Here is a 144,179-nt window from a genome sequence, read left to right as displayed (position 1 = left end):
CAGAGAAGAATGCCAGAATAAAACCCATCCTGAAAAGTAAATATTTTTTGTATTTAAATGAAATTTCCTTTCAAGAATTATCTAGCAATACTGATGTCAGTTCAGATGCTCTGACTACAAGACAGGATTGCAGTATAATAAAGACTTAGAACATGATGAAGAAAAGTCAGACTCTTGAACACTTGATGTTTACTAAGCAGAATGAAAGTAAAAAGAGCAGAATAAAAGTCTTAGGTTGAGCTGAGGCCCTCGAGTCTAAAAATACAATTAAACAACCTGTTTCAGAATTTTTTTTCAGTCTCACTGTGCGTTCAGGCTCTCAGGAAACAGGGTTTGTCTGATGAGTACAGCCACAAATTCCAGGACTGGACAACAATTTTTGTGATTTTTGACCAATTCAGAATCCAGGAAGTAGGCATTTTTCATGTAAATCTTTAGAGAATCTTGATCTAGCAGAAAAGCATAAGGCTTAAGAAACCTACTCTGGCAGTCAGTTGCAGATTTTTCTTTTTAAAACAAAAATAAATGAGGAGTTAATATGGGTACCAGTCCTTCTTTTGTTACTGTTATCACTATTATTATTTTGATCTCTTGTGATTAGTTTAGTAATTGAGAAAGCAAATCTTAGATTTGTTTTTGCCTGGAAAAAAACGCCACTTTTTGTTTTGAGTGGATGTTAAACACTGGGATACGGGATGCTAGGTACACATAGCTCCTTATGCATACATTAATTCATTCTTTCCCTCTCTTCCTCTTGCTCAACGAGATATGTTTCATTCTATATTACTTTATAAACAAAGATGGAAAGTGATTTCATTTTGGACAAGCTAAATTACCTACTAAAGAAGACAATTTTGGGGAATGGAGTTTGAATTGCTTCATTTTAACAGAGAAATTAGGAGTTGTCTGCTTGAAGATCCTAATGCAGCACAGAAATTCTAAGCACAGAAATATCAGCTGCTTCTTACCACAATTGTGTTTTTCTAGAAAACAGCCTTCTGCAGTTCTTTGAAAAAGATGTTACGAGGGAGGCTTCCAAATCCTTGATAGAGTTGCTTAAGCCTCAGTGAAAATCTCCATCACACAAACTGATACAGCTTTATGCTTACAGTTTTCCTTTTACCTCCTCCAAGAGGTTTGCTGTTAAACCTAAGGATTTCTAGAACTGCCATCTTAAATTCTCTCCAGAGACTGCGCAGAACTTATGGAAATTTACTCATGAGAGACTTTATGATATTAAGTAAAACAGAGTAGCTCATAAACCTTTTTTGTGTCTGCACATACTAAGAATGTTAGATTTACACATACAGGGAAACTGGTTAACTTAATAGGATTTACAATAGAAAATGTCTGTCTTTCACTCCATGACTCTCTTATTTATAGGTGCACTTGATATTGCTTCTATTGTGACTTTTTAATTATTGCAGTCAGCTGCAATGCAGAACTAGTTCCAGCTGAGGTAGGTGTAGGAACTGACAACTGTTGGTTGAGCAGTAGCTCATGGCCTCGTTTCTTGGTTCAAGATAGTTACTATTCCGATAGAATATTTTTTCTTATCATTAGATAAAGACAATGTGTTGCTACCTGATTTTTCTTTTAATTTAAGTTTATTACAGCAGTGATAAACCATTTGATTGACTGTTGTTTACTACTGAGACAAAGAAAGAATATATGATTTCCTGTATACTTTCTTGCTTTATAAAAAAGTAATGATTCTTTCTTTTTCTTTTTCTTTTTTTTGTGTGTGTGTGTGTCCCACACATGTCAGTGTTTGGTGTATCAAGGGATTAAAATCAGAGTACCAACATGGATTTGTGGCTTACTTCTCTTACCATGGAAGTCAACAGAAAAATTTCCTGTGGGAAATTCCTTCAAAGACAAAAGAAATCAGTTAACTTAAGGAAAAAAAAAAAAAAGGACCGTTGTATCTGTTTCCATCATTTTTGTAATCTAAATGATTACTTAATAAAAATGTAAGGGAGTATTAATAAATCCTAGTCTATGTTGTTCCCTTTGGGCCATACTCCAGATATTAGGTAATAAACAACAGAGGGAAAACAGGTAAGCAAGCTCCTCTGTCACAATCCATAAAAGATTGATTCTTACCTACTTGCCTGGTTTTTTTCCTAATTTTTCTAAGAACCTAGTTTTGCTGAAATGCTCCACTGAAGCTTTTTTTTTTATTACTGTGAAAAGATATGTCTAACAGCTGAAAAAAGGAGGGCAGTTAAGATGTAATTTCCTTTTTCCTCCTTCTCCCATTCCTTCTCATTCTGGTGCTTCACGGATCTGGGTTCTCCTCACTAAATCTGTTCTATTGAACTATTTTTCTGTAAGTTTTATATATTTGTGTATGTGTGTGTAGCAGTTAATAAGGCTTTCACAGATTGAGTGAGCTTGTTGCAGTAATTTCACGGGAGATTGCTGTGAGGTATAAGGCAACTAATACCTAATCTCTTACTGTAGGTTAGGTATTATTTGGTCATTCTTTTAGGGCATAATGACATAACTGTTTCAATTGTAGTGTCTACTTGTGCATCACAGCCATGTGTTCCCATGACCAGACTGGTTGTGTCAGTACAACTCTTATAAGTCCCCATGGTGAAGTGGATTAGTGACCTGATGAGAGTTCACCACGCAGATGTGGCTGCACAGAATTTGGGGTGGCACTAGGACAAAATCATCTGATGTGTAAACTGGCAAAACTAGTAAACTAGTTATTGGGGAGGGGATAAAGGGAAATCTTGTGAAAATTAAGCTGTAGTCTTGGCTAGATCTGCTAATTAGGCTCTCCCTTAGTTAGTCTGCAGTCCCTTTGTTCTGTTGTCTTTGCTTGTTGGGGCTATACAAGGACTACTAGTTGTAACTATGGCTGTAAAGATTCCCAATGGTTTAATTTTATTTTAAGTAACTTTTTAAGTAACTTTTAAAGTAACTTGGGGGAATACTTTGAGGAATTTGGAGATATGTTCACCTCTCTACTTCAAACAGAGGACACAGAAAAAACATGATGAAGTGGAGTCAGTGTCAGGTTTTAAAGTGAGAAAGAAGGTAGATATAGTGTCAAGGAAATAAAAAAACCATAGTGTGTGTTTTCTTCTTAGCTACTTTTGGGAGTTTATTTTTGTGTTGTGAATTCTGTTAGTCCTGTACTGAATAAAGGAAAATATGTGAGTGCAGCAAAATAGAAATGTTTTTAAAAAAATACAATCCAGGGATATATAACTTCAGTTTCAGCCTAGTTATAGAGGTAGTCTTATAGTGCTAAATTTCTAGTTCAGCTGCCTGTCATTTTCTACTTATACAACAAGACTGCTTCCAAAATAAAGAGGTCCCATTCACTTTCGGAAGAGCTAAGGTGGACTGGGCAGTTGCACAGGTGTAAAATAGCCTCCTACACTTTTTGAAAGAACTGAAGAATAATATACGTTTTCAAAAATTATGTCTTCTAATGTACATGAGCCGTAAGAGTATGATTTTGAGCCATTTGTTTTTTTCAATAATGCAATAACGTTGCATAATCTAAATATCAGTAATTACATCTCAATGAAGAAAAGACAAAATCCCAGGTTTTTTATGGTTTGTGTTGTTTATTTACATTGAGCTGAAGGGCTGTGTTTCATCTTCTGAAGCATCTGTCATTTTCCACTGTCAAAGGCTGAAGCTTATTATCAATAATATGCAGCTAAGTCAGTGTTCAGTTTGAAAGTAAAGGGAAAAAATCTGTTTACACTTTCTTTTAAAGTTTTAAACTGTAGTTCTAAAGAAATCTTACTTGTTGTCTCTTTCATTTGTGCAACCAATGGATTTAGCTGGCATAAAACTCAAATTGGAGTTTGGCTGGAGTACTGAAACAAGCATTCTGTAACTTCTCATAATTAGCATTTCCACCACAATCTTTTTATGTGTTTGGGTGTTCAATGTTATTTTCTTGCACATTTGATATCTTCAAGATGTTTCTCCAGGGTTTTCATCAAAGAAAACATTTTGATGATTTTTGTCTGGATGAATACACTATGTCTTTAGTGGATGCTTGCATGAGAGTTTGTGATACTTCACCCTCATAATTGATCTGGTGTTTGCAAACCATAGAAGATGCCTCAAAGGAAAATATTATAGAGAAACAATCTTGAACACTGTCTTAATTTGTCTGTTTATGAGTGAGAGTTTGAACATCTGTTTTCCTTTCAACTGGTCCTTACAAATATTTTGACGTTTCACAACAGCACATTTGATCAAAGTACGTTAGGGACCAACAAACAGGGAATGAGAAAAGAAAGAGAATGTAACCGGGAAATGCAGTTATGTGAAAGGTGATAATAATCTCTGCATAATCTCTGGGGAAGTGAGTTATTGATGAACCTAAACAATTGGTGTATAAAACGGCATGGGAAGTCTGGGAATTTCATCAATATCTGGTTTGGCCCAGATCACAGACTGCTTTTTAAATTTATAAATTTTATAGATTACCTTATAAGAAGGATTTTCTATTTCTTCCTGATTCAGGAAGAAGACAAATCAGGCAGTTTTAGCATGTCAAACATGATTTGAAATTCTTAGTAAAAAATGTGAAAATTACTTCATAAAATTGAATATACTTCATAAAATATGAAATTACATTTTTTTCCATTAACTAGGTCTGTTTTTTTAAAATGTTACCCGGACTGGGTATTATACTTGACATTCTTTTTTGCCCTGTTTTGTCATTGTGCGTGTGCAAAATCTGTTAATAGACTTCCATAACAAAAAGTCCATCAATGCATGAATTCTTGCAGATGCAAGAAGTGAAATGAATATTTTCCTGTCAAATTTGCTAGTGAACAATTTTCATGATGGTTTAGCCAGATCTAAGTCACTGTCTAATGGAAGTAGCTAGCTGTATTAATACATTTTCATTGGCATACACAACTGCTGCCTTTCCAAAATGTTTATTTATTATTAGTTATAATATTTATTCATAGAATAAAAATAGTTTTTTTTTTTTTTTTTTTTTTTTTTGCACATGGACCAAGTTGGAGAGAAAACAGTGTTTTTTCATGCAAATGTGCATTGAAAATATCTGGTTAAGCGACAATAAGTGTCCCTTTGGACAGATATTCTACTGTTTTAATTTATCTGTGAAGAAGCATTTGATAAGTAATGTTAAGTGATACCATTTCTACAGTTTGCTTTACACTCTTGGAAATGTTGTGTCATCTTCTAATATGTGAAAAGACTAACCGGGAAGAGCAAAATTAGCTACACAACAAAGCTTTGCAAGTGATTAGGCAACTGAGTTACAGAGAAGAAAAATCCAATTTGTTAATAGGCACTAGAATGGACTTTATACTAGCAAAATAACTTCTTTATTTCAGGAAAGGCATATGACATTCACATATGTAATGTTCTGAGATAGCAATAGTAGTTTCTACCTAGCTCGTAAGTGATCCTCTTTCCTGGAAGCAAACTCTGAATTCTTCCTTAAATAAGAATTGTTGAAACAAGTCAGAATACTAGACAACCATTAAAGCAAAAAAACCTTACTGTATTATCATGTTAGGTGATTTTTATCATGTTATAATATTTATACATAATCAGGTTAGGTAGTTCTATTCCCAAGAACACAGGCACTTGAAGGAAGATGCTCTGGTGCCAAACAGTGTAACATATTGATGCCCTCTTGCCAGAATAGTGGAAAGATATTTTTTAAATGTAGACTTGAGGAAAACATAGAAATGGAAAATTAAGTCTTTTTCATTGTGCAAATTATTTGTTAATTGTTATCTATTTATAAAGAATGCAGACAAATCTTTCCTCAGAAAGATGGTAGGCTTGATACAAATCAGACTGCCTCAATTTGTGTGTCAATGCTTGTATCCCCAAAGAACTCTGACTCCTCAAGAAGTCAGGACGTACCACTGCTGCTCCTACTATTCTCGCTTTCTCGTTTAAGATGCAGACAGCTTCCTAAACACTGCTTTTGAGCATTATTTTCTGCAATTATCCCTCAGAAAACCTTTCATACCATGTAGGTTGGCTATGCTCAGGCTATAGTCATGATCTAGTACCATGATATCCTGCATGGTAGAAAAGACTTCAAGGTGGAAGAGTCTTGCTGACCATGCAAGGAGTATTAATAGAAGCAAGCCAGCTGTCTCACTCTCTGCTGGCTGAATCCTATTAACAGGACAGAAGGTAAGACTATATGCAAAGAAAACACATACTCTCCATCGAATACATAAGTCTTGAATGGCAATCATTAACTTTCATAATTAATGGTGTGTTTGGACAATTAGGTAATAATGTATTTAGAAAGATAATGACACTTTAATCTCCAGCAGCTTCTGTGTATAACGTAATCTAAGACTGTATGCAGCCTCACTAGGCAAAAAAATATTTAAATTGCCCCAATACTTCCAGTAGCATGAAGTGGGCGTGTGATAGTACATTTTCCAGATGCGCAGTTCCTGTAAGTGCTCCATAATTAATTCCAGGTAAAATCAGCCGGATTGGTTTGAATGGTTTACACAGATTTTTGAGTACTCGGATGAACTGCCTTTTCATCACAATAGCAGGGATGCTAGCTTCCATGTCATGTTGGTGATGTATAGTGCAGAAAGGTATCAAAAGGAAACCAAGGTGATGTCAGCAAACTGAAGGCCTCTGCAGATGTCACTAAAGGCCTAACATACTGAACCTCTCAGTATATGAAATAAAATTTCTGCAACAATGTGGCCCATAGTTAAACCTTGTCATTTGGGAGATTATATTTAAAAAAAAAGTTAGTTTACAGGAGGAAATAAGACAAAGGTGTAAAGTGAGAAGATTTGTGGCTGATGGTAATGTATACATCAGTCCTGAAAAAATGAAATCAGAAAACTGAATTTTTATTGTTTTATTATTCATTGTACTGTTACACTTTTAATAATAAATTGTTGAATGTCTCTGCCTCCATTTCTCACCTGGAAAATTAGGATTACATCAATGTCCTTTGAACTTCTGATATATCTGTATGAAAAAGGTCCTTAAATGCAGAATTATTATGCATAGAGAAGACAAGGTATGTGTTTCCCTTAGGATCAAAGGCAAAGTAGGACTGTAAAGGTAATTTTTTTTATCTTTGTTTTGTTTCCATAATCTTTTATTGTATTTCTCCAACCGCCATGTACACACCCCGCGGGACATGTAAGGAAATCTGGAATAATTGATCATGATCTATATGTCCTTGAAAAGACTGTGGCTCCATTAAAATTCTGGTGTTTCCCTTGAAGACATTATCTGTATTGTTTCTCTTTGAAACAGAGATGGGCAGCTGCCTACATTATCTTTCTGTGAGAAACCGTATCTCTCTCCTCTGCCTTATCCCTGCTGACATTCTTATCCTTCACATTGTAAAGGATGATAGTGTGAGAACAGGATGTGGGGTGATGAAAGGTACTCAACCTCTCAAAAGGGCTTTCTGCCAGCATCTAAGTTGGTTAAGGCATGATGTGATTCATCAAGTAATAATTTGAGTGTGGATTGGATTAGAAATGATTTCTGAAGTGATAAACTGGGCTGAGTAAATGTCTGTCTCCTATAAGAGCCATTTTCATCATTCTGAATAGAGTAAAATGTTGTGAAATCCTTTGACTTAATTGAAAATGTGGTGCTTTTACTAGGTAGTAGCTTCTAGAGTCATGCGTTTTCATGGAAAGCTCAAGGTTGTTCATATCTACTGCTCTGATTAAAAGTTCGTAAGTATTACTTAGGTCACATTTATCATCTTTTTTTTTTTCTTTTTTTTCTGATGATGAAATATAATGGAAGAGACAATTGGACAAATTACTGAGATACTGAAGGAAAGAATTTGGAGACATGATAATTTGGATTTTTTTCTTTATATGTTTATTTTTCTTGTTTTCTAAGAAAACAAAATGCTACTCTCTCCTATTGCCTATGAAAGCCCCAGGAGCCCAGTACATATTTCATACAGAAACCTTGAGTTGTTGTAGGAGTCCAGTGTGTCCAAAAATGGAAAAAGCTCCAGAGGGGGTAAGCAAGATTTTGCATTTGTGATTGTCTTAATAATTTATTTTCACTAGAAGATAATAAGATCCTAGTTTCTTTTTCTTTTTTTTTTTTTTTTCCTTCTTTCTTTCTACTTTTTGGAAAGAGAAAGGGACATTTAAGTGAATATGGAAAGAAATGTAGTTTTTAAATCTGAGATTAAACTCTATATATATCTGTGGTATTATATTCCAATTTAAATGTCTTAAAGCCTATAACTGTTTTGCATTCACCAGCATGCAACACTTATGCAAACTCAGTTGCAAAATATATCTGCAGTGTGAATTGGTAATGGGGCATTCAATCAGCCTAAAACAAATTCTTTCTACACAGAATATATTATAAGGTGGGAAAGAATTCAGAAGTCTAATTTCAGCTGTAGTTTTTGCTTCAAATCTGTTTTGAACTATACTTACTGCAGTAGTTTATGTACTGGCTTACGTAGTTGGTAAAGATAGCTGGGCTTTTACCAGCACTTTTACAGAATTTATTAATACAGAAGGGAAAACCAAGTCAAATTCTGATTCTTGATTTGAGACGTCACTTGAGGATAATCATGTCAATGTTTGAGGTCTGTTTATTTAGTACTAAAGATACTCTGTAGATTTGCAATTATTATAAGACATATTTTGCAGGTTACTGAGCATGACTGGTTTTTATATTAAAGGAATAATACCTAGATGTATTATTCACTAAAGAATATCCTATAAATCTGCAATATAACTATATGCAACATAAATGCCTTTTACCTGAGGCAGGATACTATTCAATCATTCACATTCCTCTTAAACACACAGGAATACTTTACCTATACCACACATTTAGTGTAACATTTATGCATTGATATTTCAGCTGAAAAATCAGCCATATCATTCCTAGTTAAATTTTTAATCTAAAAAGATTCCTACCTGTATACAGCTTTGAAATTGTGTAGAGAAAAATGTTCATCTATTGTACTGTGAAGTTATTTTCACAGTGAGAAACCAAATAATGATGGTATGTGAACAACATAATATATATAGCGATTTTACTTTTAAAGTATGTTTATTGTGGATTTGCTGTATGTTGCGGTTTCCCTTATTCCCTCCACTTCCAAAAATTTATAAATTTAGAACAGACTAGCAGCATACTTCACACTGAAAATATACAGCAAGGCAGTGTGCTGGTTACATTTATATGAGCTGGATAAGCGGTTATTCCATTTCTCTGAATATGAAACGTCTGTTCCATCCTCTGACTGAAGGATGACTATGTCTAAACTATCCCATGACTATGTCTAAACCAAACAGACTGTAACATAACAAGTTATCACCATTCTACTACATTGCCCTTTCCAGTTATTACAAGTGGATGAAAAAGCCCCACCCCCTCCCTAGAGGGTTGTATGAGATATTTGTTGTAGCTCAGACTAAATGATTTGCTTACCCTCACAAGTATTTTTCATACTGTCTTTGAAAAAAACCTGAAAATAAAAATAAATCAATATTAATGTATGGTCATTCTTGACATTTAAAAAAAATAATAAAAAAAAAAGATTCAGTGAATTCTCAAAATGTTGATAAGTTAAAATGCTGAAAGTATAAATGTCTGCTGAGGAATTTAATGAATTTGTATTCAAATTATGTACAGTTGGAGATGTGACGCATAATGCAGGAAGCACGGGATCCTCCAAGATTATATTAATGAAAGATTAAAGCCCTTATTTACACTGGAAAATGAGCTAGGAAGAAAGAAAATGCATATAAAAAAACCCCTCAAGATCTGATTTGTGCAAATGACATGGATCTTTATTGTTTTCATTCCAGAAGAGGAAGCACTTAAATCTCCAAACTTAGTATAGTCATTTAGTACTAAGTTATAGTCTAAGTTGAAAAGCAAGCTTGAGGTTTGTACTGTTCGTATTACTCTTTTTTTTTGGTCAGCCTAGACTCCATTGCTTTAAACATATGTGTGACCTCTCTTCCCTCAGACACTATGATAGTGATTCTCATGTATGTTTCTGTGTTAGTGTGTGCTAATATCTCTCAGGCATATAAGATCTACACAGCCAGATGCTGGTGTAGTCCAAAACTAGCAATGACAAGGATTAGATTTGTGCTCCTGTTGCTGTTTCCTTCATTTATGCACCTACCCGTCTGGGGTAAGCACTTGCCATCTTCCTTTTCCTTGGCGTTAGCAGCCTGTGTGCCTCTCCTTTGTGCAATAGGGAAAGAGGTGCAAGGGGAGGAAGTGTCCAGATATGACAGAAGTTCAGAGGTGTAGCCAGTGTCTGGGAGGACTGCACTAGCCACTGCTCTGTCCTCTCAGCAGCAGCAAAGTACTGTCACTGCCAAGCTATGAGTAGGTACTAAGTAAACAGGTATTCCTCATCTCTTTCCGGGAAAAGGCAGCAGGCCAGGTGGTAGTGGGTCTCCAGGGTGTTATTTGAACTGTGCAGGACTAAACTGTGTCTTATTAAACAGTTTGATTTTTCCTTGTTATCAGAATGCATTCATCTCCTGCAGAACACTTTAACATCCAGATAGCTGGGTTTATGTATTATTTGGCATGCTAATAAAAGACACTGTTTAAGCTGCTCAGTTAGAAACTCAGAATTCAAAGCAATTCCAATTGCACCCTTAATTCAACTAAGCACAAATTCTTTTATTTCTCAAAGAAGCTGTAGGATGCAGAGGGACTAAGACAAGAAGATGACACATGAATGCTGTCTTTAAGAAATGGCTCCTTTTTTGTTTCTGCTTCAGAGGAAGTACTGCAGACACTCAGTAAAAAAAAAAAAAAATCAAATAAATAAATTAGTGTTTATAAAGGGACTGAATGACCACTGTTGAAGAAGGACATCATTCAAACAATTTATCTGTTCTGTTCAGTGTATTATCAATCCATTGAAAGAAGCAGAGATTCTGTTGAAAATTTGATCGTGTCACTTAAAAACTGTCCCATGGTTTGCCAGCATGTAAGAAGCTTAACTGAATGTAGATAGTGTTGATGTGAGTATCTCTAGCTTTTGAAAGCTTTGTTTTGCAAGCTACAAACAGATCTTTCAACTTTGAACTATTTGGGTGACTGCTTGCAGCACAGAAGGATTTTATGACGGAAAGGACCATTGTCTTGCAAACATTTTATGTGCATAGAGTATAAATGAATATTGGAGGGAATGCTGCAAAACAAGCAGGCTATATATGATGTTTATCATAATACAGAAAAAGAGGAAACCTTTTACTTTTTCCCTTATACACTGAATCTGCTGCTCTAGTAGGAAAGCTATTTTTCCAGACTGTGTTTCAATTCTATTAATTTTGATGAGTTTTCACATGAATTGGAATTAATAATGTTATAGAATTTATACAAAACAGAGCACAATACTTTTTGTAGTAAGAAATCCAAGTACATCCCAATAAGCAAATAATTCAGCATATGAATCACCTAAAATGTCTGAAAAAGCTATATTTTTTTTAGTCATTCTCAAATTACTCAGTATTTTCCTGAGAGTCATAAGACTACTTGAGAAATACTATTTTGGTAATTTACAAATGCATGGTATTCTTCATAATGATATTCATATTTCAAATTATGAATATAGATTTCTCTTCAGCCATGTATCAGACTGTCAGAAAGTGCTGTATTTTGTAAAATAATTTTTCTAGCAGATTGCCACCTGTTACAATTGCATTGTGGAAGTTATATTCAGCTATGGTCTTTGTGGATAGTTTAAAAATTATTATTTTTTGTTCTAACTTTGTAAGTATGTATTTTCTTTGTAAAATTGGTAACAAAATTTTTGAATAGTTAAGTAATACATATAATGTTTAGAAGAGCTCATCTTGTACTCTTGTATTGAAACAGTAATAGGTTTTAAATATTCTTTTTTTCCTCTAAAGTTGCTTTCCTTGTGTTATTGTTTTCAAAGTCTTCTCTAGTACAAACATTCAGAAATCTGTTCCAAAGGGAAGTTTTTCTTGCTAAGCTGGATTTCATTCTCCCCCTGGAAACTACAAAAATAATTCAATGGAAATATTTCCAAAAAAAATTTTTTTTATCATATATAATAGAGAAATACTGATAATAAGAACAAAATCAGTTCAGTGACCTAACTTATAACATGGTATTCTTTAATTCTTCTAGTCACATGCAGAACAGAATATTTATTGTGTTTTCACAGTGCCACTTGTAAGTTCCCTTTAAGTGATAAGCAGTAAATGTTGCTACCAAAGTCAGTCTTCTGGTAGATTTTTCTGATACCACAAACTCCTTAAAGCTTTTCAATCAGAACATAAACCTGCCCTGAAGAGGATTGCCTCACCTAAATTATAAAACTAATATCATTTACTTGAAATTCAGAAACCTTATTTAGAAAGAATTTTCCTCTTCTTTCTTCTCTGTTACTATTGCAAGAAATAGTAGCTGTTACACTAGCAATATTTCAGGCAATTGTAAAAATAAAGCAGAATTAAGAGGCAAAGGCTTTAGCGTTATGTTTGAGTGAGTTTTTGTACAAAATCAGAGATGAGTGCTGCAGGGATGTGGTGAATGAAGGCTGCTTGACAGTGTGGCCAAAATGAACCTTCATTGCTCCAGGGTGATAAGCCAGAGTCTTATTACCTTATACACAAGAAATCATGGGAGAAGAATGGAGAGGGATGGAAATCCTTGTTTCTGTTACTGCTGATAGGACGGATGTGGCAAGTGCTATGTTGTAAATGATCACCTCTGCTCATGAGTGGCCATCGCCAGACAGGCTTGCATTTTAATGGAGGCAAGAGTTTCAACCATTGTGAGTTTCCAGGACTCAGAATGGGCAAATCAAGCACCAGAGTAAGATTATTTTATTGTCCCAGGTGACTGGCTACATTTCTGATGTTGAGATCTGTCTCATGCCTAAACACATCCATTCTTCAAAAACACCCACATTAACTCATTAACTACATCTATGGATGTGTTTTCATGGGCCACCAGAGAATATTTTAGCAGAGAATTTGTGGATTTTCAGCTAGTACATTTAGGAAGTGCAAATGATAATGCTATAGCAATTTCTCATAGTATTTTGATCATCACAGAAAGGAAGTCATTTCATGAACTATAGTCATAACATGCTGATAAAGTGCCATCCACAGATTGCAAATATTCCCAGTTTGTGCACCTTTGCCATATATCTAGGACATATTTTGAAAAAACTACAGAAGCATATATAATAAAACAGATTACAAAAAGATTTTTTTCCTTAATGGTAATTTATAAAGTAGCTGGTTGGTTTTTCTCTTTGTTTCTTTGGTTTTTTAACTGAATTGTATTCATTATTTATTTCAGAGGAAAGGCATGATGGAAAGGGACAGAATCAGGCCTGTTACGTACATCTCAACCTAATTTCTGATCAAAATAAAGATAACAGTTGAAAAAACAAATCAAAAATTTGTTTGCTTGTATGAAATAAATTGGCTTCTCTTAGATCTCTAAATTCTAGTTTCTTATAACGTTCTGGTCTGTACATTAGGTCTGTTACAACCTGACAAGTTTAAAAAAAAAAGTTTTATTTGTGTAAAGATGAAAGGAATTTTGTGTTGGTTTTTTTGTTCATTGTTTTTTTCCAGTTTATTTTAAAATGTGGTAAATATAATTAAAAACTTTATTATAATAGTAGATGAATATGCCTATGTTGTTCAGATTCATTAGAGTTTTGAAAAATATTGTCAACAGAAGTCGCTTACATTTTAGAAACCATTACTAATTCAGAAGGTTGCTTCTATACTTTTTTGGTTAAAAATTTCATATAAACTTAATTACAGACCACTTGCTTATTTAATGTAATTGTGAACCACCTCCTCCACAGCAATTCACAGATGTTCACTCAGTACTGGTCTCCTCCTGTGTTGTGTTGTTAGTGAAAGAGCCCACTGGTTTACATTTAATGTTGCCTAAAACAGTTGTCTTTTTGCCTTTACATTCCAAAAATCAACTGAAAATTCTTTTATCCCTGGCTGGGACCTCTGAATATAAAAGGACTGAAAAATAAGTTAAACAACCTTTTTTTTTTTTTCCTTTTTTTTAATTAAATGTTGTGGCCTGTCTTAAGAAAAACATTAATGAGTATTTCAGCAAAAGTGGTGTCAAAGCATTAATATTGGCAGAGTTGCATGTGTGTTTATAGATAACTTTGGAAGAAAATATTCCAGGTGTATTCTTTGTACGTTGACTGGACACATATGAAAGATCCTGAGAGATCCTAGCCAAATTCTATTCTATGGAAGTATTAACAGTTTCAGAGATTTCATCATAAAAATGTCATTGTTTTCATTTAAACGACCTTGAGATGAAAAAAAAAAAATCTGAAATGTTTTGTATGGAAAATCGTCACTATAAAAGTAGGGAAAAAACCTGCAGTTTGAAACTGTTTTTAGTTTCAGTTCTTGAAGTCTGGGGAAAGGAGTCAGACTACTGAGAATTGAACTTCCTGGGCTGTTAAGTGGGAAACATGGCCTGAAACCAAGAGCAGCCTAATCAGATGGGACAGAAATGTGACAAGAGAGAATTGAAAGTATTTGTGAGGTGAGGAAGTTGTGGGTTTTTTTCAGAACTGTGGAAACTTAAAGGTAAGATAGAAAAAGGATACAAAAGGTGTGAGAAGATTTTTTTTCTTTCACTGGATGAGACAAGGAAGGAGTTGTGATTTAAAAGAAATGGGAAGGAAAAAGGACTAATAAGGAGGAAATCATGAGGGAAATACTGAGAGACAATGGAAGTAGCAGTATTTTGGAGGGAAAGAAACATTTAAGAAGGGGAAGAAAGTAAATTTCTTCATGCTGGCAGCTCAAACAATAAAAACATTTAATATCTTTGTGAAGGGGGTGAGGACTGATAGCACTTTGGAAGACAGAAATTAGACTTTGCAGCTCTCTATAACGGATATGTCACTAGAATACTAAATAATTATTAAAACCTGACATGCGTAAGTTTCCTCAATGTTCAGGTAATTCCCTCTTAACATTTTCAACTGGTTTGATCCTTTAACTTTTCTCCTTTAAAACTAGCATTCAGTGAGGTAGTTGTGCAACAAGATCAATATTACCAATGTCACTGTGACATTTGATTAAGTAAAGTCTTGCCTGGCTTATCATGAGAAAATTCTGGATTCTCATTGCCAGAACTTAATTAATTCCCATCCTTCTAATTTGATTACCTTTGCAAATTCAACTTGCATTTTAATTGAGAGTAGTGTTTCAGAAGCTAAATACTGCTTAGGTTTTCAGAACCATTGAGATTTATGTAGTTCAGTCTTCTTATTTTCACTATGTGTGTTTGTGGGCTGGGTCTTTTTATCTTTTTCTCTTTTCCTTTCACATGTGGAACATATTGTGTGATGTAAAATCTGATTTCTGTTAGAGCTTGAAGACTAAACAGATTAGATAGTGACATTGAGGTTTTAGTTTGTTATTTTTCTGCTATAAAACAACATTGAGAAACTTAGCTTTATTTTCAGACTTCCTTTCCATGACATAAACACAGTTGCCATGTTATTTTGTCTAGCTACCAGTTACCTTATCTAACCACTTAAAACGTCCTTTTGGGGTTTTCAATTTTGTTTTTGGTGTGGGATGATTGCAAGTCTTTTTTTTTTTTTTATTTTTAATTTATTTGCAGGATACGGTTAAAACATAAAATTATATTCTATTCTTAATTATAAAGGGTTTTCCTTTTGCTATGAACAGAGAAAGGTGTTGTATTTAGTCTCTGCATAGTTCTTCTAGAAATCAACTCAACAGCTCTTAGTTTAGAAAGAAGTGCCTAAGTGAAACATTCACATGGAAAAGTGTGTGTCAGTGGGGAGGTTACGTCTCAGACCATAGAATGAATTAACAGTCATTACCCACGACAATCAATTTTGGTCTTATTATTACCTAAAGGTTTGGATTTATGTGACCAAAATTCATGAAGCTTAATGGAACTTTGGGTACTTCAATGTTAATCTTTATACTTCACCATGGATATTACAATTCACATTGGTTCAAACTAGGAGGTGTTATTGTATACTTTGCTTGACTGATAGCAGTTTTCAGTTAACCTTTGTGCTATACAGGAGTTTAAATCTGTAATTCATCAGCGTGATTCATACCGCTATTAAAAATAGTCACTATTCATTATTGTCAAAAAAGGAACATTGTTACTTTAGAAGGCAACTTGTGGTTTAAAAACAGTGCCACTTGAAGCTGCTGTTGGAGGGAAAGTATTAAACCATTTTACCTTTTTTCAGACTGATGAAGGTTTAAGGCAGTTCAAAGGAAGTGTAGTAAATTTAGCACTAGTAACAGTGAGAGTTTCCTCCAGAACATGTTTAACCTAGACAAGGAAAGTGATAGACTCTATCTCTTCTGAAAATTCACTTAGATGCACAGCTAAAAAAGACTTCATTTTCATTTTGGTTGGACTCTTACTTTTAAGGTGTCACTGACTGACATGACCCTATACAATGATGTACCACAGAAAACTGTTCCAGAGGTGCACTTAACTGTATCTTGTAAATAGAAACATTGTTGATTAAGTTAGTAAAACTACTGGGAAAATTTAAAAGTCATGCTGAAGCAATTTGAGTCAAAAGTTCATAAGGAATCTCAAATATATCTGGAAAAGAGACAAGGAAAAAGCTAAAGCTCTCTCCTGCAGGGCTGCTAAGCTTTTGGTTTTCTTGAAATGTCACTGATCTTGAGACCAGTAATGCGTTCACTATTATTTCATTATATTCCATTTTACACTAAAATAAACTTACTGATGTAGAATCTATCATGTATATTTCCTACTGATACTTCACCATGAATTTTACATCTACAAACAAGAGAAGAATTTCGGATTCTTTAAAAACCTCAGTGGTACTTGTCGTTGTTTTCAAACCCCGAGTTTGCCAGAGGTCAGAAATGTGCTGACCATACAATGATTCATTTAGTGTAACCATTTCTAGCATTGTTAACTGCTCCAAGCAAGCATTCCAAAACTGGTCTGTATAACTTGTAAATAAATATGTTGAACCAGTGCTATCTGTGCTCACAGCAGGTCCAACTAGATCAGATGGCGCAAAGCCTCAGCTACATGGGCTTTAAGGGAAGGTGGCTTCAGAGCTGGGTTTGCTGACAAGGTGTTGGTAGCAGTGGCCTGCTGGGCCACTTTGGTTTTGGTTTACACTACTCAAATCTATTTTAATTGTCAATAATTTACATTAATTTCCTCCCTGTGATGGTAAGTGGTGTGATGTCCATGTCATTATGTCAACACAATAGTCTTTTCATCCTTTTTTCTCCCCCTGTCCTGTTGAAAAGGGGGAATGAGAGAGTGTCTATGTGGGCATCTGGCCATTAGTCAAGGTGAACTCGTCTTATCTCCCTTCAAGGTAGATGTAGATAGTAATTACATCTTCCTTACACTTCCTCTTCTTAAGGCCAAACAAGTCTTCTCACCCATGTGGCCCTGTGCAGGAATCAATCCTGTGCATTAGCTCTGTTGTACTGAGGGATCAGAAAGTGGATATGGTTTTCAGATGTGGTCTTATAAGTTCCTGTTGTTACTGAACTGGGACATCCACTTCTGTTAACATCATATCTGTACTAACTTCAAAAGCTAACATAATTTTGTTAAAAATCTTTTACATTTAAATGTTCTCTGTCACAGAAAATGGAGATGGAGAAAATTCAAAATAGCACTTATAATTGGGTAGACAGAGAAAAAAAAGACATGGAATAATAAATTAATAAATTATGAAGGTCACAAGTGACAGCTATGATCAGCCAATATAACAGCATAGGGGAACTTCATTTCTGTCTTTAGGCTTAAATAAACCTTAAACTATTAAACTACCTTTTTAAGAGACATCCAAAGTGAATACAAAAATTGAAGAGGTATCGAGATCTTACCAATGTCCTTGATAGATTTTGCATTGCCTAATTAAATTGACCACTTGAAAAAAAAAAAAAATTTAAAAAAATTCCATGCTATGCACACATCCAGCTATGTTCGAATTTTTTTAATCTCAGGGATTACTTTCACCTGTTGGTTTTTCTTTTTGGAGACAAATTAATCTTAAAGCAACACCCATAAAAGTACACTAGAAGCAAGTCTGCAGAAAATTTTTATGTAACAGTGTCAGCATAACATTTCTTTAACTTAAGGGCACTGATTGGCTGAGACAACAGTATTTGTGGTCTTTTTTTGAAAATTGCTAACTGGTGACCAGACGGAAAAAGCACCGCTATGTTTTTATTATGTTAAAATGTTTCCATTTCTTAAGAGTATTGTATCTGTTGGAGAAAAAAAAAAAAAAGAAACCAACAGCAAAGTGCAAGTGCACACCTCATAGCAATAAAATCTCAGAACAGCTGTCAGAAGAGTTTAGAGGAAATAATATACTGTTTAAAGGCAATTTTATTGTTAGCTTTTTGTAGTACTTTACATGCCTATAATGGACCAGTAGGTGTGTTTCTCTGGACCCTTTTCTTATATATGTTTTTATGTATGTATATAGAATATATATAGCCTTATATGTGTTCTTATACATAGTGGAAGTTAGAAAGTGAGTTATTAGTAGCATTACCTAGTAGTATTAGCATTTACTTCGTTATGGGAGAAGGAAGCTTCTCTCTTAAAGAGCAAAGTTTCCTGCTTCTTTAAGGAAGTAAAATATTCCTGTAGATAATTTTTCCATTTTCCAAATTCAAAATGGTTTCTGAAAGATACATTGGCAAAACCTGGAGATTTTTAATAACAATTCTAAAAATTATTACTGTTGATGTAAACTTAGAACTATTTAAACTGTTTCTCTTACGTCTCCTCTCTTTCTATCATCTCTCCTCAGATCCTCTGCTGTACATTTCTGGTTTTCAATTTACTGCATTGTAACAGTAAACAAATGTGTCATTAATGTTTTTTACTTAAATGGTTTCAGTCCAAATCTTTGTCTCAGATACTTAGGACCATCTGAAATGTTTACGTTTCTTTTCCATACTTTAGATTAGGTTTATTCAAAGCTAGAAATATTGAGCACTGTAATGCTTTTGGTTAGCTAGTAAAATATCACAGTTTGAATTAGAAACCATATCTTTAAATTACCCTTATAATATGGTTTGAGATAACTATGTTAGGTACTTAATTTTGGAGATTCAATATGCAGTTAAAAAAAACCACAGGATTTCTCCTACTTGTTAATGTTCCTTCCTTTATGTTCCAGTAATTGCTTTTCAGTTTCAGCAGTTTTTAGTTCTCCTGGGTTGTTTTTTTCCCCTTCTGCCTAGTGTTATTTAACTTGTGCGTTCCTGTGAAGGACGGCATTTGCTTGTTCAGCAGTTACAGTAGACTTGCAGCTACATTGCATTGTGCTGAAATGAGAGCTAAAGTCTCAAGGTCTGTTTACCAAACCTTTTATTTGCCTCATTCAACAGAGTTGAATCCTCTCTACTTAAACAAGTTCTGCTATTCCAAGTTATACTTCAATAAAACAGTACAAATGATTGAAAGTCCTTGTGTATCTCTGAATATTTCCATTTAAAGAAAAGATACTGGGAAGTCTGCCTCAGATCCATGTATGACATGGGTTGCCACTGAGAGTCCTTTAATCTGTGCCTGTGCATCAGTAAGATCATTGTTGTGCTGCATCAGCATTTGGGACTGTGAATTCTGAAAGAAATCTTAGTAAAACGATATCCGTCATTATAAAAATGAATGCCTGAATGAAAGGGCTTGAAAAATTGCTCAACAGAAGTGGTTAGATTATTTTCTTCCTGTCTTCATAGTATATGTGTTCCATATTTTTGCAAGTTTCGTCCAAAGGAGATTTTTCACTCTTATTTGATTAGGTTTTTTTATATTGACTTTTATATAAATAATTTTTTTAAATGGTGGAACACTTATTTGTATTTGTATTTGTTGCTTTAGATTTCTTTTCTTTCCTTTATCCTGAGATTAAAATTAACTACACTGTGTGGCCCTCTATACTTAAGTCAGAAGGAAGTTAATGGTTTTGGTTTTTTTTACAATAGCTAATACTGAAATTTATTATAATTTTTGTTAATGAAGAATTTACAAGTTTCTAGGAAGAGCTATTTCACTAAATAAGGAGAGGCTGGGAGTGTATAAGCCAAAAATATGGAGTGATAACTGAAGAGACTTCAGTGAGATAATTTTATGCCTTGTGAATGAATCCACAAAAAAAGTATAAGGTGATAAAATATGGAGGAAAGCTTGAGACCAGAAGCAGAGACCAAGAGGATGTTCAGAAGCTTAAAGAATGAAAACTGATGAGAAACTTGTGTGTCTGGAAGGAGGAAGAAGATGAAGCTGGGCAGAAAATTAGAAGCTGTCACTTCAGTTTCCTCCTGGAAAAGGTCAATTGTTCAGTCATACAAAGGAAAATAGGAGATTTGTGAAAGGAATCATAGAGACTTTAGGAGTAGCATTCATTTTAACTAGAGAAGTAGAGGTCGATCAATGGAAAAAGAAAGAGAACAACCTAAGTTATAAAAAGAATTCTTACCCTGGAATATCCATGTGTGAAGTGGCAGTGGGACTTTAGGGGTGGCAGGCAGTAGCTGACAGTGTAAGGGTACAGAGAAGGAACTCAGAGTGGAGTGAATCTTGGAGAAATTAAAGTGTTCTGGTTTATTTCCTTCCTACTTAATGCCAGCTCCAATCAGCCCCACCAGAGCATCTCTTTGGGATGGCTAGTATAATTCAGAAAATTGCTTTACCTTCTGCAGTGCAGAACAGTATGTTTTATGGTGACAAATCCCTTTTAGGAAGCTATAAAGATGTTCTGGGTTGGTAACTCTTTCTCTTTGAGTCTTCTGTTGCCAGATTGGGACAAAAATGGAGATGACATACAGCTAACTAGATATCTGACTGAGAATATTGGAAAGTTAAGTGGGCCAAGAATTAAAGCAGGACAATAAATACTTAGTTTTCCAACAGGCTTATTTACCTTCTGAAAATTATCTGGTAACATTGGGTTTGGTGGGTATAAACTTGCCATTGTGACACATTTTCCTTTTCTTCTTATTTTGAGCAAGGTACAGTAGCTCTGATGTGCCCAAATATTTATAGTTTGAAAAAAGGAGAATGAGAGAAGAGAAGGTGCCCGAAACAATGCAAATATTTTCCCTTTTGGTTACCGGATGAGAAGTTCTGCATTATTAAATAGATGAATAACTTGCTGGTATCAGTTTTACTTCAGTCTTGTAGTTTTTTCTCTAAATTCTACAACATGTGTCTCAAGGGACATTAAATACCCTACAGTGCACTGATAGTTTGAAAAAGAAGCTGAACACTGACAGTAGCCTTCCCAGGCAGTTTCAAATATAGGAAACAATGACTCGTCCAAACAGACTGTAAACAACTATGTACCATGGACACAGAAGATAACCAACGAATAAGCAACAGATAGCTGTGAGTAGTCTTATTCCATGTCAGTAGTAAATATTCTCAAAAAACAAAAATGATCAGATGGTTATTAAGATGTACAGTATTGGACTTTTGGGAAGCAGGCCTCTAAGTAACAAAAATTTGAATTAAGAGATCATACTGAAATTGCATTATCAATAGTTTAAATGGAGTAATTTTGTAACTCAGAAGCAAACAAAAACCAACCAAAAACACACAACAGAGCAGAACAAAAAAAATTCTTGCTGTCGTAGTGAAAAAGTTGCTGTTTCCACAGATAGGGATTTGGTGGCTTTTGATAAATTATGTCCCACTCAAAAAAAATTTACTTTTGATTAAATTAAACCAAGTTTTACCTGTGGGAGAGATGAAATATCTTTTTTGATATTTTTTTAATAATGTAACCAAGGTTTAAATATTATCTTTCTCTCATTGTACATGACCATTAATGCCACTTTAATATCAATACCTTGTCTACTGTGGATGGTAACCTAACACTATGTTGTACAAATCTGGGCAATAATACCTCCTGTCAATTGTGTTTTGTAGATTTTATTTTTTTTCCCCCAGACAAAAGGCTATATCTCTTTCTGGAATAAGTATTTTTTGAAATTATGAAACCAAATTGACAAACACGAACGATATAGGTGCCACCTCCTTGCTTCATCTAAGTTGCTGTAATAGCATTAAAGCTTTTTGTAACTAATGGCTCAGTCTACTAAAGTAGACTGAGATAAATATTCAAGATCTCTTGACTTGTTAATACTCCCAAATTAAAGTTGTGCATCTGCCAAGGGAGAGAATATAGTTCTTTCTTTTGGCCATTCATTCTGTTTGGAATTTAACACCAAGGATGAAAAAAATAAGACTTTCATTTATGATTAGTGGCAGAACTTGGTTTCAGAGAGTCAATAAACCGAAGACCTTCTAAATGTTACATTGACATAAACAATAGAAAGTAAGAAAATACATATACAAGGGTCAAGTAAATAAAAAAAGGCAACACCATCACACTGGGTTTTTTTATCTTTTTTTAAAGAAATAGTTCTCTGAATTGGTGGAAGACTTATGAGTTTGTAGTAGGCTAATTTCCAGTGCATTTATTTCTTCTTATAGTTGTCTTTTTAAGCTAAACTACACTAAAGATTTACTGTGCACTCAGCCTTCATTAGATACAAGAAAATGCTCATTCAGGAGCAATGATAGAAATGTCATAACACCAAGAAAGGTTTTGGTCACCATCTCTCGTGGCACAGAGGTATAAACTCCCACTGCCATTTGCTGCTAGATAGCTCACTGTCCCCTTCGTTTTTCATACATAAGCATTCTTTTTCCTGGGAAAAAAATGGTTCAGTATTAATCACCTTTTGCATAACATGGGTATCTCTAATTCCTGTAAGGTTTTATTTGTTTATTTTAACATGACATACAGCTTCCCACCCCTTCATCCCAAAATCTGCTGATTAATAGGGAAGTTTTATTATATATGTAGTAAAGTAGTAGAAATTTCTACATGAAATTTCATAGTTTGCATGTGTATGTATGTGCATGTATATAACCATCTTTATGCACATAATTTTTTTAATGGATTGTGTAACACTTGTAAGAACTTGTGCATTACTGTAATTTCTTCTATGAACTGCCAAAATGACACATAGCACAAAATGTGATGTGTATCTAAAGGACTTGAAAAGAGTAGAGAAATACCTTGAAAAATTATGGCAAAGCTCCTCTGAACAGTTTAAGATAAATTGTACATGCGGCTAGCCACGTTTTCTTTCATTTAAAAAAGTATAGCCTATTTGGAAACTTCCTTTTACCTTCCACTTTGTCGCTCACCTAAAAGTTTTACTTTAGTCAAATGTGGTTTTGATTATTGAAAACCTCTGAGTATTTTCAAGATGAGAGTGTATCTCAAGATGAACTATAGTGTGTACTTATCTTCAGTTCCTTACTGCATCCTGGTTGGGTTCAATTTTCAAACTAGAAATTAGTTACTGCTGTGTACATAATCATCCTGACGCAATATGTTTTTAATTCCCCACTCTTTCACTGGTAAGATAAGGATAAGAAAAAAGTAAGAGTTAAAAAAAAACGCAAACCGTAGTCACTCTGACATACACTTACTTTTCTTCCATCCTTGAGAGAAAAAAACCCACACTATACATCCTCTTAACCAGAAAATAAGGGATATAGTTCCTCGATTGGTTTTCTATAGAATGTACTGCTATAACAAATACTAAGCCATATTAACAGACGGTTTTCACCTTACTCTGAAATGGAAGAGGCTTTGAGGCATATATAACCTAGCCCTAACCTATTGTATATGCCTGCAGGTATCCTGTATAGCTGAGTAGTAACTTGAGGCTCTGGGAATAGTAATTAGAGAATTATTGTTACAGAAAATGTCACATCTAGAATAGTTTAACCCAAATAATTTTTTAAGTTCTTTTCCCACATGGAAGCTCTCTCGATTGTGATTCATGTGAAAAAGAATAGCAACTAAAAATAGAAACACTGTGGCATTGTCCTGAATGGTTCATTCACTCATACATGAGAAAGCCTGTGTTCCCTGGTTACTTATTGATTTGCTTATGTATTTCTGGAGAGAGATGGAATTATTTCTGCACACTTGCTTAGACTAGAAATTCTCTATTATTATTTCTCTTTTTAATTCAGTGTATGATAAAGACATTCCCTAAATTTGGTTAGCATGTCAAAGTTTTACCCCCTCCTGTTTTAAAAAATACATCTTTTTTTAATGTAGTTTTTCTCTTTATCCCACTTTGCTCTTCTTTCCACAGGTAAATATGAATCCAACAGAAGTTTTGAAGTAGAGACTGAAGGTGGTTCTTCAGAAATGAACTAAGGCATGGAACAGAGCTGGTCATACTCAAGGTAAGTAGATAACGAAATAGCCTTTTTTAAGGATTAGCTTGCAACTGGTTTTCTAGCTTGAAAATAAAGCTGAATGCAAATTTCAGAGTTTACAAATAAGGCTGAGATCAGTACATTTTGAAATTAAAATATACTACATAAATTACTGTTAAAATGAAGCACTGTTAAATTTTTCTTTCCATCACAGTATGTTCAAGTTTCCTTTTTGAAATCTTCTAAGAAAAGGAAAGGGGTTTATTTTTTTAAAATATGCAACATTAGGGGTACACAGAAAACCAAACAATGAAGCAAAGTGTATCTTGATATGACTATTCACTTATGCATATGTTCTCAGCATATCAGAAGGAAAGTCAGTAGTTACATGACCTAAATGTAATCTCTGTCATATGACAGAGATTAGCCTACAAGGCTAACTCTGTAGCAATACCTGTCATTTTTTAATAAAATACAATGTTCTTGCATCTCTCAGTTGTTATTTTCTCAGAATCTGAAGGCATATTTCTAATTTACAACTTGAAAGTAAAAAATACTGATTCTAAAAGGACAGAAACTTCGGAATATGACTGTAATCTAAGTGCTGCTTTTGATATTCTATGTATTTTAACAAGATTAATTTTTGTCTTTTGTATCCATGAAGACTTAAAGTGAAACATAGGGATTGAAATCCAAAATGCCTTTGAAATATAGCATGCTGTTATGAAATAACATAATTGTATCTTGCCTGTATGATGTGGAAGTTAGACCAACAAGGCATATTGTTTTCTCCAGAAAAGCTGACTTTCTGTTATGTTGACCCAGAAAGAATGCCATTTTGATAAAAACAGCATGTCTCTAATGAACACAACAGTTGTCATATTTTGAATTTCTTATGCCTTTCTAAATCCATAGCAGGTTTGTCTAATCCTAACATTGCAGTGACCTCAACTCTATCAGCTAGAATTTTTTTTTTTCTTTTGGGTTATATTTCCTACCTGTACATTTCTTGACGCAGTGAAAAGTTAACTGCTGCTCTCTGCAGGCACTGTTTCTGCATCTCTGTATAGGTTCTCACTGTGGAGTAAAAGTTTGTTCTGGAAACATCTGGGCTTCTAGAGAAAATCTTTTGGTATTTCAGTAGGGGTGGTGACCTTTCAAATTTGTCAAATTTACTGCAAACCTTAGAATTGTTCTTCCAGGTCCCAATAAAACAATATTCTCAAAACATTCTTATAGAAGTAGTATGTGTTTTAATACCCTTTGTAGAAAGCATATACTCATTGTAAATCATTACTGTTTATTGCTATTATTGTTAACATGTAATTTCTTTCTAATAACATCGTGCAAACATTAGTATGACATTTCTTACAGTTTGGGGGAAAACCGATGGATAAAAAATAAAGAAATAAAATTATTATTTGTAGTATTTACTGAAGTTTTGCATGTTCTTTAACAACAACTGAGGCATTATCCCCCATTATATTGCCACAATATTTTGTGGAAGATAATTAGGAACTTGAGGATATGTGTGGCTAGTAACAAAAAATTAATTGGTTAAAAGCTAGACTTACCCAATTAGGAGAAAAAACACAGGGTAATATATGCTTCCAGACAAAATTAGTCAGCATTGCATGAGTTTCAGTGGAAAAAAAATTGTCAGCTGAGAAATTGAATGATTAATTATGCAGAAGAAATGCAAGGAAACTGTGAGCTTTGCATGAGCAATTTGCAAATTGAAGGTGAAATATATTCATTCTGTAATTAATATCTCCATCGTAGTGATGAACGCAGATAAGTGATTGGCCAAAATTCATAAAAGGCGTTGATGATAGAGATGGAATAGAGGTGATTATCTCTAGAACTTACCATGTGTAGTTGTTGTTAGACTAGACAGCCTTTACAGTTTACAAGCTACGGTGTAATACTTACAGAAGGAATTTTCTGTTGTTACCAGCTTCTTCCTACTTGTATTTTTTTCCTGTAGCAAACTCATTAATAGTGAGTGATATCAAATGCATCATCTTATATCTTTCACAGTTCAATGTTAAATTTCTCATTTTTTGACTCATTTGAGTTATGCCATTTTTTGAAAATTTCAGGAGTATTCTTTTCTTCACAATTAAACCTAGGAAACTGTCACAGCAGTCTTCTTGAGTGCACTGTTTTCTACTCAACTTAACTGAGACCTACATTTGAAGAAATTGCCGCAGTATGTTAAAAATTTTATACAATGATAATCCGTTTTTCAGGGTTCTGTTCTTTTGTCTCCATCTCTTAATTACTAATTCTGCATATAGCATTTATGACAAAATGAATATTGAAAATTATTTGCTAGGTCCTAAAATAACTATGCTAATAGTCTCCCGTAGGCCTTCATTATACCTTATAACTTCATGTTATACTGCACAGAACGTAATTAAAAAATGCCAGAACTCGGACCTCTCGAATGCTTGCTTTCTTGGGGATGAAAATGTAGCACAATAAATGACCTAACAAGAGAGTGCACCCAAGCTTCTTGGCTGATGTCCAGTTTGAAGATAGGCTACAAAAGGTTCTTGGCTGTATTGGGTCTTCCTTGTTTAAATTGAGGGGAGGGGGGAGACTGGTTTTGTTTTTTGGGTTTGGTTTTTTTTTTTTTTTTTAATGCTAGTGGCTTGAGGCTAAAATTTTATGGTCTTTTAGAAAGCTGTATGCAAAATTCATTTTCTGCTATGTTGTGACATTTTTTACTGAAAAGAGAAAGCATTAAATGACTGAAGTGCGAATCATTGTTTAAAGGTTTATGCTACTCTTCTTCCCATAAAGGCCATATTGTGATAAAATGATGAAGAGTCAGAGCTTGAAGGTAAATTCTCTTCCAATAACTTCTAGGTCACTTTCTGACTCCTGCATAAAAATATCTCATTTAAGATGAATATGTTACCAGAAAGGTATATATTTCATTTATTCAACATATTTCCTTTTATGTATCAGTATATTTTTCAACGGGGAAGAAATAGTTGGAAATATCATTGTGGTAAAAAAACCCAACATGTATATATCTAGAAAAGTTTTACATCTACTTTTGGAATAATTTCAAAGTAACAATTCCTAACCTACAAGTAATAATGAAAAGAAAACAATTCATTTGTTGTTATCAAAATTTCTAACAAAACACAAAACTAACACCCATTTTTGCTTATGCCCAGTAGTGTACAATTTTATAGAAAAAAATCATGAAGCCATGCACAAAAGTAATATACAGTGATCTTAAAGCATGGGTTTAACTGTGTCTTCTTATACTTTTTGCAAGTATTTTTCCTTGTCTTATTCAGACTGAGGCATGCAACAGCAAGGCAGTAACACACTGTCTGTATTAGCTTTCATTCCATTTAGGGACAAATAAATGTAATTTATTTATTTATTTATAAATTTTAAACTCATATGATTTCATAGGCAGTTTTCTGTGCCAACGTTTGTTCATCCATTTTTATTTTGGCATCAGATGTTATACTGTCACCTAAGCAAATCTCCTTTCCTTTTCTGTTGAGTCTGCCAACAAGATTGTTACTCTAATTAGTACTGATAACGATTTTTATGTGTGCATATTTATGATGTGGGTACTTATTCATTGGGCAGTTGTCCAAGGCAATAAAGTGATTTTATGTGAACCACTAACTGGACATTAAATGATGAAGATTTCTCATATTAACCACAGACTAAATTTTAGCATAAGGTACCTGCATAGTCATGGCCTCGGTTATATATTTTCCCTATTCTGATGATGTCCATTTCAAAAATAAGACTTGCCTGTAGCTATCATGTTATTTTGAATTGCAATTTAATAACCTGTTATTTGGCTTAAAGTTGTCTTTTGACAATTAACATGTTTCTTTTTCATAAAGCTTAATCATGAATGTTCTACACACAATGTAGATGCTGATCTTATAGCTGGAAACTGTAAAGGACAGAGTGACTTCCAAATGAGACATTTTTTTTGTGACACTCTCAGTACAGAAAGAACAGATATGAGACTTGAGGAGGGGCAACTGTGTCATCCACACATGGATGGGAATATTGTAATTTGGCCCTGATGACAGAGGAGCACATACCTGCTCTCTAAAGACTATCCTGCTGGGTGAGGACAGTTGCTCTTTTGCAGCCTGGAGTTCTGTGTCTTTTTTGCCTTGCACTGAAATATTAAGACATGAACTCTAATGTGCCATTTCATACCTAAGTTCCTAAAAGTCACCTGGCTGATCTGTCTCTAGTCTTTTATTTAGAAAAGAGGAGCTGATTATTTGACTAAATTTTTCAGAAGATTTTAAAAAAAAAGTAGTTATTTAAAACAGGTGAATACAGAGGTTAGAAAACAAACAGTTCTGCTTGCAGATATTGATGATGGTTTTGCAAACTATAATGGGTGGTTTGACTTGGTCTTTTTCTCCCTTCCTCAGAGAAAGATACTGCTATTCCTGTAGCAGAGATGTTTGCTCGCCTGAGGAAGTTTAAGACATGTTACTGTAAGGCCAAAAAAAAAAATATTATTCTATGTGCAACAGCAGCTCAGCAGCTACATTGTTTTAGCACAGATGCTGAGTTTCAGTGAATTATCTGGCAAATTTTTTTTAAAGCATAATCCTTCTATTTTATGGGAGCTTGTTGGGCTTTTTCCCTTAATTCTGAGTAAATCATACAGATGAGAGATTTGGCTTTGTGATTGGGAACTTAGTGTGAACTTCAGCATTAACAAAGGGTGCTCATATTTTCACTCTGGAGCTTTGTTTCCTTTACTATAAGAATACCAAAACTACCTTCTGCTGCTTGGCACATGTCTTTTAACATCCATCTATGCAAGATACAATTTTTTGTTTTACAGTCGGGCTTCAACTTTTCCTCCCCTTATGTTTTCCTTTATTTTTAGTCTAAAATGTATCAGTAACACTGTATATTACTCTTCTCTTTACAGTGTTCACAATTCTCACAAATTTTATGCCTTTATGATACTTATTTATAGTTTATTAATGTCTTTATTTATTTTTATTTATTCTGAGATATTATCTTCAAATCTTTATTTAGAAACATTATTAACTAGTCCCTACTGCAAGCATAACTTCTCTAGGATTATTTCCCCTATTAATACAAGTGCAGAGGAAACTAAGGAGAGGCATACATAGAGAAGAGGACAGTTCCAGCAGAAACTCTTCCTGATACTATCATGGTCTAACCTAAGCGGTAGAGGGCTGAGTACTTAATATCTCTTGGTGTTTCTGTTTCTTGAAAGCCAGAAGGGACACTAATGACCTTAAGGATATCTGTCTGAGAAGAAATTCATCATTACATGTAAAAAAGTCAGATCACCTGACAGTCCAAGCAGAAAGGAAGAAGACAATTGTAGCCTTTTAGTTTAGGAGGAACTTGTACTGCCAAAGTGCACCAGCCTAGGCAACAGAAAATTTACATTTTATTCCCAGTTCTATCATGGTCCAGTTTTACATTTTTTTCTTTTTTGCCCATTGTCTGTCTTATTTCTTTACAGACCATCTGATTACATTCTGGGGTCTCGCACAATGGTGTACTAACTTCTTGAGGTCACAGTCAAAACATCAGCAACTTGAAAGCTTCTGACAATGAGGTAAGTAAACACTGAAGATATTGTCCTGGCTGGGATAGGTATTGTATTAAGACAGAATAGGAACATTTGGAGGGATGAAGATGGAAGATCTGCTCCTCAAATTCTAATAAGGGATGGCTATAAGATCAGACCAAGAAAGAGTTTTTAGTGTAGTAGAATGTTGGAGTTTAATGGAGTCAAAGATTTAAAACCTGAATTTGTCTTCCAGCAGAAGAGAAACACATTTCTACAATATACTTATATTATCTTATTTAGTTTTGACATAATTAAAACATAAGTCAGTTGTTACTGATACTTTCTGCCTCCCAGATGGATGCTTTAAGCACAAAGATAAAAAAAATTCTAGTAATAACTGTGCATTTCATCGAAAGCAGCTTTTACTGAACATCCTGGCTGCTTCCACATTCTCAACATCCCATTTCTCACTTAGAAAGGTAGTTTCAACATGAAGCAGTCCTTCCTCCTCCTTTTAACCCTTTATTTATGCAGTGGATCAGATCCCGTGAGATCCAGGGAAATTCTGACACTGGCAATAAGACTACATGTGCACTATTGCTACCATCATACTGCGATCTGAGAGATGTACATGTCATTTTCATGCAGTTGAGTAAAACACTTTAAAAAAAATAATTTAATTGAAGTTCTACAACATAACCATTTGATTTTGCTTGATACATGTGCAAATTCTTGTTGCTTGGATTTTTGCCAAAAATTTTTGGCTTTCAATCTGGCAGTTCTCGAATTCATGCTAATCCTGTTGCTCACATAGAATATATGAGTCTTGAAATATAAAATTGAACCTCCAATAACAATGTTAATAATTGAAAGAATTCAGCCTTCACTTCACAAAATTACAAGAAAATCGTATTTGCTGTTCATACCAATAGTCTAACTAAGGATCATTTTTTATCTATTTCTGCTTTCGGCTATCTGGGTTTAAGCAGGAGGTGAAATTAAACAGGTGAATTTACTACCAATATCTCAGTCCTTGTATCTGGAAATTGGACTATGTTTTGATCAGGTGGTATACCCAAAGTAAGTAATGTTATGGGTTTGTGTGTGATGCCCTTAAAAAATATTGCATGAAATAGCTAGTATTTAATTTGCATGTTGTTAATTTGATTTTCTTTTTTTGCAAGATCCTGAGTTTGGTCTTATTGCTTCTGCAATATTTAAATGCATGTATTTTAAGTGTGTGATCTGAAACTAATTATTTTCTCATTGAGTTATGGTACATAACTCAATTTTTTTTGACTAAAAATTATGCAATGAATTCCCCCTTCTACCTATTGTCAAAAATAGACTGAATTATTGCCCAGGTTATCTAGAATAGATAGAAACATTGCCTGAATTATTTGGAACCAGAGCTCAGGTTGATCTTGTACCTTTCAACAGGGGACTTATTGCTGTTATTTTTGGTAGGACATGAAACATTAAATGCCATATCACTTTTCTGTTGTTAGACAACTTCCCTCTCTAACTGTTAAGTTTATCCTTGTGCAATTATAGATAGCAAAGAAGAGACTGTGAAAATGCTGATGTTTGCAAACCAAGAACTGATACCCGAATCAGTGCTAACAAAAAAAGAAAAATGTTTTGCAACCTCTGCTGTTGCATAGTTTTGTATTCTCAGTCAGATCATGGATTACCATCCAGTCTCTAAGCTCTACTAAGGAGGTGTTTCAAAATATAGGTGTAGTACAAGCATAGGGCTGATTCTTTTTAGGACAATTTATAAGTGAAAACTTAGGAGGGTTAGAAAAGACTACTAATGAGACTTATAGATCTGCTGGTTGCCGCTGTACTTGTTAACTACAAATCCTTTAAGATCTGTTAGGAAAGAATTTGAGGGGTTTTGTTGTTTTGTTTTATTTTTTCTTCACCTGGCTTGTGCCCTGTTCATGTCACTCTCCTTGAGAGATGTTCACTGGAAGAAAAAAAATTCTCAAGTGTACTGCTTTGCATATTGGAAGCTTGATTCATATCAGGGACAGCAGAAGAAATAATAGGTCCTTCCTTTATTTCACTTCTCTTCTGCTATCACAACTTGAAGGCATACCTCTTGACAAGTAGGAAGGTAGCACAAGAGTAGCACTTTTCATAATCTGTTAAGGCTGAAAAGACAGTCAATGTGCATCCTGCTAATTGCATATGAACACTTCAATGAATAAGGAGCTTAAAATATCCCTAAGTCTCTCTGAATCCAAATTTGATATAGCTACAATGTTATACACATGTTGAAATATAGCATTTCTTTGTATTTTTATCTTTTTTTCTGAGCGGGGTTGTGGTTTTTGTCTACAAACGTAATTTCTGGTACTATTTAGACTGAAAAAGTAAGCTTAATTCGATTTGTTGTCTGCAGAAATATTGCTTCTTTCAAGTGTGAGCAACTGATGCAAAGCTGTTTAGCAGTTTAGCTGTTCTTAACATATCACCATTACATTTGCCAAATGCAAAAATGATACATTTAATCTGTGTTCTTCCAGATATGTTATCAAGGAAGGAGGGATTTCTTGTGTATTTGTTCATTTATTTGCAATTACATATGCATGCACATGCTTATTTAAGTGTAATGGGTTGGCACTAAACCTTCTGACAAACCTGCAGACAGATATGTATATAACAACATTGATATACGATAGTAAAATTAGAACCATGCAGCTAAAACAAACATTTGAAGAAACACGATGCATAAAAATATTATTTACTTGTGAATGCAGAGGAACATATTAATGTTAGATGGGAATCAAACAACAAGTTGTTGGAACTCTTCCTAACATTTCTGGTGCTGTTGTCACTGAATTGAAACTAAGAAATGGAAAGACCAAGGAAAGCACAGATCTGGCAACTTTCACATTACTATTACTAAGGATTTCTTGAATAGCAGTGTTGTGTTTACACAGTGTAATGACTTATACCTGCAAGTAAACTTTAATGATGTTTAAGCCAGTACTAACAGAAAAATAACAAACTACTGTCAGAATTGAAAATGGGGAAATGCACAGAAAAATTTTAGTGAAGCAAGAAAAGATATTTTCTGCTATATTTATTTTCATAGTATTATACAGAAAAAATACTTTTTGTTCAAACCAGAGGATATCTGTTCTACCAAAAGGCTTCTGCTTAGTTGTAGTAATGCAGCCTTATTTCCAAAAAGCACCTTGTCTGTTCATGCTGCTAAAAACATGGTGGTTTGAAGAATGGTACCAATAATCCATAAAGATTTGTCTTTATGGTCGTGTTAAATTTTTTTCATAATCATTAGATAAAACATAGACAAGTTTGTCTACAATATAGATGTTTTATTGATGTCCTTCTTAGTAATTTCATCTTTTGTGTGTATAGACTTTTGTATGGATTATGTTCCATTTACAGCATGTTTATGATGTTTTCAAGGTAACAATACACTTTTTCAGTTCACTGTACTGAAATCCTTTTGTAGCATCAGAATATTTGAATGCTCAGACACAGGAGTAGGAGGGCAGATGATTTGTAAAAACAGACGAGATTTAGCAGATACCAGGATGGAGACTCCACAACCTCTCTGCAACCTGATTTTCAGAGAAACCTGCATTTCAGTTTGTGTCTTGTCCTGTCACTGGGCACCATTGAAAAGAGCCTGTCTCTGTTCTCTCTGCACCTTCCCTTCAGGTATTTATATGCATTAATAAGATCTCCCCTGAGCCTTCTCTCCTCTAGGGTAAAGAGTTCCAGCTCTTTCAGCCTCTCCTCATATGCAAGGTGCTACAGTCCCTTAATCATCCTTATGGCCCTTCACTGGACAGTATGTCCTCTCTCCAGAACAGGACATAGCACTCTACGTGTGGCCTTAATAGTGCTGAGTTGAGGATAAGGATCCTCTCTTTGACCTGCTGGGAGTACTTTGCCTAGAGTAGCCAATAGCCTTCTTTGCAGCAAGAGGATGTTGCTGGCTCGTGTTCAACCTGGTGTCCAGCATAACCACCAGGTCCTTTTCTGCGAAGCTGCTTTCCAGCTGGTCATTCCTCGACATATACTGGTGTGTGGAGTTGTTCCTCCCCGGGTGCACTTGACCTCGTTGAACTTCGTGAGGTTCCTGTCAGCCCATTTCTCCAGCCTGTTGAAGCCCCCCTGGATGGCATAACAACCCTCTGTCGTGTCAGCACTCCTCCCAATTTGGTGTCAGCAGAAAACTGGGTTAGGGTACATTCTGGCCCATCATACAGATCATTAATGAAGATACATAACAGAACTGTACCCAATATTGATCCCTGGGATGTACTGCTAGCTACTGGTCTCCAACTATACTTTGTACCTAGGTACCCAGTACCTTCATGGTCACTTAATGAATAAATATTAAAAATTTCAAATAACATGCATGCAGTCGTTGTAATAGAACACTACTAAGATTTCAGATTTAAGCTTGCAGAATTTAGGAAATGCTAAAATTAGTGGCTTATCCTGCAGCTAACATGTTGTGGTGCATAAGAATCATGATATTTTGCTATATTATTGTATTAAAGGAATATTTTTTTTTAATTGAAAACAATTCTGCTTCAATGTCATTATTGAATGTAGTTTATGGCTTTGTTTGAAGCACACTTTTCAGACCCTGCTTTTGTATAACTTTCTTAAGGACTTCTGCGGTGCTTAAGATTATAGTAGCGGAATGTTTTCCAAACATGAGCTTATCCTCTCAGTAAATGTCTGGCAATGATGTTTACCCTTTTCCACAAAATAGAATTTGAGGCATAGAGAGAGGCCATGCTCAGAAGTACAAGCTGACTTAATGACAAGGCACATAGCACCAGACTTCATTTTTACAATTTTTTCTCTTATAATAGCACAGTGTGTGCTGAAACTGTCAGGGTCCAGCAACTCTTTATATCAGACTCAGTTTTTCAGTCAAAAACTTGGAAATCATAGGACATAACAGGAAAACACCCATAAAAGAAATCTGGTTCAAGTGACACGCTCAGCATAATATAGGCATAGGTAGCAGAGGATTAGATAAGGTCTAGTTCAAAGGAGAATATTTTCATTGTTAAAACTTCTATTTTCCCCTCCATTCAGCTTCATTGACTACAAATTTCTGGCTTACACCAAAAAAGACAATCTTTTCTAGACAACTGTTGCCATGCTGTGACTTACCCATAGACCAGTCCATCTTGTGCAATGCAGAAGGGTGCTTTGGGGAGTGTATGAAGGGAGATGGAAATTAATTAGAAGACGTATGTAAAAAAATTGGCTTCTTTTCACATATGCACTATATCTTTTAGTTAGTTAGTTAGTTTGCAATATACATAGCTAAAGAATTCTAGCCTTTGTTAATTTTGGAGTATTTGGGCTTTATTGTTAGGTTTCTATAGTTTTATAGAGGTTAAAAATGTGTCACATATGGAATAAAAACAAGGAGAAATGGGATCACCAGGTTCCATACAGCTCACTGCTAGGTTTGGAGTCTTTAAAAACACCACATTGATAACTATTTCATGATCTCATGAAGCAACTAAAGTACTCTCTTACTCCAGGTGGACCAACACCAGGGGGAGAGAATTCTAGTAGGTTTGACAGACATTTGCGGATACTGATACTTAGGAAAATGAGGTCTAATTCCAGGTTTTTTGTTTCACATCCTTCTTACACCTCGTCATCTTCCTGCAAATGCAACTGTTGGCTTCTGGGATCTCTGCCAAGTTTGTAACCAGAAATGAAAAGCAAGAAAAGCATCTCCACTATCGTCTGAGTAGGTATCACACTAGATCTATCATTTCAAGGATAAAGCTTCCTACCTTGAAGACAGAGATGGCAAAAAGCAATCCCACAGTCCCTGGTAAGGTCTGTATCTCTCTTTTTGATTTTTTATGTTCTGTGTTTCCTTTTTTTTAATTTTTTTTTCCCCACCCAAGGTTTCTTGTTCAGTCTCTAAGAATTTATGTCTTTACCTCTATTCTGCCACTGTGTGGGAGACTGGCTAGCTGAGAAGGGTCACATAGACATGGGTCAGCTAGCCCAGCAAGAGCTCAATAAGCACCATACTCAGCTTACCGAGCTCCCAACAACTGCAAGGACGTTCTGGCCTTGAAGGCAGCTGTGGTCCAACAACAGAATGTCTGTGATAAGGTAAACATGTAACCATAAGAAAGGAACTATGGGCGGAACTGACTTTTTAGAACTAACCAATAATGAGCTTGCATTTTGCAATATGTATGAGCTAATTATGTATGAGCATAAAAGAATGATAGTGTGTCTAAATAAACGGAAGCTTGCTGATCACTCATATTGAGTGCTCTTGTCTTCCCTCCATTGCAACACCACTGTTTCTTCTTTCTTGCTTCTTTATCAGAAACACATCTTTTTTTCTTTGCTGGCCAAGAAGAATACGTCCTCCAGCCTCCACTCCTTCTACTCCTACCACTCTTCCTTTATTTTAATGCTCTTTGACCTAATCTGTCCCCATTGGCAAGCTTCTCTGACTCAAAGGCCAGTTGTACCCTGTGGAGTTTCACAGTCTGCCTTCAAAGCATGAAGGTTTTTTTACTCCTGTGAGAAAATTCCAGCTGTATAATTTTTGCTCATCCTCTGAAATCTCAGTATTATTTTGGATCAAATGTTTTTAAATGATTTCTGCCTGAGGCTGACCATCAGTGTAGAAAATCTAATCCTAAATAATTTGTTTGGTAAATTTATAAGAAACTATAAAAGGACTTTTCTAATGGGAAGTATTAGGCAGTTTTAAAAATAGGTTATGATGCCACCTTGTTTTAAAGTTACTGTCATGTGTATGAATAAGTATATAGTTGAATAACTGTTTTGCCTTAGATATCCATATGCTATGAGTAAAAATAAATACTGGCTTTTAAATAGTCGACCACACTAACAGAAGCAGGAGTTCGTGACAAAGTATGGCTTTTTTAGAGTTAAACGTTAACTATTCCAGTTTAAGGGTGACAGTGTGACTTGCAGTAACTGTGCCTGAATAAATTAATGTATTTCTAAGATGAGATTGGTTCATTCTAGCTGAATAAAACCCTAGCAGAAGTATAGCACAGTACTTTGCAGCAAAGGGAGTAAGCAGTGACTCTGAAGTTCTTCCTGAAAAATTCCAGTAGATAACTTATTTTCTTTGACTCCAGAATTTTGTGTTGCTCTGTGTGTGTGTGCATGCGTAGAAACAACTTTTGTATATATACACACAAGTTGGCACTTCTGTAGCAATTTAAAAGAATACAAAATGTTAAAAGGAACTGAAGCTTTGAACTTAATTTTTGTTCATCATCCAAAAGCAATCCAGCTTTAAAGAGCTGTTTTCCAGCTATGTGTATATATTTTTACATATTTATGTCTTCTTTCATTATAATTTAATTTCTCTGTATTACCAAATTGAAAGTGCAACTTTTATTCTAAGACAATGTTTAGCTTTCTACAATAGGGTCCAAGCCTAGATCTGATATTTTAGGAGGCTGAAGCATAGTTGCTACAGCCATCAGAGAGAGTTCTATGAACTTTACCTTAAAGATCATCAAGTTCCAAATGAAGGTCTTTGGTAACCAGGAGCAGATGGGCATATGGCAATTCTAATTTTTATATACATACAACAATTGGAAAGGCAGAAGGAAAGCTATGGAAATATTTTTACAGATGTTTTATGCATTGCACTGTGTATTTATGTGCCCAAGTATAACCAAAGCCAATGAACTTCATTATCTTTCCTTGAAAAATTAAAAGTCTATCATGGTAGATAAATTTTTCAAAACCAAATCATTTCATATACAGTAGTAAAAAGAGATTCCACCACCACCCCGACCCTGGCATTTTGCTGCTTTGCTTCTTTCTATCTCCAGATGATGTGTTCAGGTGCTAGTGTGGCATGTTGCTTAAACGCTGTCTTGTTCATCTGCCAACAGGTTGTACTTATGTGGTGGGTCATTTCTTCCTGCTGATGGTTACAGATGTGGGGAAATGACAGCTTGTTACAGTTGGTTACATTAGAAGTGATACGAGGCACGATAAAGATCTTGCTTTTCTTTTTTTATCGTCTTTTCACCTGATACTTAGCAGCTGAAAACAAGCAAAATAGTTACCACCAAGAAGCCTAACAACAGCCTGTGATCTATCTACTCCTGTATTAGATTTTCTAATAATAGTTTTCATTGCTACTTTTCTTCCTCACTCCCAAGTACAACATTTTTCAGCTCCTGTTTTAAGAGAATTTTGTGTTTGGTTTTTTTTTAGGAAGACTTTTCAACAACCAGAGAAAGTCCTTTATGACGCTTTTTAGAAAGAGCAATACTGACATCCATTGGTTTAATCTTATGTGACTATTTGTTAAATCTCTCCTAACTACTGTACACATAAACCTCTATAGTATCACAATGAAAGGATTGGACTTGATATGATCCAAGGAGGATTGTGCTAAGTCCAATTTTCTGTATTAGAAACATGAAACCAACACAGATTTAACTTGATGAAAAGGAACACAAACACATAGCAAAATGTGAAATCCAAATACAGTGACTGAAATAAAACAAACCCAGGAATCACAAGTATCAGCTAGGGAAAAATATTAATGGGGGATTAACAGTGATGCTGACATGTTTTTTCAGATAACCTCTGGAAATGAGAAAATACCTAGCATTATATGAACCTGTCTTGTTTTATATTCCTCATCAAACTGGTGAAGCACGAGGAAAAATGTTTCTAATCTAACAGCATAAGCAGTTCAATGAAGAAAATAACCACTCTGCGGTTTCATCTGAGCTCTCTGAGGTTGTAATTTAACTTGGCACCATGCTATTTAAAAAAAAAAAAATTATAAACATTGCTGTAAGATCACTAGCGGTATAGGAAAGTAATTCTATTCGATCAAGAAAAATACACCACAAAAAAGTGGGGTGTTTTCAGTATTGCGACAAGCTAAGCAGATGAGGCTGATTACCTTAGACTTCAAAAACAGAGAACCATTCTGTCAGCGAAGGGAGGGCGACGGGCTTTAACAAAAAAGCTCTCCGTTGGCTGTATGTACCCTCCCACCGCATTCACTTGCAAATCACTGTGTGTGTGTGTGCTCGGAAAAAGCCTGCGCTTCCCGAGTCGCCAACCTTCCCAGGGTAAGTGCTGCGGCTCCAGCACCAGCGCCTCTCTCCCGCTCCCGTCCGCGGAGGGAGAGGGAGTGAGTGTGTGCGTGTCTCTGCGTGTGTGTGCTGGTGATGCTCTGTCCCTTTTTTTTTTCTTTTTTTTTTTTTTTTTTTTTTTTTAATCAGGAGCTCTGAATGAAAGGCAGTCAGAGGGAGAGCTCCCCCTTAGCTTTGGTTCCCGGCTGGCGAGAGTTAAGCGGTGCTGGGAGAAAAAGCCTGAGTTAGATCCAAGTAGGATCAGGCTTAGAAAATAAAAGGAGAAAACAAGCCCAAGGAAAAAAAAAAAAAAAAAAAAAAAAAAAAAAAGAGTCTAATAGCTCGTTTTTCACTTTGGTTGGGGTGGACACTACTTCACTTTCTCAGAAGCAGAATAAAAGGTAGGAGCCTTCCTTATTCTTATTTCCTTAAGCAATTTGTAGTTGATGTTGTTATTATTATTGTTATTATAGAATGAACCGTATGGTGTTTTGGTGTTTAATGCAATGCATAGAATTGTTATACTATATACAACTTTTTACATTTTATAAATATGCTTCAGTAGTAATGAGATAAGGGATAGAAAATAACTGCTGTGTATTCTCTCCTCAAAGTAAACCCAAATCATGTTTATTTAAGATTGAAACACTGAGCATTTTATTTTAATTTTTTTTTTCTCCTAGTAAGCAAGCTCTCTTTTGAGCAGCAATTTCCATCTGTATTCAGTTCTTGCAAATTCAGTGGGGGGAAACAATACTACTTAAATTGAAAAAAGCAGCACAATGTTTCATAGTGTAACTGTTATGAACATAGCATGGAACATACACATATGTGCCCTCACTTTTTGTATACCAGTGCAAGACTGTTACAGCTTTCACTGCTATTCATTCCGCCTTGAATTGAATTTCAGAATAATTATATACACTCAGAGCAAATGCTTCTTATGAAGGAAATCCCTGTGGAGAGGTATAGCAGGGTGGATACATGCAATATTTCGAATATCTGTACACAGCTATATACACACAAATGGAGAAAATATTGCCAGTTTTGACATTTCAGTAAGGGGAGGGGTGGAGGAAGAAGAGAAAAGGTGGAGGGAGGAAAAATTTAGTCTGCACCTGTGTAAGCATTTATTGTCACTGCTGCAATAAAATCCATATTTGATGTGGTGTTAAATTAATGCAGCACAATGCAAGTCTCAATCCCTGTTCCCAGCTGCTAACTATTGATGGCATTGTCAGCTGCATTAGAAATTTGCAATAGTTTTATACTGTACATGATACTATTTGCAGCTCTAAAAATCTAGCAGTCCTTCAGCTTCAGAGAATGCATCTGCACGTGCAATCAGTGACAAATAGCAACCAGCATTTTAAAACTGACCTATCATCTCTGTTGATTCCACACAAATGGAGCTGTTGCCTGTAATCTTCATGTTTCATTTCAGTAAAAGCCTCTGTATTACCTCAGCTGCACACTCGTTGCTTTTAAGGTATTTTTTGAATTATACAACTTGTTGTGTATGCATGTGCATATGAATATGTGAGTATGTGCCTGTGTGCACAGTGTGAGGAAGCAGGTTCGTAAAAAATTGTGTCTCTTCTTTTTTTTGAGCTAGTAGGCTTTAAATTTACACGGTGATATTACCGGAGGGGGAAAGCAGGGAGTGGGAGACTGGAACATACTTCTGAATCTCTAAATCCTTTTTAAATTTGCCATTTACTAAGACTATTATGAGTCTGCTACAAGCATTTATTGAGATTTTCCAGTCACAAACTTTTATATTAATTGGTTACTTTTTGAATGTAGTAATAGTCTGTGCTCTTTTAGAGAATAAGATGAAAGAATGAACTTAGGGAACTGGGAAAGGCAAGTAGAAAAGACAAGCTATCTTTCTCAAGAGTTGAAAGGCAGCTCTTTAGAGTCAATATGGGTTTATATCAAGACACCTCTTGGATTATAAACTGGTAATCTAGTTTGTGCCTGAGGCAGTCTTCTAATATTTTTATATAGTTTGTTAAATAAAAGTATGAATGAAGAAGTCATTTCTGTACCAGTTTCTACTAATTTTACTTTAGCTTTATGTCCATGTTTTCTTTGTGTGGTGTCAAGATGATTTTTCACACTTAAACAGGAACTTTGAGATGTATGAGGAGTGTTGATTATAATACAGCTATTTAAACTCGAAACTGCTGATGATTTGATTTTTTGTTACTTTGGGTAGCATTGGAAAATATGTCTTGGTTGCTTGTTTTGCTAACAATTTATATTTAGAATGCTTTGTAACAGTACATGGAAAATAAAACACAAAATATATCTTAAAGGACTATACGTAGGACTTTATATATTCTTAAATGGTTTTGTTGGCTTTGCATTAGAGTAAATGAGTGTAAATACACTGAAACTTTGTACTTGCATGCTCTCAATAGACAAAGGATCTGTGAAGAAACTGAAATGTGCTCACAGTAGACACTGTGGTTACTGTTCCTTTCTGTGCCTAGCTGTAGTTGAAAAATGCACAAAAATGACGTTATATGTCAAAGCAAATGGGCTCATCATTAATTAAATGTAGAGGGATATTAATAAGATACACATCTACATACACACCAGTATATGAATTTCAGCTAAGTAATGTAAGTTATTTTTCCCTTGTTAAATAATTAAATGTAAAAGGCAGAAAATGTTAATTTGAAAATAATAATAATCTACCTCTAACTCTGAGAAAGTAATTTCCTCATCTCATTGTGATTTCCCAAGGAAACAAGTGAATGAAACAGAGCCTGTCTCATCTGGATAATTCTGTGCAGGTGACTTAATTTCTATATCTGTTAACCATAATTACAGCCAGGTTGCAGGTTGAAGTAGTATAATTTTATACCTTATCGCACCACAAGGTTGCAGCACTAGTGCAGAGGGTCGAATTAAGGTTGAAATATTGTTGAATGGTAGCAATGGGGTGAAATTTGTGACTTATCACAATACCATTTTTAATTCATTCATTACTATTAATTGAAACCAAGTTTGTAAACCTGAAGGCATCTTAACTGGACTTCACAATATGTCCTTTTCTATAGATTTGAAAAGATCTGCTGCACAGTTAATTCTTTGATGTTACATGACAGACAGAAATGGAAGGAAGACACTGATTATTGGGCAAGTAAATAGGCAGATTTTACGGGTTTAATAAATGTTTTGTGAGTACCTTAAGCGAACAACATAAATATATATTCTACATTACCATTGTATTTGCTATGGGCTTTTTAATGACGTACTAATTGATATACCATTTATCATACAGAAGAAAAACTGAAATTCAGAAATAAACTGTTCATAAGAAAAGAAGTTTTAAGTATGTCAAAGTAAAACATTATGAAGGGTGACTTCAATGCACATAAGGAAGCCATACTATAGCACATTTCAAACTCCTCTGAATAGTATGCAACTATCTATGAAAGCTCATGCAAACTAAAGGTACAGATACTGAAACCTTGGTTGACTCTACAACACACACACTGCATCCCAAACCTACTAACTGTGAACACTTGCTTTTTGAAAAAAACATACTTCCTCTATTGTCCAACTTCTGGAAAATCTTGAAAGGAAGAAAAAATGAAGAAACAATGATATTCTGAATACCATTTTCCCCAAATATCTCTTCAGGCCAAGGGGAACTCCTATGCTGAATGTTGCTTGCTCCTTTCCTCCCTGGATTTATAGCTCCAGCTTTGAGTCCTTCACATGGCGACTTCCCTAACTCGCCTGTTTCTATGGGTTAGCAGCTCTACAATAGAGCAATAGAAAATAATCTCATCTCTGGGGGCTGAGTGTGCTACAGTTATCAGGATGTACTATTAGACACTGAAAAAATCAACTAGACCTGAGCACTGTTTTTTTTCTTTGTTCTGTTTTCATCTGATAGGAAGCCAGAACACCACGCAACAAAAGAGCTATTGAGCTTATATGTTCTGTTTACTGGCTTATCAGTGTATTTTTTAGTATGGAGGATCTCCCAAAAGTCTGCCAGTTGAGGCTTTATATGTATTTCTTTGTACATCAGTCTTCCTGATTATTAATTGTCAGAGTCAGTTACCTCAAGTGTGTGTGTATATGTGTGTGTACAGTAGAAGCAAAACAGTGAAAACCTTTGTCTTGTACAGACATTGGACTCTAGCAAGCAGAATGCTGTAAAATTTCTCTCTTAATTTATATCAGCTTTTTATTACTTCACTTTTTCTGTAAGCTCCCATTACAATTTCTTGCCTCTACTAACTTAGATGAAATAAATAGTGCTTATCACTTTTTTTTGATAAATAAGCATGTCCGGCAGGAGGCATAGATCCCTAGCAGTATCTCAGAGGTACTCCTTGGCTTGTACTGTCACAAGGCATCTGAGCTGGGATATAAACTCAAGTCTGCTAGTTGAAATTGTGTAGTACTATATCTGTATCAACAGGCTGCAGCAGGGGAATAGAAAAACTTAGGAAGTTAACTGGATATAATGAAAAGCAATATGGCAGGTGTCATTTTGATTATTGTTCCCAAATGCATGTTATTCTTTATTATGTCATCTCTTCATTGTAACTCAAAGTGAACTTTGAATCATATTTCAAACAGGAGGAAATCATATAAAGAAGAGAGCATGTATGTGTAAGTTTATGAAAGGTAATGATTCAAAAAATGAGTTGAAAATAGATGCTTCCAGAATTCTGTTGCTCAAAAGCTAGAGGTGTGTTCTTCTGCGTTTCACAAAAATAAAAAACCTCTCCAAAATATTTTCTCATTAAGAACTGTGTATTATATATTATATGTATGTACGTATATCTATGTTTTATGATTTTACTGTTAGTATTCCATGACCTGCCACAGTACAGATTTGATTTATTGTATTATCCTATTTCAGTGCTTTGCATTACAACATAAAGAACATGACATATCATTACTTACCCTGATCAGATCATGATCCTTAAAAATGAATGCAATCCTCATGAACTCTGCAATGCTGTAATATCCAGATTTTTAAGACACAAAGGATAGACACCAATGTAATTTACAGCACTATGAACAAGACTTAAAATGTAATGTCCAGCAGGACTGGTAATTTATTTTCCCCAACTTAACATAAAATAAAAGTGTGTGTAACTGAACTGTTATCGTATGCCTGTTTCTATAACACTTCAGTAGTTTACATGATATTTACACCTGTTTAATGAATGAAAAGATAATCTTGCTAATTGTTATGGTATCCTAATAGTAAGCACAAATAAAAGAGAGATATGTCTGTGTCTAGGAATCTTAGATGCTGTGCATTCTGTCATTGGTTCCTCTAAGTGTCCCAAGTGTACAGCTGATTTTTACTTCCACTGGAATCAAGAGAATTTTATATGTAGATTTTCTTGAATATGTTTCATAACTTAAACATAAAACAAAACACATGGACAAAATCTTTGACTTTTTTAATGAGGGTGAGAAAAGAGATAACCCAAAGCATTTGTAATTATTTAGAGGTAGTATTCAGGACTGAGGGAGGATGCTTAAGTTTATCCTGCTCGAAGACTTCTAAGAAAAATTATCCCTTAAATGTATAAATTCCTTTCCCTTACAAATAGTCGCCTGCCATTTTCCTGATACCTTTTCTATGGTGATTGGAACTGGGACCATAAATGCACGTAATGTCTAAGATGCAAGACTCAGTCAATAACAGATTTGTTGCTTTGTGTACAGTGTTAGCATCCTTGTTTCTGTCCCCTGTCCTGGGGCAGTGGAATCTCCAGGGCCAAGGCTCCTGTAACCCTGCAAAGGTTTTTTTAGTGGTACTGTTACTACAGGTGAAGCCTTCTAAAAGGGATATGGACCACTTTGAAAATTAATGATGAAAGATGAGAAAAGAGACTCCTTCCTCTCTCACAACATGGAGATTCTCCTGATTCTGTTCACATGGCTTAATAGGCACAATATAAAACTTTTCTTGATATGATTATTGTTCTCACAATATTCTTTTAACCATACTATCCCTCACTAGACCTTGAAATGTTATCAGTAATGGCCTTCACGGGCATATGGGCTTCAATTGCAAATTGGGACTGTAGTGTGTTCCAAGTTCCTATTTATTGAGGGAAGGACTGTCATATTTTCTCTATATAACTTTCTATGCCTTTGGCAGAGAGAAAAAGGGGAGAAACTTGTACCTAACCTTCTCGTAGTCTTGCCTGAAAACTGTGGATAGTATTACTATTTTTAATTTGAAATTTTAAGAAACGGCTCGTCTCAATCCTCAGGGGGTTTTTTTTTTTTTTTTTTTTTTTTTTTTTTTTTTTAAATACATGCACTTATAATCGTATTTTCATGTTACATTCTTTCTTAGAGAAATATCTAAGCCTAAACATATCAGGTGAGATGTAAATCTAAAAGTTTCTATATGGGTACCTCTCTGTTCTATGGTCCATAAGATTCCTAGAAGATCTATACACCCATTTTATCTGTGTCATCAGCAATTTAGTTAAAAGTAGATTTAAATGTCATTGATTTTTCTACATCATGAAGATTCTAAGTAATACATTCACTGGAAGTGTACTTGTGCTAATTAGGTGAATAAGATTTAGTTCTTAAAATAATGTGAGTTGTTTGCTTCATTTTTTTAATGTTGAGGTTACTCAGAAGATGGCCTCAATTTTCAGTAGCAGACTGTCAGTTGTTAAAAAGAATTGGAAAACAAACTTCAAGAAAAATAGAAAGAATACAAAGAAAAAAAACCACAAAATGTGTTTAAAACAAAAAACCTCAGACCACAATGAATTGAAGCAGAAGAGTGACAACACTTCAGCTCTTATTTTCTTTCCACCTGTAAGAATAAATTTTAATAACAAATTATGCAAATAACCTTTCACAAAAAATTTGTATCATACTATAGATCATATTTTCATTATCAGTATAGATGTCTTCTAATTTTTTAATTTAATTTAGTAGGGAGAGGATTTTTACATATCAGTACTGTTGTATGTTTGTTGTTTTTTCTTCATAATAATCTTGGTTCTGCAAAGTAAGCTATCTAGAGCTACTAGACTGCCCTTGTGTCTTTCTGCTAAAAAATCAAAACTAGTTATTCAAGCTAACTAACCCTTGGGTCACCTAGTAGTGATTACAGTTAAATGCATAGTTTAAAACAACAAAAAATCAGAATCTATAAAATCATAGCCATAGAACAAGGGGAGTTTCAGCAGAGACCAACAATTTCAGCCATTTAATAGCAGTATTTAATTGGTAAGTAGACCTCAATTCGTGTAGACCTCAATTTATGAATGAGTTACTGGGGTATATCCAGGCACTTTGCAACTATATGAAAAAATTTGCTCATTTCTAAGATTAAGGAACTAAAATATTTCATTATGACATGAAAGATAGTTTAAGAACTGCATAAGCATGTTACATACATGCTCCCTAAATATGCTACTGCTTCTAACACTTCCCGAGGGCAAGTTCTAAATAGTATTTTTGTCTCATACTTCTGTTTCCCTTTGGAATAATATCCATAGGTTTTTGGCAGAAAACTGTAGTGTCCATAAAAGAGCAGGACATAGAACACTATCATGAGTACCATTTTTGGGAAGCGTGATTTTTTTCCCCTCTGTTGGACAAAGTCTGTTCTGTCATTAGTGGACTGGGATGTGCTCTTTCCCTTGAGTTTGAGTATGGTGCTCACAGTCAAGATATCACTGAAGCTGACATCTTGATTAAAATGAATGAACCAAGACACAGAAATAATAGGTACATTTGGCTCTCACCTTAACTTACTTAATACTTGAGGGCATTTTATTGACAGTCTGTGATTACAAACTTAAAAGCTTATGTGTTATGTATTACTAGATCTACTTGTTTGTTTTTTTTTTTTCCTTTTAGTTACATCTGAATAGATGTACAAATCTATTTTGTAGATGTACAAATACAGATAGATGGATTTTCATCAGTAACATTATTCTTTCATAAATTTTTTTTTCTTGCTTATGCAATTCCTTCATATTTCTCTTCTTAAGTGGTTTCAAATAAAGTAGTACCCTACTTTGACTAATTAATTCGAGAATATCTTTCTTAAGGTGGAAATGCATTGCTTTTTTATTTATTTATATTATTTAGACAGTCTTTAATCTCTCTGATGATCAGAAGAAACTGATTTGCTTTCTAAAATTTAAGTATGTGTGGGGAATATACGTACAGAGAAAATTAAGATAAAATCATACATTTCTTCCTATCCTTGATTAGCAAGGCATCTGAACCCAGTCTGCAAAATGCATGCTATATCTGAATATATCCTAATTGTGGCTTGGTTTCCTCTAGCTTTTTATCTGAGGTCAGAGAATTTGAAAAGAATAATGAACTAAGGCGTAGTGTATTATAGTAATAATTCCATTCCAGTTTTGATGAGTGTAAATCTTCAAGAGAATTTAGGAATCTATAATGTGAATAAGAAAGGTCACCGGCTTGAGCAATTCTAAATTGCATACCTAAAAATTTGTGTCAAAGAAGGGAAAATCAATTATTTAAGTTCTGAAATACAAACATTTTAAAAAATGTAACAGTGTAATTACAATTCATTAAATTCAGGAGGTTTAAATTATACTTGTTATGTTAGTGTTTTAGAACAGAACTTGCACATATCCACCTACAAATGATTTTTTTAGGTTTTTACTCCTAGAAACACTCCCTTAGATAGCATTAAATACAAATGGTAAAGCTCAAAGTAGTTCAGCTGTCTAAATTACAGGATCAAAACCCACTGTGTTGAAATAACAGTAACTTGATAAATTTTCCATTAGGTATATTCAGGGGAAAAAATACCCACCTTTTCCTTCCTCCATGGCAGCAGCCATCAAGATCCAACCAGTAAAGGGTCTGAGGTGTTTTGCCATATGGACAGCCTGAGAAAGTCAGGTCTAACGGGAAAAAAGCAGCCTAGGCAGACCCGTCCCACAGCTGCCAGTTAAGTGCTACTAGCTCAATTTCTGGAAGAGCACCCAGAAAGTCTTGTCAAGTATACATGATTATGGAGTCATTTTTTGTGATGTAACAGGTTTCTCTTTACTCTGGGTATACTGGTTTAAGTTCATTTCCAGCTCTAGCATATTAAAATCCCTTTTCCCTAAAAAAGTACACACAGGTAAAATCATGATACGTCAGCACTAAAAAGTGGATTTCTGGACAACTTTAGAAGCTATTTTGTTACTGTTATAATGGATTAAAACTGGACTGTTGGTTATTAGAATAACATGAAAAAAATGTGGTGTCATAATGGTATGATGACTGGAAAAAATATTTTAAAGAATTAAATTCAATTCTATTTAAGTAAACAGAATTCATCTCAATGATTCTAATGTGTAATCAAGCACTGACTTCTCAAGGGTAATCCATTAGTGTTTTAAATTATATGAGCTAAAATGAAGTGATGTACAGAAAAGACTATTTGAAGGTAGCTTAGTACTTTTCTGCAAAATTGGAAATACTGGCAATGAAACACAGGATAATAGTGAGGCAAAAATAATTCTTTTATAGTCTTGACATTGTTCAGGGTTTGTTTCTTCAAAGGAAACAATTATAGTGACTTAAAGAATTTTGCTGGTGAATTAGTAGTTTCATGTTCCAAGATGTTCTGTTTCATTCTGGCTGAAGGCTGTGAACATTGTTTTTAATAGTTTTTTTGTTGGGTTTTTTTGGTAGACAAATGAAATGTGCTACATAAAATAAATGCCAGTGAAGTAATAATGATTTGAAATTTTCCTCCCTTTACAAGGCTTTAGGGTTTTGGTTTGGTTTGGTTTTATGAAATTAGTGCACTCAGATCTGTTCTTGTCATGTAATCCTATTCCTTGTGAAGGATGAGATTTTGCAATGGGAATAGAAAGTAATTCATTTGATAATGAGATATCCTGTAAGATAGAAATATTTTCTTCGGTATTTTTCAAATTATATATATCACCCAGCTTTTTTAAGAGTTCAGTACGTTTGACATCAACTCTTCTTTTTTTTTTTTTTTTTCCCCCTAATTGCAATTCAGAGGGAAAATTGAGGTAATTGTCCGTGACTCTCTTTTTTTTTTTTTTTTTTTTCCCCCTAATTGCAATTCAGAGGGAAAATTGAGGTAAAAGAAAAATTCTTTATGTATGAGTTGTTAAACTTTACTTTGAGAAAATGTCTTTTACGGGAGACTATAAATTGTTGATGGGTTTGGAGTTGGGGTTTTTTTGGTGTCTGTTTACTTTGTATTCATATATTTGCATACTTTCTTATTTCACTGTACTAGAAAGGCAATATATCATTCTAAATGTTCACTACTTGTTATCTGAAATTCACTAAAAACTTAAACTTTAGTAAAACTATTTTTTTTTCTCCATATTCATTAACTCTATGGTAAGTCTCCACATTTCAGCAGTTTGTCAAAGTAAGCAGAATGACGTTTGTAACTTGCTAACAAAATCAAAAGTCAAACGTTGAAGACATTTCTCGTACAATTCCCTGAAAAGTTTGTTCATTTTTTTCCGATGGAAACCTTAGGAATGCAGATATTTTTAATCTTTTGGTGCCATCTTGTGGCAAGAGGATAATTATATGAAACCAGTACTCTCTTTTCTAGTTCACAGTTTCTATGCCTACCAGCAGAATATCTTGCTTTGGTGATAGATAGATAGATATGTATAAATTTTCATAGAGATTGTAAAAAAACCAAGTCTTGCACAGAACAAAGTTCTCTTTGGTTACTTCATTTTTTTTGGATCTTTTTAAGTGCATTACTATAAATATTGATTTGAGAAATCTCAAAAAATTGCCTATAATTACCACACTGAAATAGAGTTTTCATCTGTAATGCATTAGATCTCTGTGGAATACTTAAATACTTAACTAGTTCAAGGCAATTGTCAATAGATTTTTATTGTGTTAATGTGTCTGATATCTGTAGAATACTTTAATACTTAGCTAGCTCAAGGCAATATTTATTTCAGGATCTTGTAATGTTTAACAGGAAGCCAAGGTCTGTGTTAGCATTCTTGGCTTTTATTTTATTTTCTGGTTTTGGCTTGGGAAAATTCATACCAGCCTGCATACGAAAAAGCAATAACAGCACAGGAATGCTGTTTATTTTCCTGATATTTTCATTGGGATTCAGCAAGATGAGTGGTTTTGATTCTGTGCTAGTTTAATACCTGTTTTTTTGAAGATAATGCCTGTAGATGTCTGCAATCAGTACAGATTACATTCTTGCTCAATTTCCTAAGGAGTTTCTATGTGATAGTCCATATTTGCTTACTTATTTATCTTTGACTTCCAGTCATGCTGAAAGTTTCTAGATGCAAAAATATTACTCCCTGTCAATAGTTGGAAAGAAAATCAAGGTGTCAGTCCTGCTTTTACTTAAGCCAGTGATTCTCATTTTTTCTTGCTTTTTGGAAAGACATTTATTGTTGTCTGGTCCCAATAACATCCAAATGTCTTGTAGTCATTGAAGATCCATTGCAAATTATAACTTTGTGAGTAATTATAATACTATTTTTTTCAGGTAAGAAGTATGAAAGCATATAAAGATTAATAGTGCTTGTATCTCATGGCAAGAAAACAGACTGAAACTTTGAATTTCAGTCCAGTACTTTAGCCAAAAAAGAAAAAAAAAAAAAATTACAGCATTTTGATAGTATATTCTCCCAGCTGAAGGAGGAAATATTGTCAATCAAAACTAGTACTAAATGAGAACACAGTTTAAGATCTCATCTTTGAAATAGACGTGGTATTCCAATTGAACATTCTTGCAATGTCAGATACTTCCATCACTTTCTGTACACATGGCCAATACTGCCTTGTTGTGTATTATATGTTTTCTAAACTTAGACAGAAAATAAAAGTAAGACAAGGCTGTTAATACAAGATATTTTTTTCTAGAAATTATATGGCATATATTAAAATGTCAGTCACTAGAATGTGATTTTTCTAAATAATCAATCACTAGCTGAGGTGATATGCTGTGCCAGTCTGTGAGAGATAAATTGGTCAACAGCTGAAGGGTACCTTTTGGATGGTTGGAGATTGTATGATTTCTCTGATTAGGGTTAGTCGGGTGAGCTAGAGATAAAACTGCATTGCCTATCAGCAGGAATGGAGAGAAGAATCACAACATTAATATAATAACATACAGAATTTCAACATTTTTGTGCATGTATGTGTTGATGTGTTTGGCAGAATTTTTCTTCCTGATCCCAGTAAAATTCTTTTGACAATTAATCCACCTGGATGCTTCTCTCTCTTTTTGTATCTTTTGGTGCCTTCAACAGTATACTTTTCCTACAAGATTGAAGTGATATGTGACGTAACTAAAGACAGAATTGAAATTGCTCATTGCAGTGAATTCACATGGTGTGAATTCCCTTACAAGGAAAGTAAACCTAAATAAGCGGTTATAGTTTTTTTTATAGAAAGGTGTGAAGCTTAAGGCATAATTCTAAATAAATATTTGTATAAACATATTATATATGCTAATCATAATTACACTGAAATCCAAAATGTAATTTGTATCTTTTTCAATTCATATAAAATCAGTTTCTATATTATTCTATGATTTGCTTTCTAGGCCAAATAGAGAATTTTCTGTAACTACAATTTCTAGGCTTGGTAGAGTTTACATTTTCCTACATGGAAACATATAGTCAGTATTTCATCATTAAACAGTATTTTCTGTCATTTCAAGGTAACGTGTGAATTGTCTGTAAAAATGAAATCTTAAAAAGCGGTCTAGAAAGTTATTTACCAAAATTGCATCTTCTTAACATCTTATTCTGGATGGATACATATTTGTGTATGCATGGCACTGTAATTTTCATGTGGTTACATTTAAATGCAAACTGAATACTGCATATTTTAAAGAATTTTCAAGAGGGGAAAAGTGGAATTCTGTTACATATATTGAAGTAGTTGTTGGGGTTTTTTTAATCTGGTTTATGAATTTTTAAAAATGTATTTACTTATAAAAGCTGCAGGTAAGGCAGGCAGCATGCTTCACCTGAAACATGGAGCAAGACAGGCAACAAATCAAGCACAGATACAGAAAGATGATGTAGCCTGTCATAAGTTGCCAAAGAGAAATTCTCCAATGAGAAGCTGTTGTGTTTATGCAGTGCAAAAAGCAGAAGTGTAACAGTGATAAGTCATTGGATGTTGTGGAGGAACAGACAGAGAATTTCTTGGGTTGTCTGTATGCATTCCTGAAGCACTTCAGAAAATTAAAGGAATGCTTATTTCAACAAAAGAGTTCTGAAATTTGGAGAGAAAGTGTTGTAAAGACTGCATCTCAAACCACATGAGAATACACTGCACCAGCCTTTAAAAAATGAAGGAAGAGAACATATACAAAAGAATCATGATATTCAATGGTAGAAGGATTTTAGCAGAAATAATGTTCACATGAGATTAAGAGAATTTGCAGACAGTATTATGTGAATAAGAGGGATGTAAAATAAATTTAAGAAAGAAAAAGAAAATGTAGATAGATAGGAAAATGTCTTAGAAAGATGAAATAATCCAAAGTATCAATGTCTCCATTGAATTTAGAGAGGGAAGAAGAAACATGGTCAATAGAGTGATTATTCCTATTTGTGGAGCTTCTGGAGGTGTTTTTATGATTATAGTCAGGAACGTTGGAAATCCGTATAGTGCCATTTCAGAATATGTTTTTGAAAGGAGTGGAATTGCTGTAATTTCTTCATCTTAATTGCTAAATCCCTTGTATGCTCTCGCTGCAAATTATACCTGTTGAATAGTAGATTTTTCTTTTTCAATCCCAGTGTGCTTAATTTAGTTCGAATTTTAGGTAGGTAAGTAAATACATTATTTATGCTGGAAACTGTTAGATCCTGTATTTAAAGGGAAGACTGAAAAGTGTCTGTCACAGAACTTGTCTAAATGATCAAAAGGAAAAAAATGTTTTTAAAAAATGTTTCTGGGGTGAGTCCGTCAGATAAGATTGATTGCTGATCTGTGGAACTTGTATATTTAGTGTGTTCCTCTCCTGACTGTCAAAATTATTTATGTCTAGTGTGACTACCCGCTAGTCTAAGCAACATGTACCTAAGCTGTGGCAGTGAAAGAAGAAAATTCATCCTGCTGTACAGCTGCAATAATATATAACTGACATGTTTTCTGGCCTGAATGCCTAGAGAAATTCTAAACAAAACATAAAGGTCACAGAAGCACAGGATCCCAACAACCATGGATGCTGTTCCTACATACAAGACATAGGTGTACCATCTTTTCGGAAGCCTGCAGTCTGAATTAGCTTGTTGCTATGACTTTGTCCTTTGGAGACTACAGTATTTAAGACAAACCAGAAGTGCGGTTTAAATTATAAAGAGAATTGCTAAAATAGTAGTGACAGCCAGAGTGAACTTGATTGTTTTCTCATGAAGGTGAATAGAGAAGCCTGTGTATACATTAGCTGCAAATGAAGCACTTTTCTCCTTCCCTACCTTTTACAATATAGAAATAATTTAAGCTGTCTTTGAGGTATGAATACACAAATAAGATGAAAATTAAAATTATATTTTATTGAACTGATGTAATTAACTCTATGTGCTTCAGAAATAAAACTGTATTTTCCTGCAAAGAATTTATATCCATGTCTGTTGATGCAAATGATCTTCAGATATTCCAGTGGTTTTATGGTAGTCTTACACCAGACTTCAGCTCTTTTCTAGCTCCTCAGAGTTTATGAGAACTGATCTACATGAGAAAGGAATGGTAGCAATGATCTGCTCTCCAGCTTTTTCTTTGTTAGTCCACATTACTATCGACAAGAACTCTACAGTTTTCGTGCTTTGAAAAGACCATATTAGAGTTTTTCTTCCTCCTCGTTAAAAAAAAAAAAAAAATCCTGAAGGAAAGTAAATTTACACTGCCTCTTTCTTTGTGTTTTGGTACTTTCTCTGAAAGGCGTTTTGGTTAACAGCAGCAGTCAGGTGCTCTTGTCAATTAGGCCATGCCTGAAATATTCTGTACTTTTTCATGCGTAAGAGCCATGCATTTGAAGAACCAGAAGATGCAGGGCTGCACAACACTGCAGAAGCTCCTCATTGTCAGTAGATTTCTGATACCATCTTCCTAGTTAGAGGGAAAGAGTTTGCCTGCAGGGAGGATAAAAAGTCATCTCCTACTATGTATTGCAGTCTTGGAGGGTGTACTAAACTGCAAAAGTTTGAGGGCCATGCTATATTGTTAAACTAATGTGCTTCTTGTGTGTGGAAGACTCCAGCATTTTGCTTGCATTTAACTTCCATTAAGGTTGACAGGATTTGATCATATAGATAACAATTTAAATGTGCTTAAATTTTTTTAATAGTATGCAAATGTGTACACATTCACATGCTTTGGCCAACTTGGTCCTTAATCCAAGCTGTGCCTTGTTCTGAGACCAATTTCCTAGCAAAAAAAAAAGATTAAAATGGCTCTGTATTTCTGAGATTAACTGGATTCTAACCATCAATCTTATCTGCCTTTGTCTTACTTTTTTCTTAGTAGTACAGTGTTCAGGACTTCTACTTTTTTCAGACATTTTATTGGTTTCCACCTAGATTTTAATAAAAGGACAATTTTTATTCTTCATGTAATTCTTAGACGGCAGTGATTTTTTTTTCATAACCTTTAAATGATCTCCAGTAAGTATTTGTCAGGTAGTTGATTTAATTGATTTAAAGACCAAGATGAGCATTCTGCTTTAATAATGAAATGCAGAGGACAGTTGGAATGAATGAATTTATATATAGAATACATGTGATCAGAGCTTGTCCTGGAAGAGAAGTGCAAAATGAGAACCTACACTGAGGTAATCATTCTTATTATTTAGGAAGCGCTTAATTGCACCTTTGTTTCAGGGTGCATTGAGCAGAAATTTTCACACCAAAGCAATATATAGAATTATATATTTAATAAAATATCAACATGCTATCTCACTAAAAAGGCTACAGTGTTGTAAGTCAAACACTGCCAAATACTTTAGAATTATTAAATCTTCAACATAAGACTATGACATGAAATTATAAGAGAAATCAGATTATGAGCTTTCATTTCTGTGCTTTTTTCATACACATATTTTACTCCTAAAATTGTAATGGTTTTTGTGTTATCCTTCATGTCTCTGTTCATAAATTTTCCAGAATTATAAGTAATATTTTGGTAAGGTTTCTTACACCCTAATGTTGCCCAGTTGTTACTCAGAACCTGATTGTCTGTTTTCTTGCTGTGCTATGCAGGTGCTAGTATTTTGGTGTGCCTGTTATGTGCCATGTTCTTTGTTTAGGACATACTTCTTACGTTCTTTGCTTCTCACTTCATATTTCCTGCCAACTACGGATGTTTGACTTTAATCTGTATGATGTAATATAGCATAATAGAAGTCGAATATTTTGAAATCCTCATTCTTGTGAACAAGACTGGGTTTCACTGTGACAAGTTAAAGGATCTTGCAGTCCTCTGTGAAAAATCTTATTAAGTATCTGAAACACAGAATTCTGTATGGGCATATGAAATTTCTGTTCCAGTGGGTGGCTAAGTGCTGTCTCATACCTCTTCCAGGTATGTTTTTCCTAGGCTGTATCATCAGGACCCACAAAATTTGTTTAAACTTTGAGACACCTAATTTGAGTAGCAGTGCCCTGGAGAAACATGCCACACGAGACAATGTGGCACACTGGCAACGAGAAACATTAAAAAATTGTTCAGACACTCGTGTGATAAACCCTTTTACATCTGTCCATGAAAATAAACTATCTCTAGGTATCAGTACACGCATCCAGATACTTCTTGTATACTCTGTGATACTTTGCATATCCTTACAAACAGCTATTTTCCTGTGTTTCTTCAGTCTTATTTTTAAACATGGACTTTATTGTGTGTTTTGGAGCTTTTAACAATATTCAATGGTATCAAGAGTGTTCATGGTGTGAAGCAGTAGTTCCTGGATAATCTTTGGTATATAATGGGTATTATTTATTGAGATTTAAATAATGATAAAGAAAAGTCAGTTTTTATCACGCATCCCTTACTAGCTATTTATAGGTATGTGAAGTACTGGGGTTTTTTGAGTTCCAACACTCTTTGTGCTTAGGCACTGTCCTCTTATCTATTTGTGCACTGTCTGGTTGGTTGCAAAACAGCAAGGGCTTCAGAGTCATTGAAGAGCTTTAGGACTTCTTTGTGTCCATATAATACATTATTATTAATGAACAAAAAAACCCCCACAGACTATGTCCACTCTACTTATTTTGTATTCCTATTAACTCCTAGAATTTTTCTGAATTATACAGATGGTTGGGCAGCATAGAAAGATTATTTAGTGAAATATAAAATAATTCATAATTCCATAACTGATGTTTTGTGTTTTGAATGCAATCTTAACTGAAAATCAGTATTTAATCTGCTGGGGGAGAATTATTGTTACCATTGTGTGCCACGAAAAACTTAAAATCAAGTCTTTCTGATTATTTGGGATTATCAAATCATATATAATACAGTTGTGACTGTATAGATGTTGAGAACAGCAATATATCTCAGTTTTGTCTTGGGAATTTTTCATACTAATTGGGCTGCTTTACTTACAATCACTGGGGCCCGTTCTTTGTAAAGACAACCTGATGGGACTTGGTTATCTTATTCAAAAGCTGTCTATTTCCATTGAAGTCCTGTGCTGTGATACTCAATTGTGGAAGGACTGAGGAAAAAAAGTGTTTATGGGGGAGAGAAGAATCAGGAAGTCTGAGCTACTTACTGGGAGATGAAATATGTAACCCAGGGTACATATAATGCATATGGTTCTCCAAAGATGTGCAGCTTTATCCATTTAACACTACACAAGAGTGAAAAGCAAACAAAACCATCCTACTGTAGTGTGTTGGGGCTTCCAGCATTAAGCAAGACTTGTGTAAAATCTGTCTAGTCTAGCTGCTTGAATTTTCTTGCTCTTTTGGAAGTATTTTTATGGAACTCTTTGTATGGAAATACTGTGTCCTGTTAGAGACACATATAAGACACTTATAAACTAAGTAGACACTTAAACTAAGACTGGAGAAGGGGGAATACCTCACAGAGGTTTGAAATAACTTGCCCTAACTCACACTTCACATTTCTTAAACATTTAGGAATGGAAACTCTCTCTCTGGTTCATTCATTTCTACTGGCTATGTATCATATTAGCATGCTTACATAAAACCCCATGACAATATGCTATAAAATAAATCTGGGAAAAGGAAGATAACTTCCTGTGACCTTTCAAGGCTGATTTGTTACAGATTTAACAAAATGTTGGGTTTGTTAAATTATTATCTTATTATTATTATTTAGAATTTTTTCTCTAAATTAAAAAATACGGACTTGTTTCTTCTGCTTCTTCCCACCACAGTCTCTTTGGAAACATAACGTTTTATGTTTGATGATAAGTGACATATCACATTAGCGCTAAGTGTGATTTGAAATGGCTGAAATATCTAAAAGACTCAAACATTCTATTGGAGACAGGTCATCCTTAATAGCAATGTGATTACAGTTTTCATACTACTTTTCCTCTTTTAGACAGCATTTCTTCTGCATATTTGGAATCATTCCATCTTCCTTTCCTTGAAGACACAACGGGTATATAAGCATTAACCATTGTGTGTTCAGCCCCTTGGGCTATGTTTCCTGTTTCCAGTGATGTTAAAAGGTACTTCTGAAAATCCAGTAAAGTGACAACTCTAAAAAAGCGAATGTAGGGTGAGCTACTACTAAACAAAATATGAGTAGGCATTTAGTTTTCCAATTATGTTTAATCCCTAGAGGGCTGTGGAAGCCAACCCGCAAATATTGCTTATGTTGAATCTAGGTTAACAGACCTTTTTATTATTTTTTATTTCACAAAATAGTGTCTGTATGATCAAGATTGGCTCAAAAAATTTCGTTTTCCTACTTTGTTCAGTTACTGTGTGGAAGTGAAAGATATTTGAAAGTATATATTATATAATAACCTTTTATTACTTTTTTCAGTGTAAATAAAATAAAGTTCAGGGTTGGTCTTCTGGGTATAGCACTTAAAAGATTAAGGATGGATAGAGATGGAAAGGGAAGTTAATCTCCAAGACACTCTTAAGAGACAAATTGTACTATGTAAATGTGTGCTAGTTCTGTCTGTAGATGTAATTATCATCAAAGTTACAAAAAACATTCATTTACTGGGCTGGGTTTTGTGCCGTTTTTCCCAGCTATAAATCATCCCAACCATTACTTCTTGTCATGTTCAGTAAATATGGATAACAGATTATCCCCTGTGTCTTTTACATAAGTCGTACATATTGGAATGCTGTTAACTTGTTCTCCCCTCTTACATGCTTCTCTCTTATAACCCAGTGGCACCAGTTTGTTCACTTGTGCCAGGATAGTCACGACAGTTCCTCTTTTACCCTGACTTCTCCATACCTCTCTTAATTTGTGGTCTTCAAAAATGGATTTATTGTTCTAGCTGAGCCCCTTCCATTGTTACCTGAGAAGATATACTTTATTTTTCTTATGGGTAGTGGTCCTCCTTATATATCAGTTTCTTTTTTGGATCCAGATGATGCTGTTAAATCACACTCAGTAATCCGTTTGCCTCACTAGCATTAAGATGGTTGACATTTACTGTTTTTTCTCTGTCCACAAGGCATGATAATTATTCAATTATAGAAAGAATTTGGAGTGGAATTGGAGTGGAAAATATATTTTTAAATAAGAGGATAACTAATTATTCCGAAACTGCTTCAGCCAATTCATGTTCCGTTCCAGTAGTAAATTCATTAGGCCCAGTGGTTTAAAAACCTGTAATTTGCAGTGAACAGTGTGTGGTCCTTGAGCATGCTTGATTCCTATGCTGAGGTGGTTTTATTTTATTAACGCATGAATAAGCTGACACTAGGTTGCTGAATTTTCTGAGTGTCTTGTCACTGGAAGAAGAGTCTCATAACTTAACATAACTGGGTTGCCTTGCTCATAGCTGCATACCTTGTCCAGTGTTGTTCCATCCTCTTCAGGAGGAGTTCACCTCATTTCCCATGTAGGAATTGTTTATGGATTTCTCAAGTGTCTCATGGCTCTTTGTTGCAAACCTAGCTTGTTACACAGCTGACAGGATAGCAAAGGCTAGCTGTTCTCATCTAAGTTCTCAAATTCGTCTTTATCCTGACTTTTTCCTGTTTAACATTGATATCATAACATCTTGTTGCTGATGTTAATTGTATTAGCTACCTGCCCTAAATTTACTTTTAGGAACAATGCTGCTGAGAAAAGATAGTGCATTCTCTAACTTTTTTCATTCTGTTTGTAAAAGCACTACTTCTCCATTGATTATTGAGCCAAAGCTTTTAATCTTGCTCCCATTGCTAATGCTTTTACAGAATTATTTCATCCTAGACTTCTCTGACTTCTGAATTTGTGCTTTGCCTTTGACTATTTTCACAGAATCACCATGGTTGGAAGGGACCTCTGAGATCACTGAGTCCAGCCTTAAAAAAAAAAAAAAAGCCACACAAAAAACCCCACACCCCCCCACATCACACCCACCCACAAACCAATAATCTTGGGCACTAGAGAATGCCCTGGAGAGCCATGTCTGCACATTTCTTAAATACCTCCACGGCTGGTGACTCCATCACCTCCCTGGGCAGGCTGTTCCAGTGCCTGACCACCCTCTCAGTAATTCTGCCTAATATCTAATCTAAACCTCCCCTGCTGCAACTTCAGACCATTTCCTCTGGTCCTGTCATTATTCACTTGAGAGAACAGGCCAACACCTGCCTCTCTACAACCTCCTTTCAGGTAGTTGTAAAGGGCAGTGAGGTCTCCCCTCAGCCTCCTCTTCTCCAAACTGAACATGCCCAGTTCCCTCAGCCTCTCCTCGTATGACTTGCTCTCTAGACCCCTCACCAGCTTGGTGGGTCTCCTCTGGACACGCTCCAGCAGCTCAATGTCCTTCCTGTAGCAAGGGCCCAGAACTGAACACAGTACTCGAGGTGAGGCCTCACCAGATCTGAATACAGAGGCACGATGACTTCCCTACTCCTGCTGGCCACACTATTCCTGATACAGGCCAGGATGCTGTTGGCCTTCTTGGCCACCTGGGCACACTGCTGGCTCATGTTAAGCCAGCTGTCCACCGACACTCCTAGGTCTTTTTCTGCTGGGCAGCTCTCCAGCCACTCTTCCCCAAGCCTGTAGCGTTGCCTGGGGTTGTTGTGACCGAAATTCTTTGCCTGATATTCCTTTATACTGACGTGCTTGCTTCCCTAGATTTTGAATGAAATGACAATGGCTTAACCAAAGTATTTTCTTTACTGTATTTCCTATCCCCTTTTGCACTAGAAAAGCTTTTGTCTGTGTCTTATAGTTTCTTTCAAAAACTACCTCCTCCTTTGGTCTTCCTGTCTTCCCTGTACATAATAATATCATAATATTCCAGTCCTGGGTTACTTCACCAGCTCTTTATCATGCTAATTATATGATTTTCAACTTTTAAAACAAATGACTACAAGAATTTCTAAGTTTGCTCACTGTACTTTTCGTATTAATGTGCAGATGTCAAAGATGTTTGATAGATGACTAATGTAGTACTGTCTTCATCCTTTCTGACTTGCTGTCACCTGTTCTTTTAATCCTCCTTGCCCTTAGACTGGTTTCCAGTTATTTCCTGTTTATACGTAAATTACATATTTATGTTAGCATACCCATGTTTCATGTTACTTTAAAATCCTTTTTACTAAGTTAGCAACTGAATCTTCCTTCCTTATTTCCCTCCAGGTCCCCTAAGAAATTATTCATCTTTATTTAAATAACTTAATGAAAAATGTCCCCTAAGTGAGGTAGCCAAAGCAGTCCAGGTGATACCATCAGTCATGTATTTATTTCCAGAAGATTATTCTAGAGAACTGATGTTTCCTTCCCAGTGAGAAGGTTCTCTAAAAGATAATGAATAAAATGAGCTTGCTAGAGTAAGAGGTTGTTACAGATGTTGATACTGTGGACAAAACTTGTATACCTTGGCATGGATGAGCATTTGTAACAGACCTCAGCAGTTTGCATAAACAGAACTTTGGGGGGAGAGAGTTTCCAAATTAATTGGAAAAGGTTGTGGAACAGGATTTGTAAAAAACTGAGGTACAGAGACCTTGTAGAGGCTGCTGCCCAATTGCAGACCAGAAGGAAGGACACACATGCAGCACCTGTCAGGACTGATGGAAATGACAGCAGCAGTGCTGCTGCTGTGATCTACTTACTCAGTGACATGACTTCTTGCTGACCACATTGTCTGTTAGGTGGTGTTTGACATCTTACCTCACAAGTTGCCAGAAAGGTGTAAAACTTTCAACAGTGTGAAACTGACTTTATATCATATTAAGTGTATGGCCATTTTTTGAACACCTGTCTGTCTTCTAGAGCTGGTATATTCATTGGTTTTTTGCTGCTTGTTTTTTTTTCTTCAATTCTCTTTCTTAAAGAGTTGCACTGAGTGATGTGATGAAGACGTTGCAAATTGAAAGGTTTGTTCATAGGCACAGGAAAAATCTACACTTGAGCTCTTTGATCTTTGCTCATATAACAATTATTAGATATTATATATGTATTTTACTTTATAATAGCATTTAAAGGAGAGGGAGGAAATTGTTGCTTGATGTTTTCTCTAAGTTTTGCTTATGTGTGTGTATATATATGTAATAGCATTGTAGTTCTGCTTTTCTCCTCACTTAGGAAAAAATCCCCATAGTTTCTTTAATTATGGTAATATACAATTTAAATATATATCATATTGTGCTCTGAGTGACACCAGTGAATATCTTCAGCAAGTACACTTCAATCAATGAAATAGCTGGCTTTTTGTTGAGGAAACTGAGAACAGATCCTTGACGTTCTTGTAGTAACATAAATATAACACTTTCATTGATGTTAGATTCTTTGCTAGCCTGCCAAACAAATGTTTGAAAGAGGACTAAAAGAAACACCAGGGATAAAATGAAAATGTTAGGAAAAGAAGGGATACCTGTCAAGATACCAATGAAAATCCATGTTCAAAATATAGGCTAGAGTAAATAACTCATGAATGACATTGTATAGTAATAGCAAAAGTGAACAGAAGGAGTCATAAGAAAAAAAAAACAGTCTATGGGATGTGTTACCATTCAATTTATGTGACCTTTACAGCCTGTAAAGGATCACTTTTTTCTTCCAGTTTGGAACTATTGTTCCTTTGGAACTTAATGAATGGATGTAGAACCTCAAGTTCCTCCTATGTTTGTCTAAAGCCCTTTATTGTAAAGAAAGCTGTGAACAAGAATAGGAAGCTTTAAATGTTCAGCATTCCTTCTTCTCATGCTAAGACTAGCATTGGGGCCATATATTTTTCTTGGCAGCTGCAACAATTTATGTTTGTAGCAGTATGACAGAGATTAAGCCTGACAGAAGCCTTCCAGAAGTGAGAAGGTGGATGCTGTTCTGTAAAAATATCAAGGTAGATTGGATAAAATGGTAATTCTTTAGCTACTAGTTAAGTCATCGTATGCTTTGGATGGAAATTTATTTGCTTCCCCAGGAGTGATTTTGATCACAGATGGTCAACGTTTCCTATATTGAGAGTTCCCAGAATATTTTTTTCAGAAGGTATCTGAGTATATTTTATCTGTATGTGTTCTCTTGTGTCTGTACCTTTGTGGATTTATTTCCTAGACAGCTGTTAGACAATAGTGTTAGTAGAAGAGGCGAGATTCAGATTTTCCTGATGACTTTGCAACCCAAGAATAGTAAAGACAGTCTATTACAAATATTTCTGTGGTCTGATTTCTGTGGTCTTCTATAGTTCTTCCCTTTCTGCAACTGATTTGAAGGAATCTGTTGGTAAAAATGTATGGGTCATGCACTTCTTGTTATCCTGAAAGATTACCTTTATTTAAGATAGCTTCTCTGTGAGGAAAAAAAATGGATGGATATTGTGGGTTAACCATGATAGACAGGTAAGCACCACCACACAGCTGCTCCCTCACTCCCCCTGCAAGTGCAGCGAAGGAGAGAAAAGTGAGAAAACTCATAAATACATCTTAACAGGGAAACTAAAAGTTGTGCACCCCCAGCCTACCCACTGGTGGCCAGCATGAGAAACAGAAAAGGCCTTGACATTGTGTAACCACTGCTCAGGAACAGGTAAAATACCTCTGTGTTTTAGTCACAAATCCAAAACACAGCACCATATGAGCTACTGTGAAGAAAATTAAGTCTATCCCAGCCAAAATCAGTACAATGGGGAAGTGATTTGAGGCATTATAGTTTACTATTGTTATGCATCCAGTGGGATTAAGTGGTGAGATTTATTTGCTTTTTGCCACAGCTGAGTAAATATTTTAAAGTATTAATTGTTTTACAGAAGTATTTTGTGTCTGTCCAAACTACTAGTTAATAGCATCAAGAAATTCTATGTAAAATATCTTAGTTATATGCCACATATATATTTCACAGATGCGGATTTGAAAGGGTTTGCTTTTAAATATGGGAAAGCTAGCAAATTCCTGTTGTCCTATGAATAACACCTTTGTTCAAGGCAGTTTTCTCAGGGAACTAGTTGATATTTACATCATTATTTTTTCAGTTATGAGGACAGGATGGTATGGAAGTCTGTTTATCACTGAGCAGACACTTTGTTTGAGTACATTGTTGACTCTTAGAATTAGAGAATTATTTTTCTGCAGTCTCCTCGTGGTTACTTATTTGTGATCTTTACAAGAGAGATTTCTCTTCACTTTCTGTTCTAGACCTTTGGAAAGTTTACAGAAGAGTATTCTGTAGAGAAAAATGTGCACATATTACCTAAGACAGCATCACTCATTCAGAAATGATATTAAAATGTTGCATATAATATAGCTCAAGGTAGGAATAAGGCCCTGTAAAAACACTTCAAAACTTTTTGTAGAAAAAAATGCTTTGTAGTCTGTAAGCTTTCTTTCATCACTAATATTTTGTTTTCAGTTTGAAAGAAGAGACTGTTTTTTAAAAAAAACCTTAAGTTAAATTACTAGCTGTGCATATTGTAATGAAACAGTCCCTAATTCTAAAAAGAAACAAAACCCAGAGACTAGATGACAATTGATAGATATAAAAATTCTAGTAACTGAAATGTCTTGTATTTATCTTATACAATTATTATTCAGTAAATACATTAATACATTCATTAAATACAAATAAACAGCATTTTTCACACAGAAGTGTGTTTTGACTCCTAACTGACTTCCAGTTATAATGAAACGATAAACATTTGGTTTCCAATTATAATAGTAATTTATTCATCTTAGATTCAAAATAAATAAAAAAGGAGAGAGATAATTGAAAAAAATTATTAATACTGCATGCCTTATAAAATAATTTCTTTACTTACATAAAACCACAGAATTCACAGTATATTGATATAAATGATAGAGTTTTACTGGGATAAATGTAATCCCCCATCTGAATCGGTCAGGAAAATTATTAATTTTCTAGCTAACTGTATTTGTGGAAACACACAATTTTAATTAATTTTTTTAGTTGTGTAACAGAAGAAGGAATTGGATAACCTATAACACATGAATCCATTTTCATTTAACCGTGACATCTACCTTGACATTGTAATACAGTATCCTTAAGTCTTTTTTGCAGCCTGTTTTAGCTGTTTGCTTGCTAGCTAAATATCATAGCATATACAGTGATTGCATTTTGGTTTTTGTCTGTTGTGGGTGCAGCTGGAGAATCATTTGGACAAAATAGCAAGATTCATTGTCACTTTGGATATGGCGTGGACAGGCAAAGACCCTACCTAGAAGAGGCCCTTGCAAGTTTGCCTTTTTAGTTTGGACTAAAGAGAGTTGTTAGGCAAAAGATAATCTCATTGAATGTGACACGAGCCACGGAGGGCTAGTCACTGTTGGTTGAATAGTTAGTATCGGTTGTTAATTTATGAATGTCCAACAGCCATGTAAAAGGAATCTGTGACTATAGTGATACAGAAGAAAAAAAAATAATAAAAAACCCCCCAGAAGAACAAATGAGACACAGTTCATTAGGAGGGACTTATCAGAGAAACAGAATAGAGGTGGATTGAAACAGGCTATCTAACAGAATTAATAATAAAATCTAAAATAAAAAGCAAAACAAATTCTTGGATGTTTTTTGTTTTCTTTTAGTTTCCCCTCAGAACACATTTTTTTCTATATTCATATAATATTCCCAGTACTATATACTTGGCTGAATAAGTAGCCGACTGTAAAGTTTATACATACATAAATATATATAATAGAAACCTACATAAATATATATAGAAACAAACAAAAAATATAACTGCACTCAGAACTGGATAACTTAAAACTTTGTCAGCTATCCAATCACCTTTCAAATAGCAGTTGTGATAAAGCCATTACCGTCTGAAGAGCCTCAGTTTTGCAAGCCTGATTCCAAAGCCTTTCATGAAACTAAGATTATCTCACAGAATTCAGCTGAGAAAGACACCAGTGTAACACTAAGTTCTATCAAAAAATCTATTTGTATCTGTACTCCTCCTGGTTTTTGGTTTTTTTTGGTTCTTTTTATTTATTTATTTTGATCTTTTTATGTTATGGCTAGTTCCTGATGATTTAAAAAAAATAATTAGAGACCATAGCTTTGCTTATATGAATTTTTATTCCTGTCCTTCAATATTTTTTTTTTTTCCCAAAGGAGAATTTCTCCTTTTTGAGCAAAAAGGATGAAAAGTCTCCAGTAGACACTAGTTTTGTACAATGCACTGATAGGCACTGTAGCTGATGTATATTACCTGCCAATTGCCAATTGACTGCATTCCAGCGTTCCAACTTAGAAGTCTGGTTGGCCAAAAACTATTGTCAGAACATAAAGGTAACATCTGTCACTAAAGTAATCCTTACCTAAATTTTCCCCTTCCAGTCATCGCTTTATAAATACCAAAAGACGATAGTAAAAGAAAATTCCTTTTAGTGTCTGAATTGTCACTAGTAAGGGAATTGTGTATGAAATCTCCAAATGACATTGAAACATTCTTTTTACCACAGAATGTTACAAAATAAAGTTAATTACTGTGCAGCTGGTACTCTATGCCATTTTATCACCAAAATATATAAAAAAAACCCCAACAACTAACAATGGTACCCAATACAGTTTATATTCTGCTAGGCACTGTCAAACAGTTTAATACAGTCTGCTGGATGATCGCTTCAGAGCGATAGTGGTAGTCCTTGGGAAGGGGGAAAAGAAGGAGGACAATCTTTTCTGTCAAAAGGACCATGACCAACCTGTCCAGATGTCCACAAGTTTAGAGCACTTCAGTTTTTAACTCCCTAAGTATAACAAGGTTAGCCTGAAATTCGTGTGTAATGGAGTGTTTTGTGATTATTACATGAAAAATTAGGTTTTGCAAGTCTCAAAATATGTTTTCAAAATGTGTTAGCACCTTGGAAATTATTGATGAAAGCACTGTTCTATTCAGGTTTTCTGTGTGTTTCCTAGAGATACTAATTGGTGTTGCAAGCAGAAGGCTTGCAGTGAGAACAGTGAAAGATTGCCAGAATGCAGATTAGCAACAATTATAGTATAATATTCTGTCTGATTTTTCTTCCTCTGAGGCTTTCTAGAATGGCATGACTACTGGGCAGCTGTCATTCTCTCCTACCTCTTTTTCTATGTTTCTTCAACTATGAAAAAGTCTATAGTGTTTAATAATTTCAGTGAGAGGGGCTGTGAGAGATCCTAAGATGTGGTGATCAGAACAGTCTTCTGGAGAGGAATGGCCTCGGTTAACATCTCTGCCTGATTAGCTGCCATCTGTACTGAATTTGTGAATGATTTTGGAGTTAATGAAGTCACACTTCGGATAGAAAATTTGCCAGAGGGAAAAAAACCAAACCAAACCAAAAAAATCTACCTTTTAAACAAATCCTCTATTCTTATAATAACAAGTTTTAAAGTTTGTATTTCACAATCTTTAACCTACAGATAGCACCTAATGGGCTTAATGCCATGATATAGATAAACTTGGGGAAAATAAAATTTAATATCACAACTGTAGGTGAAGCTTTTTTTTTTTTTTTTCCCTCTTTGCACTCTTGGTCGCGCCATTAAATTCAAAACCTCAAATCCATTAGACTTTTCTTAAGGATCTGTCTGTCATCTTTCCTCCTTCAGGCAGGCTGTGCAATCCACCAGAAAACATTTCAAATGAATGCTAAGGTCTGGGAAATTTCCCAGACATCCTCTTTTCTCTTGTTTTTACAGTTCTTTTAAGAACAAGTTTATCTATAATTTCATAGTGTTATTCTAGGCTTTCTTAAATCCAATTGTTGTGTCAGTTCACTTTCACTTACACTGGAAGATCTTTACTTCCCAAGCTATAGCAAAAAAATATACACATGTATGAATATGGGATAATCATTCCTCCTAAATTGTACCATGAGTGAGAGCTACTTTCTTGCTTGCTACCTGATCCCTATACTTGCAAATGTCATTACTCTGGAATATCTTCATGCTGTTGCCTCCTGTTGCTACTTCATTACTTGCTGCTTGTTATTCCATTTTCTAGTTGCTCATCAGTCCATACTCAATTATGTCAATGCTCTATTATTTGAGTTATACTGATATAATAATTTCAGTGTATTTATACCTGTCCAGAAGATACCTTTATCCTACAGGTTGGAGTTTACTATTTTTTTTCTTGTCTACCACACCCCACACCACACCTCTGAGCAAATGAATGATTTCACTTGACTTATTCAACCAGGCTTGAAACAGGGTACATAAGTACAGGATACAGAATAGAACCCTCTCAGAAGAGGATAAATGAAAGACCACTCAGTACTGTACCTTGAGACTTCAAAAGATGCAATTTGTCTCCTTGGCTGTCACATACTTGCTCTGTAATCTCAGATGATCACTTTGTCTTTGCCTGAGTTTCTTATTTATATCGTCTAGAATAACAGAATAGAATAACAGAATGATATTTTATTATTGTATTCCGTAGAGTAATAAAAAAAAGTATATTCCTTCTCTGCATTTTGGACAAAGCAGTAATGAAAGCCACAAGGCCTACTAGTGTTGCTGTAACTATACTGATCCAAGGACTTATACAGGAGGTATAGCTTTTTTAATAAAGTTAAAATATTTTACTAACCTGTCTGGCTATATTTGAACAAAAAAAATTATATCCTTTCAAGCACAGAGGCCCATTTTTAGATCTGAAATAGAAAAAGAGGACTTAAAGACTAAGGAAAAGTTGAGGACAATTTCTCTAAGTTAATTAGATAGCTATCAGTTACATAAACTCCATAATGAAAAAAAATAAATATATGTATATATTTGCGACCAGTGAAGTAGATCGGTATGAGAAGGGCGCTGAAGAGAAAAAAAAGAGGTCTTTAGCTCTCAAAGGAAAGAGAGAGTTAGGTAGTTTATAACCTGCAAACATACAGAGGTTAGAAAGGAAGAGAGAGGGATTTTAAGGTTCAATAAAATCAAAAACTCATTTGAGTTCATTGTTTTTTGGCTTCCAGCTGAGCTTTGAAATTCTGTTCCAGGTTTATCTTTGAAAGGTGTTTTGTTGGTTTCCCTTGAAAATTGGGAGTGAAAGATCAGAGATGAAATGACTGTTTTGAAAAACCTGTGTCTCCTGTGGCAGATGGATGTAGCCCTTCACGAATTACCTGTGCGAGTTGATTGCAGTGCATAGTGGTTGCTGATTTCTACCCACGTATTTATCAGAAATGCGTACAGCACAATGTGTGAAATGTGTCACATGATGGGAAAAACCACATGTAGAATTCAGTGATCTGTTTCTTCAGAGGATTGGGAAGAGTTCCTTTTCACATTATTGAGTTGGGTATTACAAGTGGTCTTCAGCACACAGATATTTTTTCCCTGAAATAATAATTTTTAAGTATTTGTTTTGTCAAGCAGTGTTCCATATAGATGACACCTGGGTGGAAAAAGTAGGCACTTCCTTATTGGCTTTCATTTCAAATTCAGTAACTGTCTTCAGAATATCGCTGTAATAGTCTCATATTATTACCATTTTCTCAGATGCTTTGGTTAATATAAAAAAACATAACCATTAAACAACACCATATAGAAAACCAGCAAATCAACATATACATCCTTGCATAACCAGCAACCATGAAAGACATGTCAAAAAATATTGTACTATACAGACATGTTCTTAAATATCATCAGATTTGCTCAGATACTATTTCTCAAATCCGCAAGTATATCTGACTTTTCTAGCTAAGCTTCCTAGTCCAATAGAATCTATTGTGTTGGCCTAATCTCTCTTACATTAAAGACTGAGACAGTAACAGAGAATGCATGAAGCATAGAACTATGTAGATATTACAGGAGGCATTCAGAACAGTCTTGATATAAGTGTGGAGCCCAGGGTCAGAATAAGCATGATTTCATTTATCTGATGAGTGTTTACCTCTCTGTTCTTATACAGCAGTACCAGCATGTGTATAAAGGATGTTTACCAAGTGTGAAGAGCTCTTTGAGTGTCAGTATAATTACAGTGCTGGTGGAGTATTACAGTACACAGAAGCATTCCTAAGAGAAAATTTCCTTGCCTCCAAAGCTTCTAATTGACCCTTCTCCATCAACAGTTTATCATGCCCATATGTGATGCGTTATTCTAAGGGTGATGTGCTACTTAAGAGCAGGTATTTCTTTTCAAAATTAGCCAAGACACATCCTTTATATTACTGAGCTATGCAAGAAACAATTTTTATGATGTGAATGCAGGTCTTTATAGTTAATCCTGGTGTACAACTAATTTTGAAAAGCTATCAGTTGCAGCCTGCTGTATACTGTTTTAAAGGAAGGACCATCTGGGAGAAACTAGGATGTGATCTTTTAATTAGCTTTTATCATCATGCATACATAGTACAACTGATAATTCTATATTACACAGGCAATATCAAATATTATTCTGCCTAAACAGAATACCTGATGTACAGTACTTCATCCTGTTGCAATGCACTGTAGATTGTATAACGTTAGATACAAAAGGCTACAGATTATTATGCACTATATATATGTGTGGTATATTCTTAAGAGATTTCTCATCATGGTTTAAAATAATTCACAGACAAATTATAAAGGAGGGTCTCTAATTCTGGCTCATCAATGGTGAAGAAATTATCCTTTTTAGCAAACCAGTATCATAAACGATATTACCATTCCCTACATTAATTTTTTCTTTCAATTATCCTTTTTAGCAAACCAGTATCATAAATGATATTACCATTCCCTACATTAAATTTTCTTTCGTGATTTCAGGTCATACTGGCCCAACAAACGGCAGTCATCCCATAAAGGAACTTTTACTTTGCTGTATAAACTGAGAACAATACAAAAAACCATAGCAAGACTATTTAATATTCTAAAATAATTTTAAAGGCATTGAACACAAGGTGAAACTCCAAGCACTTTAAGAAATACTTATATTAAAACATTTCAAATGCATTGCAAATATAATTCTTGTCATTCAAGATTTATTTTTTAATGCCAAATATAACATTTATGGGATTTGTGAATAGTAAAGTGCATTTTCCAATACTTAAACTTCTAATAAATGTGAGAGATAGAATCATATGCTTTAACAAGCTTCTTTAAAATATGATCCTCTGTTACACTTCAACTGTGAGGTTCCACGAGAAATGGTTGTTTCCATTTCTTCCTGTCTGCTGAGAAAGAATGTAATCCTTCTACTGTCATCTAATTAGCAGAAATGGGACTATCCATGCTGCAGGCACAGGCACTGGCACAAGTTTGAGGAGCCACTGCGTAGACATCAATGAACACTTTATTAAATTACACAGTGTCCTAAGCAGGCACAGTCTCTCAATGCCCCAATTCTTTATGCTTTAGTGAACTGCCTCTGCTCTCTGAAGCTGTAAGGTTTCAGCCTGAGCTGAAGATATAAACTCCTGATAAGATTATAGTGAGTTTTTAGATATTTGGCACACTTCTGTGCTTATTCTCTTTCTCTAATAAGGCTTAGAGTTTGCTGGCAGGTGGAAACATCGGATAGCAAGCACTGGACTAGGAGATTTAAAATTCCACCTGTCCCAAAGGACAAGAATGTCTTTTTTATAACCATTCAGCATTCTTCATTACAATTCAACCTGTTCAGGAAAACCCTTCAGTACAGGGAGAAAGAATATGAAGTCCCCAGGTCTAGATATTCAACGATCTCTCACTTTTGGCTCTTGGCAACATTCAGACAGAATTTTACAATCTTTTAATTTCCAGAAAACTCATGGTCTGTCAAAGTTGGAAGGTAATGAAGAATATGGAGTCTTAACAAAATATCTTTAGCATATGATCTTGTGTCTAAATTGCAACGTTATACTGATACAAATATATTTACTTTCTTTCGTAAATCACTATTAGCCTCCTACATCATACTTGAATGATTATTTCATACTTCTTAAGAATACTACTGTTCATACATCTTCTTTCCCTCCCCCCCCCCTTTTTTTTTAAAGATGATTGATAAAAAATCCACCGTATTGAGACTGTTCAAAGCTATTATACTCCTACTCCTCAATTATTTTCTTCAGAACTGTGTCTAAGTAGTTTATTCTTATGTTAAGCAACCTATTATGATCTTTCCACTTCTTTTTATAAAATCATATTCTGCACATCAGATTTCTTTAATTTTTTGGGAATACTTTGAAATTTAATTCTGGGGTGTTTTAATTCAGGGAAATGGGGGATATGTGTTCTATAAATTTAATAAATTAATTCTCTAATTGTTCATTCCAATTATGCAGAAAATATGGGGTAGCAACCAAAACCTGTGAAAGTTAACTCAGTATATATAATCGGATAGAAAAGAAGCATCTAGAAGGTAGAACGGGATGCAGCAAGGAATGAAAAGCTATGGGAATCTCACAAGGTATAAAAACTATAAAGATTTAAATAACTTTTGCCTGTCCACAAGTTACCTACCACCTTGTAGCCGTTGCATGTACAACTTTGCTCACAAAATTTTAGGGATCAAGCTAAATTTAAATGTCTAAGTAGAGAATTACCATAATAGTACACTGCTTACTATGTCTTGCTGTGAGAAAAAGTGAGTTCACTATATAGAGAGCTAAGAATTATTGTTAGGTATCCAATAATCTAGTTAATGCAGAAAAGCCTCATTAATAAGTAGTCAAAATTGTTATGCAAGATAACTAACATCTTCTGCCTTCTCTCTGGTGTTCTGTTTACCCTTTCAATTTCTTGCTATGTCTGAAGACTGAGGGTTTCAGTCTTCCTTAAGAAGAGCAGGGAAGGGTTGTGATGAGGCGTCTCGAGATCTTTACAGGGAGGAAGACAATGTTCTCTGCAGCATGGAAACTGAGAGAAGTGTTAAGGCTTTCTTTCTCTTCAGCTTAATGTCTTCAGTTTAATGTCCACTTGGGGTTATTTTACCTATTTTTTAGATACCACATTTATTGAACTACCAGTGGAAGACAGACTGAATCTTTAACGTTCCACTTTGAAATCAATATAGTGCACATTAACTTGTTTTTTTTAATAACAATTAGGATTTGTACTATATAAATACACTTAGAAATAAGGCATAAGGTATGCTTCTATGTAATCTCTTTGTTGTCTAAAACAATACTTAACTTTCATAGCAGAAGTTATAATGCCCAGTATTTCCTTTTCCTTTGTTTGCTCTGCAGTGTTTCAGTGTTTTCAGTGTTCTCCACATGAAATGTGAAATATAAAAAATTCTCATTTGAGTGAAGTTGTTTTGGTGATTAGGAAATATGATTAGTATTACTAATTAAAATACATAACTTTTAGTTCTTTTATTTGGTTTAGCATCAAACCATAAATACTCGATTAAAATTCCTAAGTGGATCAAGGGTTGCAGGACTTCAAAAAGAGGAATGAGTTCTAAAGTTTAAAGATATTGCTGACTACTTTGCAAATTCACGCTATAATTTAATAACTCGAAATGTGGTCACTGTGGTGTGTAAGTGTTCCACTGGAGGCTATGAAATAAGCAGATTATTGACAATTTGCCAATTATGTGCTTGCTTCAGAACTAGGCATTTAAATTATGAATGGCTTTAGACAACTTCATTGGGATATAATAGATAAAGCAGGAAATATAGATCTGTAATACAAGGAATGATGAGATTAGAATCCATTAAGAATTGATAATTTGAAAGAACTCATTTGTTTGCTTCAAGTACTCTTAAAAACGTTATAAAAAGTGTTGTCTTCTTTTTCCCTTAAGGAATAACTTACATCCATAAGTTACACTTACAGAGGAAAATATATTATGTTTTGAATAACAGTCTCTTGCAAAGGTGTCTGTTTAAAGTACTTGCTTCATCATATTGTGCTCTAAAGCATTAGAAATTTATTGCTGGTTTTGATAAAGAGATGGAAAATAGGTTAAAACAACTAAATTATCTGAGCTGGAAGCTCTTCTCAGGCTTATTGTTATTAAGAATGCAGCTTTTTCTGCACTTAGCTGCCTTCTTACTTCCATTTTTACTATCTTGTAAAATAGTTCCTACTATTTCAAAACCTAGACAGAGTTTTGAATTTCATTTATGACATCATAAGCCAGGAATCAGAGTTCAAATGAAATAGAAAGTCACCTTACCAAGTTACCTACTTCAAGAAGGACATCAAAATGGTACCAGTTGTGTCTCATGGCTGATGGCTGGAGCTCCATTGAAGAAAGTTCTGCAGCCTGTGCTGGTAGCTCTGTACTCGTGGCCGGAGGAGGATCGAAGAGAATAAGACAGAAAATAAATAAAGTTTCTCATTGTGGCTGTGTAAGAATAGCTCTACTGGTGTCAACTCTGCAGAGCAAGAACAAAACAAGAACACAATATGCTCCAATGTCTTCCATTGTAATAAAATTAAAGATTGTTCTCATAAAATTCCAATGTAGTTTAACCTAATTTTTCATGAAGCATCTTAAGCTCCAAAAATATCTTTCTTTTGTACGAACATAGCAAAAAAGGACTGTAAAACAAGATTAGATATGTGGATAGATAATGGCTACCAATTGAAACAGAAACGGTGAAAGCAGACATGGCATTGTATAAATATCTTTGTTTAAAAAAGCTTTTTGAAATGTTACACAATTAAAATTCAGTTCAAGTTTGTCCAAGGTTAAATATGGAACAAAAATCATAAATGGCAACCATCCCAAGTAAATTTTTTTGCTGTTCCATTTTGCTTTTCACAAGAGATATATTTTACTAAAATTTCTTTATTAACAAAAAGACAAGTTTTTGATCTATATCACATTTCTTATTTTAAACTTATTTTTGCTGAGTTCCAAAAGCAACTATATATTAATGCCAAAGACAGACATAAGAGGAAATTGTTAACTAAAGAAAGAACATCTCAGCTGTAAAAGATCAACCTCCTGGAACAACCAGTAAATGGAAGTCTAAGAAGCGCATCTTATATGTCCATTAAATCTCAAGAATTTCAAATGGTATGAAATCTGTTTTAGTATTTTTAGGAGGTTGCATGACTGAGCAAAAAAAATAAAAAGTATTCTCCAAATTTTGCAAAAGTTATATTTGAAATCACATGAATACAGTTGGAATTGCATTAAAACATTTTCATCTAAGTTCTGAGTGATATAAAGTGATTAATCTGGGGAAAGTGAGAAGTGCCTAATAGTTTTAAAATTGTTAGCCAAAAGCTAACAGTGAAGAGATTAACAGCTTCAGTGATGATTGATCCATCTCCTCCATACCAGAGATTGCTCCAAGAAGACATATTAAAAATCATTCCAAAACAAAAACCTATATAAACAAGGGTAGAGTTGGGCACAGTGTTCCTCTGTTGTGAGTTTAATGTAATTTAGAAGGATATTACACATAAATATGGAAACTTGCACATATTAGAAACCTTTAATTTTTGCCTTTTTTATTATTTTTTGCCTTTGTTTCTTTTCTGTTGCGGGAAAAAGTTGAGAAATTATCATCTGGAAGAAGTATAGAGAGATTTCAGAGAAAAACTGGTGAAATAGTTTGATACAAAACTATTTAAAGTCATTTAAAAATATTTCAGTTCTTTAAAAAACAATGCTTATGTAAAGGTAGCAAAACTATTGCAATGTTAGTTAGTTCTCAGACACTCTTCTAAAATAAGATTTTCAAAGTTTAGACCTTTTCCAATTTGTTTTCTAAGGAATTAAAAAAACAGATGATAAATTTATGTTCATCCGTTGACTATTCCAGCTCTGGCAGGGAAGCACAGAACCCGAATATGCAATGTATTACAGAACTGGGACTTCTATCTATGTTCTGTACTTACATATTAAAAGGTTTCCTTCATCTAATTCTTGTCAAACATTTCCCTTATTCTAGTGCTTTTATTTAATTTTTATTAGTTCAGTCTGTTTTTTCTTGTTTGCTAGCTTATTTTTAAAGGTAAATGTTATTGCTTTAGTGTAGATTGCTATCAAACTCATTATATTTTAAGCAGGAAACTGAACTCCAACAGGCATCTCAAAGGAGGGAAAAGACCTTGCTGTTACCTACATCCATTAAGCAGGCATGCTTGCCAAGTCTGTGTGCATTAGCTACTTTTGTAACTTTAACAAATTTCATCTGAGCTTTTATTCTGCTGACCTAATTTAACAAGAAGGAAATTCAATAACAACCCCTAATATTGAAGCATTATTTCCCAGGAGGAATTTAACAACACTTTTACATCAAATAATAATGTGTGAATAATGGAATATATACACTGATGGCAACAAGAAAGTGAAAAAAGACCAAAAAAATACCTATAAGACAATATATTATATCACCTTTTCAGAAATCCTGAATAGCTTTCCAATTTTTAGGGAAACTAATAATATCCTGAAGAGATAATTTCAAGTTTGAAAATCCCAAGGTCTTTGAGAATAAACATTTCTAATTGTCTAAGAATAAATCATAGCCCTCACCTCTCACTCAGTATACCTTCTTTTTTTCAAAAGAACATAAGTTGTGATAAATAATTATCCAAGGTGGAGGACCACATCTCCAGTTTATATATTCTGATATAATTCAGCATATGCTATCAGTGGTTTATATTAGAACAGATTGTTCTGGGTAGCACTCAAAGTTTAAAAATTAAGTAAATGTCAAAATTTTAGAAGTAAAGAAGAAAGGGTATATGAATGATACATAACCTGGTTTTTGTTTAGACAAATGGAAACAAATGTTTGTGAGATATTGTGTGAACAGTCTTGGGGCTACAGTCCTTGAAAGCAGTGGCTTTGAGAAGTTCTTTAGTTTTCCAAATGCTGGAGAACAGGAAAAAAACGTTCTCCTGAGAGAATTTAACTCTGAAGACAAAAGCTGGTTTGTGAACCAAACCTGTTCACTTATTAACACACATGCACACGTGTGCACACACACAGAGCCTTCTAACTGCAAGAAATCACTACATTTCATAGGCTTTCCGCTCTAAACCCTTGATGTTTTATTGCAAACTCTTTTAATAACACAGGCTTCCACATCAATATCAAACTAAACACAGAAAGATTTTCTGAAATTTTTACGTAGCTCTACTTTGAAAAATAAAAAATATTTATCATGATAGAGAGCTATAGCACAATGTTATTGAAATCAGAGGACACAGGGGTTTTCTGTGTGGAATGTCACTTACCTATGAAAAAGGGAAAAGAGGAGAAAAAACAACCCAAGATTTTTACTGCTTGAATTTTGTGCCACATGTGGAAGAATATACAAAATTGCAACCACCATGCATTTTATTTTCTGTGGGCATGCTGAAAAAAACCCCAAAATACCCCGATTAAAATTGGTGGAAACTATGCCCTAATAAGATGACAAATCATAGGTTTTAATGATTTACTGAAGGAAAATATTACCAAATGATCTCACTAGCAGAAAATGTTATTCTTCAAATGCTGGGACAGAAGTAAGGTGAATAAACTTGTGACTAAACTTGTCTTGCTGAAATAACATCTCATGGTTCTGTCAGAAGAAGGAAAAACTAATAGAAAACAAAGCAAAGCAAAAAATGAAGTGCAGAGAAAACAAAAATGCAGAGGCTTGCCTTCTCTCTGCAATATCACTTCCCACGGTGAGATTAATTTCAGTACTTTCCAAAATTAGTTATACAGGCTACTTGCAAAACAGGTCGTCATTTTTTAAATACTTCCTACATTTTAAGGCTTTTTGCATCGCTTCATATTGCAAGATCATCTCAAGAACTTTTTCTATTTAAAAGTTTGCTTCTTGTCATGTTGTATTTCTTCTGATGCATATGATGTTCTCTTTTGCCATTTAAAATACCCTGGAGAACTGGTGGTTTACCATTTCCTCATTTCTAAAACTACTCTGTGTTGGCTTTTCAGTTCTCTTGATAGTAAGATTAATAAAACACTCGAATTCTTGTAAATCAAATTGGGTGGAAAACATTTGAAGCAAAGGCAGCAGCAGTTAATGTGTAAGTTTCAGCAATATTAATCCCCTAGTCTATATAAAGAACACTCTTCAAAGTTTCTAAAAGGAAAGGTTTTAAGGGCAAATAGTTGATCATCTCAGGGCACTTTTTCTCAGGAAGTGTTCTAACAACAGCTACCTAACATACAGTGTTCTTTCTATCTGCATAGTCTTTGTATTCCTAACCAGGTTGCTTTCTATGTCACAGTGTTTTGCATCTGTTTTGTATCACACGGTTCTGTACAGCAGCCAGGATGCTGGACTCTAGGCAGTGAATGCCTTTCAACTTATGTTGTCTCTTCTCTGTTTAATTTCAGGCTTTGGTTACTATGTACAGTTCGGAGATGAGTTGCTGGAAACTGCTTGTCTGTATAAGCAACTAGAGATATAAAAAGCAAGTCAAGAAAAACTGTAGACTCCATTGCTGACCAGCTTGAAGAGCATCAGCAGTGGAGAACTATGACAATACAGCAAGTCCTATTACTTCTGCTGCTCTGGATGTGGTTGCCGCATCCCTGCCATCCAGAAATGCTATTCAGAAGGACTCCAGACCTCAGACCCAAAAGCTTTGGAGGACGTGCATCTGGGAATGATGGAAAAGCAATTCACCGCCAGAAGCGAGGCTGGATGTGGAACCAGTTTTTTCTTTTAGAGGAATACACAGGATCTGATTATCAGTATGTCGGCAAGGTAGGTTTCTTATTAAGTTTTCTGAATAATTGTCAAGTTTATTTATCTTTCTACAGAGCCCTAGTTTCTGTGTTTTATTCTAATGCATAAGAAGCAGATTTGCAGGCAATATATATATTGTTTGTCCTGCTAGAATCACTAAATTAGTGTTGTCAGTTAAAGTTATTAAAAAATAGTTGAATGAAACAAATGAAGACATCTTTGAAAAATTTGTTTGCTTTAGCACATCATTCCTGCCAGCAGTTCACCCAGTCTCTCTTCTGTATCAAAACATAGTATTTTGTAATTCATTATAAAATTACTTTCCAACTCTTTCTCTTTGAATATTTCATGCTTCATACGAGATAATGCATTCTTTTTCTATGCTTATATTTGAAGAATGTAACATATTTTGAAGAAAAAAATATTCTTCCTCTTTAAGTCTCCCTGATTTTCAATAAACTGTGTGATAGAAATTAGGTGGTAGGGAAATGAACTACAATAGAGTCAGCAGAACTGCACATATGACTGTGCAGCATACTAGATGCATACTTAAAGGACAGTAGAAGTGTCCTTTAAACTATTTTCAGTTGCTGTTTAGGTTTGCCATGTGATTTGTTGAAAATAAATATTGAACAATCTCAGCCTCCCCTCATAAGAAAAATGCTTCAGTCCCTCAATCAATTTAGTGGGCTTTTGCTGGATTCTCTACCAGAGCTCTGTTATCTTTCTTCTCCTAGGGAGCTCAGAACTGGACACAGCACTCCAGATGTGTCTCACAAGGGCAGAGCAGAGAGAAGGGATCATCTCTCTTGATCTCCCAGTGATGCTTTTCCAAACGGAGCTCGGGGTCCTGTTGACCTTCTTTGCTGCAAGGGCATGTTGCTGGCTCATGGTCAGCTTGCTGTCCATGAGGACTCTGCAAATCTGCTTTCCGGCCCACTGGTCCCCAGCACATATTGGTGCATGAGATTATAGAATGATTCTTGTAAGGAGTAAGAATGCTGGTGTGTTTGAGAAAGGAAATGCTTATCAAAATTTATGAAACGCAAATACTATGTAAAGATTTAAGAGTGCAAGTTTATGAATGAGTAAACTGTGCTTTTGTTTCGACTTTTTATTTGTTGCTTTGAGCCTGTGATTTTAGCACTAGTATTTGAATGATACAGCCATTTCCAAAGCACGTTGAAAGCTTTGTAAATAGTTCTTATATTAATTTCATACACTTATAAAGTCATGCATCCCAAGTATTCCAAAGAATCTAGGCCAGTTCCTCATCCAGCCCAACCTGATAGCTTATGAAAATTGACCTTGCCCACCAAATTAGAAGTGTCACTGTATCACAACACTATGTTACTGTATTTGGAAGTGTATTGCTTCCAGAAGTCCCAGGAAATAAATAGTTTTTCATGGCACCCTGAATTTCAAATTATTTAGGTCCTTCAGAAACCTGGTTATTACTTTTTAAATTGCATTATTTTTTAATATTTATGATCCCAAATCCTAAAGTGTGAGAGGTGTTACTTAATATTTTTCCAGTCATGATGAGTAAGGGAGACTCTTTAGAGGGGAAAGGGTTAACATTTTTACAGGCTAACTCCTCTGCATTAGACAGAGAGATACTGATAAACTGAACCACTTTGGCTCAGAGAAAATGAGTGTTTGCAAATGGGAAGTGATAAGTAAAGGTAAATAAAATGGCAAAAAAAGAGTATAGAACTGAGAGGAAACTTGAGAAGCAGTTAAGACTGCACTTTCACCTTTTTTTTTTTTTTTGCTCTGCTTAGACCAAAAAAGTTGTTAATTTGAGAAAGCAAATTTAAAATTAGCGTGAGTATATAAAGTTGCCTTATAATAATTTTCTGACAAGTTTGGGAAAAGTGTAAACAACACATACAAAATGAAATAGCATTGTATTTGCACAGACGGAGCTTTACACAAAGGAAGCAAAAGGAAAGCTAAAATCTTATTTTAATGCTAATTGCTAAATTACATATAATAGATAATATAAATTGATATAAATTTAAATAATAATATAAAATAATATAGTAGATACTATAATTATACAACTAATATAAATACATTATATAGTAATATAAATTTATATAGATTGATAATAATATGCTAAAATTGATTGTTATGCTGATTAATGTTTTAACACTCTGATAGTCCAAATTCTGAAATTACTAGACAAAAAAGCACTTAATGATCAAAGTCACAGTAAATAAACTTTATAGTAACTACCTCTGTTCCCTGGTGTTGCCCTCACCTTTTCAGAGGCCATCTGGGTTGTGTAGTCACAACATTTCTGGATGTTTCCTCTTATCTGATTTTATGCAAAGACAAAATGATTTAGATAGATGGGTGTCATAAAATGCTACCTTTCTGTTAACTTCTCTGCTATGTCTTTGGACATGGTGGTTGGAAATTATGTGGGTTAGTAAGAGCACAAGTTAGAACTCAAAGATCCATGATCAATGACTAGGAGAGAAGGTTTGTCATAGAGAGGTTTTAGTCAAAAATAAGTATTAAGTGTGATTTTTAAAATTGACAATAATAGTTAGATGATGAACATGCCAGGGAAAAAATCAGCAGAAATTCCAAAACTGACATCATCAGTTTCACCTGGGTTTGTGATTTATATCATCTTGTTTTCTGAGCTCATGATTGATATGTTTTTTCTGGTTCCTTGTCTTGCATCTATGTGTGTCAAGGAAGCTTGAAAACGTAAATATCACATTACTCTTGATTTATTCACTGTTTAAGTCATCTTGAGAAAGTTCTACGAGAATAGCAATCTATGAGTAGAGTTCCTCAAGGATCAATATTAGGAGTGGTATTGCTTACTATCTTTGTTGGCAACCTGGACAGTGGTATTGAGTGCACCCTCAGCAAGTTTGCTGATGACACCAAGCAGAGGAGGAAAGGGACGCCATCCAGAGGGACCTGGACAGGCTTGAGAAATGGGCCCATGCCAACCTCATGAAGTTCAACTAGGCCAAGTGCATGGTCTTACACGTGGGTCATGGAAACCCCAAGCAGAAATGCAGGCTGAACAGAGAATGGCTTGAGGGCAGCCCTGAGGAGAAGGATTTGGGGGTGCTGGTGGATGAGAAGGTTGACATGAGCTGGCAATGTGTGCTTATAATCCAGAAAGCCACCGTATCCTGGGCTGCATCAAAAGAAGTGTGGCCAGCAGGTTGATTCTCCCCCTCTAGTCTGCTATCGTGAAAATCCACCTGAAGTACTAGCTCTGGAGTTGTTGACACAGGAAGGACATGGACCTGTTAAAGCAAGTCCAGAGGAGGGCCACAGGGATGATCAGAGGACTGGGGAACCTCTGCTAAGAAGACAGGCTGAGAGAGTTCAGGATGTTTAGCCTGGAGAAGAGAGGGCTCTGGGGAGACCTTATAGCAACCTTCCAGTACCTAAAGGGGGCCTACAGGAGAGATGGGGAGGGAGTCTTTATCAGGGAATGTAGCAATAGGATGAGGGGTAATAGTTTTAAGTTGAAATTGGGAAGATTTATATTAGACATTAGGAAGAAATTCTTCACTGTGAGGGTGGTGAGACACCAGAACATGTTGCCCAGGGAAGTTGTGGATGCCCTACCCCTGGAAGTGGTCAAGGCCAAGTTGGAGGGGGCTTTGAGTAACCTGGTCTAGGGGGAGGTGTCCCTGGCAACAGCAGGGGGGTGGCAACTAGATGATCTTTAAGATCCCTTCCAACCCAAACCATTCTATAATATTAGGATTCTATAATAATATGATGGAAAGGATGTTTAATGAGTGAATGGCATACATAATGCAGTAACACCTGAAGAGTTTAAGTCAAGCATGCTTGTGACACGGTGGCAAAGTACACAATGACTGATTATGGACAGTCATTGGTTGCTTCAGGTCAATATTTTTTTATTATAAGAAAGAAGTATGGTCATCTTTTCCTTCATGCAATACAAAGCATCTTGAGGATAGAAATCAAAATGATATAGATGAATTTTGCATACGCAGAACCTCAAATAGTAATTACAACTGTACTTTCTGGAAAAGGCTGTAGCCATAAAAAAAAGAGCAGTGTAGGAAAGCAGACCTGTCTATGTATCACACAATTTATCTTCGAGCTATCTTTGCTAAAATATACTAGCAAAAGAGAAAAGATACTTCGACTTTCTGAGAAACAATGCAGGGATGTTCAAAAGGAAGCTTAAACCTCATATCAGAAAAGCCATTTTTTTCATATTTGGAGTTAGAGTTATGGATAATACTTCCTTTATGCATTTTTTATGTGCAGAAAGTCTACCTATGCTCCATTGTCCTTTCTTACTGTACGGAAAGCTGATTAATAATTTTTATTTCTTTCTGTTAGTATATAGTTTCAAGGACCATGTCTTATTTTTCAAATGAAGTGGTGCAATTACAAAGTATTATGCATTTTTAAGCTTGTTCTGAAAAACTGCAATTTATTTTGCATATATCCAGAAAAACACTTTTTTCTTTTAAAAGTTTTACTCTAATACTTGTAACCTAAAGGAAGTACAGCTATGTAGCAAGTGTCTTAATCCACAATCATTCAAAAATAAATTTTCTAATAAATTCTTCATCTACATTAAAGTTTATTTTCCTTATTATTTTGCCAGATCTTGCCAGTTATTTCATTCTTGCAGATAATTTTCTCACTTTGCTCTGAGAGTGACATTTTTCAGCAATTTTCATCACAGAAATTTTATTGCAAAAAGGATCAGCTGACACGAATTTTTAGTACTATATGAGAGACTGAAGTTCTTAGTTACACTGCATTGTTTTTAGTATCTCAAGAGATAATTATCATGTATTTGCACATAAGTTTATATATAATTTTGTGTGTGCCATACTAGAACTTTTACCAGAAAGGATTATCCTGGCAGTATAGGTAATTGCCTGCTTCTAAGTGCAGCCATTATCTTGTAAATATCACATTACTCTTGATTTATTCACTGTTTAAGTCATCTTGAGAAAGTTCTACGAGAATAGCAATCTATGAGTAGAGTTCCTCAAGGATCAATATTAGGAGTGGTATTGCTTACTATCTTTGTTGGCAACCTGGACAGTGGTATTGAGTGCACCCTCAGCAAGTTTGCTGATGACACCAAGCAGAGGAGGAAAGGGACGCCATCCAGAGGGACCTGGACAGGCTTGAGAAATGGGCCCATGCCAACCTCATGAAGTTCAACTAGGCCAAGTGCATGGTCTTACACGTGGGTCATGGAAACCCCAAGCAGAAATGCAGGCTGAACAGAGAATGGCTTGAGGGCAGCCCTGAGGAGAAGGACTTGGGGGTGTTGGTGGATGAGAAGGTTGACATGAGCTGGCAATGTGTGCTTATAATCCAGAAAGCCACCGTATCCTGGGCTGCATCAAAAGAAGTGTGGCCAGCAGGTTGATTCTCCCCCTCTAGTCTGCTATCGTGAAAATCCACCTGAAGTACTAGCTCTGGAGTTGTTGACACAGGAAGGACATGGACCTGTTAAAGCAAGTCCAGAGGAGGGCCACAGGGATGATCAGAGGACTGGGGAACCTCTGCTAAGAAGACAGGCTGAGAGAGTTCAGGATGTTTAGCCTGGAGAAGAGAGGGCTCTGGGGAGACCTTATAGCAACCTTCCAGTACCTAAAGGGGGCCTACAGGAGAGATGGGGAGGGAGTCTTTATCAGGGAATGTAGCAATAGGATGAGGGGTAATAGTTTTAAGTTGAAATTGGGAAGATTTATATTAGACATTAGGAAGAAATTCTTCACTGTGAGGGTGGTGAGACACCAGAACATGTTGCCCAGGGAAGTTGTGGATGCCCTACCCCTGGAAGTGGTCAAGGCCAAGTTGGAGGGGGCTTTGAGTAACCTGGTCTAGTGGGAGGTGTCCCTGGCAACAGCAGGGGGGTGGCAACTAGATGATCTTTAAGATCCCTTCCAACCCAAACCATTCTATAATATTAGGATTCTATAATAATATGATGGAAAGGATGTTTAATGAGTGAATGGCATACATAATGCAGTAACACCTGAAGAGTTTAAGTCAAGCATGCTTGTGACACGGTGGCAAAGTACACAATGACTGATTATGGACAGTCATTGGTTGCTTCAGGTCAATATTTTTTTATTATAAGAAAGAAGTATGGTCATCTTTTCCTTCATGCAATACAAAGCATCTTGAGGATAGAAATCAAAATGATATAGATGAATTTTGCATACGCAGAACCTCAAATAGTAATTACAACTGTACTTTCTGGAAAAGGCTGTAGCCATAAAAAAAAGAGCAGTGTAGGAAAGCAGACCTGTCTATGTATCACACAATTTATCTTCGAGCTATCTTTGCTAAAATATACTAGAAGACAGTAATTCTGAGAAAAGATACTTCGACTTTCAGAGAAACAATGCAGGGATGTTCAAAAGGAAGCTTAAACCTCATATCAGAAAAGCCATTTTTTTCATATTTGGAGTTAGAGTTATGGATAATACTTCCTTTATGCATTTTTTATGTGCAGAAAGTCTACCTATGCTCCATTGTCCTTTCTTACTGTACGGAAAGCTGATTAATAATTTTTATTTCTTTCTGTTAGTATATAGTTTCAAGGACCATGTCTTATTTTTCAAATGAAGTGGTGCAATTACAAAGTATTACGCATTTTTAAGCTTGTTCTGAAAAACTGCAATTTATTTTGCATATATCCAGAAAAACACTTTTTTCTTTTAAAAGTTTTACTCTAATACTTGTAACCTAAAGGAAGTACAGCTATGTAGCAAGTGTCTTAATCCACAATCATTCAAAAATAAATTTTCTAATAAATTCTTCATCTACATTAAAGTTTATTTTCCTTATTATTTTGCCAGATCTTGCCAGTTATTTCATTCTTGCAGATAATTTTCTCACTTTGCTCTGAGAGTGACATTTTTCAGCAATTTTCATCACAGAAATTTTATTGCAAAAAGGATCAGCTGACACGAATTTTTAGTACTATATGAGAGACTGAAGTTCTTAGTTACACTGCATTGTTTTTAGTATCTCAAGAGATAATTATCATGTATTTGCACATAAGTTTATATATAATTTTGTGTGTGCCATACTAGAACTTTTACCGGAAAGGATTATCCTGGCAGTATAGGTAATTGCCTGCTTCTAAGTGCAGCCATTATCTTTGATGGGGTACAGAGCAGAACACATCAACCTCACTTAGTTCCTCTCAGTTCGAGAACTCCAACACAGACAGAATTCCGAGGAAAGGACTTGGAGTATTAGCAACATATACATAAATTACATAATTTCAAGAGCAATGGTTACTGGTTCATAGCCTATCTTTTCTATTTAGTTACTGTGTCTATTGACATTGTGGACAGTATACCACAGAACTGGTACCTGAAGGAAGGTCCCACATACTTAAATTGATAAAGACTAAAAAGACATCTATCCCAAAAAGTGGCATTGCTTTTAGACACTTCATCAAGAGCGTAATGTGTAACAAAAGTGTGAACGGAGCCCAAGACAGCCCAGTCATAAAGATATGAACTATAGAAGTCTCAGATGTTATTTATGCTATTTATTATTATGTTATTTAAATGTATATGTATTGGAATTAAAGGTACTGTTTTAAGTCAGTACTACTAACATTACTTCATATTAATTAACAGTGTTAATATTGCATAGTCTTGCTTCACATAGTCCATACTCCAATGAGAAATATTTTACACAGAATTTGGCAACATCAGAAGTAAAAAGATGCATTTTCCTGAAAGTCCGTGTTCTGTCAACATAAAATGATAATGATTAGCTAAGACCAGACATAAATAGAATTGTCACTGTTTAAGACACAATCAGTTTTAAGGAAAGATTAAACAAAATAACCTCCTGGGAGAAATGAAATCCAGAAACCATCCTGGGCAGAAATCTTGAGTGGAATTTTCTTTCTAGTGAAGCAGCTACCAAAAATACTCCTTTTGGAGACAGTAATACAGAAGAACATGTTGTCTTGATTTCAAAGAGTTCACCATCAAGTGGTACACACAAAAACGTTCCCAATAAGTGTTGCTATTTTAGTGGTAAGATGAAGACATACCAAACCTTCTTTAAAACTTCTGTAGTTTGATTCCTGAAGAGTGTTTCTACCATAGCTCTTTCTTTTGTAAAGATCTTTGCCATGAGATACTAAATAGCAGGATTTTGAATTGAAGGTGCTCATATGCAGGCTCAATATTTGGTGTGAAGATCTGATTGACCATAAAATGCCTTCCCTTTCAGATGAAGGAAATCAGCTCTGTGGCACTGAATTTCTGTACAGCTTGAATTTTCAGCTAGACCAGATTCTTGTGACAGGGATCAATAAAGAAGAATGGAAAGGGAGGAAAGATATTCTGCAAACTGAATAAATAACTTGTGATCTGCTGTGTCTAGGACTCAGTTGCCAAGGTGAAAGGGGACAGTTTGTCCTTTAACAGTTTCTACTTGGGACTTTTTTTTGGTATAACTCTCCATGATGCAAAAAAATAAGTTGTTCAAAGCTGTGTGTCTTCAAAAATCTTATTTTCATTTAAGATACTGAAGTATGGTGGAATTGACAGTTGAGAAACAACATCATTTAGAAATGTATTTATCTCTCAGCAAGACTTTACATATAGACTGTGAAGAGTTATTTAAGGCAGCAATTTACAGAGATGTTATGAAAGCTTGCTTTTGAGGGTACATGTTTCGGCTTCTAGATGTTTCAGCACAGGTCAAGAGTGTCAGAAAGAAAAAGAAAATAAATTGAAACATGTTTTATTCTTTGGTTCTTTTCTACCTCTTCTTGTAGTCCAAAGCACAGGAACTCTGATGGCTTCTCAAAACACATATTACAACCATTGTTTTTCCATAATATCAGAAGCATTAAAGGCTTCTTGTAAGATTGTCCTGGAGGCTGATTGATTCTCAGCAAGTGCTGACATTAAATTCTTTCCAAGACACTGTAGGGATCAAGCTCAGTAAGGAGTTTAGAACTGTAACCAGTTAGATTCATCATTTACTTTAAATTGCAATGCATAGAGAGTTTATATTTTCTGTTTGCAAAAGGACTATTTCTCAGGAAACCTCAGCATATGTTGGAGTCTGTCTTCTTCCTTCATTAAACAGCAGCAGAAAGTACTGGGGCAAGGAGCTGACCTGGCCAAATAGTTTTTATTGCCATGAAGAATGAATTATTTTTTAGCTGCTGTACTGGATGTATCCCAACAAGACAATGGGTTTTGTTGGATGATGCAGGACAGAATTAACAGACAGTTGTTACAGAATACAAAGGCTTTGTAGTATTTACCAGTTTTTTAGTGAAAATCAAAGAAGCCACAGTTGTCATGTGTCTGAATGCAATGCTGGATATATTTGTTCAAAGGCTGTAGATGTGCAAATCTTGGAAAGGGTCAGGAAGAACAGAAGACCTACAGTGAAACTGCAGTGTTTCACAGTGAAGTAGTACTAAAATGGGTTACTGTCCTTTTAAGCTGTAGACTGCATCCAACAGAGCTGTGAGTAGATGTTCCAAGGCAGTTTTGCTCTTCTGAGGGTGTTCAGTGTAAGTATTTGTTCTGTTAAGGAAAAATGCTGGATGTGTTGAATGTCTCTCTACTTAAACAGTATCATTTAAGACCAAACAGGCAGACTGCTTTGGGGTTGTGCTTTTTCTCTGTCATGGTTTGGGCCAAGTTAGCCAATGACAAGACAACAGATGCTCTCCCTCATCTCTCCAAGGAGAAGAAGGAGAGATAAAGAGATTTATGAGTTCAGGAAAAACTAAGCTACTTTAATGAAATATAATAGAATAAAAATAAATAGATACAATATATAAAAATACATAAAAAACCTTACCAAGTTCCCAGGAAGATGCAACCAGCATGCTGTAGGAAAGTTCCAAACTGGTCTCAGTGACTGGGAACTGGATTCTGGAACACTCTGATGAGCATCAAAGGTAGACAAACTGACAAGATCCCCCCTCATTGAAGAAGGACCCCTGAAGAGGAGCCTGGCATCTTTGATCCCTCAGCTTTTATACTGAGCATGGCTGACAAGATGGAATACCCTATTGGTCAGTTTAGATCACCTGACCTGTCCAGTCCTCCCCACAGGTGCAACCCCACCTCAGGATAAGCAATTAAGTCAGCTGAACTCGGTTGCCACAGCAACAAATACAAGCAAGAGTGCCTCTCAATGAACAGGAAATTGGCTTTGCTCCAGCTCAAACCAGGATATTCTCTAAAATGGTAAAGCCAATAGGACCGTTCATCCGACCAGGACCGCCTAGTACTGCAAGAGACTTGTTTCATAACGCCAGCAGGACCTCAACAGGTATTGGTAGCTCAAACTGCCAGGTGAAACATTAGAGGAGATACAGCACACATTGGAAGGAAGGAAGGATAGACAGATAGATAGATAGATAGGTATAGGCAAGGATAGCAAAATGACATAAAAAACCCTACAAAGATTAAAAAGTAGGCTAAGTAACAGTGGTGTCATTCAAATTCTAGATTAGCAGAGAAGATGCGGTTTGGTAGAACTGAAAGGTAACATGTCCTATATTATTATAATTGTATGAGTTGGGCACCAGGAAAAGAGATCAGAGCGTGCCAATGCCGTATGGATACTGGTGGGGAAAAATTGGCTAAAAAGTACTAATCTAGTTGAAGTCAAATGGATATCTCTTCTTTATCAACTGGTATGGTGAAAAGTGGGGAAGCACCATTGTTCCAGGTTTGTATTTGCATCAGATCTTCACTGGCAATGAAGTCTGTGCCAGTTCCAGGCTCACATCATGTATTCCTGCATAGCTAATTGCCTGAGGACCTGGAGTCACATGGCAACTGATGACCTGGTGAACAAAGTGAACCATTGTCCCAAGAAGATAGAAACAGCTCTCTGATACTACAAGACTCTGAGTAGAGAAGCAAGACAAACCACATAAAAAAAGAACAATAAGATGATAAATTGCTTAGATAGATATATTTATGTCTTAAGTAGGCACATGGAAATGTGCTTGTAGACAATAGATGGAAGTTAAACACTTTCCATGATTTTTTTCACTTCTATAGGTACAGTTTTACACATACTTTGCATAATTTTTAAAGTCATGATAACTGAGAGAGTTATAGTGAAGGAAGTGGGACATCATTTCTAGAAGTTATATTTGCTCAGCTTTTAAGCAAATACTAATTTGATAGTCTGTTCTTATTTCTCCTTGGCCTCTATAGACCGTAGAAATAAATAGTATTGTATTTAATAAGTTTAACACTGTTAAACTTGAAATTCAAAGCATGGAAGCTGCATTAGATCCAGAAAAACATGAGGTGGTTTGAATCATTATCTTTTTCTTAAGGAGAAAAAGCTAAAACTGTATGCCATTTCTTGTAGGAGGTACAAAGCAGAGGAAAGTGCTCATTGAAATAGATCTTAAATTCTGCTGAACTGAGTTACTAATCAATTGAAAATTAAATGAACTTTCTAGTTCTTCCTGATCAAAATGACCCTTCACAGGTATTTAAAAGCTTTCTGTTTCAAGCACAGCTTTTGTGCCTGAAGTTGTGGCGTGCTTAACTTCTGACGTAAAGCACCAAAAATGTATTTCCTATTTGCTATAGTATATCACGGGCAGCGTTTTGCCCTTTCTGAGCCAGGCTTTCCCCGCGGCGCCCGCCCGTGGCTGAGGGGCTCAGCTGTGCCCTGCGGTGGGGCCGTTGGAGCCGGCTGGAACCGGCTGTGTCCGGCACGGGGCAGCCCCGGGCCCGCACCGCAGGGGCCGCCCAGCCAGGCCTCACCGATGCCGGCACGAGGGCAACCTGCACCCTACATGATAACACACTTAACTAATGTATTTTAAAACGTTATTGTTTTATTTCCTTTTCCACGTGTGAATAGAAGTCTATGGTTTAGAATCATACGCTATGCTCATAGTTAATTTTAATCTGCTGTGAGTACTTCACAAATAACACTTGTAAAGCAATGTGGGGGTTTCACTTAATGATTTTCTATATCCACCTAATTGTTTTTATGTGTTTACCGCTTCTATATAATACTTTTCAAGTCTACTTTGAAACTAATGTAAACATGAAGACGGACTAGTAGCTGAATATTGTTTTCTCTTTTTCTGTCAGTAACTAGAAGCTAGATCTGATGGTGTTCAGTGCTACAAGGTAAATGCAAGCCACTGGGAATGTATGAATGGTTTAATGAAAACCTGCTAGTTTTGATACAAGAGAGAAGATTATTTGACTTCTCCATTTTGCTGTTTACACACTGATACTTGAGTGTGAGCCATTTATCTGTTTGATGAGAAGTTAAGTGATAATGAGACTGTGTGGTCAGTATGGTCCCACCAGTCACTGAAGTAGGTTTCCTGCCACTGCCTTTCTCAAGCTCTGAGAATATTGTTTTAAGATGCTTGACTTTTTTTTTTTTTTCCCCTTAATTATCCCAATAGCAGTGATATACCATTTTGAAAAGTGATTTCTAAAACAGACAGTTGCATCCTGTGCAAGCACAAAGTGCAATAGTATTGCTCAGTTGTTTGGAAGATTTAGAGGGAAGACAGTCTAGCTTACAGACATCCTTCCAGTAGGTGTAAAATCACCAGTAAGATGCTTTTTGCTGCTTTCACTGAGAAGAGTTATACCTCTCTTGGGTGGTTTCCAGACTCAGAGTTTGTACCTGATTATGCATTGTACTTAAAATGGCATCAAGCTTCAAAATAGTATAACAAACAGGGAAGTAGTTTAGTCTGAACTCTCCAGTTCCTTTCAATTCATTTTTTCTTTCACATTTCAAATTGCCTCTGCTTGTCACAGAAATGTATTCCAAAAAGGTAAGAACTGATAAAACTGAAATTATTTATATTCAAAGCCATAGCTCAGGAAAGGTAGAGTCCACTTCATCACAATGCATTCATTCTCTCAAGGAATTAAACAATGTAACAGAAAAAGAAGCTTTAGAAATATTTGACCTACACTTTGTTTGAAATGATAAATATATAAATACCCAATAGTTTCAACACCAATTCAAAGGCTGATGCTTTAGGGGCTTTGTTTGTTCCTCTTGATTTTTTTTTTTTAAATCAAATGTAGATGACCTTTTAAATATCCTATATAGACAGATAGCAAGGAAGAGCCAGGGGTAATACTGAGGGAAAATCGGTGAATTGCAACAAAATGCTCATAAGGGAGAGAGTTCTAAGAAGGTAAAAGTTGATGTTTACCCTTTTAGAATGTTTTTCTGCTGATTTTTCTTATGAGTGGTTTTGTCTTTGAAGATAATTAAAACTAAGCTGAAGCAAAAAGTCTTTCAAACCTTCCAATGCCCTTTTGAGGCAGTAGGTGGCTATACAGTCAATGTATCTGAAGTCCCTGGCAGAGAGAGTAAGATTTGTTCGCAGGAGTAAGCAAACATCATTGTCCAACTAATCAGTGTTACTTCCTCAAACTAAATTATTTCTATTTCCTGAGTCTTTTAACAGCTATTCACTTGGAAGTGTTAAAGGAAGACTGCACCACTAAGGGAAAAAATTGCCCTCTAGTTTGATAATACTGTCATCTGTAGCAATTTTAAATGGGCACCCATAGATGAGTTCATAGACTCTTCAAGTCTGAGAACAGAGGCTGTCTTGTTTTAATTTTAAAGATCCAGTTCACAGAGCATCTAGTTGCCTGAAATGCAGGTGCAAGGTACCTTGCATGTCTGAACAAACCCAGCAACTTAGAAAGGTATTAATGAATAATTAGGAGGCTTGGCATGCTAAAAGACATATTCAAATGGATTGTATGCAAGCATTTACATGGAAAAGATCTATTCTCCTAGAAGCTATGCTACAGCACATGGAGGACAGGGAGGGGATTTGAGACAGCCAGCATGGCTTCACCAAGGACAAGTCCTGCCTGACCAACCTAGTGGCCTCCTATGATGGAGCAAATACATTAGTGGACAAGGGAAGAGCTATGGTTGTCATCTACCTGGAATTCAGTGAGGCCTTTGACACAGTACTCCACAACATCCTTCTCTCTGCATTGGAGAGATATGGATTTGATGGGTGGACCATTCAATGGCCGAGGAATTAGTTGGTCACATCCAGAAGGTAGTGGCCAACGGCTGAATGTCCAGATGGAGACTGGTGACAATGAAGGTTACTTGGTTACTTGTGAAATACTAAATTAATGTGACAAGTAGAATAGATGAGCTTCAGGAGAAGCTAAATGGGTATGGCCAAATAGCAGACAAATACATCTATGAAGAGACAGAGACAGAGAAGACACAGGACTTTTGTAAATTGCTGTTATGTTTTTTTACTGGCAAAATTTCACTAAACTCTCTAGTCTTTTTGTACTATAAAAAACCCCTGCCATTTATTAAGAACCGATGTGCAGGAATATGGCCACATTTTTACACAGTGATGCTACTGAGGATGCCAGGTCCACAGAGGACTCCTCAGAGGACTTAGAAATATCTTTATCAATCATCAGGATCTCTTAGGTCATTCAAAAAGGCTCTGATACATAAACAATACAGTTGGAAGATAAGGGAACTGCTCAATTATCTCTTTATTTAGGTCAGGTTATGTGACAGACCATTCTCTATGCGTCAGGAGCCGCATGTTGTCTAGTAAAAGCCAAAAATAAATGTAACAGCTACAAGACTACTGAGTGGTGTGACACTGGAAAGAGCTGTACGGGATTAATCAAGGTTTATAATTTAAGTATAGTGGTAGAGATTTCAGTAATACTGATGTATTTGCTAGGAAGGGATAATGACTTGCTGTGGAAAACAAAGTCATTGAAGGAGCAAAGGATACTATTTCAAGTCCATGTAAGAGTGTGTGCCTTTAAAGAGAACTAGGATTTTTCTAGGAATAGTGTAGAATTCTTTTTACTGCCCAAAGAAGAAAGTAGGAGCTAAGAATGCACAAGGCAAGAACTAAAGCTTCATGAAAGTAGCTTAATTCTGGAAAAAAAGATAATGCAAAAGCTCTCTGTGGTTCTATAGACACTACAAAAAGAACAGAGGGTTTTGGTATAAAAGATAAAGCAGTAATTTATGCTACGGCAAGGAAACTGAAAAAAAAACCAAACACAAAAACAAACCAAAGAAAACCCAAACACCAACATCATAACCAATATAATATATTTTACTGGAAATTAGGAAAAGGACATTCTGATGTCTTACAAATGCCAGCAAATGTCATGGAAGCTTTATGAAAACATTAGCTGGACTTATCTGCTGATTACCAGAGTTCATGTAAGTTAGAAATAATTTTTCATCAGTGATGTAGTACACAGCACACATTTTTGAAATCAGCAATTAATATTGCAAGGCAAAGTAATTACTATGGAGTACAGTTCTTAATTTGTAGCAGCAAAGATCAGGATGGGTTTTTCGTCTCCAGTAAAAGCAGTTGAGGAATACAGTTCATTGGGTTGATGGTGCTGTCTTGTATGTGTACACACATTACGTGTAATGATTTGTGCCAAGATCTGTTAATTTTGATATTTTACAGTCTGGTAGAGGAATAAAATATGCTGCTTTGGTAGGAGAAGTTTTAATTGAAATTTTAATGATAGCTACCTACCCAGTCTTAATACAAACATGATTAAATTAAGTTAAATTTAATTATGTAATTGTAATTCCCTCTGTAACTGAGGTACTCACAAGGTGTCTACAAGGAACTGTTGTGGATAAATCCCCCAAACCCTCTGAAGGAACTCAATATGCTGGGATTCCACTCTTAAGTAACTGTATACTAATGCATGTGATATGGGGAATAGATATGAGTTAGAGATCTGCATGCAGTTGCAGGGCTGCGTTCTTGTTGGGATTATGGAGATGTGGTGGGGTGGCTCCCATGATTGGAGTGTTGCAGTGGAGGGCGACAGGCCTTTAGGAAGGACATAAAGGCAAGACTCCCTTTATGTGAGAGAACAGCTAGAGTGCACGAGGAATAGAAGAGGAGCCAACAGAGAGTTTATGGATTAGTATAAAAGAGAGGACAGGCAAAGGTGATTACAGCATCTGTGATAGTCCACCTAACCAGGAAGATCAAGTGGATAATACCCTCTAAAGACAGACAGGAACAGTCTCACATTCACAGGCTCTGGTCCTCATGAGGGATTTCAAACACTCTGCTTTCTGTTGGAGAAACTACACAGGAGGGCATAAGCAATCCAGGAGGTTCCTGGAGTGCAGTGATGATAACTTCCTCCCTCAAGTGGACAAGAGGACAGAGACATGCTCTTTTCAGCGGTGCTCAGTGACAGGACAAGAGGTGACGGGCACAAACTGAAATGCAGAATGTTCCTCTGAAAATCAGGAAACACTTTTGTCCTGTGAGGGTGACTGAGTACTGGCATAGGTTGCACAGAGAGGTTGTGGAGTCTCCATACTCAGAGATATCCAATATTCACATCTCTTTCCAATTTACATGTTATAGTGATTTCAGATGGAAACAAAGATAATGTGTTTTTAAGTAGCCTCTATCAGTAGACAAAATGAACTGAGCATGAGTATTCTTAATGTTGTTCTGCATTTTCTTAAAAAAAATACAATGCTTTTTATGTATAGTGTAAATTGTATGTTAGGATATACAAAACCTAATGCTGTTTTAATGGTTATTTTGTTAATAGTAAGCTAGTTTAGGAAAACATATATAATCTATAATAAAAAAATCTCATTAACAAAAAAAAAAATACCTAAAATTGCTCCTTAATTAGCTCTTCGTTGTCAATAATGCAAAAAGCATGAAGATTAGTGGTGACTATTCTTTTTAAAAAAATCCAAAACTAAACAGAAAAAGCCCAAAGCTTTCAAATGGATAAAAGCTGTTCTGAATTCTTTAAGTCAAAGATATGCATAGTTTTGGTGTGTTAGGCTTCCTAGGCTATTCACCAGTGGAATAGAAAGATTGTTCTTGAAACTACTTAATCCTTTTTACAATATTTAATACAGAATTTTCTTTTAGTCTGGAGTCAGCCAGAAACCAAAAAGCATAAAAAATATGTATGGTAGAAAAAAACCCCACAAAAACACAAAAAACCAAGTCTGAGGAAAACCTTATCAGACGTATTTCCATCCTGAGACCATAGGTTAGTGTACAGAGACTACTCATAGAAATAGGAATATAGGCTTGTGCCACATCAAGCCGAGTGGAGGAGGAGCAAGAGTGTTTCTTCATTTAGTCCACTTTTTTAATGAATGGGAAGCTGAAGAGCAGACCTAAGTCAGGATATTTTCTTTTCCCTTTAACACAAAAATTCCCTTCCACTTATTAATACCCAGTCATCTGTAGTAGGTATTAAGCCAAACTGCCTGAAAGTAAGGGCACTTCAGTTTCACTGACAGTTCTCTGCTTTCTATCTTCACGTGATGTATGGACTGTATTTATTACTTTAAGATTGGAAGGGAACATGCATATTGGCTCATGCAAGAGCTTTTTGGTGTATGAAATGCAATTAGTCTCTAGTTCATGTTAGTTGAATGTTTGTGTGTCTTCTGGAGTGGAAGTTGCAACAGTCTAATGAGAACTTACATGTTCTATCTCTCTGAACATCAAAAGACCTTGACTTGAGGAAGGAGTTTGGTTATTAGCATGTTGACTCATTGCATCTATATAAGACCCTTTGCTGCTCATATGATGTGTTCTAAAAAAAGAAACTGCCTTTCTCAGCTGAAATTGTAGAAGATTTTGTCAGTGACAGGACCATCTACCTTCTTCAGATTGTGAATCCTCCCTTTAGAATAAGCTACAGTAGCGAGGAGAAGATGGAACTCTAGTGATGAAAAAATGCCTTTGCTGTTATGGTTAGTTTGTGGAAATTTAGGACCTTGCAGATGATATCAGTTGGTAGAGAAGATTATAGGAACCTGGGAAAATAATATTTCTAATCCTCTGATAGACATTGCCTTACCAGGGGTATGTAAAGGAATCCGAAAGGTATTATTAATTTTAATTCCTCTCTTACCCTTTTAAAAGATTGCTGGGAACAACAAGGAACTACTATAATCTTTCTCAATAGAAATGATAGCAATGATTTTTATCTTTTCTTTGGATAATGAATCAAGTTAAAGGAAACTAATATAATGTGAAAATGCACTGCAGAGTGGAGTTTTTAATTTCTGTTTTGCTGCTTCTCAACAAGCAAAAGAATTTAAGAGCACTCCACATCTTGTTATGCTTCCATTTTAGTTTGCTCTTCCTTTATCTTTCTTTATCTCACAAAATTTTCTTTTTGAAATGTGCCTTTTTCCTTTCACCTTTCTGACCACATCCCAACACTGGGACTAGGCAGCATCCCTTTGCTCTTCCCAGGATGCCTGTCCCTGTTTCCACTGTCTGTGCATTTCCTTCTTGCCCTTTAGTTTGAACAGTAGGTCTCAATTCAGCAAGGCCAGTCTCCTTCCTTCCTTGCCTGATTTCTTACACCTTGGGATTGAGAGCTCTCGCGACCTTAAAGATCTGCCAGCTCTGTTCCTCTTCCCTTGTACCTTACATCAGTTTCCCAGTGGTTCTATTGACTAACTCCTTGAAGAGCTGAAAATCTGCCTTCCTGAAATTCAAGATCGTGACTTTACTCTTCACCTGAGCCATATCCCTCACCACTGCGAACTCCACCAGTGCATGGTCACTGCAGCCCAGGCTGCCTCCAATCTTGATGGCACCGATTAGCTCACTTGCATTGGTTTCCATCAGGTGCGGTATCACATCCCTTATGGTAGGGCTGTCTCTTACCTGGCTTAAGAAGTTATCTTCAGTGCATTCCAGGAGTCTCCTAGATTGCCTATAGCTCACTATATGCTACCTTTCTAGCAGATGTTGGGGTTGTTGAAATCCCCCAGCAGGACAAGAGCCAGTGAGTGTGATGACTCCTGTAGCTGGAGTAAGAAGGCTTCATCAGGAGGCTCCCCAGTTGAAAAGGGAAGTATTTCTGTGGAAAAACAGCAAGAAATTCACTGAAACAAGAGTTCGTAAAATATCTGTGACAGATATGAAAACAAAACCACATCTTCACAGCTGATCATTTTGTGCAATAAAATTGCTAAATGAAACAGATGTCTCTCCATTTCTCAGCTTGGCTGACATGAATCACAGATGCCCATTAGCCAGAATAACTGTAGGAAACACATTTTACTAGAAGTAGCAGAGAAATATTTTGCAGAACTTTTTTCAATACTAGAATAAAATGACAAAACTTTGCAGTACTAATTGACACACTGTTCATGCATTTCAGAGCTGGGTAAAGATTTGGTGTTCAAGGCTATCAAGTACATAGGGCGATCTTTAGCCATCTTGATTCCTCTAATAACATCTGTACTGAATTAAGAGCTAAGAAAATTAAATGAGGCCTTCACTTTCCTTACTTATATATAATACACATTTTCACTCCTTTATTTATATCTGCAAGCCCTGTTCCTTGTAACTATAGCTCTATATTTCTTGATGACCCAAGAAGACCTTCTGAAATGTCATTCTGAATTTGAAGTCTTTCTACAATAATTGTGGACTGTTGTGTGTATAAAAAAAAATTTAATTGGATTACCAACCCAATGTGAAATTATTAGTATTTTTTAGAAAATGCAAAGTGTTATATCTTAAAGTGTTCTTCTAAACTATGCTGGTTGGTATTCCTTATGAATCTGTTACTCTGGAGTGCAACTATCAGCTCCCTAAAGGCCTTTATATGGATGTCTCAAAATCTTATATTCAGCTCCCTCTCCAGTCTTTTGGCTAATATAAGTGGGGAAAAAATTATAAAGTTTGAATTTGGCAGAGGTAAGAGTTTAGTGATTTTGTGAGTGGTGTAAAAAGAAAACTTTTTACTTCCAAATCAGCTTAGCAAGAATTTTTGACACACGCATAGCTACAGGATAAGCAATGCAAAACTTTGATAATACCTTGCATATTAAACAAATAAGTATGTTTAAAAATCTTTACATCCTGAATTGGATCTAAATGTAGTTGTTCAAAATCTTCGTCGTTTGTAGTGTTGTAGTTTTCTTCATGTACTGATTTAGTTCTGTTCGTTACATCGTGTTTGTGCTTCTAGTGCCAGGCAACATTCTCAGGCACCAGAATGCAGTTAATGGGATTGCTAAATTATTTTGCAAGTTCCTGGCTTGCTTTTGCTAAATATCACTCTCCCAAAACAATTTCCACACATGATTTGTGAGTTATATTTGTCCAGATACTATTCCTGGGAACTATTTACATGATGTTATGCTATTCTGTAGATAGAGAATTTATTAGAATAGATTTTGCCAGAGTCTGCTGATTTCTGAGTTAAAGAAGTCACCACAGCCACAATACTCTATCAACAACTTTTGTAAGAATTTAAAATACCAGATCTGACTTTGTAAAGCATATTGGAAAACTGCAATGTGTCCATTTAAATATTTCCTCTCCCCATCTTTCTTGCTTATGTGGGCCTTTATTTTTTATTTCTGGTGCACAGGTCCAAGTAAGAGCACTACTCTTCATGACTGTTGTTGAGCTCTTAGGACCAAAATGTTTTTGAAAATAAGGTGGCTTCCTAGGAAGACCTGGAGAAGAAAACAGGTTTGTGAGGAGTAGTTACACTAAATGACATTACAAAATGGACCACAATCTGCAAGATACTGTCCAGTCTCCCCAAAAGAATGTTACTTAGAAGCGTGAAAGGTCACAACTTTAGTGGGCGAACATGAGAGGTTAAAGTTCACAGTAAAAACTCATTCCCCAAAAGAGGAGTGAGAACTGCTTGAAACTTTCAGCTTTAAGTCAGCAAGAGAAATGAAATGAAAAGTATAAATATGATTATTTGCAAAAGATTTTTCTTAATATCTATATTCTACTCTTTTCATTTGGTGGAGCTTTCTACTTCTCTATTTATTATAGAATGAAATAAAGATATTAGTGAGAATATGTGTATTTTTTAAAGTAAACATACATGTATGTAATGTAAATGAAGTCTAATTTGTCATTCTTTTATAAACATTTATAGTGTTTCTCAGGACTTATTTACGAACTTAAAGAAAATCAGAAAACCTTTATACAGAAAATCAAAGTTCAGAACAATGATAGTTTTCTAAATTTCTACCATAAAGGCTTAGATCCAAGGTTCCACGTGAGCTCTTTCTGTTCCACATATTGCAAGTGTGTGGGAAACATTCAGTCTTTGAAGATGTTTCACGGCAGAGAAGTTTACTGTTTGATTTCAGCTTATCCCACCAGTCCACTGTGAATGTTTCGTTTCAGCACAAAAGCCAAGAAAAGCCACATTCAAAACCACAATAGTTGGATATGCTACCCCTGATAATGACTTTAAATGGATGCTATGGAAGACAATACCAGGGCGTAATAGGCAAAAAAAGAGAAAATGACTGCATTTGAAGGGGGATATTTATACTAAACTACCTGTATAATGTTTTTCATAATCTGAAATATCAGCTTAAATACACATAAATCCTTCACGTGACTAAATATGATGTTACTGCAGTTCTAATTGACGCTGTTAATGTGTGTTGAAATAACTATTTTTAGAAAAGAAAAAAAATGCCCTGGCTCTGTCTTAAAATTTTTGGAACATTCTGGTATTTTGAGCGTGAAAAGTCTTTATATTTGCACTTCATTTTTGTAATCAGAGCCTCTGCTTGATTTGATGCTTCTGCCTAACCCCCCAAAAATTCAAAAACAATCTAGACATTTATTGGTGAAAATAAATCTGAATGCCAGATTCTTTCAGTTAATTATGAAATCAATGAGACTGGAAGGTAATTTCCAACAAAGTGATGAAAAAATTGTCGTAAGTGTATCCAAAAGATCAAATGAACCAATGACATTACTGTACCAAACAAAGCAACAGAATTGAACGATTTTTTTTTTGCTGTGGATGTAGTAAAGTCAATCATTACGACATGTCATTAACAGATGAATTTAAGCTTTATATTATTTACATAGTGGGTATTAAATCAGTACTGAATACTTAATAAATTTGTTTCTTTCCTTTAGGCTATTTACATTAGTTGATGGAGTGAAAATGATAAAGACTTAAAATGAACTATTCTCCAATTAAGGAGAAATATAAAGAATATGAAAAAGAAAATTAAAAAAAAAATTAGTCTGACACAGAACCAGTTGTTCTATTTTCCTTAATTGTAATGTATTCTGCCATGTTCTTTATCTGCTTAGTGAATTTACAACTAGCACAGCAGGTTGTGAATTTTTAATAGGATCTCTTCAAGGAAGGAAAAGGTCAGTATTAACATAAAAATCTTCTTTAAGGATTGTGGTGCAAAGGTTTCTTAGCAGAGAACAGGTGTTACTGCAAAACTAAAATCTGCCACAAGAGTCAAGTTAAAAGATTTTTGGAGGTAAGTCAGGAAAAAAATGCCTTAGTATGACACCATGACTGCCAGTCAATGTTGACTGAAAATTGCTTTTTTTTTGCTGGTATTAAACATGTTTGTAGCATACAGAATGATTTAATATATAATAATTACTTAAAAAGAAAACCAAAACCAAAAACAACATTTAAAAGCCTAACCCAAACTGGTTCCTTACTTCTAAATAAAGTTGTCTTATTTTTCTTCCTTTTCAGCTTCATTCTGACCAGGACAAGGGAGATGGATCCCTCAAATACATTTTGTCAGGAGATGGAGCTGGTACTCTTTTTATAATTGATGAGAAAACAGGTGACATTCATGCTACTCGGAGAATTGACAGGGAAGAGAAAGCTTTTTACACGCTGCGTGCCCAAGCTATTAATAGAAGAACTCTGAGACCAGTGGAACCTGAATCTGAGTTTGTCATCAAAATCCATGACATCAATGACAATGAACCAACATTTCCAGAAGAAATTTACACTGCTAGTGTACCTGAAATGTCAGTAGTGGGTGAGTGTTTTATACTTAGGCACAAATGCCTGTTCTGTGTTACTTGATGAATAATTTCCCCATCCTCTGAAAAGTCAGTCATGTTCAGAATTCTACCTGATGGGTTAAGTATCTCCTGCTGAGTTAAGTATCTTTCATTTTGGTTTGTTTGTTCAAATATCGGAATTGCATCCAGAAACAGATTTTTGTGATTTGAGATATATTTCTACTTAGAATATTCAAATTATTAATTTTCAGTGATTTGGATATATAAATATAAATAGAATATAGTTAATGGTGGATCACTCTCCTCTTTAAGAGCTGTTAGAATAAGATCACTAAGTTAGCCTGTTGAAAGCTCAGTGAATTGTTTTCTCTCGTTTTCACCAGAGGTCCCCAGTGGCTGAGTTGTATGTTTACTCATAAGCTGTTGATGTGCTGCCTGAAAGTAGACATACTCTTTGGTCTCTTTGTTTTCAGTTTTTCAATGTATGGACAAATCCGTTTGTGCTTTCAGTTCCTCCCTTCATTCACTCATGAATGGCAGCTTCAAGAATCTTAAACACCTGTTCAAGTTCATCTTTCTTCTGTTTGCAACATATTTTCAGTTCCTATTTTACTTACAAAATGATGGCCTGGATGATACCAGCGGGCCAGATTCATACACAATAACGTTTTGAAATTCAAGCTATTATTACTTAGTGCAAAGAATTCTTTAGGAAGAACTTTGAAAAACTTAAAAATATATAGAGTCTCTTTTAAAAAATTAACATTCACTTATTCATTGTATAGCTGTAGACATAACTCTAACTTCTAAATATTCAGAAAACACACAGTAATTTCAATATATCTTCTGGCTATTATCATTTTAATTACTACCACTGCCTGAACTAGATCAAACAGTATTTTGTGATGTTTATATATAAAAGTATTGAAGTTTTAGTACTTACTTTCCTGAGCTCAGGAAAATGTTTAAAAAGCAAGAAAATACATAGTTTTTGTAAGAGAATGGCCTCAGCAAAGCAGTGCAGCAATGTGTGGAAGCCTAATACTAATAATTTTCTATTCTAAATAAGATATTTCAGTCTGCTTTTAGTTTGTGATTGAATCACTTTTACAAGTCACAACATTCAGCAAGCAGTTTTTAGTATAAAGGAAAATTAAAAAAAGAAAGATGAAGAAATCTGTCAGATGATTGCACTGAGCTGTACTGGAATCCTATCAAACTACTCCACATAAAGAGGAGAACTGAAAACTCTTCTTTCCTTACTGTTCCAAAATAGAACAAAATGTAATACTGATTTATTAATTTACTGATCAGTTCTCTAGAATAATACATTTCAGTAAATCTATATAGCCTTAGGGAGCGCATCTCGAAAGAGCATTATTACATTTTCTAGAGAAGCAGATGGCAAGATCACAGTAAGGTTGAAATAAGACATCTTAGATCTTCCACTTTATTTCTCATGTTATTTCACCAGCCTCTATCAAACCAGAAAGAGCAAGTTTGATTTCTATTAGCCAGAGGGATACCTGAGAATGTGGCTATTTCTATTATCAAATGCAGCGTCTTGACAAAGGTCCATAAATCCTTTGTTGTCTTGTTCATCTTTCTGCTACTGCTCATTAATAATAGTAAAGGCAGAGATAAACGGGCCAACTTCAGGATCTTGCAGTTGAGTCAACATCCTAGAAGACATTTTGTTCTCCTGAAATCTTTGTAATGATTACTGGGGTGAAATCCGGTTGGCAGCTGGTCACCAGTGGTGTCAGAAGGCTCTACAGAGGGATCTGGACAGGTTGGATCAATGGGCCAAGACCAATGGGATGAAGTTTAATAAGGCCAAGTGCTGGGTCCTGCATTTCGGTCACAACAACCCCAGGCAACGCTACAGGCTTGGGGAAGAGTGGCTGGAGAGCTGCCCGGCAGAAAAGGACCTGGGGGTGTTGGTGGACAGCTGGCTTAACATGAGCCAGCAGTGTGCCCAGGTGGCCAAGAAGGCCAACGGCATCCTGGCCTGTATGAGGAATAGTGTGGCCAGCAGGAGTAGGGAAGTCATCGTGCCTCTGTACTTGGCTCTGGTGAGGCCTCACCTCGAGTACTGTGTTCAGTTCTGGGCCCCTCACTACAGGAAGGACATTGAGCTGCTGGAGCATGTCCAGAGGAGACCCACCAAGCTGGTGAGGGGTCTAGAGAGCAAGTCATACGAGGAGAGGCTGAGGGAACTGGGCATGTTCAGTTTCGAGAAGAGGAGGCTGAGGGGAGACCTCACTGCCCTTTACAACTACCTGAAAGGAGGTTGTAGAGAGGTGGGTGTTGCCCTGTTCTCTCAAGTGAATAATGACAGGACCAGAGGAAATGGTCTAAAGTTGCAGCAGGGGAGGTTGAGATTAGATATTAGGCAGAATTACTTTACTGAGAGGGTGGTCAGGCACTGGAACAGCCTGCCCAGGGAGGTGGTGGAGTCACCTTCCCTGGAGGCACTTAAGGGCATGCTCTAATGCCCGACTGTTGCTTTTTGTCTGTCTGTGGGTTGGTGTGTGTGGGGGGTGTGTTGGTTTGGGTTTTGGTTTGTGATTTTTTGGGGGTTTTTTTGGATTTTTTTTTCTGTGGTTGGACTCAATGATCTCAAAGGTCCCTACGAACCATGAATATTCTGTGATTCTGTGATATTTTCTCTTCTTTCACTTTTTTCATTTCCTTACTTTCAAAGTTTATGATGTAGAATATTCTTACGGTTTTGACAATATTCTGCTCTGTCCATCATATTCCTCACCTATTTATCTCTGTCTACTCATTTGAAAGTTTCTTTTCAGAACTGCAGATGAATCTATTTTCCTCTATACAGCTTTTCCTGTGGATTTTGACTATTGGTATCTTTTAGACAAGCTTTCAGAACTTCCTGCTAGACTTTTCTCTTTTTATCATCACATCCTTTCTTTTATTTATTGATGCTTCTCTATTCATCTGTTGTAGCTTATGTGTTCTCTAGTAATTCCTTATCCTTATTCCATCATGTATCTTCAGTGCTGTTTCGAGAAGAGGAGGCTGAGGGGAGACCTCACTGCCCTTTACAACTACCTGAAAGGAGGTTGTAGAGAGGTGGGTGTTGGCCTGTTCTCTCAAGTGAATAATGACAGGACCAGAGGAAATGGTCTAAAGTTGCAGCAGGGGAGGTTGAGATTAGATATTAGGCAGAATTACTTTACTGAGAGGGTGGTCAGGCACTGGAACAGCCTGCCCAGGGAGGTGGTGGAGTCACCTTCCCTGGAGGCACTTAAGGGCATGCTCTAATGCCCGACTGTTGCTTTTTGTCTGTCTGTGGGTTGGTGTGTGTGGGGGGTGTGTTGGTTTGGGTTTTGGTTTGTGATTTTTTGGGGGTTTTTTTGGATTTTTTTTTCTGTGGTTGGACTCAATGATCTCAAAGGTCCCTACGAACCATGAATATTCTGTGATTCTGTGATATTTTCTCTTCTTTCACTTTTTTCATTTCCTTACTTTCAAAGTTTATGATGTAGAATATTCTTACGGTTTTGACAATATTCTGCTCTGTCCATCATATTCCTCACCTATTTATCTCTGTCTACTCATTTGAAAGTTTCTTTTCAGAACTGCAGATGAATCTATTTTCCTCTATACAGCTTTTCCTGTGGATTTTGACTATTGGTATCTTTTAGACAAGCTTTCAGAACTTCCTGCTAGACTTTTCTCTTTTTATCATCACATCCTTTCTTTTATTTATTGATGCTTCTCTATTCATCTGTTGTAGCTTATGTGTTCTCTAGTAATTCCTTATCCTTATTCCATCATGTATCTTCAGTGCTGTTTCTACTGTCTGAGATGCTCTCTAGCTGTTTTTTTCTGCTTCTGAATTAGGGCTATCAATATATGCTTCATAAGATGTAACCTCCCTCTGGGTTTACATGTGAAGTACAGGTTGGGTGCCTCACAGTTAGCCTGTCATGTCTACCTGCGGTTATCTTTCTGTCTTTCTCTTCAGACAGCATTTAGAGCTACTATTGCTTGACTTTCTCCCTAGGCTTTTTTGTACACTCCCTCATTAGTGCTGTTCCACCAGTTCCCAACTCTTAGTCCTCTCTGCCATAACATTTATCTTATAACACTTCCTTCTTGTTTCCAATTAACAAAGATTTTTTAATTCTCTCATGAAACCCTTTTGTAGCTTCTGACATAACTTTATAATATAAAAAATGACAGATTTTGAAAACCTGAATTATTATATTATATTTTTAGATTTTTTCAAACTTCAATTACTCTCTGCACACAAATTCTGCCATAAGGAGAGGGGGGCAAAAAGGGAAAAAAACCCCACCAAAACCAACCCCAAAAAACTCCAAGGTTAAACATTATTTTTCATTAAAAAGGACATTTTTTTTTAAAAAAAGGGGAATACCCACTGACATGCTTGTTTCCAACTTATTGTTTTATAAATTACAGGAATACCATGTAGCCAAAGACCTTTCTGACATTGACTTCACTACATATACAGCCCTTTCCACTTCTCTGTTATTCTGCTGCATTAAGTAGTTTATTTCAGCTGAGAAAGTGTCATTATTTCCTCTTTATTTCACTAAAAATAGCAAAAAAATTCTAATTTGACTTTTTATTTTTATGGGTAATTTACTAGGGATGGTACTTGCTGTAGTCAAATATCACATAACTCAGTTGGAAGCAAGAGGAAGGAAATGTAAGTTTCAAATTCAGCTCTACAATGGATATTCTGTGGATTCTTTTCCCTAGCTAATTATCTTCAGTGATTCTTATCTAATATGTTTACATCATAAAAGCATTGTGAGGTCAAAGTCATTAATACTTGCATGGTATTTGCAGATGCTTGCAAGGAGCACATTAAAAAGGGGCAAATATATTAATTACTATTCTAATACAAGACCCTAGGGAGATTCAAACATCATAATTAAAATTATGTTAAAATATGCCTTCTGAGAACTACAATAATCTGACAAATGACTGTTTATTTCTGGGCCTAGCTCATCACTATATTATTCTAGTTTATTGTATAATAACATTTGCAAGTATACAAGGAGAAAATCACAAAATTAATGCAACTTATTAATAACATAGCTGGTGCCATATTCTCCAGTATCTCCACTGTCTCCTTTTATGACTTCCTATAGAGTTCAGATTAAGCTTTAGATCCTGAAGACCAAAGACTCTTACCAACTTCATCAGAACCAATCTGTGCCTCTGTAAAAGAACAAGGCCCAGACCAAGTAGTGCTAAGTCACAGTCACACTGCTTTTAAACCCTGTCATGACTGATCATCTTCAGTCAGTGCTTTAGGATTTCTGGTCCAGGTTTCAGGACAGAGGAAACAATATATTTGTAGTATAGACCATCAGTCTATACTACATATACAGACCATTTAGGGACTTCACTAAAATAACATTAATATTATGTGTACATTATGACACTCATAACTGAAGCAGTGGTAACTATTAGACACAAATTATTACATTGCAAAAGAAATTAAAAAAAAAAAAATTTAAAGCTATTAAGCAAGTTCTTGTTATCTTCCAAATTGTCCTTCAGTCGATTCCTCGAGTTTTTCTTAAACTAAAATTAAATAAAAATCTCATACAATTGGCCTATTAATAAATACTGCTAGTTTGAACATATGAAGGAAATGTGAAAATTAGAAACAAGAAATCATTCAGTTATTTGTAACAGAGACAAAATATCATTGCAAACCCTTTCATGGTTTAGTGGTGGTTAGTACATTGTGGTGTTGTGATAGATGCCTTGATGACAACAGTTTGCTGGTTTTACAAATATAAAATGGAGGATTTGTAAAGTTTACTGCTGTGTTGATTTGTGTACTTGGTTGTTTGATTTTTTCTACTATTTTTTTTTTTTTTTTACTTGCAGCATTTAAGTACTTGAACATAATTTGTTCTTATCTTTCTTACACACAATAGCTCTTTTTTATTTCAGAGCAAATCTTCTTTAGGAGCAAGTATACGTTCTAGCACTACAGTTTTCCACATACTGGATGGTCCAAAAAGTGCATTTCAGAATCAAGGCAATACTCTTCAGAACTTAAATATATTTAAAAAAAAAAGCCTCTGTATCTTTTAACAGAATAGATACATAGACATATCTACAAATGGAGTTCAGTGTGGCTGGAGGTATAAGACCTTGGTGAATTGGAAACAGATAAGTTTTTAAGACAGCTCTAGCACCCATACATTCTTATATTTTAAAGATGTTCAGATTTTCAGTTTCAGCCCTAGTCTAAGTGACCACTAAAGCAACCTTTAGTACAGTGGAAAGTATTCATAATTTTTATCTTATTTTTTCATTATACTTATGTAGCAACTTTTTATCTTTTTTAAAATTTTCTTCTGTGTTTGAGGCTTTGCTCTATTAAATAATTTATTCATTCCATTTTAATATCAGTAATAATATAACTAGGAATTGGCCTATCATGCCTTCTTTATGAGATGCAAGTTCTCTTAGAAACTGAAGAAACAGGTGTCTCTGTTCTAAAACAGTTGAAAACTGAATGTTTCCGATAACTCATCTCTGATTCAATAGTTATGCATCTGCTCATTCCGTTGATATTGGCACATTTGCATGATTGAATAATTGACCTATGAAATGCAGATCTTTCATCATCTTGTGAAATCCCAAACAAACTGAGGAAGCTTAGCATTTACTTCTATTTACCTTTCCATGTATGTTAGGGTAAATACGTAATGTAGTCATACTATGACAAGGAATAAATAATTGTGCCAAGTGTCTTGGATTTACAGGTGCTTTATTTCACAATATTTGGCAATATTTGGTGGAAAGGAAGGAGAAACAGATTTGAAAGTTCTCAACTTCAGAATAGCCTGTGCCTAAGTAGCCATGTCCATATGCTTATTTGTTTTCCTTGGTTTTTTTTTTCTTGCTTCTTTCCTATATACTTAAAATCATATCTGCAATTTATGGAGGTACAGTAGGGGAGGAGGGGAGATCCTTGTTGATACTTTATTTCTCTGGTGAAAGAGTTGAAAAGGATGTAGAGACTATTTCGATTCAGCAAGAAATGGCAGAAGCAGTTCTAACATTTTCATGTTTTGAAGAACTGGTATATTCCACTGAAATCTAGAGATGGTCTTTAAGATTAGAAAATTTTCTGGACTCTAAATAACTAGCTGATTTCAAAGTCCATATGGCAATATTTCTTCTTGTGGTATCTATGTATATTAACACTTAGAAGGTAGGGAGAACTGAAGACTAGCTTTTCCTAAGTTCCAATGACCTATTTAATCATCTTTTTCTGTAATATTCTTGCATGTGTGGATTCATATCATGTTGACATCATTGGACAGAAAAAAAAAAAAAAAAGTGTTCTAGGTAATGGAAAACAGATATTTATTGTAATAAAAATAACTCTTCTAAAAAGAGAAAGTGAATACATAAGTATGAAATTATTGTTAGCTGAACAAGGATAAGAATTCAGCTCAACTATAGGTATTGTTTATCTTTGCTAGCTAGATCTTAATCACACTTGTGGGTTTAGGGAAGTTTAGGTTCAATTTATGCAGAATGAGATCCTGAAATAAGAAAGAATGTACTTGAGGCTGACTATAAGAACATAAATATATTTGAAAATATAGTCGACACTAGATGAAATTTTCTTTGGGATCTGCTCAAAGGAAAATTGACCTCAACCTAGTACCATGAGAAACTAAGCTGACTTTGGATATTTCAGGTACTTCTGTGGTGCAAGTTACAGCTACTGACGCCGATGACCCTTCATATGGAAACAGTGCCAGAATAATTTACAGCATACTTCAGGGGCAGCCATATTTCTCTGTGGAACCAGAAACAGGTCAGAAAAATTGCCATTATTTCCATTTACCATAAAATGTAGACTTTTTCTTTCATTCTATAAATCTTAGATCACCTGAAAAAATACTTTTAAAAACATACTGAAATGAAATAATATTTCTAGATGTTTTTTCCTCATAACTTAGAGTTCTTACAGCTGATACCAAGAAGCATAAGTAACTTTGCAGTGGTACTATTGATAGCTTAAGGATCTACATAACAACATTTCTGATAAAGGCAAAAATAAAGGTTTGTGTCCTAGAAAATGTTTTTTTTTTTTTTTGTTCTTAATTGTTCTACTTGGACTAATAAAAGGTGTTATTTCTGCTTGTAAACCTTGTGGATATATATCTTGAATGATTTTTAACATGAAATGTAAACTGGAAAGGGACCTGTGATGTAGAACTAAGGTTAGTTAAACAAACAGATAACCTGTGCTGAAGACTATTTATAAAGCTTATGAACAGAAAATTGTACTTCAAAACATGAAATCAATGCTTTAGAAATGTATTTCACAGGCTAATACAAAAAAAAAGATGCAGCAGATTGCTGCACATCAAAAATAAGGAGTTAATTAACAATTTTTGTTTTTTCTTTCTTTATTTAAGGCATCATCAGGACTGCTTTGCCAAACATGAACAGAGAGAACAGGGAGCAGTACCAAGTAGTTATTCAGGCAAAGGACATGGGAGGCCAGATGGGTGGATTATCAGGGACCACCACCGTGAACATCACTTTGACTGATGTCAACGACAATCCACCTCGATTCCCTCAGAGTAAGCTGCATTTAATAGTTGCCTTGCATTGTAAAAGCTTCAAACTAAAGAGTTAAGCACCATCTGGTTTAATTTAGAGTAAATCTAGATTATGGGACACACATGAACAAAAGGCTTATGTACTGATTTGTTCACTATTATTAAAGCAGTATATTAAATGTTACAGCATTTGTTTGTCAGGAAAACACTTACATGGTCAAGTATAACTGCAGCAAACCTGGAATACTTTCTAGTACTATGGGAGGGGGTGGTAGGTGGACTCATAAGAGCATTAGAGCAATGTTTTTCTTTTCCCTTACCTATTGCTTAAATCCTACATACACCCCTACTGGAAAATAAAACATGTAGCAATTCTAGATATACAGAAATGTTTGAATTGTAGTATCTGCTTAAATATTTAATCATGAAGAACGTGTAAAAGAAATTACTTGAAGGGAAACAAGCAGATTTGTACTTTTCCAGTTACAGTGCTAGAAAACCAAATAGAAAATTTCCCAAAGGAAAGTAAATGGCATTTACCTTTTTGTTTTTACTTACAGCTTAAGTTTACCAAAGCTCTGTATAATGCTTTTTTACTTCTGATAGTACAGCTATCAAGATTTTGTATCCTCAAACTAAAACACAAAAACATTATTGGTCTCTATGTAATATGGATATGTTAAATCATGTAACATCAAGTTTGTTAAAGGTTAAGCATTTTAAATACCTGAAGCCTTCATATACTGAAGTCATAATATATGCAAAATGGTTTGGACATACTTAATAGCGAAAAGATTTAGAGTAACCTCAGCACCCATTTTTTCTACAGTATAACTCTGCTGAATCCAGTAGTTACTGATGATAAGCTGTCAGACTCAAAATAGCACAATAAGCTTCAAATGATACTGATTTTAACATGCTTTTTATGGTACAAATGGAATATATAACTGTTCAATTTAATCTTTTAGTTAACATACATGTGGTTTCCTGAAATGTTTATCGGCATGTGATTTCTTATACACATTCAAAACAGAAAAAACATGAACAATCGAGTACTTAAAGTTTGTGCATTTCCACACAGGCCCTATTCTGGAAGGAATTTATTGTTAATTTTTCATTTTATGTTATTTGTATTTCCACAACTTTTTGATTTATTATTTTTCTTGTTTCTTGATTATGGTAATTCCAGTGCTGTATAGGTGAGGAATGCTGTATTGCTCCTCTCTGGATCTGTTGAGGAAGACTAGTTGAAGAGGTGTCATTTACACCTTTACAGGAAAGCTAATTTCAACAGTTAAATTTAAGACGGCATATAGTCATCAAACATACATATTTATGCTCTTTTTTTTCCTCTTGTTTCTTAATGTGTGTTAAATCAATACTTAGAATGATGGAATCAACTTTCTAGAACTTTTAAAAATTATTTATCTGGCAGTCCAACATCATATTTGAGTTAGATGAGGATCTAATGTAGCATCCCAGAAATATCTCTGAATTTTTCTGTCACTGTAAATCAGATATGACCTTTACTTTAATAACATTTTAGTTTCTCATGGTGTTTTTTTGGTTTGGTTTGGTTTGATTTGGTCTTCTCACTACTTTCTCTCTGCCAATAGCTTTGCTAGGTAAAAATGTAAATTTCACTGGAAATTAAAACTAAAACTTTTATAAAGCTGGCTCGTTTTACTAGATATATAAAAGTAAAAATAGCTATTGACTTTTAAAAAAAATATTTATATTTAATCTCAAAATGCAAATAGACATTATAATGATTCCAAATTTTAATAGAGTTCAATAAGAATACTGGCATTGATATTAATTAAGTTAAATTATTCTTATTCTATTTCATTAATAAAAACAGATGTGTATTAGGTTCATGGAACAATCATATATAAATCTCATATACCAGGAAAATATAGATATATATATATATATATGCCATATACCAGGAAAATATTAAAAAGTCCATTATGTTTTCACAGGACTCAGGATATTACAGCTACATTTCAATAAAATGTTTCATAACAGATTAAACTTCTCCTACAAGGAACTCAGAATTGTGGAAAATTCTACATATTTTATTTTATAAAAACAAAAAAAACCCAAACAAAACACAAGTGCTGTTAATTCTTTTGTAGTTTATATTACAGCAAGAACTCTTCAGAGTATTTTTCTCCTTTTAAAGATCTCCTGTAAAACGTATAGGTAGCAGTGGCTCTTCTTCTGAGGAAACATGATAAAATTTAAAATGTGGTCAATGTTCTGCACAGAAAGACCATCAAACACCTCAGATATTGGATCTCTGTTTCAATTGTAATTGTAATATTTCCAAATGTTCTCAAAAGTGAGGAGATGGTGTTGACCTATGATAAATGGAAAAAAGTGTTTTATGGACTTAGGAACTGAGTCTGGCTGAAACTTAGTGCATCTGATTTATGGTAGCCCATGTCTCCTGAGAGACTATTGCCTGTATTACCCTATAAAAATATTTACCTCTACATTATGTGCCTATTCAACAGTAAACAGGCAGAAGGGTAAACATGAATGAGATTGTTTTTTCATTTTTATAACTGATTGGAGTATTTCCAGACACAAGTGTGTAGATTTTAATCTTCCAGCTGATTTCCACTCTCCTTAGTATATGGAAAAGCTTTTCCTTTCCTTGATCCTCCCATTTTTATTCCTGACAGATAAATGAAAGAACATCAGTCACTGGAGTAAATGCAAACAGTATATTACTTTCCTTGAGGAAGAAGAGAGGTGAGAGAAAAAGGATAGACAGCAGAGTCTTGCAAGAATAATTCTAGTGTTTTGTAGTTACAGTGTCTAAAGCTGCAGTGCATCCCATACTTAATCAATGTCTTCAGTGACAAAAAAAATAAAATGAAGTGTCTCATACGATGGTTGAGATTTCTATAAATAGATAGGTTAGACATAAAATTACCTTTCGGATTATAGGTTTCTAGTTATTATCACTCTGTTTCCAATGCCTTATTAGCAATTCAAGATGCGAGCTCTTACCACTTTGTAGACTAAATGAGTTGGGTATTGCAGTGGGAGTCACAATAGTGGCCGCAAGGCATAACTTGGGGATGTAGTTTTTTAAAAATATGTGGGGAAGAGTTGACACAGCATAAAACTAATTATACCATATAAATAGAATTGGGAAAGAAGTGGTCTTTCAGCATAGTCTCACATAGTACTGAATAAATACTAAATGGGAGCAGAAGCTATTTTTCCTTCTATTATTTACCCATTAGGCGATTACAAAGAGATTATATAATAACGTAGCAAAGTACACAGATTTAGGTATTAGAGAAAGGTAATGAAAATGTCAGGGCAAAAGCAAGATAAATCACTTGATTGAAACACTAAAATGTAACAGAGCAAAAATAAATTAATATAAACAGAATGTGGAGTGTATATGGCCATAAAGTATTAATTCTGCTGCTATATATCAGTTTCATATCAAAAACTGCCCAAGTAAAATTATATGAAGAAATTAAGAAATTAAATTTCATGATTTTTTCATTCAACTTTTAATTAAAATCTGTATGTGAATGTGTTTATTTTTTTGAATTTTTGCTTTTCTTTTTTTTAGGTTTGGCAAACTATAACTTAACGGAACAGAAAAAAAATAGTTCTGTAGAATGAGAGAAAGTCTCAAACATCTCAATGAATAACTGGGGGTTTTTTCAGTGAGTGTTTCCAAGACCAAAACCAGTTCCTTTGTCACTCTGTAGCTAGCTTGTAATGTACTCTATCAAGAGAGTCTGATAATCCTCACACGACTCACATGTGCTTTCCTGATGATAAGATCAAGGTCCCAGTAGCCTTCTCGTACTGCCTTCCACTGCTCTGTCCCCACGATTCTTCCTCATTGCACAAAACTAATAACCCCCTTTATGGACTTTTGTGTACTTCTTATTTCTAATGAGGTAATGTAATGTATGTGCTGCCTTTGAGGTAGCCTGTTTAATTTTTTCCTGTTGTGTTTGCTAGCATTTACCACTTCCATTTTTGTGGGGCTGTTAACTGAACTCTCTTTCTAACTCACCTTACTTACCTTTGGAAGTCTGTAAGTAAAATGGCAAAACTTGGATCACGTATCTAAGGCTGGAGAAGAAAATGGTTTTCAGCAGAGCTTTGATGACTTAACTTTCATCTTTGGAATGACAGCTGTATCTGCATTCATTTTAAAATCTTCTTCTAAGAATTCTTCATAGTGGATTATGTGTCTCGTATGGTTTTCCACTGTATATTCTGACAGGGATCAGGACCATGGATCTGAACTCTTATTTACAGTTTTCACAGTAATGCTAAGGTATAGAATACTAGAATGTACAGTAAAGTATTTATTTCAATTTATTGCAGCATGTCTGAATGATGACAGTTTTATTCCTATGTTTTTTATCAGCTGTATGACACCACAATAAAGGGATACAACTGAGCTAGAGAAAGTAGCACAAAACCAAAATTGCAATGTTCATAAGCCTTATTTAAGTATAAATTAACTCCTTTAACAAGTACAGGCACACCTTCTGTTTGTGGATTTTCAAAAACCTATCCCTGCATTAAGACATCATTCAATTTTATTTAACATTGTACCCGACTGTCTAATTTTGAAAGCTCGAATTGCCTAGAATTGGCCAGGAAAGTCAGGGAGTTCTGTTCTTTGTAGTGCTTCCATGATAAAATATATGTAAAATGTATCCCAGAGGATTTACCATAGATATTAAGGGGAAAAAAGCAGAGTGAAGCCTGTAAAGAGTACAGAACAGTCTTTCTAGATGATGTTTCAGGAATGACATAGACAACAAAAGTACAGGTGAGGTTGATTCTTCTTTGAGATAGGAGAATAAAGGTCCTTTTCAAACATATTTTTCTATGATTTTGCTTTTCGATGATGTTGTTTTTCTGTGATTTTGTTTCCAATCTTCTGCCTGAAGTTTTCCTCAGCATAGCTCTCTGCCTCGCATTTTGGCCACCTTTCCAGTATTAAATGGCAAGTTGTCTAGGATAAAAAAATACACAAAAATATATAATCAGCTATTGTGTGACAGAATGTTACTTAATGCATGTGTAATGATTTATGGGGCTCCTGAGTGGCTCTTTGTTTCTTTGACAGGTACCATCCACCTGCGCATTCCTGAGTCCTCCCCAGTTGGGACAGCCATTGGCAGTGTCAAAGCCACAGATGCAGACACTGGGAAAAATGCAGAAGTAGAGTACAGGATTATAGATGGCGATGGGACAGATATGTTTGACATTGTGACACAGAAGGACACACAGGAAGGCATCATAACTGTGCGAAAGGTATCTATTAACAACATCCATAAATGGTTCTTGTGTCTGTGTTCTGCCACAAATGTTCCTTGGAAAAATGTGCTTAGGTGATGTGATAACATGTTCTGACTACTTAGCACTTGCAAGAATCCCCCAGCAGTGACTGGACAGTATTTCCTTTTACAGTGAACTGGAAATAGCAGGTGGCAACAATAATCTGAGGTGCAGCATAGGTGTAAAGCGTCATTGCCAGCAAAGTATGACCATCCCCAAAGTGTTAATACTAATTGTCTATGTGATTTCAAATACAGACTTCTTTAGTATTCATGTAATCTATTTTCTTCAGCAAGCAATATGCAGTCCACTCACCACTGAGAGACATAGGTTTCCATTATCTAGGAGATTCTCATCAACTTAGGTGACCAGTGTATGCCAGAACACAAACACACTCATGGAAGCAGAGTCGCAAGCTGTATTATTTTGTTCCTGTTTCCAACACATCAGGGAACACATCAACACAAGCAGAGAATAATGATGTTGTCCCTGTTTCAGAGCTAGCTTCAGTTCTGCCCTCTGTCTTGCATGTCAGAGCACTTTCAGAAGTCTAAGATCTCACTTTTAGAAATGCCATTCTGCCCCTCAATAATTTCCCTTTCCAGAAGCCCTTCAGTCCTTTTCTTTGGCATGGTGAGATGTGTTTCTAAAGAGTTCAAGCAGCATTTCTAACATAAAGCACTGTATATATTAGCTTTTAAACCAAATCTCCGTAAGCATAGAATAACAAATTAAACACTACTATAAAATATATCTCCACATCTCTTGATAATGGCAACCAAGGAAAAGATAAGTTCTGCAAAGATCAGAGTGTGTTCCTTTTTAATATCTATGTTCTATGTTCACAGTCAGCATTGTAGTTTATCTGGGAAGAAGTGCAAGTACAAAGTTTGGGACCCAATATTTTTCCTTCCCCTAGAAGTTTGCAAAGGCTTCTCTTGAGATGCTCCTTTCTTGCCTGCTTCAGATTTTTCACACAGACTGCTATTATACTAAATCAATACAGTCTTGAAAAAACAGTCTAATAACTGGATCAAGCATATAAAATTCTTAAGCTATAACACAGCAGCTCCAAAAATGTCACCTACAAATGCTAATGAACAAGATCTTTTCACTTTGTCATTAGCAATCTGACACATTTTGCTATTTTCAGGATGCTTTTTCATATTGATAAATAAGTAGCTTATATGGATATCACCGGCAACAGCTTTAACTAGTAAGGGAGAACATATGCTCAGTTTCTTCATTTATGAAAATACTCTTTATTTTTTTATTATTTAGTCACATTGATTGACATTTCTCTTTCCAGTGGTGAAGAGCTACAAATAGCTGGTGCTCCTTTACCAAGTCCTTAAGTTACTAAGTCTGAATTTAATACTTGCTGCAAAAGAACTTCTTCTATACAAGCTCTCACAGACAAAATATTTGTTTTCCACAATTTCATATATTTGGGCAACAGCTTTGTTCATTACTGCTGATCCGCTGGAACACCTGTATAATCCACACATTTTATATCCATGTTTCACAGTGTAGCCTGAAGAGATGTCCAAACTGGACATGAATGTACTAGAAGGAAGTTAACTACATCTGTGTGGCACACCTTCTGGCAAATTAAGCAAGCTAATTAGAATAAAGCAGGACTATTATGGCTTCTTTGCTTCTAGGCTTGAAGCCAGCATCCCTTAACAGCAACATGCTGCACTTAATAGACACACTGATAGTCTCAGATCTAGCTTAAATAGCAGCACTGTGTTGCATTTCTCAATTATATTCATAGATATTCTCCCTTCTGCTCTAAATAGTTTTTTAAAACAAGTTTGGGGCAATAGGAAAATTAATTCTTTTACTGCATTCTTCTGCTCTTAAATAGAATACTTAAATTCCTGGCATCTTTCATGAACATTAATTTGTATTTAAAAGCAGTTAGGCAGAAAAGCCAAGTCTTTTATCACCCATTTTGATGAATGAAAACCACCAGTTTGATATCCCCTGAGATTTTGGGGGAGTTAATGAATCTTTTTGTGTCAGAAAGGTAAATTCTCAGCTTGCTCACTTCCTCAATATCATTAATTAGCTAATACTTTTCTTCTATGACAGTTAGAAGAATTTGAAGGAATAGAGGTGCTTTTCTATCCAAAATGGTTTCTAATTATATCCCTGAACCTTTCCTCCTTCCATTTTAAAAAGGAACTGCTGACAAAAATGTCAAATCTATTTTGAAAAAAAAAAAAAATCTCTGATGTTGAATTCATTAAATTAAATGAAAAGGAACAAGATTAAGCTCTTACTGTTTCACTAGATCTAGAGAACTTCGACACATACCCTCTCCTTAAAAGAAACCTAAAACATTCCTGATATTTAAGGCCAGGTGCATTTGTTTGACAATAAGGATACTCAAGTTATTTTGAGTATCCAAAAGTTTATAGTATTTCCTGAGAAATAATTCAGTACCTTGTTCTGAAATGTCAGTATTTCAAGTCTGTATTTCAAGTATTTTAAACACCCATATGACTGTTTCAAATCTCTATTCTTGTGAAACAACTACAAAAATCACAAAATAATTAGTAAATTTCCACTGAAAACCTTTTTTCATCAGTGCTATGATAATTCAAATATTTAGGGAGAGAAACTTCCTCTAAAAACAATGGAAATTTCTTACGAGAGAAAGTGACTCCTATGCTCTGGAAAATTTGAACTGTATTGTGGTTCCCCCAACTCAGGGCAAGATCTGACAAAGCTTGAGTCCTCTTCACTTTCCATTATGTATGTAAGTCAATATCTGTCAGTAAGTAATGTAATTTAATAAACTTTACCATCATCTTAATTTGTAGCCACTGGACTATGAGACAAGACGACTGTATACCTTGAAAGTAGAAGCTGAGAATACCCATGTGGATCCACGCTTCTATTATCTTGGGCCTTTCAAAGACACAACTATTGTGAAAATCTCTGTAGAAGATGTAGACGAACCTCCTGTCTTCAGCAGATCTTCTTACCTTTTTGAGGTGCATGAAGATATTGAATTGGGGACAATAATAGGCACAGTAATGGCACGGGATCCTGATTCAGCCTCAAGTCCGATAAGGTAATACTCCACTCTGTAAATTCATCATTTGCTGAACAAATTAAGAGAAATTGTAATACAACATGAATTTTCACATATAGTGTGCACAGGAAAAATATGGTAATTTTTTTTTTCTGTTATTTATTAGCATCCCAGAGATAGACAGAATTGAGAAGCCTGTGAATAACTCGGGGAAACACCTAGTGACTTGCACAAGAGACATAGGAAATGTTTTTTAGTACTTCCAATCTCAGAAAATTTATAAAATTATACATTGATTTCAAGTTGTTTCTTAATGACTACTTCTTGCTTCACACTGTGAAAAAGTGCCAAACCTGTCTATGGCCCAGTAAGAGCACAGAGCTTTCTAATGCTTCTTGCTCTTGGCAGTCCTGGAAAGTATGCAGTGCTGATCTGACCTGTCCTGGTTGGTGCCTCTGGCTTTGTAGGTTTGTCAGAGTGATTGCCATACAGAGTAAAATTATCTTTATGTGCAGTCAAATACCCCAAGGAATTAGATATTTTAAAATAATATCTTTAAAAATCTTTTTTATGTAAACAACTAGATGCTACATACTACAATGCACATGAATGTGCAGTAAACTATACTTTGGTGTGGGATTTTTTTGTTTGTTTGCTTTTCTATAATAAGCTTTAAGAAACAGGTAAGACAGTGCTGTCCAGGTCGGATGTGTGTTGTCTGAAATGCTGAACAAAGTGAAAAAATTACATTTTGGCAAAAAACCCTTATTTACTAACTTTGAAGTCAATTGCCACATATTTCTTAATGAGGCCCAGGTGGTAAAACTGGATTAGGAAATGAAACTGAATCTAATTTTTTCCTATGGTGATTCGTGTGTATGGAAAAGATAAGAGATAACACCAAGATTCTATAGTTTAAGAATATATAAATAACTTAGCATTGCATCTTTTATCCACTCTAATGGCATGAGACAACTGACAATTTTAGTAGTTATATTTTCTTAATTGTGATTAGAAAAAGAACAAACAAATGAGTTTTGGCTCATTTTGTTTCTGACACAACGTGATGAATTGAAGAACTGTGGCAGGTACTTCTCTCATTGCTTTTGTTTACAGAGAGTAGCAACCTAAAGATTATTTTATATAATTTTTCTATGTCCTGTTGATGTTTCTTAGATTTTCCAATAGAAAATAGAAGAGGTGGGTGGAACAAACCAATAGGAATAAGGACAAATAAATTTCTGAAAAATTGAAAGTTATCCTGGAACCTAATTTAGTTTGCTTCAAGAAAAACATCAAAGATATATGTGAAAATGCTCTCATAGTACAGTCATTTCTTTTAGCTTTGATTTAATGCTATGTAGTTGAAGACAAGAACTTTAAAGCAATTTACATAGCATAGATTGGATTTGCTCTGTTCCTCAACTTCCAAAGCAATCTTATGTATTCATTCAAACAATTACCTAGGATAAGTTTTTACAAGATTTTACTTCTTACAGTATCAATATTAAATGCAAAGTAGTATGTCTTTACCCAGAAGTGAAAAGCTAACATTTAAACTAAAGGATTTTCAAAGTTGTCATATTTTGAAATGAGGACAGTTTGTACAGTATTTTAATACTGCTATTAAAAAAAAGAGAAAATACAGCTTCACATTGTAAAATTGATCCAGGTTTTTTATTTTCTGTTTAGGTGTTTATTTTAAAATATTAGTTTCTGTTTATTAAAATTCTATATAAGTTAGATTTTCTATAAATTGAGTGCAAATAGATTCCTGTTGCACCAATTTCTCTTTCTGTTCAATTAATGTCTTGTGAAGGTAATAATTTTCGTAGCATTTTCAGGCCATTACAAGTAGTATGATGGGGTAGAAGAATGTGATTATCTCATGGCTTTTATCAAATGTTATGGAATTTTTACTGAAACAATGAAGAATATATCTCACTAGCTAGCGAAGTGATTATTGCCTATTGAAAACTATCAGCTAGACTATTGTCAAAATAAGTCCTTTTTCTCATAAAAAATAACTTATTGGATGAAGTAAAATCTACTGCTTATCATATAAGCCAACTAGTCTTAAATATAATATCTCTGAAAAATAATAGATTTTTGTTTGATTCTGACAGTTATTATAGTCAGCTACTACTAAAAAAAATATATAATTTCAGCAAGTCTCTTTTGTTTTTGTATTCATTTTGGTGTCGGCTTGTTTGTTGGTGTTTCATTCGTTTGTCTGTTTTACATATTTATGTTATTATGTGTATTGGAGTGAGCAAACAAAACACACCAAAATGTTATAGACTTTATCTTCTAATTACAGCATTTTTTCATTTGGCTCAATTCAGTAAAGTACTGTAAGTAAAACCAGATACACTTAGTGAACTGTTTAGATCACTCATAGGAGTTGACAGAAACATGAACAATTGTTTCTGTAGCACCGTACAAGTGTACTAGCAGACTTTTTCTTTCAATTTGGCCCAATTCTGCCATGTTGTTAGACAAATGTTCTTTACTTCACAAAATCCTACATTTAATTCCACATCAAAGGTTCAATCCTAACTTTGAAGGTAGTGTTAAATATTTAAAAAAAATGGAGGAAAGAATAATTTTCTGATTTTAGTTCGACATTCTGCCATATTGTATTAGTAGAAGTTTTGCCTGCAGAAGTATAGCATCTAGAGCAATATAGAAGGTCCTCTAACATCAGTATATTCATGAAAGTGAAAGCTCTGGATGTAAACTTATTTTTATAGAGATTTTTTTTAACTTGATCTCTAGTCAATTAATACATCCTAAAGTGTAGAAGCTGAGCTTATAAAAACACTTTTGAAAAGCTCATAAATTAGCTGTCAGTCTCAGTATGAAGGACTAGTACATCAAAGAAAATTTTCCTTTCAGGATTAAAACAATTCTTTAATCATATTGAAATTCTGACTTATTTTTTATGATTCTTAGGTATGTATATAAAAGCTTAGATGATCAAATATTACACTATTGTATCAAAAATATGAAATTTTTGCAATTTTGATTCCTTATTTTATGGAACTAACCTTGAGAATTTTCATAAGTTTTTATAGAAACTAAATGTAATTCTTCTCAAAAATAACCTTTGTAATGAAATGCATAGAAGCTAAGAGCTTTATTGACTTGTGAAACACATACTTTCTTCCATTTTCTATCATTTTGACAACATTTTTTCTTTCTTTATCATATTTAGGTTTTCCCTGGATCGTCACACTGACCTTGACAGGATATTTAATATTCATTCTGGAAACGGATCTATCTATACTTCTAAACCACTTGACCGTGAGATATCACAATGGCACAATCTTAGTGTTATAGCAGCTGAGATCAGTAAGTCAATTTAGTCTCTTTCCTTTCAGCTTTCCTTAGCCTGCAAAGTTACAGCTGTGACTTCATGAGAAAAAAATCTCTCATCCTTCCCCTCTGCCTTTTTCTATTAGATATTCTGGGGAAGGAGCTAAGAGCAACTCTTTCCTAATTGTATTTTTCCTCCCTGACTTACACCACTGACATTTAAGGTCCAAGTTACTTCTGCTGTGTTACCCAATTAAAGAATAACACTAGAGTAATTCTGTTTTCTTCCTTTTCTTTGAGGACAGTTGCATGATTTTTCTGTTAAAGTAGCAGAGTTCAGGATGGTAATCTATGTTTTTTGTCTCTATCATTTTAATTTCCTTAGAAATAAATTAATATCTCTTCCTAGGGTATCTACATCTCTTGGAATCAATACATCTTACAAGTTAGGTTCAAATTCATCCCTGAACTGTAGCATTTCTTAGAGTATTTAAATCAGCTCTCTGTAGATATTTTCATGTAAAAAGTACAAAGACTCTGAAGAACTAAAAGTCCTAAACTTTCTACAATATGGAGATTAATAGCCCAAAAGAAAATTTTCTAAGGGACAAAGGTCTGATCTTTGAAATCAGCTAGTGAGGATCCCTTGATTTCAAAGACACTGTTTTAGAAAACATGGCTGGTCAGCACTGAAACATGGCTGGCAAGAACTACACTGCAGAGGACGAAATGGAACATCGTGTCCAGCCAATTAACCACGCTTAGCCTGCCTGTCCTTATTTGTGTAGTCCAGGGTAATAGCTGGTTGTACTGAGTACACCCGGTAGCTGTACATCTTTTTTTTTTTTTTAATCTTTTTTTTTTCCTTGAGATGCATGGTCCTGAGCTCACAATTTTACACAGTGCTGTCCAATGTTGTAAGAATACTTTTCAGAAGTATTTATAAATTAAAATTATTTAGTATGCTTGTATGCATATATCATATTGCTAAATTTATTTCCTTGTCAGGACACTTTGAGCAAACTTACATTCTGAAACTATCTGGAGTAGCTAGCACTCTCCAAAGAGGTACCTTAGATTTGGAGAAAGAAGTGAAAAGGGAGATTAGGTCTTTAAAACTTTAAAAATATTACCTGTGAAGCATGACTCAATGAGAACGCAGTGTTAAGAGAACATATTTGGAAAGTGAGTATAAAAATTCAAAATTTTTTTAAACAATTCAGGATGTCCAAAAGATCCACACCGCCCTATTTAGCAAAGGTGTTATTAATAATAAGTGAACTTAACGCCAGCTACTCTTAAAAGTTTACTGGTTTATTTGTAGAAGTTTAAAAGGAAAAAAACCAACCAACCAACCAACCAACCAGTAGTTTTGAATCATCTCTATTACTTGTCCCATTCTATTAAAGTTGCAAAATCATATAGTATTTAGCTACCATCTAGCAAAATTCCAACAAATTTGGAATTGGCTTAATTTTTTTACTCCCAGTCATTATTTCTGATCCTTGGTGTGGCAACTAGAGCAGCAGGTGAGAACAGGGACTCTTGTATTCCTGAATTAACCTATAGTAATGAGAGAGCACACTAAATACCATGCTTTTGGCACTGGGCAAGAGGGAGGTTACTATTCTTGTTTCTCAACCTTAGGTCTGAAAATCTACATACATATTTTTAAAGGCAATTTAAACTTAGAAACTCTGATTCTAATCACTTCTTTACCAGATATTTTGGGAGATACTTTCATTAACTTGTTGGAATTTCTCCCTACTTATTAAGGCACAAGAGAGGAAACTCAGGCTTCAAAAATTTTCAAAAAATGCATGCATGAAGTCAATAATGTATTTTCTGTGTAAAACAAAACAGATCACAAATAATCTTAAAATTAAAAATCAAAACCTTACAGCAGAATAATACTTTTGAGCCCACCCAATAATGAAATTTGTCACTATAGTACTGGGCATACTTTTGATATACTATATTTATACAGATTATTAACAGTTGCAGCCCCAAATTTTGTGTAAAATCTTAATTGTTCACTAAATACCAATACTTTAGTTTATTTTTACTCTAAGGAAAATATCTCCTTATTTTTCAGGATGCTTAATTCTTACTTGGTATCAGTTTAAACACTAAATTTTGACCAGTTTCATACATAATTTTGCATGTCTATTGCTCATGAAATTTGGAATAAAACAGAAAACTTTCAGTAGGAAAATAAACCTCATTCTTCTCTCTTCTCCTGTCAGACAACCCCAAAGATACTACTCGTGTTCCTGTCTACGTAAGAATTTTGGATGTTAATGACAATGCCCCACAGTTTGCTGTATTCTACGATACTTTTGTCTGTGAAAATGCAAGAGCTGGACAGGTATGTCTGACAAACACTCTCCCCTATCCAGTTTTGCTATGGCACTCAACTGTAGATCATTCTTGCCTGTTGACTGAGGGAAATCGTGTCCAAAATAGCTTTTGAAATATTAAAAAAAGAAAACAAAGTAGCTCTTTAGGTGAGGCTTAGAGTGAAATATCAGTGAAATATGTTACAACAGCATCAGTGTGTGAATTACCACTTTTCTTTACCTAACCCTGTACTACTGTTAAATTCTGACTAGGTATGTCCAAGAGACATTGTCATCATTAATTTTGCCATTATCTCCACAAAGTAAGATGTTATATGTAACTACTAAAAAGTTTTATCTATATTTTCAATAACTCTCAAATAACAAAATTCAGATAGATTTCAATCCATGTTGATGGTGGTGATTACAGATATCTCCATCTGTTCTGTAATACTACTTTTTTTTTTGTGTGTGTGTGATTGTTAGACTTATCTTTTATTATCACAGCAAAAACTTTGGAAAAGAAAATACAAACCATACATTTTTTTGAACTGGTAATATAATATTTTATATTAGCTTAGAGGCTACAGAATGTGTACTTCAATTTAAGTAAAGTGCCTGGCTAATAGGCAGCTGCTTATTTGAACTGTTTAAAAAATATTTTCCTATTACAGTACAGCATATTTCAGAGCACAGTCAGCCAATAATGGACCCTTTGAAATGGTAGCAGTACTACCTCAGTGCAATCGTTTTAGCACCTTTGAATAGAACATGGGAGAAGTGCCAGGTTGTCTTAACTGTTTGAGGTCTATTGGTATGGCATTCAGGTTGGATTACAAATTTCACATTCAGGTTGATATTCTTCTATCTAAAGTAACACTAGTTGCAAATTAGTACCGAGGATTTAATATTTATGCCAAATTTAAAATGCATAAAATATCTAATGGTACTGAGCAAGGGCATTTGTCTGCTACGACAGTTCTAAGATAATTCAAGCTGTTAGATAAATAGAAATCACTGGTTAAACAGAATTTCTGATAGTTGCAGTGTCTTCTATAAATGCTAAACCAATATTTTAATCATTTTCTATATGAGATATGAACTAAGAATTGGAAAAGCAGAGCACTGAATTTTCCCCTTCCAGTTTCACCAAAAAAAAAAAGTCCTGGGTAAAAAAAATATTGAAACGCTTTAATCCACAAACTTTACTCTGTTTAAGGTTTTAGAATCTGTTCTGTCCAGGTTACTAACTATAGAGGGTACAGGAAATGCTTACTAGAACAGTTATATTTTTATGTCAACGTATTTTGAGGAACTCTATTTTTCTGAGCTATCTAGAACATTAAGGTCAGTATAATTTAAAAGTAAATATAAAAGTTATTTCTGCATTACGCTGGTTCACATTCAGAAAAGGCTGTCAGATAAAAAGTTGAAAAAAACTATACTAATTCTTTATAACTAATAAATGAGAAGCTAAATAAGTGTGTGCACCCATAAGTGTTTATTTAAATTGTTATAGAGTGCAGAAAAAAAAGTGCCATTTACTAAAAGGACTATAAACATTTTTTTAAAAAATCTGAGTTGTAAATGATTGTTAAGAAAAGAATTCACAGGAAGAGAAAGCAATTCAGTGCAGGATAACAAGAATAATCTATTTGAATGTAACTATATTCTTCTTTCTTACTGGTAGATCATAAATAAGACTTATTGTTTCGGGATTCAGTCTACCCTGAGAGACTGAATATAATCAAATGATACTAAGCATGGTTTTCTAAGTTTGGTTCCTCCCACATTTATGCTATTTTTCCTTTCTTTCATGCTTTCATAATTACTTTTGATCCATGATCAAATTTGAATCTTCTGTTTAGTATTAGGATACTTCATCAGTCACAAATGTTGTGGTATTCACTTAAATAGTTCCTATATCCAGCTGACAAACATTTTAATGAATATTAGAGTTTTCTAGTTCCTTTATTTTCCCTTAAAATTTCCATTGGCTTAATTCATATAGAAGTATATATAGTATATATACATATATACACACATATATAGACATACATTATTATATATGTAAATATATATACACATATATACATACATAAAAAGAGGCGCATATATAGGAAGAGAGGGAGGGAGAGCATTTTTTATGAAATGGGAATTTTGGAGGCTGAGTGACTCAAAAGGCCTGTGAATGTTTTCCTGCTTGCTTGCTGTTACTGCTGATGTCTGATCATACCACGACCTTCAAAACAATGGGAATACCCTGTTCCAAAATGAGGACAATTTTGTTGTGATTGCATGAATGGGACAGAGGCATTCACGTGAGCCATACGAGGCTGACCCAGTAGGAGTTGAGTGGCATGTTATGTACTGATAACTTCTAAACTTCTTCAGACAACTAGCTATTTCCTGGTAGTCTATCACTTTCTAAAAGTCTAGTTTGTTAAATCAGATTGTCATAGGAAGGTTGGGGGACAGTAGAAGTTACTCATATTTACTTCCTCCTTCAAAGAGTCCCTTATAAGTAAACAGGATTTTCTAATCAGACTTAAATACTTCTGTCCTGGATAGTTACTGCTGCTTGTTTAATTAATTTTTTAAAAAGCAGTCCAAAATGTTATAGACAAATTTAAGGAACTGGGGACTAAAACCTTTAATGATTAGTATTATTCGGTTTTAGTAAGAAATAACAAAAAAGTACATTTAGAGTAGCAGATACTCTGCAATACCTATTTTCTATATTTATATTGTAACACCAGGTGGTAGATGACCTGTAAGGCAGAGTTTACTTTCTACCATTTCAATTCCTCTCAATTGTAGGTTTATATTTAAAAGCCACTGAGAAAGGGAAAAGGCTGCTAATGTACGTGTTGATTACAAATAAAGAGGCATACTGAGTAAGAAATGTTTCTTTTTTCTTCAATTGCATTTGCATCTATTTAAGACACTCTAGTTACCCTGCTATGAATTACTGCCCAGAGGTTCAGAGTCAAGCAAGGAATGGCTAAAAGCTAGTATATTGAAAGCTTTATTGGTCTTTGAACTTTCAAGAATGAGTCCAGGTTTGGTAAAACACAGACAGTATTGCAAGTGGCTGCCTAGCAACTTCACAAAAGGGAAAGCTCATGTAACACAGCTCTCACAGTTCGTTACAATCTTAATTAGTCCTGTCAGTTCTGTGCCCACACACAAATGGATTATAACTGGATAAAAACTTGTAGAGTCATTGGATTTACCCGTACCACCAGACATTGATACAGTCTGCTTAAAATGGTTCAATTTGTGAAAATAATTAAAAATTTGAGCAAAGACCAACTTGCATGAGATTCATACGGTGCCCCAAGATGGCTGAGACTGGAATGCTGGAGGTTCAAGAAATGGAGCAGCAAGCACAATACACTGAAGGTCCAGAAGATGTATCACTCTTGGGAAACACTGTCTGTCACATGCTGCAATTGCTTGCGCAAGGGAACAAAAGAAAGAGTCAAACACAAAGAACTGTCCAATACAAATACTATGGGATGGAAAGATCTGACTCCAACCCAAGTCTTTATTAGACAAGTCTTGGGGAAGAGGCAGAACCATCAGAGTACAAATGGATAGTCTGAGAAAATTTGGAAAGCAAAATTCCCTGTGCCACACCGGGATCCTTAGCATCTGCTCACCTTCATTGGGATCACAACTGATGAAATAGAGGAGAGTGAAGGGATCAAGTACAACAGAGATACTTTGACAAAAAGAGAAAAGAGAAAAGAGAAAAGAGAAAGAAAGAGGTGTCAGCTGAGAGGCAATCCAGGATTCCAGACCACGACCTACTCTCAAACAGAAGCAGTGATAACTCCTTTTGCTCAAGTCAACTATCAGGAAGTCAAATATGTCCTACTTAGGACATCCAAACCTTTGATGTTGCTATAATTGTCTGCAAGAGAGATGGAGTAGGCAACCAAAGAAATCACCAAAGCAACCTCTACCACTAACTATGGACTGCATCTGTACTTTTATCACTTCCTAGGAATGCAGGAGGAATCTGCTTTCCCCCTTGCTCATTTGTATGTTGTGTCCATGTGTTGTCTGAAGTTTGCTTCACGTACAGGCCTTGAAAGAGCACGAGAGACCATGCAGTGTTTCAAAAAGCTAGCAGGAAGATGCTGCTCCCCTCAAAGGCCAAAGTCTAAAGGCTAACTCTAAATGAACTCAATCCACACTGAGCTCCCAGGCTGGTGAATAGCATGTTCCTTGTGATGACGTACAGGAGGAAATGGAGTGAGGCAGTGACACTGCAAGGAGAACTTTCCAGGCTGGGACAGGAGATGAAGAGTACTTGTGCTATTGGAATGTGTACGTGGCCTCATTTGAAAAGGAACTAGTAAGGCAATTCTAGTGTGAATTTCCAATAATATCCTTATCTGCAAAAAAAAAAAAAAAAAAAGAGTATTTTAGAAATGTAGGTTCTAATTGAGAATAGCAAAGCAAATAGTGTTTTTGTTTGTGAAGTATTTTACAATTTAATTTAGAGAACCTGCAAATGTGACAATGTATCTAAACACATTGTTACACTAAGATGATCCTTAAAACTTTGCCTTTTAAATAAAATTATCAGCAATTAACTTGAAACTGCATAATTTATTGAACCAAAAGTTTTCTGGCATTTTTGTATTGTCCCTGCATTTTAATATCTAAACAACACTTGCAACAGAAAAACACAAGTAAGTTTGGTTTTTTTTTATTCCTAAAGTAAGCAAATTAGCTAAATTTGCTTGCAAAATGTATTATAAGGTTAAACATTGTCAATATTTGAACCAAGGAGTTCCCAGAGAACTTCAATTGCTACACTAAATGGTGAATAGGGGAATTATTCTGCTGAGGGACACTAGTCAGTAGTGCCAGAGTAGGTGAACTATCCCTGTAAACCATACAAGATCTTCGGCTATAAAAAAAATCTGCATTCTCCTTTTAAACTGCATCTGGACACTCAGAAGTGGAGGAGTTGATTTTCATCTGCTTAACACCAACATCTGACTGCAGTCATGGTCTGCAATTGTGAAATAAGATGGGCTAGTGTTTTCTTGACTTAATTTTGCAAAAATATCTGAAGATGTATTTGCTAATTACCCACTAAATAATTTAAACTTCCATTCTTAAAAAAAAAATATCTATGCTTTTATTACCTGTTTTGCTCATCTAGTAAGTTATTGGGGATTTATGTGAGAAAACAAACTTAGAAAAAGACAAAACTCCATTTGAGAGCAGGCAAGCTCTCTTTGCAAATGTTGGTATTAAAGATGATCAGTCCTGACAAATGCTGTGATATGAAGAGAAATGGCTATATTCAGAAGAACTGGAAAAGGAAAACCAAACAGGTTTTAACAAGTATGCCACAGGGAAGGAGTAGTGTCAAAAATTAGATGTAATTCCGTGCTTGAGAAAACACTGCAATTTAAAATGACGGATCAGAAACAAAGAATAAAATGACACAGGCTAAAGATTAACCTATTTTTGGAAGTTAAACTTAAGAAAATAACTGAACATTCACACATGCATGCACAAAAATTCGGCCATGGGTACAGTTTTTATTGCTATGGTATAAAAAAAAAAAGCAATAAATATGTCAAAAATTGTATTTTGTTTGGGAAATGACATTTTGTCACCCTTAGGTATAGAAACTTCATTGAAAAAAGCCACATATTCATTTATCTTACAGATAAACAAATCTTGATAAAGGGCTTGCCATTGCTTCCCAAAAGTACATCCAAACTTTTGCAGGCAGAAAGCACTCAGTCCAAGTATTGAACTGACCTGATGCAGCCCACTCTGAGAAGTGTTACACCAAATCTCATCCCACTCTGAGGTAGTGCATCTGTAGAATATGCTACAATGTCTCGCAAGAGTTGTAGTATACATACACAACCTAACGGCATTTTTTTATCTCAGGAATCTTATTGGTGCATTTTGCTGTGCTAATAAATAGAAAAATAATGTTTTAGAAACTTATGTTTTTATTTTTAAATTTAATTTGAAACTTTATCTTTCCTTCCCTGGGCAAAAAACTGTCTGGATGGCTGGGACCAAAGAGTTGTGGTGAATGGAGTTAAATCCAGTTGGTGGCCAGTCACAAGTGGTACTCCCCAGGGCTCAGTACTGGGGCCTGTTCTCTTTAATATCTTTATTAATGATCTGGATGAGGGAATTGAGTGCACCCTCAGTAAATTTACAGACAACACCAAGCTGGGCAAGAGTGTTGATCTGCTTGAGGGTAGAAAGGCTCTGCAGAGGGATCTGGACAGGATCGGTGGTCTGAGGCCAATGGTATAAGGTTCAACAAGGCCAAGTGCTGGGTGCTGCACTTGGGTCACAGCAACCCCATGCAGTGCTACAGGCTCGGGGAAGAGTGGCTGGAGAGCTGCCTGACAAAAAAGAACCTGGGGGTATTAGTTGACAACCCTCTGAATATAGGCTGGCAGTGTTCCCAGTTGGCCAAGAAAGCCAATAGCATCCTGGCTTGTATCAGAAATAGTGTGGCCCAGTATAGGGAAGTGATTTTCCTCCTGTACTTGGCACTGGTGAAGCAACATCTCAAATATTGTGTTCAGTTTTGGGCTCCTCACTACAGGAAAGACGTTGAGGTTCTGGAGCATGTCCAGGGAAGGTCAACAAAGCTGGTGGGGGATCTAGAGCACAAGTCATATGAAGAGCAGCTGAGAGAACTGGGTTTGTTTAGCCTGGAGAAAAGGAGGCTGAGGGGAAACCTATTTGCTGTCTACAGCTACCTGAAAGGAGGTTGTAGAAAGGTGGGAGTCGGTCTTTTCTCCCAAGTAACAAGCGGCAAGACAGGAGAAAACAGCCTCAAGTTGCGGGAGGGGAGGTTTAGATTGGATATTAGGATAAAATTCTTCACTGAAAGGGTCATCAAGCATTGGCACAGACTGCACAGGGAAGTGGTTGAGTCCCCATCCCTGATGGTATTTAAAAGATGTGTAGACATAGTGTTGAGTGACATGGTTTAGTGGTAACTTGCCAGTGCTAGGTTGTCAGTTGGACTTGGTGATCTTAAAGGTCTCTTCCGACCAAAACGATTCTATGATTCTATTCTATCAGAAACATCTATTTGATAAAATACCATTTTTATCACAAAAATATAAAACATCCTCTGAATTCCCATCCTAGGTGTTGATTTGAATTTAAAATGATGGACAAAGAATAACCTAGGCTATAGATAAAACTATTTTTGGCAAGTTTCATCCTCTATGTAGTTACAGAACGTAAAAAATATGTAAAAATATATATTGAAAAAAAGAAATAGAGGAAGACTAAGATAGAAGCTGGCAGTTTTATAGGTGTACATGTACCATCACATGAAACATATATAAATGCTCTTGTTGGAAAAACTCATATGCTTGTTTAGCATTTTTTCAGTTAATATATTCTACAGATTAAGTCAATATGTGTATAGTTTGAATATGGAGTTGTCTTAACACTTCTACTCTTAAAATAATCAGATGGCTGTATTGGAAACCTAGGTATATTTTGGTTTTTTGTTGTTTGCTTGCTTTTTTTCCTGCAGCTTATTCAGACCATAAGTGCAGTAGACAAAGATGACCCTCTTGGCGGACAAAAATTTTTCTTCAGTTTAGCTGCTGTTAACCCTAACTTCACTGTTCAGGATAATGAAGGTAAAATTCATGTCTGTTCCAGGGAAGGAGTTTTATCTCTGATATCTGGCCTATATTCCTGAAATATATTTGCTTTTGATGTCTATCAAAATAAGCAGAGAAGCCATTGAGGCTGCTGCAAGAAAGAATAATAATTTTACCTGAATGTTTTTGGTGTAAGGGAGGCAAAAATTAGTGGCAAAAAGTATTGGTTTGGGGTGAGTAGCTGAGTAGCCAGATGAAGTGCTTGATGGAAGGAGGAAAAAAGGATTCAAAAATGGCTCCACCTGACAAGTTCAGATTTTCCACTTTAGCCTTCTGTCACATTGTTCTTATTCCCCTGGTCTTCTATGCTTCCTTCTTTCTAACCAGTAATGAAAAGAATGGTTCTGAGCGAATAGCCACTTTGGCCTTGCTTTTGAATCTTTCCCAATCTTTCTTTATCAGAAAATTTTCAGAAGATTCTGTTGGGGAAGGGGGAATATGCACCCATTTTGGCCTTCATTATCTATATGACTGAGAGGCCTACAAATTACAGAACAAATACATGGGGGGAAACATGATACCAGCGTCTAAATGTATTGAAGGCATAAAGGCAATGGGAATAATCACCTTTTCCTGATGAAAACTGCAGGAAGTAATAATTGCAAACGACATGAAAAATTTTAGGTTACATAGAGGAAAAGAATCTAACAGTAGCAAAAGTGAAGAAATGAACTCAGATTGTTTGAGTACCTTTTAAAATCCCCAGCAGCAGAGGTATTTAAAGATCCATCAGACACATAGTTTTTGATGTTGAGTGAAAACAAACAGCATACAAATTCCCAAAACCAATGAAGGGATGCAATAAAGGAAAATTTTGTGTTTCACATCATGAAGGCTATGAAAAAAAAAATAAAAATAGTATTTTAAACAAGTTTCTATTCTGGTGACTAGGTCCTGAGCGTGTAGAGGTATAGACCTTGTTATTTCTTTTCTATCCATAATTGTTTTCTTTCTTTTTGCACTTGGGTTATTTTAATTCAGCCTGAAGTTGGCTGTCAAGATAGCTAACCACTTATCTCAAGAGATCCACAAGTATGATGAAAAGTAGATTTTCCTTCTAATGGAGGCTAAATATATATTTTCTCTCTCTTTGGCCTAAAAGGCTAGCAACTTTAGTGTTGGCTCACACTCTAGTGTTGTGGCCCTAAAAAGAGAAGAAATAGTCTCTCCTTGTTATTCATTCCTTCTCTTCTCTCTGGCCACTCAGTGAACAGCTTTTGATGCTGAAATATACTGCATGCAACCCACATGTGTCTGCTACAAATACAGTTTAGTAAATTCACTTATCAAAACTGTGCAGGAATACCTACCATCTTTCACATTTTCTGAATTCCTAGGACAATTTTTACCTATAAAAATCTATTCTATGTGCTAAGGTACATAATTCATTATTTTACAGTATGTTGAAAGTGTTTTGGCGTAGAAAATCTCACACTGAGTTCACAGATAGCATTCCTGTGGGTGTTGTCATGGAAAAGCCATAGAAAGAATCTTTCAGAACAGAGTGCTTGTTGAACAGCGTGAAGCGGAAGGTTATTTTTTCTCAGTTGGCCACTTCATTTCAGGGCTTCAGCCCTGAACTGGAACTGTGTCACTCACTACATGCATTAATCTATAAAACATTTTAAGCTTTGAGAAATTCTCTTTTCAAACCACACTCAAATACGGTGCAGAGGCACAGAAGAATGGGCCAGATACACATAAAAGATTATAAATAGCTTTCTAATCAAATGGGAATGTCATTAGAAAAAGAGAGACATCACTATAATATCGGAACAGTTTCAAAATGCAACCAGTGATGCAAAATGTGATGGTTTGCGTGTACTATAAATGACACATTATATATTCATATACTCTACAACAGTATATTTTAATTAATCAATCTAGATAACACTGCCAGAATTTTGACAAGAAGGAATGGCTTTAGTCGACATGAAATAAGTACTTACCTTCTACCGGTGGTGATATCGGACAATGACTACCCGATCCAGAGCAGCACTGGCACCCTGACCATCCGCGTGTGTGCCTGCGACAGCCGAGGGAACATGCAGTCCTGCAGCGCCGAGGCCTTGCTCCTCCCTGCTGGCCTCAGCACAGGGGCACTGGTTGCCATTCTCCTCTGCATCATTATCCTGCTCGGTAAGAAAAAAAACATGCATCTTTCCCCCTACGAACAAATGCTTCAGGCCTGATTCGTTTTACAAAACTATGCAGGTTGGTAAAATTAATGATTCTGCAGGAAGAATTCAACTGCAACTTGAAACAAAAAAAAAAAAAAAAAAAAAGGCAATACCCATTTGTCTGGGGACTGGACACAGTAAATAAGGTTTCAAGTCCCAGACTGTTAAAAATATCAGTGTGCAACCAGAAGCTCATTTTTGTTCTCTCGCTAAGTCTGAAGAAGAAGATCAGAGAGGAGGAATAGCAAAATCAAAACTCGCTTTCATGTCTTTCATTTTAAATTTTTTTGAGGGAATGTCTATTTTTTATTTAAATAACTATCTAAAGTCAACATACGGTATATACTTCACACAGAATAGGCCAGTAAATTGTATTTTTACTTTATTAAAGCACTGTCAATCCAGAGGTTTCTGTGCTGTAATAAAAAATAAGTGAATTTTGTAAAATCTCCATTTTACAGTTTTCAGAATATCACTAATGACCTATAATTCATCTCAAAAGCAGTTTTTAACAGTATACCTTGAGCTTAAAAAGGGATAGGATCTTCAGAATAGACCTGGCTGTTCTAAAACTCATTCAAGCTACAGAAGGGACATGTAGACAAGCTCATGGTTCTATAAAGCAAAGCACACAATGTGTGCAAAATAGCAAATTTTGAAACAGATCTTACTGTGCTAGAGTAATACAAATAGAGATATTTATCCATTTATCAGAGAGAAATGAATTGCTACAATGTAGCTGAAATAGAACTCTTTTACCTGGTGAATTTGCTACTAATAAATTGTTAGAGTTCTTTACCCATTCTTTGTTTCTCTCTTTAAGTTATAGTGGTGCTGTTTGCTGCTCTGAAGAGGCAACGGAAGAAGGAGCCTTTGATCCTCTCTAAAGAGGATATCAGAGACAACATTGTGAGTTATAACGACGAAGGCGGTGGAGAGGAAGACACCCAAGCCTTTGATATCGGCACACTGAGGAACCCTGCAGCTATCGAAGATAAGAAGCTTCGACGAGACATTATCCCCGAAAACTTATTTGTACCACGGAGGACTCCTTCAGCGCCAGATAACACAGATGTCCGAGATTTCATTAACCAAAGGCTTAAAGAGCACGATACTGATCCTTCCGCACCGCCGTATGACTCACTTGCAACCTATGCCTATGAAGGAAACGATTCAATAGCTGAATCCTTGAGCTCCTTAGAGTCGGGTACTACCGAAGGAGACCAAAACTATGATTACCTCCGAGAATGGGGTCCTCGGTTTAATAAGCTAGCTGAAATGTATGGTGGAGGAGAAAGTGACAAAGACACTTCTTGACCTACAGTAGGCTACATTTTTGTTTCCTTTGAGCGGAAGTAATTTTACAGACACCTTCTGCACTCAACAGTATTTAACATTCAGGAAAATTTTCCTGCCACTCAGCACAATGGTTTCCTTTTAAAAATTGTTTTTAATTTGTTCATTAATGTCATTCATTCTTTCTAGTAGGATGCCACTTGGAATATATACAGCATTTTATTTAATCACCTTCCAAGAGCCAAAGCTATGGAAATTCAGTGTTGTCCATTTTAGTAAGTAAAATAAAAAAATACCTTACCTTCAGAAATTTGAACAGGGTGATAATCCCTTAGCAACCTCATGTACAAGCCGCTTCTGTTAGGTACATGTCATATCTTTGCAAGTGCAGCTTTTAAGATGGCAAAGAAGAAAAAATCCAGTATGTCCTGTTCTGTACATTAAAATTAAAACAAAATGTACACGTGGTGTTAATAAGTGTAATATGCAGCTGGTTTAAAAAAAAGTTTGTGCAACTTCATTTCATCAAATTCTATCTGCCAATGTTTTATATTTATATTTTTGTATTTATTTTTAAGAAATAAACCAGGTTTTACAACTATGTTGATGCTTGCCTGCCTGTTATCAGTTCCAGGCTTGAAGAGAACATGAAATTTCTCTGATGACAGCACAGCCAACTGCTAGTACTTCTATACTGCAGTATTCTCCATACATTTAACACAATCTGAAGTGCTTGTTCTCACAGGGAGAGGATCAAGTTATAAACTTATTTGCTTTCTCAAAAGTGCTACTTCTTACAGTTGTGATATTTAACAGAAATTTTGTTTTACTTTTGAGCTGAACTAATGATATTCTGTTCTAGAAAGTTGAACTACTATATTGTCTCAACTTGAATTACTTTACTCTGAAAACATCCTAGTACAACTAATCCATCCAAACACAAAAAATTACTTTTAAAAACTGAGTTTATTTGTTCTATGGTTCTCAATTTTGTATCATAGCTGCATCATCAGAGGTAATCTGTAACTGCAACAGATAAAGTGTAAAAAAGTGTTTAAACTAGCATTTTTAAGCAACATCCTTTTCCAAAGACAAGCTGTTTGATGAAAAACTACTGTGTGTTGTATTTCAACCATCTGAGGGTAACCTAATCTTCTTTGAAGCTGTCACTAAAAAAAGCTTCAGTAAAACTGGCACACCCACCACCTAATTTACTGAGTTTTCTGATAACTTGGAAAAGTCTAGTAAAAAGAAACCTGAGCAACTAGCCAGCTGTAACAGAAATCTTACTTTAACTATCATAAAACAAAGTAGATATCCCAAGACATTTTAAGATGTCTCTTTTTTTCTTTCAATCTTTACATTTCATGAATCTAGTAAACAAACACTGTAATTTCAAATTGCACTGCAATTGCTTTTAAACTGCTGAGATTAAATAATTTCAGAGGAAAAGCAGGATGTCGTAGGGTCTCTACTTATTTACATTGTGGAAGAAATGCATCAGAAGGGTAGTCCCTCCTCTGTCTCTCTTAGCTTCTTACTGGCATAAAATCAACAGATATTGAAAATATATTAGTCCTTGAAAAGTGCAATGCTGAATTCTTATTTGATCAGACATTTCTTCTCCTTAATGGAGTGATTAAACCCAATGAAGTCGAAAGCTGAATACAGTGCCATTATGCAAGTTATTTCAGTGCAACGGAGACCAAATTTTTATTGACTTGGTATCAAATTAAACCATTTGATCTATTAAGAAAATGCGAAGATTATGGATTTTTCTTCATTTCACTCAGTAATACTTTCATTAACTAAGGAATTTTTACATTCCTTAATAGAAAATAATTCTGAGAATATTAAGAAACATCTTAGATAAACAGGATTACAAAGCTTTGTAGAAGTCTTACAGGCTATAGAAACTGTTGATCTTCCTTATGATTATCTAGTGAAATGGATCTAATTTTTTCTTCCTCCCTAATCTCCATTTGTCCTTCAACAGCATGTAATAGCAAGAAAAAAACAAACAAAATTAATCAATTAAATACATAAATAGCCAAAAGGCACTCTTCCAATGTTGTTTACTGTCTGCAGCAACACTGAGATCGGCAACACCCTACATATTTAACTGAGCATGTATTAAGACAGAAGATAAAAATGGGCTGTAATACAGCTGTTTTTTACCACTGTTAAAAACAAGATTTTGGTTAAACACATCTAGCCAACACTTTTACATATAATTCAGTAAGAATCTCTTGTTTATTTCCAGAAAGAAAAAGCAAACACATACAGGTCCCTCCCTCCCTCCTTCAACATATCAGCCAATGTCGATTAAGACTGTTATTTTGATTTGCATTACAGTACTTATTTCTGAATAAAAATTACGTGGAAATACTTGTTTACCACTATGTTTAAGGAAATTATTTTATAACTGTTCAGCATAACCTGAACATAATGTTTAAAATTTAACCCTGTATGCTTTATTAAATTATAGTATACATTGTGGAAGTAAGAATGTAAACATACTAGTAAAATTATTATATAAATAGTATAAATGAAAATTTCTTTTACCCCTTGCCATATCCTTGAGTTTTACTTCCCAGTACATTTCAGAAAAAGCAACTAATAAAACCATTTCAGCACTATAGATATTAAAGTCCAAATAGCATTTCACTGTACAAACATATACCATTTTATTGTACAAATATCTCAGCTTAGTGAAAGTGGGCATAGGAACATGCAGTCACCTGTGCAGAAAAATCACAAAAAAAAGCATTCAGGGAGTCATATCAAATTTCTTTTAGGAACTGGATCATTAAGCAACAGAGTCCAGTCCTTAATATTACACACAGTCATAGAATATTTCACAAACAATGTTCTCCATGCTTTTACATGCCATAGATGAGTCATAACATCTTAGTCAAATGTAAGGCCATATAGTAAAAGATAAAACCCATGAGTATTAGTCATCATGGAAAGAGAGAAGAAAAGAATCAAGGGCACTATCTCACTGTCTTTATTACACCCTTACAATAATGAAGAATTGGAAAGTGAAACCCCCAGACAATTCAAAGTGGAGAAAATGTAAAATAAGACACCTGCTTCCCGATAAGTACTTGCTAAGCCTAACCACACGAAATTGTATGAAACTTAACAAAATAACATGTAGTAAACAAGACACTTGTATTGTTTAGTCCAAATGAACTTTCCATATGTTCTTATGACAAAAATGCCACAGAATCCTGCTAAACAAAAAGAAAATACATTATTATTGCATTTCAGATGGAAATTAAAAATTACTTACAAGGCAGACCTTACGAATGTTTAAAAATTCAGAAACATTTAGACCTACTGCAGTCACCGGACCCCAGGAAACAGTGAGTTCTTAGATCCTGTTGCATCAAAAAAAGGAAAAGGAATTTTGTGAAAGAAGGTACGTAGAAGATCTTGTGTTAACAACTACACCAAAATCAGTAATTTTTCACAGGGCCTTTAGGGAAAAGGTTGCTGGGAACAACTGTCTAAGCAGACTTAAAAAAACCCCAGGGAATAAACCAAGCACCTAAATCAACAAAATCCTCACATGCACATCATCAGGTCAATATCCACCAGCTGCCAGCTCTGTATTTGCAGCTGATTTTCACTCATTCATTGTTACAAGGTGTCACTTTTCCACCATTTGTCCTTCAACCACATGTAATACTATTCACAGGCCAAAATATTTATCAAATACATTACTCTCTGACAAGAGTCTATCCTTCATTCCTCTCACTCATTGTCCAGTGCGACTCTATTACCCTTGAATCAGATTTCCCATAATGTTTCTTTTAATTTTTCTTAGGCTATTTATCACACAAAGTTAAAAGAAAAAAAACCCAAATTTGGCACATTATTCTCCTTCAAACCTCCTCTTAGAATTTGCTCCTACTGGAGTAACTAAAAAAATTCTTGCTAAGGGCTACAGAGCTACTCACTACGCTAATCACAAATGGTGGCGACAATTAAATCCAGACACTGCTCCAGGTTGTTTCAAACTGGTTTGCCTTTGTTCTCACACAAGTCAAATTATTTGACAGTGTTCCTTCCAGGTTTATCCAACAGATGGGAAAAAGTAAATACTTTCTTTTTGGCCCATCACTAACTACTCAAAAGAAAAATCAATGAACTTTTTAGGAAGCTGGTTAGTAACATATGCCTGATATAAGCATATCAACAGAAGAGTTAAGGCTTCCTTACTTTTTGTCAAATGAGTGAACTAGCGATCTGACTATAAAAGTTCCCAGAAGCCTTCAAGCACTGTATTATCATTACCAGACTCACTTGAACAGCACAGAAATCACCCAACAATAATCTGTTCACAGCAAGATGAGCAAATGGATGTTCAAGCTAAAACAATTTCACTTATTCATAACAGTGTTATCTATTATGTCCAAAACCATTATTTAAATAGCAAACATAAGGAGATAATAACAAATATAAGGAGACATGAATACATATTCTTTTCCCAACAAAATGTCATGGGCTTCTCTGTTGTCTCTCCAGCTTTTCAGAGGCTTATTCAAATTCTATTCTAATACGGTTGAACTGGCTGAAAAGTCACTTTCCACATAACTGAAGATGTAAAATATAGTAATAACAACATGGGAATCAATAAATAAAATAATCCAGATAGAATAATTTTTTAAAAAGTGTTCTTTTGTTTTCTCTTCTTGAAAGCTATTTTTGTTTTAATTTTAAAGGAATATAGTCAACTATGAAATCAAAGTGACAGGTTTTTTTTCCTGAATGTTTCTCTTTTAAAAAATAAAAAATTTCAAGCCAAACATTTAATTTTTCAGAAAACTTCACTGTCTTTAAGTTGATGTCAACCTCAATAAACAATGAAAAAAAAACAAACTACCTTGAAAAGAAATATGACACATACTCTATCTTTGATTTTTGGCTACAAGCAGAGTTCAGATATTTGGAACAAATACTTGGAAAAATACTACTGAAGATTCCCATTAATGTTCAAAAAACAATATTTTGATTATTCAAGCATTGGAGGGAAAACATTTTCTAAATGTTTAGCTACTACGTGTGGAAACTGTCAGAAAGCTTCTCTTATATCTGCCTTTTTGAGGGAAACAGAACAAAGTCTAATTATATAATATTCATTAAAATCCCAGAGGAAATCAAATGGTTAAATCTAGAAAGTATCTTTTATGTCCAAAGACATGGAAAAGTGGTATGACTTGCAGCTGTACGGTCACACAAAGTACAGCAAATCCAAGAAATGAATTGATTGATAACCCCTGAAAAGTTTTGTAAGTCATGATAATGTTGACAAAATTTAATTTACAGAGGAACTTCGGTATATTTAACAATGGTGCATGAAGAATGCGTCTACAATAATGCACATCTCTGGTATGCATCTCTCCTCATGAATTTCATCATTACGAAGAATTACAGAAGTAATGAACATTTGTGATTTGGGCTGTTTTCTGGAGAGTTGGTAGTCTCTGTGTTCACAGAAAGTCGGAAGATCTGATCACCTTCAGGAACTTCACTTACCTGCTATGAATCAAGACAATGACAATTTTTACATGTAGAGAAGGGAATTCCAGATTTCATATTCTGCTTAGATGTCCAAAAGGTGTTTTACAAGGTCTCTCATCAAAACTCCTAAAGAAATTAAGTTGCCGTAGTATAAAACAAAAAGTCCTCACCTGGGCAAAAGTCAGAAAATCAGTGATATGAGTAAATATTCCATAATCTTAGGAAAGCGAAAAGTGGAATCCTTCATGATCTGATCTTTTGATCTGGAAGAGGAGATGAATAATGGGGTAAGAGCTTATTTGTGATTGTTACTAAATTTAAAAGCAGTAAATAAAATGACCATTCTTATGAAATGAAGGATCACACTATGACTGTAAATGACTGGACAACAAATTAGACAAAATCACTATAGATTAATGTGAAGTGATGCAGCGATGGGACATGGTTATTCGCAAATGAGATCTTGTATTTATAATAGCTAATTGTGGGAAAACCTTAGCTCAGTATTAAGTAAGTAAAGGAAGTAAAATATTAAGAATTATTAGGAAAAGAAAAAAAAAGTGTTATGCTACTGTCTTTCATGTCCTTGTATTGAATGTTTTATTGCGGTCCTTATCACATTCTCCCCCAGGAAAGATATTCTAAAACTAGATAAGATAAATAAAAGGTTGAGGGATGATCAAAGGCAGAAAATGGTTTCTCTGTGAGGAATAATGAGGTAAGTTAGGATTCTTCAGCTGATAGTATGTATGACAGCTGTCTATGAAAACATGAATGATATATAGGATCTACTATTCACTGGGCTTTTCAATAAAAGAAACAAGAATAATCTAATAAAATCACCAAATATCAGGTTCAAAAATAAGAAAAAGAGCTTATTTTTCTGACAAAAAACCACACCCAAAGTTGCAGAGTTCCTTGCTGCAAGATTTTGTAGATGCTAATGGCTTACATGGATTACAGAACCGTTGAAGGAAAAGCTCCTCAATGCAAATTACGGTGATTCAAGAAGTCCTGGAATTTTACATTACTGGAGATCAAAGTGGAAGTATCACTACATGCTAACTTTATACTTTCACTCTTCCCAACCATCCACAGCTGCCATCATCAAAGACAGGCTCTATAGACTTTGTGGTTTCTGGTACAATGATTCATATTTTCTCACTTTTATGACATTCAGTCTGTCCCCCCCAAAACAGATCCCTCCCTATAATTCTGAATGCAAATGGATTAGCTATTCATTATTTTTTTTTAATACTTGCTACTGCTGCTGAATCCTCATGGGATAATTTTCCAGGAAATATTTTAACAGTATCCAGAAGAGATGTAGACCAGGAAAACGGTAGGTGGTATTGGTATAGATAGAAATAAATTATTTTCCCCGTAGTCAGCTAAGCTGCTAACATTGCCTTCACTGCAGTTAGGCTTTAACATGAGTGGGCCCCAAATGTGAATTTAGTCGAAGGAAATTTAGTGGCTACATTTTCAAGACATTGCTGTCATAACAACTAACAATCAGTTTAACGTAACTACATTTAAATTGCCATTTAAAATATTTCACTCTGCATGAACATCCATCAGAGTAAAGGATATTATAGTTAATTTAGCTGCCATAAGCAACACTTTATTTAGTAACAAAAGTTGGTGAAACTTGTTCATAACTCAGAGGCTGATGAAAACTGGAAAGAAACTATCCATCCTCTCTCTCTCTTCCAATTATTCCTGTTTGAGAAGTATTGTTTTGCTTGTTTCAATGCAAAATGCAACATAAAATGCTACTTTTAGTGTCAATATTCCCTATATGTATACATGCATACATATATGCATGGATGTTCTAGATAAATACACATAAACATGTACACAATATATATGCATGACATGAGAAAAGAACATGTTTTGTTCATATTAACAAGAGACTATTTTTGAAATATCACAGTAACCTTTCTAGATGACACCCCCAGCAGAGAAACTTTAGACAACTGCTATGCACAATTATGCCAAAGATACATAAACCTTCCTGCATCACCATCTCAAAACAGTGACCTGAGTAGCCTTGGTATAAATGAGGCTGGAAGACAGAAAAAAAAAAAAAAAAAAAAAAAAGCCCTAAACAAGGCAAAATCAAAGCATTAAACACCAATATTTTAATGATATTTCTGAAACTAGACATTTTGGGGACCCAACTGAATCTGGCTGAAACACTCATGTCTTTCTTGATTATTCAATCCTCTGAAAGGGATCTGAGGTCCATTTAAATTACTAATATCTGAATTACATTTCATTCCCAGTTGACTACAAGCAATTGATTTGGTTTCATCACAGTGAAATTACTAACATTACTTAGTGGAAAAAAAAAAAAAAAAAAAAAAAAAAAGAGTATGAAGGTTCTCTTCTGACCTTTAATTATATCATGTGGAAAACAGTTGTTGCAAAAAAAACCAGTCCTTTGTAGCTAAGGGCTCTGTCTGGCCTTCTTACATACCACTGTTGAGAGAAAAAGGAAGAAACTTTCCTCATTAATGCAAATTTCCATATACTCCAAGTATAATGGTAACTCCTACATTCTCCACTATGGCAGTTCATAATGCTCTACTTTCCTCAGTTACGCACTGGGTAGACCTGTTTTGGGAATGGTTTGATGCTGTTGTCTAATGGCTATTCTGTGTAAAGATTTGCCTCATTTGATACAGAGATTGGCGTTTTGCGGTACAAATATTCCAACAAAAACTGCACTTTTCCTGGGCAAGCAATTTCTTATTTCTACTTTGGCTACAGAGTCTTAAAATAAAATAAGTATCAGCAATCATAACCGATATAGTTTTGAATTTGTGAGCTCCAAACAGGTGGAAAAATATTCCTGGTATGCAAAACCATCAGTCCTTAAGACCAAGAATTCAGACATACATATCTCAGCTGGAAGGCATTTTCTCACTTTAGTAGTTATTTCTTAGCTTCTTATTCATAAAATACACATAAATATATGTTTTAGGCGATGAGGATTTTTCCGATTAAATTAATTGTTTGTGAAACACTGAACTTCTATAGTGTTGAGCACCATTAGAAAACCAGAAGAAAAACATAATACTCGATAGTCCCCTCTGGGAAGAACGGAGCAAATGAAATGTATGGCCACTCATTGGACAAGGACTAATAGTTACTTACAAAAGGCATGCCAGCTTTCATTCAGTAAAGGAGAAACCTGAAAAAAACCCACATGATTAAAACTAATTTATAACACATATAAAATAAAGAAATAAGCACAAACAACCCGTAGTAGGTTGAACCTGGCTGGACACCAGGTGTCCATAAAAGCTGCTCTATCACTCTGCTTCCTCAGCTGGACAAGGAAGAGAAAATATAACAAAAGGCTCAGGCATCCATATAAGGACAGGAAGAGATCATTTTCAATTACTGCCACAAGCAAAACAGAATCAACTTGGGGAAAATTAATTTAAGTTATTACCAGTCAAAATCAGAGTAGGGTAATGAGAACTAAAACTAAATCTTAAAAACAGCTTATGTCCACCCCTTCTTTCTTCCTAGGCTCAATATCATTCCTGATTTCTCTGCCTCCTCCCCCAAAGTGGTGCATGAGGAATAGGGGTTGTGGTCAGTCCATCACATGTCTCTACTGCTCCTCGCTCCTCAGGGAGAGGACTCCTCATACTCTTCCCTGCTCCAGCTGGAGACTCTCCCATGGGTGACAGTCCTCTGTGAACTTCTCCAACATGAGTCCTTCTCATAGG

The 144,179-nt window shown here is 35.1% G+C and overlaps 1 protein-coding gene across 3 annotated transcripts; it reads left to right on the top strand.

Annotated features, from left to right (window-relative positions):
- Positions 1-38,931: 38,931 nt before the first annotated feature.
- CDH10 (cadherin 10, type 2 (T2-cadherin)) lies at positions 38,932-135,502 on the top strand. Of its 3 annotated transcripts, none has more exons than XM_014941034.1 (12): positions 38,932-39,015; positions 77,858-78,230; positions 100,799-101,093; positions 108,815-108,934; positions 109,542-109,709; positions 114,817-115,004; positions 117,860-118,113; positions 121,292-121,428; positions 123,639-123,760; positions 131,293-131,401; positions 133,313-133,564; positions 134,429-135,502. In XM_014941034.1, the coding sequence occupies exons 2-12, from the start codon at positions 78,000-78,002 to the stop codon at positions 134,920-134,922; spliced, it is 2,370 nt and encodes a 789-aa protein (XP_014796520.1). In that variant the 5' UTR covers positions 38,932-39,015; positions 77,858-77,999; the 3' UTR covers positions 134,923-135,502. The 3 variants fall into 3 exon arrangements, with proteins under 3 accessions (XP_014796520.1, XP_014796519.1, XP_014796521.1); XM_014941033.1 differs by lacking the exon at positions 38,932-39,015 and adding an exon at positions 39,171-39,419; XM_014941035.1 differs by lacking the exon at positions 38,932-39,015 and adding an exon at positions 49,058-49,070.
- Positions 135,503-144,179: the final 8,677 nt, after the last annotated feature.

The sequence above is a fragment of the Calidris pugnax genome, unplaced genomic scaffold (assembly GCF_001431845.1).
Source record: "Calidris pugnax isolate Ruff unplaced genomic scaffold, ASM143184v1 scaffold8, whole genome shotgun sequence".
Classification (NCBI taxonomy): domain Eukaryota; kingdom Metazoa; phylum Chordata; class Aves; order Charadriiformes; family Scolopacidae; genus Calidris; species Calidris pugnax.
Note: the sequence above shows the minus strand (reverse complement) of the source record. Positions and strands in the feature narration are given on the sequence as shown.

Excerpts from the sequence above, each read along its gene's own strand:
- CDH10 (XM_014941034.1), top strand. The coding sequence starts at position 78,000 with ATGACAATACAGCAAGTCCTATTACTTCTGCTGCTCTGGATGTGGTTG. Across the intron at positions 108,935-109,541 it reads CTCTGTGGAACCAGAAACAG|GCATCATCAGGACTGCTTTG; the intron begins GTCAGAAAAATT and ends TCTTTATTTAAG. Across the intron at positions 118,114-121,291 it reads TCAGCCTCAAGTCCGATAAG|GTTTTCCCTGGATCGTCACA; the intron begins GTAATACTCCAC and ends TATCATATTTAG.